The sequence below is a fragment of the Hyperoodon ampullatus genome (assembly GCF_949752795.1).
Source record: "Hyperoodon ampullatus genome assembly, chromosome: 14".
NCBI lineage: Eukaryota > Metazoa > Chordata > Mammalia > Artiodactyla > Ziphiidae > Hyperoodon > Hyperoodon ampullatus.
Window position 1 is genome coordinate 1,978,344 of NC_136927.1, and position 121,896 is coordinate 2,100,239.

General features: G+C 60.0%; 3 protein-coding genes across 4 annotated transcripts; 1 reads left to right on the forward strand and 2 right to left on the reverse strand.

Moving 5' to 3' along the window:
- Positions 1–25,045: 25,045 nt before the first annotated feature.
- On the forward strand, positions 25,046–32,177 carry LFNG (LFNG O-fucosylpeptide 3-beta-N-acetylglucosaminyltransferase; the record flags this gene model as incomplete). Its single annotated transcript, XM_079719766.1, has 8 exons — positions 25,046–25,474; positions 30,023–30,071; positions 30,574–30,673; positions 30,780–30,933; positions 31,041–31,126; positions 31,557–31,722; positions 31,844–31,929; positions 32,111–32,177. The coding sequence occupies 8 exons, from the start codon at positions 25,046–25,048 to the stop codon at positions 32,175–32,177; spliced, it is 1,137 nt and encodes a 378-aa protein (XP_079575892.1).
- Positions 32,178–42,105: 9,928 nt separating this feature from the next.
- On the reverse strand, positions 42,106–67,498 carry TTYH3 (tweety family member 3; the record flags this gene model as incomplete). 2 transcript variants are annotated; one of them, XM_079718329.1, is made up of 14 exons in its annotated part: positions 42,106–42,180; positions 44,632–44,707; positions 45,295–45,468; positions 47,131–47,267; positions 47,660–47,752; positions 48,443–48,535; positions 49,280–49,335; positions 50,417–50,492; positions 50,766–50,838; positions 51,001–51,096; positions 51,392–51,612; positions 51,755–51,866; positions 52,077–52,246; positions 67,376–67,498. In XM_079718329.1, the coding sequence occupies 14 exons, from the start codon at positions 67,496–67,498 to the stop codon at positions 42,106–42,108; spliced, it is 1,575 nt and encodes a 524-aa protein (XP_079574455.1). The 2 variants fall into 2 exon arrangements, with proteins under 2 accessions (XP_079574455.1, XP_079574456.1); XM_079718330.1 differs by lacking the exon at positions 42,106–42,180 and adding an exon at positions 43,861–43,929.
- An 18,675-nt stretch (positions 67,499–86,173) lies between these two features.
- Positions 86,174–120,532, reverse strand: IQCE (IQ motif containing E; the record flags this gene model as incomplete). The annotated part of the gene is given in 23 exon segments (XM_079718818.1): positions 86,174–86,227; positions 86,231–86,263; positions 86,267–86,472; positions 86,690–86,835; positions 87,127–87,248; positions 87,700–87,807; positions 89,981–90,004; positions 91,616–91,774; positions 94,296–94,386; positions 95,642–95,746; positions 97,319–97,518; positions 98,941–98,996; positions 100,242–100,405; positions 101,629–101,678; positions 101,877–101,949; positions 103,284–103,354; positions 106,659–106,709; positions 106,847–106,960; positions 107,697–107,767; positions 109,311–109,439; positions 112,091–112,136; positions 113,415–113,462; positions 120,482–120,532. Coding segments are annotated over 23 exon segments (2,157 nt in total). The 5' UTR covers positions 120,518–120,532.
- Positions 120,533–121,896: the final 1,364 nt, after the last annotated feature.

Below are 121,896 nucleotides of genomic sequence, written 5' to 3' on the forward strand. Positions count from 1 at the left end.
AGGGTCAGGTTCAAGAAGTGAGTGCCTACCAGGTCCCTGAGGGAGCAGCGGACCAGGGGAGGGGCAGACCGACTCAGGGCAGGTGCCCACCTGGCTGGAGGATGCCTGTCCCTCGGGCCACAGCAGGATGCTCTGGAGGAGGGCCGGGGTGGGCAGGACTCCGGGGCCCAGGACAGAGGCCAGGCCGCCCTCAGGGGACAGGAGAGGGCCCGGGGGAATGGTGCAGAGCGGAGGGCATGGTCGGCCGATCTCCCCATTGAAATGGTGGGAGAGGCCCCTGAGAGGGGCCGCAGCTTGAGCTTCGCCACAGGAGGCCCTGGGGGAGGCAGAGGGCAAGGCCGCGTGGGCGGGGAGGAAGTGGAGACCCTTGCACCGCCCTTGCCTCCTCTCACTTCCGTGGCCTCGCCCCTCCCCCGCCCCTCCCCGCCGGAGACACAGGCTCGGGGCCTGGGTGCAGCACGCCAGCTCACCCTGGCCGCCGGGCCACCTGGCCGCCGGGCCACCGGGGCCCCTCCACCCCTGTCCCCTCTCTGACTGCTGCTCCCACTTCCCCAGGCTGGGACGGGACACAAGATTCTTTCAAAAACATTTCCTTTGCAAAATAATCCTTCGAAATATGTTTTTGGAAACGAACTCCCGATCAGAACAGGAAGCAGTTAATTACAGCCCCTCCCCAGAGGGGCTCGGGGAAGGAAGCCTGGTGGTCAGAAACACGAGTGAGGGCCAGGTGGGCGGCTCTGACGCCCCACCCACGCGTGGCCTCAGGCCCCCTTCCCCACTACCCTGTTGGCCCCTGGCCTCCTCAGCACACAGATGGGGAGACGGAGACCCAGAGAGGCCCAGGGGCGTGGCCAGGGTCACAGGCTCAAAGCAGAGCAGGGCAGAGCCCCTCCCCCTGCTACCACGTGGCGTCCATGTGAGAGTGTGGGTAGGCGTGTGCATACGCGTGTCCGTGTGCCTGTGCGTGTGGACAGGAAGGTGAGCCGGGGCGTGCCTCATTGAGGTGGGCTGAGGAAAGCCTGCGGGTCTGCAGCGCTGGCTTAGCTGCAGCTGGGCCTCTGCGGGCCCGACTTCCTCATGGCCCCAGGCCCCCTTTCCAGGTGCAGAGGCGCTGGACTAGGGCCACAGGAGGAAGGAGATGGGGGCTCCTTTTCCGTGCTCCTGACCTTCAACCCCGAGCACCCTCCAAACAAGGGCCATCTGGGTTCCCCTAGGACCTAGACCAGGGCCCACTATGGACTGCCTTCTGAGTGTGGCTGGGTCCCTCTCCGTAAGCTCTGATGCCCATGTTCTGGGTTATGTCTTACAGGTACTAGGGCTCTGGTTATCCTGGAAGTTTGGGACGTCTAAACTCTAACCTTTGCTTAGCCCTTCGGCCAGGGGTCTTACCACCCAGCCCTCAGTACCAGGGTTCATTTAAGTGTAAATCTAAGGAATGAGCCCTGGGAGCCATTCTTCCACACACCTGTCCTTCTGATCATCCATCCACCTGCCCATCCATTTATCTTATGTCCTTCTATCCATCTGTATTAGCTTCCTGTTGATGTAATAAATTACAGCGAACTTAGTGGCTTAAAACAACACAATTTATCATCTTATTGTTCTGTGGGTCAGAGATGGGTCTTGCGGGTTAAAATCAAGGTGTGGGCAGGGCTGTGTCCCTTCTGGAGGCTCTACGAGAGAATCAGTTTTCTGGCCTTTTCCAGTTTCTAGAGGCAGCCTGCATTCCTTGGCTGGAGGCCGCGGCCCCCGTCTTCAGAGCCAGCAGTGATGTCACTCAGCCTCTACTTCAATCTTCACAGCACCTCCGCCTCCTCTTTTCATTTATAAAACCCTGGTGATTACACTGTGTCCATCTGCGTGGCCCAGGATAATCTCTCCGTCTCAAGATTCTTCACTTATCACATCATCAAAGTCTCTTTCGCCGTGTAAGGCAACGTATTCACAGGTTTCAGGGGTTAGGACATGGGAGTCTTTCGTGGGGGAGGCACTATTCCACCTGCCATCTCATCCTTCCATGTATCTGAGCATCTGTTCATTCATCCATTCATCCTCCTGCCATTTACCCACCTATGCACTATCTATCCATCGGTCCAGCCAGCCAGCCAGCCCGGCATTTATCCACCTGTCCTTCTATCCTTCTTTCTATCCACCTATCTATCCTTTCGTCTATCCGCCGCCCCCATCCATTCATCTGATCATTCGTCCACCATCCATCTCTCCATCCCTCAGTGCTAACTTTGGTCTTTCCTTTCCATCCTGTGTCCGTCCATCCATCCATCCACTCACATGCACATCCGTCCATCTGTCTGTCCAGCTGGGGCAGGATGCCAAAGGAGGGTCAGAGAATCACGGAGGATGTAGTGGGGACAAAGGGTGGGGCCCCAACCCTCCCAGACTCTGCCTGGCTCGGTTTTCCTCTTGCTCACAGCTCAGCTCCTTCCTGGAACCACCAATTGTCACCACCGCCCCCCAGATGAATGGCTTCCTCTGCCACACCCACCTGCCCAGAGTGGGGCCTCTCGGAAGACGGAGGCCATAGCTGACCCTCCCGGTCTCTGACCCAGGCCCCAGGGAGCCCGTGGGTGTTTGCTGAGTGGATTTGGACCCGTTGTTATCAGCAGTGTGGGCGCCACCCCCTCCCATCTTCAGGCACAGCCCTGGGGGCCACAGAGGGGACCCCCTGCCTGAATGGACCAGATTCAGGGATGAGCCAGTCCTCACTGCCTCCAGGCCCCCTGTTGCCCCTCCTGAGCTCGGCGCGGGGTGAGCCCTGGGTTCCGGGAGAGGCTGTGGGAAAGGCCCCTTGCAGACCCTTCTCTGGCCTCAGGGTGTCTTGCGGGGGAGTGTTGGTCACCCCAGGGCTTGGGGAGAGGGCCCTGGACCGGGCCCAGGATGACTTGATGGGGAAAAAATGCCCCCAAGAGGAGTATCAGGCTTTGACTGCCAAGACAACCCGTACTTATCACAGCCTCATCCTCCTTATCTCCCTGCTGGGACAAGGGAGGGGGCTCTGGGCTTGCTGGGCCCTTGTCCGGGACTCCAAACCAGAGGGTGGGACCCCGGTCAGCCTCACCCCGCTTTCTCTGAATCTCGTTGTCCCCGTGTCTCCGTGTCTCTGTCTCTCACTGTCTCTGTCTCTTTATCTCTGACTCCCTCTGTCTCCAACCACATCCTCCCTCTGGGGACCTCACTCTGCAACGCAGCCCCTGCCCTGGAGTCTCACAGCCCAGGGTTCTGCCCTTGTGGCTTCCCCAACCCTGGCCTTGGAGACCTCCTCCCCAGGATGGCCTCCTAGTGGCTTCTACGGGTGACCTTGGTCTGGGCAGTGACCCCCACGCATGCTCCCCCAGGACCTGCACCCCCCCTCCCCCCGCCCTGGTCTGCCTGCCCGGATGCTGAGGTGTGGCCAGCCTGGGGTCCTGGAACAGGACACTGTGTGGTCAGCCTCTCCCGGGGTCTGCAGCAGGTGCTCAGGTAGGAGCGCTGAGTGGGTGGGTGGGTGGATGGATGGAGGGTACGTGGGTGGATGTGTGAGTAGTTGGCTGGGCTCAGACAGAACGGATGATGGACAGACAGCTCATCCCGCAGCCCGGCAATGGCGGTCATCTGTGCCCAGAGCCAGTCTGCTCCCCCCCGGCCGGCTCAGTGCCCCAAGCTCCCCGCGTGACCTCCAGTGGCGCAGGCCAGAGAGGCTGCCGCCGGTTCCTGGCACGTGCCCTCCGGGGAAGCAGGCAGGAACGGGTGTGCCTGCCTCGTGGGCCAGGGCCCCGAGGAGGGGGGCAGGAAGGGAGGCGGGCTGTGCCGGCGGGCATCCCATAGGCCAACCGGGAGGCAGGGCTGGGCAGGGCCGACAGCAGCTCGAGACCTCTCGGTCACCCCAGACCTCCTCCAGCCGTGCCTGGGCCCCTGGTCCTCCCAGCGGCCTCCCCCAGTGCCACCCACCCTGCTGTCCGGGACCCAGCCAGGTCAACGCCGGTCACACCCCTGAGCTGCCCTTCTCCGGGGGGGCATCCAGCAGTGTCACAGACGCCGTGGGGGAAGGAGCTGGACTCGGGGGGATACACACAGGGTCAGGATCTGAGCCCTGACTCTGAGCTCCCCGTCTGCGTGACCCTGAGTCAGACAACGAAGCAGGGCTTCAGCATCCTAATCTGTAGCAGGGGCCTGTGGCCGCCCTGCCTTCGAGACAGGCAGGTCTCTCGCTGCCCCCCACCCCCCAGGGCTCCAGGCTCATACTGATGGGGCCTGAGAGTTCCAGCCCCCGACGGTACAAGACCTGAAGTCCCAGCATTGTCACCTCTGCTCACCCCTGGGGAGAAGCACAGTCTCCTGAGGCCCCTTAGCAGGGCCCCCAGGCTAGCAGCCCTGGCGAGGCCAGAGGAGCAGTGGTTTAATGAGGCAGGGGAGCGACAGGGCTGTCCTGGGTCTGAGGCCAGCCCCAGGGCCGCGGCCCAGCATCCCTGCAGCTCCCAGAGGAGCTGTGAGGTCCCCCTCCTGCTGCTGCACCTGTGAGGCTGGCAGGGCCCCCGGGGCTGGGGTCCAGAAAAGGAACCGGGCTGGGGGGCCGGGCAGGGTCTGGCCCCTCCTGTGTCCCCAGGCTGCTCCCTGCGCAGCCCGCTGCCCACGCCCCCTGCAGCACACCGCGCACTGAACATGCTGGTTCTGGGCCGGGGGGTAACCCCGGGCTGGTGGGGGACGCTCTGCCCTCCTCCGTCCCCCGGGCACCAGCCCCGCTCTGCCACCAGCCCCCAGCTCTCCGGCCCGCGGCCCACAGTGTACTGTGGGCCTGCCTGGACCTGTCTCCTTCTCTTGGGGGAGGGTTGGGCTCCCGCGTCTGGAAGGGCAGCCTTGCGTCCCCATCGGGAGCATCTGGTTTATGCCCCCGCCCACCACACCCCAGTCCCTTTCTCCCTGTGGCGGGAGGAGGGGAAGTGGAGGTGCCGGGGGGGGCCACTTCAGCAGCCCTGGGGGCTCCTGGCCGGAGGCGGGGCTGTACCGCAGGCCAGGCCTCCTCTCACGCGCTCAGGCTCTCCACAGGGTGAGGGCTGCGTCCTGCCAGTCCGTCCATGGCTCCTAGGCCACCAGGGCCTGGCCATCCCACCCCCACTGCAGAGAGGAGGAGCCGGGGTGGTGGAGGGAGGGGGGAAGGAGGGCCAGACCTGTTAACAAGCTTCTTCCCAGCCCCCGCCCGCCTTAACTCCCCAGGCCCTTCCCAGGCGGAAAATTCAATTAGTTTCGAGCAACTGCTTTGCTGAAGAACCAGAGAAAAGGGGCAGGAGAGAAAGCGGATCCCCTGGCGGCTGGTGTGTGTGTGTCGGGGGGTGGGGGAGGGGAACATGGGCAGCAAACAGCCCGCTCAGGTGTTTCTGCTGAGCCTCTGTTCTGTGTGTCTCTAAATGCAACTCTCTGTGTGATCATGGGTCCCTGGGTCCCAGCGCGCCCACGTCTGCTCCCTGCGCAAACACGGCCCTCGCAGCCCCCGGCACCCCGACATGTGCCCCCCGCCTCAGCCATGACTGCAGACCCCCACCCTGCGTCCACTCCAGGCTCCGGGTTCTTGAGGGAGGAGGCCTGGGGAGCGGTGCACACAGAAGGGTAAGAGGCCCCCCCGCCCCCCGCAAACTGCATCATGCTCACCTCCCGCTCACAGTGTGTGGTGTGCCCCCACTTCCATCTCCACACTGACCTCTTGTCCTGTCCTCAGATGCTCTAGCCTCTTAGCCACAGGGCCTTTGCACATACCATCCTCCCATGCCTGGCAAGCCTCTCCTGCAAGAAGCTTGCCCCAGTGTGGGTCAGTCCTTTTCACTCTCCCATCATCCCTGGCTTCACAGCAAGCAGCCAAAAGTCTCCCTCTGCAAGGGAGTGAGGAGCAGTCCTGTCTGGATCTTTCTCTGTCCTGGTGCTCAGCATGGGGCCTAGCACACAGCAGGTGCTCACGTAATGTCGGCTGAGTGAATGAAGTACCAGGCCCACACAGGAGTTTAGAAAACAGTGAGTCCTGCAGCAGACACACCCGTCTCTGCTGGCGAACTCCTATGCACCCTGCTATGGCCTGGCTTCCAGGACCCCCTCCTCCAGGATGTCCAGAGTGCTCTGAGGATCAACAAGAAGGAGCATCGCATCTTAGCCCTCAGCCTGGGACCCGCTATTCCTTGTCTCTGGCCCACAGTCTCCCTTTACCCACCCAGGTAGCCCTTCACGGCAGGCCTCCAACGTCACCAGAGTGCACGATGGGGGCGGGGTGGCCCCTCGTCCTGGCACCCCTGTCGCCACTGTCCAGCTGGACTTCTCCCTTCCGCCTCCCTCCTGCTCCCCGCTCAGTGCCAGGGCCTCCCTGAGCCCTGCGTGGCGGGTGGAGAGGTGCCCAGCTGAGCCGGGAGCACAGCGGGTAGGCTGCCCGTGGAGCTGCTGGGGGACGCGGGTGGACACACACACACAGGGGGACCGGGTGGGGGAAGGGGGTGCTGCCCCTCTGAGCACTTCCTCATGGGGACCCCTAGTACCGCCAAGGGAGGGGTCCCTGCCGCAGGTCCGCGGTGGGGTGCGGGCCCCAGGGCCTGCTAGGGAACAAGGGAGGTTTGGGAAGGCAGATGTGGGGAGGGGCCCGTGTGGAGGAATGTGAGCTGGCCCCTCCTGGTTCCCCCGAGGAGGGACAGAGGCAGATGGCAGCTGGGGGCCTGAGAAAGGAGGGGGAGGCCCGGCCAGCCCGGCCTGAGTCTCTGATGGGCGCCTATGGCCCCTCCTTGGGATCTATGGGGGACGCAGCCTTCTCAAGTTCCCGGCCCCCCGCCCTTTGCCAGCTGTGTGCAGCTGAGGCCTCGCCCGGAGAAAGCCAACGCTGGTGGGGGGGCGGGGGACCCAGGGCTGCACACGGGCTTCCCCACCAGGGCCTCGGGCCATTTGTGACCTATTGTGTCTGTCATCAGTAAAAGGGGTGACCTGTGAGCCAAGCCCAGGGCTGAGGCTTGGGTCCAGCGGAGCAAGGCCCTGAGCCTCAGTTTCCCCGCGATTGTACCTCCAGCTCCTTTCCCCCCCGAGGGCACCTCACCACCTCCCTGAGGGGACAGGGCGAAGCCCTCGACCCTCTCCCCATGCTGGGATGCGGGGCTGGGGCTTGGGACACACGCAGTGCTGGGGAAGCGGGCTTTGCCTGCAGAGGCCAGTGCAGAGAGCCGGCCTTTCCCTGAGCCCCGCCCCCAGGCTCCCCACCCCCCCCCCCCCCCGTGCCCTTGCCCACCACCAGCCCACTTTGCAGACAGGGAGGCTGAGGCCCCAAGGCGCCTGCTGCCCAGAGCCACCCTGCCCCAGCGCCCTGGGTCCTGCCCAGAGCCTGGAGGGAGGGGGCCGAGAGGGGACGGGCCGCCAGATGCCTGTACCCCCCCGTCGACAGGGGCTTAGACACCTGTCCAGCCCCCGCCCGGCTCCGCGCGGGCCGCCCCGGCATTTCTGCACATCTCCACGCGCAAGGGGCTTTCCCCGCTCAGTGAGTGGGGGGAGGGCGGTTTCTCCCCCGCCCCCCACATGGTTCCCGCCAGATTTCCTCCAGCCCAACCTCACAGACGGTCTCCGCACTGCCGAGGGCCGTCCTGGGAACAGGCTGGGTGCCGTGGCAAGGTCACTCGAGTGCATTTTCTGGACTGGCTCAGGGCTGGAGATGCCCTGGTGTTTGGAGCCGGCAGCCTGGGATAGAGTGCGGGAGAGGCTGGGAGACAGAGGACAGAGCCCTGCCGAGGGGCCAGGGCAGGGGGTGCCCCAGGGGAAAGGGCCAGGGTGACGGGAGGGCACAGTGCTCCCAGTGGCCAAGGCCAGCCCTGAGACGGCCTCCCAGTGAGGGGACAGGTCACTTCTGAGCTAGAGGCAGAGCTGGGACGAGGGCCGGCCCAGGGTGGGGGTCAGGCGGCCATGGCCCACACCTGTCCCCACTGCTCCGTCCGGTGTCCCCTTCAGCCCCAAAGTCTGCGGCTCAGGTCAGCACCTCAGACCACGTGGCCCCCTCTGACTCCCACCAGCCAAGGCCCAACAGGCCCAGTCCAGTGGGTGTCTGGCTAGGGAATTCTTAGCCCTCCCAAGCCCGGGCGTTCCTGCCAGGACTGTGCACACGTCAGGGCTCAGCTGTGGAGGAAGCAGGGCAGGAAGGTGGGAGCTCATCCTTGCGCTGGCCCAGCACCTGCCCCCGCCTGCCCACCCCACCAGCTCAAGGGGCCCCCCTCCTCCCTGGCTGCCTCCTTTAAGGGTCCGACAGGCCTTTTCAGGGCTGACTGATGGCAGGTCTGGATTTCCATGTCAATGGGCTGCCTGGTAAGCTGGTTAACAAGCCCCCAGCCCCATTGAGGAGTCTGCGAGGAGGTGTTAACACAAGCTCCATTCTCCGGGGCTCCGTGGCCCTGTGGTTGCCATGGCGCCCTGCGTGGCCTTTTGGGCCACGGCTAATCCTTTCTCTGGGCCTTTCATCCTGGCCGTCCCACCCCCAGGCTGGTCGCTGGTGACTCGGCCATGCCCAACAAGGCTGGTTTCTCTGCCGGGGTCAGAGGAGGCCATAAATCCAGCCCCCTGGCCCCGTCCCTGTGTCCCTGGCATTGTCTCTAAGTCCCCAGCCCTCCCCCTCTGGGAACTCCAGTGGCGGGAAGGGAGTGTGTGCCAAGTGGTCAGCTCCTGTCTGGGGGAGTGGAGGGTCCCCAGGCCCATCCTTGGCCCTGTCCTCTGCTTGTCCAGCCTCTCCCCAGCATCCTCATCTCTGTGTTCCCTTCCCCTGGGTTCCCTCACCTTCAGCCTGGCCTCCGTGCTGTTCCTGGGATGTGCCGGGCCTGCTCCTGCCTCAGGCCCTTTGCTCCGGCTGTTTGTTTTCTTGTCTGGAACGTCCTTCCCTAGATGTCTGCGATGCTCCCTCTGCCCGCTCACCTTCTCCGTGAGGCCACAGGCCCTGCCCCTCCCGATTCCCGCACCAGCTCTGTTTTTCCTGGAGCCTCGTCCCTTCCAACAGACCTTGAGCAGCACTGGGTCCTCCCCCTTCCAGAATGCCAGCCCCGTGAGGGCAGCAACCCAGCACCACGGACGTGCCTGGCTCATGGCAGGGGGTGGATGCTCTGCATGAAAGGATGGGGAGCTCTCAGCTCAGAGAGGGGGAGTCTGAGCCCCAGGGATGCACAGCTCAGGAGGTGGACGGGGTCCCAAGTCTGGGCTGGTCTGACGGCACACTGGAGGTCTTCACTGTCTCATCTACCTCCTGGATGCAGAATCTCTCCACAGAGACCTCCCTGCAGCATCCTCTGTCCCCAGCAGACAGAATCCTGGAGTCCTGCAATTCCAGGATTCAATTAGCCTGGCCGCCAGCCCCTTGCTTGTCTCCTCACGGCCCCTCTCCTGCCTAGCTTCTGCTTGCATGCATCCAGCGATGGGAAGCTCACCACCTGGACGGTGCAGCTGCGGAGAAGGTGCCTCTTTGCACAGGTATGCTTCCAGTTCTGGGTTCCAGCTCAGATGGCAGGGAAGCTCATCTTGGATGGACCTTGCCAGGGGCTCCTGTCTTGTGGTACATGGGTGACCGCGCCCTGGCTGGGCCGTGGCTGAGTGGCTATCAGCAAGGATTCAGGCCTGATAGGTCCTGAGCATCCGCTGAAATTGGCCCATGTCTCGTCACCCTTCCTTCCGCAGCCGGGCCCTGGGCCTGTCGCTCTCTGAACCTCACGACAATCACGTGAGGCAGGAGGGACTGGAAATGGCTCCATTTGACAGTTGAGAAAACTGAGTCTTAGGAGGAAAGGTCTGGAGCCTCCTGTGGGGAGGCAGAGCCTGCCTTCTGACCCCAGGGCCTCTCCCTAGGTCATGTGGCAAAAGGGGGCGACAGCCCAGTCTCAGCGTCTCTTGCTGAGGGACCTCACGGGACAAGACAGCTTCCTGATCCCCTGCGTACTTACCGAGTGTGAGATGCGTGCGACCCAGGCCTGGGCCTTACTCCCACTCCCACCCCTGCAGGGCTCTCGGCTCACAGGGGCCACAGGGCTGACTAGGGGGCTGCCTTCCCAGATTCCTGCCCCGCACCAGCCTGGCTGGGGGCAGCCGCAAAGGTGGAAGCCATCCGTAGGAGGCCCAGGCGGCGCTGGGGCTGAGAGGACCGCTGTGCAAAGGCGGGGGTGAGGGTGTCAGCTGGGCAGGGCCCCCAGGAAGACGGGCAGTAGCGACAGAGGCCGAAGCTCGGAGCGTGTAGTTGGTCAAGGGGTTCAGTGAGGAAAGCCAGCTGCTGGAAGGCTTGGGGGCCTCGAGAGCCTCTGGCACACGTGAGAGATGCCCCGTCCGACTCAGTTTCCTCACCTGTCGCAGGGACTGCAGAGGGGAAAACTCCCCCCCGTCCCCCAAAGGTGGGAGCAGGGGTCGGGGCCCCAAGAGGAGGAGGGGGGAGCACGGGCTGGGGAGCCTCTGTCTTCAGCGTGTAGGCGGGAGCCGGATTCCGGAACTCCCCAGGGAGACTGAGGAAGCTCCAGCTCTGCGGCAGCCATTGGCCGTGCTGCCGGGGCCGGGGCTGTCCCCACGCTGCACTTCCTGCCCCGCACTCCTCCCGGAGGCCCTCGGCGGACAGGTCGTGGGGGTCAGCACCTCTAGCCGTGCGGGAGACGTCTCAGCCTGGAGAGGACCAGAGGCTCACAGGCGAGAACCGGGACTGTCCGGGGGACACATGAGTGAACGAAGGTCCCAGCGGGGTGCAGGGCAGAGGGATAGCCCTGGAGGAGGCACGGGGCGCGGGCTTGGGCTGCACCTGGGGGCAAACTCCAGCTTCAGTGGCCTCTCCCCACCCCCCCGCCAAGTCCAGCCTTGGGGTGGAGGTGGCAGAGCCAGCAGCCCTCACCGGCAGCCCCCCTGGACGCTGGCACTCACACAGGATGTCACAGGCCCCGGTGGGGGGCACGGGGGCACGTGGGTCTTCTGCTGTGTGGGCGCCCGCAGCCTGGAGCAGTGCTGGTCGGCAAGCCGGAGAGGGCCCGGCCGCCTGGGAACCCGCCCAGCTTTGTGCCTGCAGGGGCCCGAGACCCCCACCCGCCAGCTCTGCTTTCCTCCATCCCCCCAATCCCGGGCCAAGCCCCCAGCCCAGGCCACCCAGCGGATCCTCGGCACCATCCAAAACTGGGGTGCCCTGGTTGAGAGGGTCCGCCTTCTCTGGCCTCAGTCTCCTGACTTGCAGCACGTACGTAAAGGCAGCCGCTGTGCAGGGCCCAGAGAAACCCCACGAGGGCTCGGGCAGAGGGGGTCTCCTTGGAGAGCCAGGCGGAACAGGGGAGGCCGCGGTCTCTGGAGTGAGGCGGATTGGGGGTCACATTGCTGCTCGCAGCTTAAAAACATTCCCTGAGCATAACCTCTGGCCTGGGCCCAGCGATTCCACAGTGACCAAGACAAGACCAGGCTCTGAAGTTCACAGTGCAGCAGGGCCGGCCTGACAATGACCATGGTGACAGTGGCAATAGCAACATGGGCCTGTTCCTGCCCTCACCGTGTGCCAGGCCTTGTGGTCAGCTCACGGGATCCTCACAACACCCTTTGAAGCGGGCTTCCTCATTGCTCCCATTTTACAAGCTGAAGAAACTGAGGCACGGAGAAGTTGAGGGACTCGCCTGAGGTCACCCAGCTAATAATTAGCAGAGCCAAGATTTAAAGCCCAGCAGCGTGACTCCAAGAGACAGGTAAGCTGGGTGACCTGGCACAGGGCACCTAGTCCCCCCTCAGCCTCAGTTTTCCCAAACTCCCTGGCTTGAGGTGAGGTCCCACCCATCAAACCCAGGGCAGGTCTGGCACAGTCAGAAGTAGGAAGTGGCGGGCAGGGCGTCCTGGACGCAGGCTCGGATGGCTCTCAGGCTGTGGGACCTCCTCTGCCCTGAGCCTCCCTTTCAGTACCTATCAGATGAGATCGTGACCCTGACCCCCCAGGAAGGACCAGGCGGCTGAGGAGTGCAAGCCCTTCATCAGGGGAGGTTTCCAGCGCTCCATCTGGCCATCTGTAGCCGGCAGCCCACCCCACTCCCCTGAGCCGCTGAACCCCAGATGGGCCCTGCACCTCCAACCAGAGCAGGCTAGGGCTGCAGAGCCAGCAGCGGGCGTGGACTATGCCCTGGGGGACGGCACAGAGGTCGTGGGAAGGGGCGGCGAGGGAGGTCCCTGTGGACACACCTGGGCGGCCCAGCCTCCGGGGGGACATGGAAGATGGCATCAGAGCCGGCCTGGCCCCCCCGAAGCCAGACGGCCCCCCCGCCCGCCGTCCTTGCTGGCGCCCCTGGGGAGTGACCCTCCCCCTGGCTCCACAGAGGCGAGGATGGGACGAGGCAGAGGAACCGGCCGTGCGGGACACCTGAGCCCGTTGACCAGGCCTCCCAGGGGGCGGCCGCCGGGGGGCTGGGAGGCTGAGACGTGGCCCGTTCCCACCGCCTGCCCCCAGAGGGCCTGGGAGGAAGCAGGTCAGCAGGTGGTGGGCCAGCTGGGACCTAGGCCTGCCTCGACCCACTTCTGCGGGTCAGGGGAGACCAGGCCAGGCCCCTCCTGGCCTCAGTTTCTGTATCTGTGACCAGGGACATTGTCCTGTCCCTCCCAGGTCCCTGGGAGCAATACAGATGTGCAGGATCCTTACCCCGTGTTACACTTGGGAGGCTGAGACCGGAGCAGGGCGTCTCCAGGGGGGCCCCGTGGAGCTCCCAGCTCTGCTGCTGCAGGGCCAGCGCCCAGGGCCAAGGAAGCCACCCTCGGCATGGGGGCCCACAGACCCAGCTTCAGTCCCGGCTGGGTGAGCTCAGAGCCAAGCGTCCACTTGTTGTAAAAGGCACATTGGAAGATCAGCTGAGCCTGTGTCTCGGCATGGTGGTTACAGGTGGAAGGCGCCTTCCGCTGGTGGGGCAATCGCAGGGGGCAAGCTCTGGGCCTCAGTGGCCCAGGGCCCGGTGGCCACTCACCCAGCGCTCATGCCCAGACCTGAGGCTGAAAGAGAAACGTCCTGCTAGGGGGAGGCCCAGCAGAGCGCCGGCTGTTAAGGGGTTGTCGGCCCATCTGCATGTGCCCCTCTGTCCTTGTGTGGGGCAGGTGCCCGGGGCCCCCAGAACCAGCCGGGGGCACAGGGGCAAGGCACCTGTCTGTCCACCGATCCTGTGTGGAGGTGGGGACCGCAGGCCACATTCCCGGTGGGCAGGCCTGGCACTGCCCACTCTCCAAGCCACCATCCCCGCTTCCGTCAGCTGGGATCTCTGTCCCTACTGACTCACACATGTCCAAGGGTGCCCTCCATGGCCCCAAGGCTGCCGTGAAGAAGTGCAGGGGCACTGGCGTGGCAGTGAGGGAAGATGCAGCCTCCCAGATCCTCGGCATTTAAGGGTATACGGGGTTGAATGGTAGCCCCTCAAAAAGATAGGTCCAACTGCTAACCCGCGGAACCTGTGAAGGTGACCTTACTTGGAGAAAGGGTCTTTGCAGATGTAATGAAGTGAAGGACATTGGGACGAGGTCATCCTGGATTTAGTGGGTCCTAGATCCAATGACAAGCATCCTTCAAAGAAGAGGAGAGAACACAGAAACACAGAGGGAAGACGGCCCGCGTGATGACAGAGGCAGAGACCGGAGCGAGGCAGCCACAAGCCGCGGAACGCCAAGGCCCGTGAGCATGCCCCGTAGCGGGAGAGAGGCCCGGAGCAGAGCCCGCTCTGAGCCTCCAGAGGGAACCAACCCTGCCACACCTCGACCTCGGACTTCTGGCCTCCAGAACTGGGGGACAATAAGTACTTGTTGTTTTAAGCCAAGTTCATGGTCATTTATTACAGCAGCCCTAGGACGCTAATACAGGAGAAAGGGGGGTCTGAAAAGGCTTATCTCCCAGAACCTGGGTGGGCGCGGACAGTGGTAAGGGCCTGGGAGAAGGCCCGGCCGGGGGACCGCTTGGGCAAGCCCTCCCTGACACCTTCCATGGACATGAAGGGCTGCTCCACAGACCCCTGAACCCTGGCTTGGGTTTTCAGCTCAGGTGAGCTGTAGGGTGATCTGGGGTCAGCCGTCCAGGTACAAGTGTGACTGCCACCGTCCCAAGGGTCCTGAGCTGGGAGGTGGGCTCCCCAGGGTCCAGCTGCATCCTTCCAGAGCTGCTGTGTGCCCGTAAGCAAACTCTGCCCATCTCGGGGTCCCCAACCACTCCTTAGGGCAATAAAAACTCGGGGAGTATGTCTCCTGGGGTCCCCGGGCTCTCAGGGAAGCAGCGGTTCAGCCCAGGAGGTGGTGGGGGGACGCCGAGAGGGCCGAGTGTCCGCCTGCCCTGAGGTAGCGCACTCAGGCACCCAGGGCAGATGAAGGAGTCTCCCCACTCACCCTGGGGATAAGGCAGCTGGGTGACAGCCTGGAGGAAGAAATGGTAGAGGATTAGGATGAACTCTGGGGGAAGCTGACTCAGCCTCCAGAAGCCCCACTTCTCCAGGCAGCGCCTTCCTGGTGGGGGCCAACCTTCCGTCCAAAGCCATCGCCACCGGCAGGACAGGAAGCACGTGGCACAGGCCACACCCTAGCCTCGGCCCCTGCCCGGCACTCTGGCCTGGCCTCGGCCTCCCACCTTGGCCTGGCCACCTCTCTGGGGAACACGGCTGAGGCCGGCCCAGCCCGTCTCCTCCTTCCCGAGTCTGCAGCTGCGCCGGAGGAAGGAGGCCACGCAGGCTGCCGGGGCCAGCTCTGGGCGCGTGTACACGCGGACACACGTGTCCCCCGTGCCTGGCCATACGCTGGCCAGCTGGCACGTGCAAACCTGGAGCCTCCACGGCCCCCACCCCCGGCCAGTGCACATAGGCCCACCGCACGTGTGAAGGCACGCACACATCGGCTCACGTGTGTCTGGGACACTCAGAGGAGAACAGCTGGGCCTCTCCTCTCTCTGCCAAACTGTGCACCGTGGCCCTGAAAAGCAGGTCCTCAGGACCACAGCTGGGGAAGGGTGACGGTGACGGAGATGGGGCGTGTTTGGGCCCCGCGGCTGAGGCATCCCACTCGTTTCGGCCCTACTCATTCCCACACTGGATTCCTCAAGGAGGAAACACGAGACCTTGCAGTTAGGACCTGAAGTTGTCAGCCTGTGGTCCCCTGCTTCCTCCTCACCACCAGCGGGGACAGACCTGTGACTGTGTCAGCCAAGGATGAGCCTTGCAGTCTGAGCAGGGGGCTGGGGGAGGACATCGGGTGAGAAGAGGCTGAAGAAAGCCTTGGGAGAGGTAGGGAGGGCCTGGGGACGTGCCACGGCTGCTGTGCACATGTGTGCAGGTCGTGCACTGAGCAAGGATAAACGACTGAAATCCAGCTCATGCTCTGCTCACCAAGCTGCGGAGAAGAAGCACCTTTCCCCATGCAGTGGCCCTAAGGTTCTAAGGACCCAGTGTGTACACATCTCAGCCTGCATGGCCGGGTCCGTGTTTCCCCAAGACCCCGTGTTGACGCAGGGCTGTGTGTACATGTGTATATGTGCCGGCATGTGCTCCTACCCTGGAGGATGCCCAATCAGCCCCCAGGCCAGGCTCCCATGGGCAGGGCGGCACATCCCTGTCTGGCCCAGGATGCTGCAGTTCCCACGCTGTCACAATGGCCACACAACCGGGTACCCACCCCCCAGGGGACGGAACCTAATCTCAGCCTATTGAAGACCTGAAAGCCGTGGCCCCTGCCCTGAGCCAGCAGACGGCCCCGCCCGGGACACCTGATCCACCGCTGCCCTCGTCTCAAAGGGGGACACTGCCCCCCCCCAGTGTCCCCCGCCCCACCGGGATAGACGGGGAGAAAAACTGGGTCGCTGGGATAGAGTGACAGCAATGGCAGGCAGGGACAGGGCGGGGGGGGGTCGGCCACCCCCAGGCGCAGCCAGTCCCTGAGGATGCTCCAGGCCTGAAGAAGATCTGCCCCAGGGCACCCAGCCCTGCCGGGGCAGGGGACTGGCCTCAGATCGCCAAGGAGGGGTTCAAGTTCGGCAGCCAGCTGAGAAGAGAGAGAAGCCACCTGCCTAAGACCCCACATTGGGTTGGGGACAGAGCCAAGGCTGGGGACCCTCCCTTGTCCCACCTAGAGGGGCGCCCCTAGGCTATGCTGCAGGCCGGGGGTCTGGGGCCTGGGTCTGGGCATAGTTCAGGCCATACCCCCGCACCTCCTGGGCCAGGCCAGCCAGCAGCGCAGGTCTGGGTATGTCCACCTCCTATTGGGTTTCCTGGCAGCACAGAACTACCCAGGGGCAGCCAGGGAGAGTCAGGCCTGGCCAGGAGCTCCTTCTGGGAGCAGCGTCTCAAACCGTCTCTGACCAAGGTCTGTTCACCACTGCCACCTTGTCTGCGCTCTGAGTACTGGGCCCTCTTGGAGACCCGTGCAGGGGAGGGGGTCCTGGAGCCTCAGCCCCCCAGGACTGCAGGATTTCCTGGGGTGCAGGAGACACACAGGAAGGGAAGCCCACAGATGCTCACTCTAAGGGTGGCTGCAGATGCGAGCTGACTGCTCTGTGACTCTCAGGGCCTCCGTCTCCCCACCTGTGAAATGAGACTTAGCTCTTTCAGGCTCTTCTAGCTCTTGGTACACCCAGCAAACCTGTCATTTCACTGCCCAGGCAAGCTCTGTTGGCTTGGCGCTGTCACGTACTCTATGGGTGCCAGGATGTGTGCTGGGGCTGGAGGGGACCCAGGATCGACAAGAAGGGAGTAAACCTGGAAGACTTCCCCGAGGAGGGGGCAGCTGAGCAGGGAGGTTGAGCTGGAGGTGGGGTGGGACACAGGCAGAGGTGCCGGCTGGGAAGGCGGGAGGAACGTGGGTTGGCTGAGCCCCGGGGTGTGTAGGGGGCAGGCAGAGATGCTGGGATATGGGCAGGCCGGCCCTCCCGAGAGGGTAGTGAATGGGGAACCAAGGAGGGTGTCGGGCCAGAACGCCATTTCTAGGGTTCAGGGGCCATCCAAGACCACACTGCCAGCTCCGCACTCTGCTCCAGCTCCGGGCAAGGACTCAAGCATCTGGGGCTTGGAACTGGCCTGGAATTATGATCCACCTCCCACCCCAGGTGGCCAGGGAAACTGGACCAGAGAGGTGCGTGGGCTCTGCAACGTGGTCCACAGTGTGGGCTGGCTTCAGCCCTGACCCCGAACCTTGGTCCAACCGAGTCAGGTGCTTGAGAGGAGAAAGGGGCCACGGGGCCTTTGCAGGGCTGACATCAGTGTCAAGCTAAGTGGCCCTCCAACAGACCCCAGAGGTTGCCCGTGGGCCACCTACGGGCTCGCTCCTTCCTGCAGCTTCCTCTGGCAGTGGGGAGAGTCCTGAGGTTCGCAGTGGTTGCTTGGCAAACATTCATGGTCACTGCAGCCGTGCCAAGCCGGGAGCCAGACCCTCCTCTCCGGGTGCACCAGGGAGGGGGTGTCGGACAGGAGGGCGCTCCAGGGCGCTGATCGGGCCCTGCTTTCCTGCTTGTCAGATGGCAGTGGTACACAGCACCACACCCGAGCGTGTTCTAGAACTGGGGTGGGGGCCCCGGGGCAGACCACCGCACCCCAGCACTGTGTGACGCAGGTCAGCTCACTTCCCTCTCTGAGCCTCAGCTTCCTCATTTGCAAAATGAGACCGGGAGACACGCCCTACTAGGCCTGTGACCCTGCGGCCCCTCCACTTTCCTGCCTGCCCCCCTCCGCCGGCTCCCACCCCCGCTGCAGCTGGCAGAGTGGACCAAGGTGCCCTCTCCTCAGGGCCTGGTTGGCAGCAAGCGGCACAGCCGAGGGGCTGTGGGAGGGGGTGGGAGCACTTGCATTTGAGGGCAGGGTCCCTGAGAACCCCCCGGCGGCCTGGAGGCAGGAGCCGGGGCCCCAGGAGCTTAACCTGGCAGACACATCGGCAGTTCCGCCTGCTGCTTCTGTCAATACGAGCCTTCCTGTTTTGGAGATTAAACCTCGGCTGAGCAAACAGCTTGCAAGGAGGCCCCTCCGGGCCAGCTCCCCATCCCCGGCCTGTCCGGAGGCTGGAGCCACCTGGAGGCTGTGAGGGGTGGCAAGGCTGGGAGGGAGCCCCCTTCCCCGCGCCAGGCCCTGCACCCCAGCCCAGGCCGCCCCCAGCCCCCCCGCCCCCACTGACCCCTGCCCAGGCCTCCACCGGAAGCCCCCTGTGTAATCCTTCCGCTCTGGGGCGGGCGCACTGTCCCAGCGGCCTGCCTGCCGCACCCTCTGCCCTCGTATAACCTCCTGCAGGCAAAGGGGGAGCAAGCCGCTCCTTGAAGCCTCACTGCCCGGCACATGCCCACCTGGGGCGGACCCCGGGCCTGGCAGGAGAGCCAGCCCCGAGCGCCCCACGGAGGCCCGAGCCTGGAGGGAGACCTGTCATTTCACCGGTGATCGCTCCCCCTCAGCCTCTTGGCACTGTGGGTTGGAAAATTCTTCGTTTAGGGCCTGTCTGGCATGTAGTAGGACGTTTAGTGTCATCCCTGGCTTCTACTGACGAGATCCACTAGCACTGCCTGAGCCCAGAGGTGTGACAACCAAAAATGTCTCCAGGCATTGTCAACTACCCCCGGGGGCCGAAATCACCCCTAGTTGAGAACCCAGGGGCAAGCCCTGCAGACAGTGTACAGACAGCTAAACTGGGGTTGCAGAGGGAGGGCAGAGCCGTAGAGGCCTGGGCCTCCCTCTGATGCTGGCCTCAGCCCAGTCTTTGTCCAGTCCCCCCAGCCTCCCGCCTCCCTTCCCACCAGGGTCCACCCACCTCCGAGCAACCTGGCCCTGCCCTCTTCCGAAAATCCTCCCCAGACTCAGCTTTACTGTTGGCACAGGCTCCCAAGGAAGGGAGGAGGGAGCACAAAGGCCGACGTTGCCCCCAGACCCCTCCCGGCTTCCTCCCTCTCTGGCCGCAAGGACACAAGGCCCGGAGGGACAGACAGACAGATAGGGAGGCTCAGGGTTGACTCCTGGTGTCTGAGCTGAACCGCGATTGCTTCTCCTCCTTTGATAAGGCAACCTAGACCACACCCCTCTTGCTCACAAAACTTCTGAGGCTCCCCAGCTCCTCCCCAGCCCGACCTCCTGAGCCTGGGTCCTGAGGCTCCTGCTCACCCCTCTCCAGCCTCATCTCCCACTACTGCTCTCCCCACACCCCCATGGAAACACTCCAGTCACCCCCGACTGCCTTCCCATCCACCTCTGCCTGCCCAAACCTTCAAGCTACAGGGGGACAGTCACCATCTTTTCCTGGAAGGCTCTCCTGAAGCCTTGTACCCCCAGCCCTGGCACAAGGTGGATTCTCCCTTGCCCAGGCCCCTGGCACACTTGGACTTGACCCATCTTCCAGCCCCTACCACCCTCTGCCTGTTTGGGGAACATCTGGGTGCTGGAAGAATCCTCCCCAGGAGACTGTGAGCCCCCTGGAACCAGGGGCTGTGTCTGAGTCACCTCCTACACTCCCCTGGAGCCAGAGCTGGGAATGGAGAAAGCGCCCAGGGATGCTACTGGATGGGTGGGTGAACGGACAGCTGGATGGACAGACAGACAGACGGGTGGATGGGTCCATGGTGGCGGCTTATCTCTCTGGGACTGTGACTGCCGCTCCTGGGCGCGTACCCCACCGCAAGCTTCCAGGGCAGCCCAGAATATCAAGGGATGCCACGTGCTCCCCCATGCCGGTGAGCAAGAGGGAGGACAACGCCATCCCGTGTTCCAGACGGAGGAGGGGCCTGAGGTCAGGGGGAGGCAGGCAAGTTCAGGATCACGCAGGAAGCAGGGCTCCCTGGGAGCCAAGACCCTGAGCCCGGCCACCCCATCCGGCCCAGAGCCCCTCCTCCCACTGTTCCTGGGGTCTGGTCCCATCCACTTGGGCACAGGGTCATGACTGGGCAGGGGATCATGCCTGGAGCCTGGCAGGCACCAGCACAGCCACGGCTCACCCCTGCCCAGCACAAGCTAGCCATTCTTGGGAAGACAAAGGCCAGCTGGGGCAGAGGGGCTCTGGTGTCTCCCTGGTGGGAGTCTGGCCCCTGCAGGACGTCAGTAATGGGTTCTGGCGGTGGGGCTCTGCCACTGGGGGCTCCAAATCAGATTAGCTCCATCCAGCCCCGCGGCCCAGATGGCCCCAGCGTAGCCACCAGGAAGAAACACAGCTGCCAGCTCTAGGCCCGCCGCCCTCACTGTGTGCGCAAACCCTGGTCCCAGGGCTGAGACACCCTGACCTTCCCGTGGGGTCAAGGGCATCCTTTTTCCCCTTTCTGGACCCCTGTGTCCCACGTGTAAGACCAATGGTTTGAGTGGGACCTTTTGAGGCCTTCCTGAGGCGGCACAGTGGGATGTGCCCATTTCCCAGTGCAGGGAAGACACATAGCGTGCGGTCATTTTCATGGGGGTCAGCTCTGCCCTGAGGCCCCATCCCCACTGCCAGCTCAGAGGTCAGTGGGCAGCCCTGCCAGGCCTCCTTTTACCCTGAGACCCATGTTCCCCTGAGCGGGAGGGGGCTGGGGGGGAATTGCTCCCTTGAATCTCTGTATGTCCTCATCCATCCATCCATCCATCCATCCATCCATCCATCCATCCATCCACACTCCCCGAAGCCTTGTTCAGCCATCCAGGCCAAGTCGGCCTGGCTGCTCTGACCACACCAGGCCCCAAGGTTCAGGCCAAAGGGCCAGGCCACCAGTGCTCATTGGTGCTTTACATCTGCAGAGTACCAGCCCCTAGCCAGCCCAGGGTTGGCAGGGCGGGGCAGGTACCAGCTATATCCTTATTACAGATATCTCAGGATTGTAAAATCCTGAGACCTACAGAGAGAAGGGAACTGGCCCAAGACCACACAGAGCGTGGGCCGGGGGTGAGGGGCTCCAGGCGGAGCGAGCCGGCAGGCAGGCGGAACTGGGCCGGGGGCTCATTTGCAGCTGTAGGCTGTCTGTTCTCACGGGTGCACTGCCACCCAGACCATCAGTAATGCGGATCAGCTGCTGTCGCCTGCTGTGCCCCCTCCCTTCTGCACCGAGCTTCTAAGCCAAACCCTCTCCATTACCTCCCCTCCTGCCAGCACTGACTCTTCGTCCAGAAGCTTCTGGGCCACCGCGGGCATGCCACTCACTGCCCCTCAGGAAGCCTGTGGGCACCCTGGCATCTGGGGCTCCCACGCTGTCACTTTTCCTCACACGCCCTGACGGCAGCCTTGAGGACAGGCTTCTCATGTCTGTGTCAGATGGGGCTCCACCTGCCGGCCCCCACCTCGTGGAGGTGGGGACCGTGCCTTCCTTCCCTCTCTGGGCTCTGCTGCTGGGTTGGGAAAGGCTGTTCCCGGGACACCGAGCAGGACTGCCTTGGATGACCCCCTTCAAGTTAATGGGTCACCCATTATGTCTCCTGGATCTTCCCGGGAAAGAGACACTCAGGGGAGGCCAGCCCCAAGGCTCCAGGAGCTGGTGGGGAAGGGGCTTCTAGAACCCGCTGGGGCTGATTCCATTTGCAGGAGGCCCCAGGATGAGCCCCAGCCCAGAAAGGGGGCCTGAGCTCAGATGGGCACACAACACCTCCTCTGAGCTGACAGGGAGGCAAGGAGAGTCCCCTGGGGCCTCGCTGGTCATGTGGGCCTCCTGTCCTCGGCCACCTCTCCACTCAGCCTCGTTTGGCAGTTCTCAAGCCATTCTGCCACCCGGCTGCCCAGGAGCCCCACTCGGGGGCTGGTGGAGGGGCCGTGCCATGCTGAGCGGAGGTCAGCCGCCCAAGAGGCGCACACACCCATGTCCCTGAGCCAGAGGGCCAGTCCACCTGCTCGTCTGACTTACTGCCCATCGGCACCTTATAAGATGAACAACAATGGCATCCTCGTGTTATGGTGGCGAAACTGAGACTCAGAGGAGGAATGTCCCAGGTCCAAGGTCATAAAGCTGAGAAGTGGCCCCTCTGGGATTGGAAAGCAAGTAGTCTGGCTCCAGAAGGCCCCAGCCCCGGGGCTGTGTCCCATACCTGGGGAGGACCCTGACACAGCCTCTCCCCCATCCCCCTTCCCAAGGACCCTAAGGCCTCAAGGGGTTTCCTGGCAACCTGGTCAGCCCTCCCCATCCCTTCCCTGGGTCCCCATTTCCTGTCCTGGGCCCAGCACCTCCTTCTCTCACCACCCCCCAATCAGAGCTGTTTGGCCCAGGGGGTCCCTGGAGGGAGCCTTTGGGCCTAGGGTGAGGGCAGGGGAGGGGAGTGCCTCAGGCTGGAGCTGAGCCTAGGCAAGGGGGCGGGGGTGGCTAGGCCACCCCTCCCTACAGTTTTCAGACCTCAAGGAGTCACCACGAAATTCCATTCTCCTGACAGCAAAGAAATTGAATCACTCTTGCCAAAGCCCGTGGCCCCCACAAGAATGCTGCAAAGCTTTGTCCTGCTGTTCCCAGACAGGAACTCACACCCAGGTCCCCCCACTCTCACCAAGCCTGCCTGCAGAGAGGTGCAGAAAACCCCCTGCTGGCCTCTACACCGTGCCCCTGCCAGGCTGGGCCACTGCCCCTCTCTACAGTTGCTCCTCCTCCTCGCTCCCCGAGTAAAATGCAGCAGTGCTTCTTGAGCCTCAACTTTCTTTCTGTACAATGGGCACATCACGCCTGCTGTCTGGTGCGTCAAAGGCACAGCAGCCAGGACTATGTAGCACGAACCGGGGAGCATGAGTCGGAGGAAGCAGGGATGCTCTGGGGTGCGGAGCAGGGGGTCCTGCCCCTTGGGTAGGGGCCACGGAGGGGTTGGCTCACAGGACCTCATCAGGTGGGGGTATGGGGTGGCATGGCTTCACGCTGCTGTCCCTCCTACCTCTTGCAGAACGCTCAGCACCTAGTGGGTACCACTTAATGTGGGTGCCACTGACGGAATCCCAGGTAAAGGGCACAGTTCATGCAACGATTTGGGGGCTTGATGGTTTGGGGGCTGTTAGAGAATGGGGAGGCGTTGCAGGGAGCAGCAAGCAATGGAGCTGAGGCCCATTTGGGAGGTACGTGGACACGAGGCTAGGACTGGAACTCAGGGGCCACGGGAAGCCAGCAAAGAGTTTGACCTGTGAGTGTGTGTGTGTGTGGGGGGGGGGAGGGGCGTGTGGGTCTGATTAAGCTGTGTGGTTTCTGAGTGGAGAATCAATAGAGCAGGTAGACTGGGGGCAGGGAGACCAGGGTGGAGGCTGCTCAAGAGGTCCAGCGGGGAGAAGAAGGTCGTGGAGGAGGCCCCCTCTCAAAATAGCCCAGAAATGGGATAGATAAGCATCGGTGGTGGGGCGAGGGACATGGGGTACAGAGACCCTTCAGACAGGAGGCTGGAGCTGTGCTGGGGCTCAGCGGACTGTTTGGGGGTGGCCACCCCGCCATCGGGTCCATTTCCCCCCTGCCCACCCCCACCTCTCCAGCTGACTAGAGGCTCCAAGGCTGGGCTCTGGCTGACGGGGGAGGGGTTTATGGCAGGAGGTGACTCCATGGGAGTCTTGTCACTTGGGCACAGCTAGCACCATCTGCTCAGGCATCTGCCTGCCTGAGGTGGCGCCTGCTAATTACCTTGGGGGTGGGTACAGGAAGAGGCCTGGGAACTCCCATCCTCCACCGCACCCCATCCCAGAGGGGCAAGGGGTAGGGCCCCAGGGCCCTGAGAACAAATGCGCCAGGCGAGAGTCTGGAACCCGGGCCAGACATTTACACAGTAAATCTTTATAGAGCACCTACTACGTTCCACGCCCTGTTCTCCGCAGTTGACATTCAAGTGGAGGGAAAGGGACCACGAAGGGGTGCCATCGGGCAGAGGTAAGCGCTATGAAGAAAACGGGCCAGCGGGCAGAGTGAGCGCTAAGGGGGGACCAGTTATCCGCGGTGGTTGCCTAGGGTCTCCTTAGGGGGGGATGCGGAGGAGCTGAGGGCGGAGGGGAAGGAGGCAGCCGAGCGCAGAGCCGCCCCCAGCCGCGCTTCCGGAAGATGCTGCGGGCGGGAGACTCAGACTTGGATTTCGCCACGGGGAGCCCTTGGCCACTTCCTCGCCCCTCGTCCCTAACCCTCAACCCAGGCTGTCGGCGCACATTCCTGCCGCCCCTGCTCGTGCGGTGGGCTGGCCCAGCCCGTGGGAAGGGCCGGGGGTGGGAGCCGCCGTGTGCCGGGGAGGCGGGGCGGGGGCACAGCTGGGCCACATCTGGCCCGAGAGCAGAGGGACCAAATGGGACAGAAGGCGGCCTTTCATCCCGCGCGGGGAGGGGCGATCTCGGTTTCTTCTCGGGGCTCCACGGGGCGCCCGAGGATTTCGGGGAACCAATCCTCTGCCCTCCGACGTTGGGCAGAGACGAGGACATTAGCTCGGGGGCTAGGGATGGAATTTGGTAAGGTGCTTTCTCGCTGGAACCTCGTGTCCCTACCTGTGGCTCAGGTGGCTAAGCACCTCCTCGATATTAATAAAGGGTACTCTGGACCGAGCGGTCAGGTCCACCCAGGCACCAGCCCTGTTACAAGGCCTGCGCCGTCCCTAGGGCAGGAAGCCGGGCTCGGGGAGGGGAAGTGTGGAGCGAGGAAGGAAGGACGTCCCCCGCGGGACGATTGAGCCCGAAGTCCCTGTCCCAGAATCCCCCTCACGGCGCCGAGAGCGCGCCCCTCCGCATGTCAGACGCCGGGTATAGCTCCAGCCGGCGCTGGTCAGCCTGGGTTTCCCCTTCAGGGCCACTGGGGCGGGGCGGACCTACATCCCCACGCCGCCCCGCTGCCCGGGGGGGCGATCCGGGCGGGGCGGGGCGAGCCGGGGCGTGCACGTGCGGACCGGGGGCGGGAGCCCACGACGCCCGCTCGGCAGTTCCCAGACCCCCGCCGCGGCCCCACGTGGGCTCTGCAGAGCATCTGGGGCAACCTGGAGAGGCCCCGCCCCAGGGCCCGGGAGCCAGTGAGCTCGTGCTGAAGGCGGGGCCTCACGGAGGGCCCCGCCCTCGGGGGGGCGGAGCCATGCTGGGGAGGTTTAAGAGCGCAGGACGGGGGCGGTGCACTGCTGGACCTGCCGCGGGACCCCAGATCCTCGGCGCCGGAGTGAGGGGCAGGGCGCACCGGGCAGGGCGCGTGGGGCTGGGCGCACCGCGCGGCCGCCACCCCACCATGCTCAAGCGCTGCGGCCGCCGCCTGCTGCTGGCGCTGGCGGGCGCGCTGCTCGCCTGCCTGTTGGTGCTCACGGCCGACCCGCCGCCGCCCCCGGTGCCCGCTGAGCGCGGTCGGCGCGCGCTGCGCAGCCTGGCGGGCCCCTCGGGGGCGGCCCCAGCTCCCGGGCTGGAGGCGGCGGCGGCACCCGGGGTGCTAGTCCGCGAGGTGCACAGTCTGTCCGAGTACTTCAGCCTGCTGACCCGCTCTCGTAGAGACGCGGGCCCACCTCCCGGCAGCGTCCCCCGCCCCGCAGACGGCCATCCGCGGCCCCCGGCTGAGCCACTCACGCCGCACGACGTCTTCATCGCGGTCAAGACCACCAAAAAGTTTCACCGTGCGCGCCTCGACTTGCTGCTGGAGACGTGGATCTCGCGCCACAAGGAGATGGTGAGCCCCCGCAGCCTGGGCAAGTGGGCAGGGGAGAAGGTGCCCTCTTGTCCAGCTGGTGGCAGCATCCGATGGGCGCCAGGCTGCATCTCTGTACAGCCACTGGGAATATCAGGGGGTAGTGATGCCAGTCCACCCCCTTCCAGCCCAGTTTTCCTGGTGGGGTCGCTCTCCCCATACGGTTGTGGAAGTGCGTGCTGGGGACCCATCCCCAGCCAACTTCCAGGGCCCTGGGTGGCCTGCACTGACCCTACACCAGCCACCAGTGCCTGGGGTTGGTGCCCTGTGATGCTTCTTGCCCCTCAAACACTGGAACTCATTAACGGGGCATTACTGTCCCCAAACCTCCCCAAGGCAGATTCTGCATGGGGCGTCACCCTGGGCTCATTCCCTTCCCTGGGAAGAAGACTCTTTCCTTAGAGGTGGAGTGGGGGGTTAGGACCCCTGGGCACAGAGCCAGTCCCATCCCCATCCCAGTCTTTGCAATGGGACAAGTCACTGTAGAAAATATTCTGAAGTTGGGGGTGGGCGTTAGTGGGCCCTGGGGAGTCCGTCTCAAAAGAAAGAGAGCACTGGGTCTCAGAGTCTGTTCGGCGGTCCTCTCTCCACAGTGCAGAAGCCTCTGGAGCCTGGAGCCTTGTGCTCAGTGCATCCCAGCTGAGCATCGACTTCCTCCACACACATAATAAAGACACACCCCACTTTGAAAATCTCCCTCCAGGCTGCAGCAGGACGGCTGGGTTGGGGCAGGACGAGGGCAGAATGTGAGCCCTGCGGGGGTTGGGGGGAGGATATCCCTGAGCTGGGAAACTCAAGGGACAAACTGGGTATCTGGGATGAGGGTGAAGGACCCTGGACCGGGCTGGGGGCTCAGAGAAGAGCCCACACTGCTTCCTCCCTGTTTCAGCCCTCGAGGTCTGGGGGCCTTCTGGCCTGGCTGAGCCCTGTTTGGGGGCAGGGCCATGGTGGGGTCCTGATGGGGCCTGGGGGGGCAGGGTCCTATCTGGTCCAAGCATGGGGAGGGGGCCCTGGGAACCCCATGGCAGCCTCCTGGGAACACAGCGTCCCTTTCCCAGGGGCTCAGCAGGCCGGCAGGCGGGGGCAGTGGGGGCTGCGGGTTTTGTTTGGCTGCTGGGCCGTTAGGATTCCCAGCGCCGGGCGGCTCTCACGCCGGCCGCTTGGGCAAGGTAACAAAGCCCCTTTCTCCAGTGGAGAAAGGCGTCCGGCCTCTTGTGTGCAGCTATGTGCTCCATGGGAACCGCCGCCGGCATGCTGGCCACTCAGGTTGCCTGGCGATGAGGGCCTGTGGGGTCCCCCACGTCCCTGAGTGACAGCCCTTGTGGGGCACCATCCCTGAGCCGGGCACCATCCCCCAGGACTCTGCTCCCTGCTGTGTGACCTTTGGCAGGGTTCAGCCCCCTCTGGGCTGCCACCAGCTCTGAGCACCCCTCGTCTTGGACTTTGGGGGCTTTCTCCAGCAGAGGGAATAGCGTCAGGGGGGTCTCAGGTACCAGTCCCAGCCAAGCTAGGTGACCTTGGGCAAGACCAAGGGCTTCTCTGACCCTCAGTCTCCTCATCTCTGAAACAGGGAAAGCATTGCCCTTCCAGTAGGTTGTCGTAAAAGAGGACTGGCAAAGCCTAGAGATGTAGGGAACGAGCCCGGGGAGTACTGGAGTCGGGGTGGAGGCCATCCCTCCCCTGGACCCTTTGCTCCCCCCCCCCATTGAGGGGCCACTTGGGTTTCCTTCTCACCCCAGGGCCCCCACCCAGGAGAGGCCGAATCTGTCCCCAACAATGGGTTCATGTGTCACAGCAAGCAGGAACCCCTCTTACGGTGCCCTGTGGGGGAGGGGTCCTTGAAACTGTTTCAGCAGAGAGACCTCCTCTCCCAGCCCTGTGAGGGGTGATTCAGACCCAGTCTGATGGGGGAGACTCAAGGAAGTCAGGGCCGCAGCGGGGGAAACCCAGAGAGGCTGTGTGAGCTGAAAGTGGGCATCTGACCCGTGTTGGGGAGGGAGGGACTTCCTGGAGGAGGTGCCATGTGAGCTAGACTGAGAGAAGAAAATGCCCCGAAAGGGCAATTGGGCATCTTGAGCACAAACATGGGGGGGTGTGCAAGAAACTTCCAGCAATTGGAGTGACTTGGGTGGGGGTGGTCAGTAGAGACCACACTGTGACGGGCCTTGGAGTCCAGGATGAGGGGCTGGGCCTTTGGCCCGCACTTTCCTCCCCCATCCCTCCCGGAGTGGGCCGGGCTGCAGCGGCTGCCACCGCGGCAGCCACAATTGTTGGGGGGGGGAGCTTGGCATCCTGTGTTTCTTTGAATCGCAGCTCCAGGAACAATGCCGCTTCCTGTGGGTGTCCCCCCGCCCACCCACAGCCAGCCCTGCGGCCTCGCTGCCCTGCTCTTCCTCCTCCAGCCCTGTCGTTTTTGGGGGAGTGGGGAGGGGTCTGGGCGGGGGTGGGGGGAGGGGTGTGTGTGTCTTGGCCCCTGGAAGGCATGGCTGGGGTGGACCAGCACCGCCTCTGCCCCGGGGTGTGACTGCAGACTTGCGGGGGGGGGGGCTGCCCCTCTCAGGGCCTCAGTTTCCCCACTTGTACACTCGGGTCGTAATGGTGCCCTCCTCCCAGGGCCATTAGGGAGATGAAAGAAGAGAGGGCGTCGGAGCACTCTGCTCTGGGCACCCGTGAGCTCTGGTTCCACCCATTGCACAGAGGGCGGAAACTGAGGCTCTGAGCAGTGGGTGAGGCCCGTGGCCGGGCAGCCTGTCCCCTCCCCTCCCCTCCTGATTGCTCTGATGTGGGGAGACCGGAGGCCCGGCACCCGCACACCCCACACCCCACGCCTCCAAGCACTCCCCTCTGAACAAAGGTGACTTTAATCTCCGTAGCCTTGGGCTGGGTTTTTAGGGCACCACCAAGCGCGCGGGAGAACAGGCCTCCCTTGATCTCATTAAGAAAGCATTTTCCTTTTAATCCAGTGGCGGCAACGGCGCGTCTGCACGGGCCGGCCTCGTCCTCCCACGGCATTCCTGGGCTGAGATGCTGGCGGGGCGGGGGCGCTGGATGCGAGTCTGTGCGTGCGGGCTGCCCTGGGGTGTCTGCTCTGGAAGGGGGGTGCGTGCGTGGAGAGGGTGTAGAAGGAGCCTGCCGCCCCCCTTAGCTCTCTCTAGGCCCCGCCAGCTTGTGACCTCACTGAGAGTGTGCTCGGGTCTGGGCTCAGGCTGGGCAAGGAGCTGGGGCTGCCAGTTGAGGGTGGGCACCGCAGGTGAGTCCCCCAGGTCGCTGGGTTTGTGCTGTATGCCAGGCCTGCACACGCCGGCCCCTCCCTTCCACCCGTTTGTACACAGAAGGAAACCGGGGCCTGGTGGGCACGGAGGTGGGGGGTCTCCGGCTGCCTGTGCTCCCAGCACCCTCCACCGGGCCTGGGCTTTGCACTCAGCCACGCCTGGGTGTGCTGGGCGGCACGCGCTGGGCGGGCCAGGCAGAGGAAAAGGAACATTCCTCCCCGTGTGCCGACGGGCCCAGGCGGGCGCTGGCAGCTCCTGGCCCCTCCCCGTTGGTCCCCCCCGCCCCCGTCTTCCGCGGAGCGATCCTGGCAGGGGTGGCCCTGTGCTGGCACAGGTGGAGCCCTGATGTGGCCTTGAGCAAGGCGAGCAGCAGGCGGGGCTGCTAGGCTGCATGGATGCTGGGGGCACTGATTCCTGCGCTGGGGCACGAGAGGTTTCCCGCCACAAAACCCTGCGGACCGTGTCTCCTCAGGACCCTGGAGGCTGCTTTGGCTCAGAGAAGGTGACCGCTGCACTGGCTGGTCACGCAGCCCGGGGTGCGAGGGAGGCCCCGGTGTTGAGGGCCCAGCCCGGAGGACTGCAGGGCTGTGGCCACACCCCAGCCCGCCGGACCTGGTGCCCAGCCCGGCCCAGTTAACCAGGCCAGCTGTATGGTAATGGGCTGTGCGGCCACTCCCGCTTAACGCGGCCGAGTTCCCCTCACAGCGCGGCCCAGGACAAAGCTGGCGGACGATGCCTGGTGATTCATCCTCCCTCCGGGCCCTTTGTCCGCCAGGGCTTGGCGGCCGCCCAGCAGAGGCCTTTGTCCCCGACTGATTGAGACTTGGCTTCCCAAAGCGGACCTCCTCCGCCCGCGCCCCCCATCCTCCGCCCCTCCCACAGGCGGGGCACTGTGTCAATAAGGGTGTGTGCCCCGCCAGGTGTGCAGGACGGGCCGGGCCGGAGCCGGTTACCTGGCGGGTGGGCGGGGCACCGCACCTGGCTCGTGCCGGCGCAGCTGCCGGCTGACCTTGGGCCCAGCTGTCGAGGTAGGGGGTGGGGTGGTAGGGGGTGGGGTCTTCCTGGGCCCCCGGCCCACTTCCACTCAGGGTAGGCACTTGAGCCCCACTCTGCATATGGGGAAATTGAAGCTCAAAGGTGGGGCATGGGTGTGACTGAAGGATCCCTGTGAAGCCGCAGGGTGCCCAGCCCTGGACCCCACGGTGGCCGGGGGCCGGGGCACAGAGTTGCCTGTTCAAGGCCGTATTTCTCCCTGCAGACGTACATTTTCACGGACGGGGAAGATGAAGCCCTGGCCAGGCGCACGGGTGAGCCCTGGACATGGGGAGGCAAGGGGGGGCTCCCGCCCAGAGGAAACCCTCCCCTCTGGAGAGGTCACCGAGGCCACGGGCCTGGGAGGGCAGTTTACTCAAGGGGTTTGCTCAACGCTCCGCCCCACCACTCGCCCCCACCCCGCCCAATTCTCATGCAAATGAGGCCCTTTCAGCACCCGGGGCCCTTTGAGCTGGTGTGGCGGCAACAGGTGGCTGGTGCTGGGAAAAAGCCGCCTGAATGGGCAGGGGCGGGGCGGGGCGGGGCCCCCAGGAGGGGGTTGGGCTGGGGGGTGAGATCGCCGGGCCTGGGTCCTGCTCGAGGGAGGGGTTGAGGGGGAGGCCACTGTGGGCACGGCTTGAACCCAGGGCGCCCCGAGACAGACTGCCACCCACCCTCTCTTTCTCTGCTCTCGCGGGGCCTGCTGTGTGACCCCGGGCCAGGCCGCCCTCGCTGAACCATCTTGGACCCACTCACAGCCCCTCCCCTTGTCCGCAGGCAACGTGGTCAATACTAACTGCTCAGCTGCCCACAGCCGCCAGGCGCTGTCCTGCAAGATGGCCGTGGAGTATGACCGCTTCATCGAATCGGGGAGGAAGTGAGTGCCGGCCTTTGGCTGGGGCCCGGGGGCGTCTCCCCTCAGGCTCCGGCCCTGGCAGTTCCCCCCCACCACACGCCCCCCTGACGGCCCTGCCTCGCCCCAGGTGGTTCTGCCACGTGGATGACGACAACTACGTGAACGTGCGGGCCTTGCTGAGGCTGCTGGCCAGCTACCCGCACACGCAGGACATCTACCTCGGCAAGCCCAGCCTGGACAGGCCCATCCAGGCCACAGAGAGGGTCAGCCAGAGCAAGGTGGTGAGTGTCCCGCCTACACAGGCCTGCGCCGAGCGGGGCGGAGGCTGGAGGTGTCCCTGCGGCCAGGGGGGAGGGTCTGGGAGTCTCACCGTGTGCCCCTCCCGCAGCGTCCCGTCCACTTCTGGTTTGCCACCGGCGGGGCTGGCTTCTGCATCAGCCGAGGGCTGGCCCTGAAGATGAGCCCTTGGGCCAGGTGAGTGAGTTCCTTGGGGCACAGGCGAGGCTGCCCCAGATCCCAAGGTCCCCCCACTGGGGGCCTGGCTTGATTCATCTTCCCAGCACCAGTGTCCCCAACCTCACGTGTACTGGCAGGGTGAGTCGTCCCACCACTGCCCACGGCCACCAGGGTGGTCAGCACCCAGGTTGGGCAGGACCCCTTCCTGCGTCCGGTAACCCCCAACTCAGAGAATCATCTGGCTGGTGTGGAGGAGGGGGCTGTCCTGGGGCTCAGGGAGGTGGGGAGGTGCCAGCGTGAGAGCCCCTGAGGGACACAGGCCGGGCTGCACCCTGCTCCACCGGGCATGTGCGCCTCCTCCTTGGGCCCGGCCAGGTTGACGCTCTGCCTGGTGGGCTCCTGCCCAGCTCCCGCCTCGGCTCACTCCGGCCCTCCGGCCCTCCCACAGCGGAGGCCACTTCATGAGCACGGCCGAGCGGATCCGGCTGCCGGACGACTGCACCATCGGCTACATCGTGGAGGCTCTGCTGGGCGTGCCCCTCATCCGCAGCGGCCTCTTCCACTCCCACCTGGAGAACCTGCAGCAGGTCCCCACCTCCGAGCTCCATGAGCAGGTGCGCTGCCTAGCAGCCCAGGAAGGGATGGGGACGGAGGAGAGCGGCTGGGAGAGGAGGGAAGGGGCAGGGTGGGGTGGCATTGGCACCCCTCCCAGCGTCACTGTCCCTCCCCCTGCAGGTGACCTTGAGCTACGGCATGTTTGAAAACAAGCGGAATGCTGTCCACATTAAGGGCCCCTTCTCAGTGGAGGCCGACCCATCCAGGTGAGGAAACTGAGCCCCAGATGGGGGCGGGGCTCACCTAGGGTCCCTTGGGGTCTGCTGCAGCTAAGCAGCATGACGAAAGAGTACCCCCAGGAGCCTGCTTGGGTGGAAGAGGGCCCCCGGTGCTGTGAGCTCAGTACCCGCACCCCACACGGACGAGCCCCCCACTCTGTCCCCACAGGTTCCGCTCCATCCACTGCCACCTGTACCCGGACACACCCTGGTGTCCCCACACTGCCATCTTCTAGCAGCTACGGCTGAAACCCTGTCCCCGGGCACCCCTGGTATCCAAAGGGCCCGGGGACCCCTGTTGTGCCGCCCTGGCCTTGGCATTCGAGGCTCCCCCCAGGGCTGTGCGCGTGTGTGTACTGTGTGCCCATCCGTGTAGCAGACTGCTGGGCAGCTCTGCTCTGCCGAGGAGCAGGCAAGGCACCGCCTGTCTGTCTTTCCATGCTCCACCCCAGAAGGATTTGTAAGTCAGAGGTCACTCTGAGGGCAGGTTTATTATTATTCTGGGGTCTTTGGGCTGCACGGGGACCAGGGGCTGCTCTGCAGCGATGTGCAGGTGCCTTTACATTCCTGCTGAGCGCAGGCCCAGCGCTGCAGGCGCCTGCCCCCTGGGATCCCGGCTCCTCCTCAGAGCCCCCAGGACAACTTACCATGCTCAGTGCTGTGAGGAAGCTGGGTTTGGGGGGTGTGGCCCGAGGCCGCTCCTCCCACTGAGCTCTGGCCTGGGTACCTGGGTAGCAGCAGCACCATCCCGGGCAGGGGTCTCCCCCGCTCTCTTAGCCATCTTCCCTGTGTGACGGGGAGTCAGCTGAGGATCTTACCTCCTCTCCAAAGTAGAGAGAAAGTCGCCCATAGTGGGTGTGTCTGTAAATATTGTGACAGTATTTTTTACTGTGCTTGTTTTTCGAAAGGGGGTGGGTACAAAGTAGGGTGTTTTTGTCTGTGTTTTCGGGGGGTCGGGGAGGGTGCTATTTTATCTTTTCTGTGGATCAGAAAAAGCAGAAGCCAAACTTGGGGTAATCTTTGTTGTTAAAGCTGATGGAAATGTCTAACACTCTATGTATTTATATGTCGTGGTATCTGGCCTCTCCCTGCCTACCTTCTGCATAGAACCTGTCTCCTACCAGCCCAGCTCGGCGCACCTGACCAGTGAGGTGTGTTTTGTCTTCTGTTCTTCCTTCTGCAAAGACATAGCTAGGAAAGTGAATGATAAGGGAAAAGTTCTCAGGGAATTGAAGTGTGTTGCTATGGTGACGTCCTTTGCTGCGAATAAAGATGCTCTTTGGGGCAACCTGGGCATCCTGGTCTCGGCTGGAAGTTGGGCCTGAGCTGCAGGTTCATGGAAGCTGCACCAGGGGGGCTGGGAGCTTGTTTGCACTCGTGTGGGGGAGGTGTGTAGAGACCTCCAAGCCAACTATTGTGGGAAGGGAACTTGGGATCTAAATAGCAACTTCCAGGTACCTGAGAGGCGTGACCAGCCCAGGGCACCCTCGGACATAGGGAAGACCTCTGGATGTACAGTCTCACTCCGACAAGCAGCTCTAAGACTCGGTAGCCCTGGTCTGTGCTGGCCTGCCCCTGGACAGCCGCCAGAGGGTCCAGCCCTCCCTTCAGGAGGACAGGGGCTGGCTGTGGCTTGACCTGGGACCTCCTTACCCAGCTTCATCTCTGTCACAAGCCCACAGAGGCCACATTCTTGCCCCATTTTGCAGATGGGGAAACTGAGGCTTGGAGCAGGTTATGTGATGCCCAAGGTCAGGCAGCTGGGCTGGTGAAGAGCTCAAACTCCGAGATCAGGCTGACCTTGGATCCTGGCCTCACCGCCCCCCCATGCTGTGGACCCTGGACGGGTCCCAGGAGCCTGTAGACCCTGGACGGGTCCCTGCCCTGTTTTCTACACAAAGCAGCTCCTCCGGCCCTTCCTCAAATCAAGGCTTTGTGATGGCAGGAGCGGGGAGGGGCTGCTCTGGCCTCAGCTGGGGAATCCCCTCCTCCCACCCTCCCAGGCAGCCTGGGGCAGCCCTCAGTTCCTCTTCCTCAAACTGAGCCTGGACACACACACCCCTCCCCCGCCCCCACACCTCCCCCTCCCCCCGCACCTCCCGGCCTCCAGCTGCCCCAGCCCCACCCCCGTGGGTACTTGCTAGGACCTGGGGCTCCTTGTTCCCTATGACCTCCTCGCTCCCCTCTGCCCCACGCTTAGCCCTGTCAACACATCAGAAAGCAGACAGTGGTTTGAAGAGCACCTCACTTCCCACCCCTGAGCTGGGGGCAGAATGCCAGCCCCTCCCGGTCCAGTCACCTCCTGGTCCAGTCACATACTCAGCGCCCCCAGCAGGCCGGAGAGGACCCCTTCCTCACAGCCCTTGCTGGTGCCTGCCCTGTCCTGGGGAGCAGCTGGCCAGGGCCTGACCCCAGCTGGACCTTGCATGGCCCTGAGTCAGCAGCATGGTTTCCAGAGCAGCTGCCCTGGGGGTGTGGCAGTGACTGGGACAGTGGGAGGGAGAGAGGGCCCCTCACCATCACACTGACCCCTGCCTGGGGGACACCCCCAGACTCCCCTCAGCACCCACTGTGTGCCAGGCTGGGTTGGGGCACGGCAGGGGAGGGGGGTCACAGCAGCACTGCTGCCACCTGTGGGCAGAGGCCATGGGCCTCCTTCCTGCCAGCGTGAGTCACAGGAGCCTCTGCCCTGGCAGAGTGTGGAGCCCGGGCCCCAGCGCCCCTCCTCCAGCAGCTGGCATTGCCTCTGCACAGAGCTGGCGGGACCCCGGGGCAGAGATGTGACCGGGGCAGGTGGAGTCTGCCTCAGAGTTGGGGCCATCGGTAGGTCACAGCTGGTCCAAGCTGTCCCCGCGTGGGTTGGGGGCACCGAGCAGGGGGACGGCAGAGCAGGAGCCCAGGATTGGGGGGCAAGCCCCGCCCCTCCTGGAGCCTTGACCTCCACCTGGAAAGGGGGATAAATGTAAGCGCCGCTGAGTCCCGGTGCTCTGGGCCTGCAGGGGTCGCAGAGGGGCACAGACGAGCAGCACCTCGCCCTTTCCTCTTACACAAGAAGCTGAGGGAGGAGGGAAGGTCTCCCTCCTCAGAAGGGGAAGCAGGTCCATGAGGCCTTACAGGAACCGGGCGGCCCGATGTCTTCCATCCGCCGCCCTCAGGGGTGTGCAGGGGGGGCTCTCCCCCCGCCCCGAAGATGAGTCATGGAGCAGAAGAGGTGACCTCCCTTCTCCTGCAGGCACGACTGGGGGCAGCCATGCCCCACTCTGGTGGCATCAGCGCCCCTCAACCACATGCTGGGCTAGTGGGTGGTTGGAGAGGGTCCTGGCTGGGTTGAGGGGCTCCATATCCCCCACTCTGGCCCTCCCAAACTGCCCATCACTTGTGGGCTTTCAAAAATAAAAAGTAAAACCGCAACCACTGGGGCTGCTGGGTGCTCCCCCCCGCCCCCCAGCTTCCCTGCTGCCGGCGGGTGAGTGCCGGGGTAGCTGGCCAGAGCAGAGGCTGAGCCAGGTCTCGGAGGGGCTGAGAAGGGTGCCAGGGTGGGGCCCGGTGGGGCCCCTCCCTGCTCAGTTTAAACAAACTTCCCTTCAGCTAGGCCATCACAGCCAACTTCCCCCGAAGAGGCACATCTGAGCTGGAGTGGGAAGCAGAGTGGGGAGAGGAAGATGTTCCAGGTCTTGGCACAGCCTGGGCAAAGGTGCAGAGGTGGGACCTGTCAGGATGCCTGGGGGGCTGGGAGACAGGATGGCCTACAGACTTCGGTCTCCACGACCCTCCTTCCCCTGTTCCAACCACCGTGGAGCTTTCCATAGGCTCCATCCATGGTTCGAGAGGCCTGACCTGCTGGAGGCTTCAGCCAGTCCTGCCCTCTCTGGGTCTGGGGTCAGAGCGGAAGGGGGGCGGGGAACCAGTGCCAGCCCCATCTTTTCGTCTGCCAGACCAACTGGCCGGTCCTGCTGCCACCCCAGGCCCAACCCTGCCAAATGTTCTTGGAGGTGACCCCTTCCCCAAGTCCTTTCTGAGCCTAGGGCTGGGCACACAGAAGGCACTTAAGTGATCCAGCGCTAGGAGGGGCCCAGGGACTAGAGGGCTCCTCGTCTTGGCCCCTGGAGGTTGCTGAATTTGGGGGCTCAGAGCTGTGGCTGCTTCCCCCCGCATATGCCCCCTACTGCCCCTGCCCAGGCCTCTGGGGCCCACCCCACCCATGTATAACCCACCATAGTCCCTGGGCGCCGCCTGGTGGCCAGAGCTGGTGGTTCCGCTCCCAGCCCGATTCCACCTTTCCCGGGACCCCCACACGGATCTAGGGGTGCAGCCCCCGAGTGACAGGGAGGGGAGACCGTCTCTGCAGCCCCTTGCTTGCTCTTAAAAGTTCACATCATGGGGCTTCCCTGGTGGCGCAGTGGTTGAGAGTCCGCCTGCCGATGCAGGGGACGCGGGTTCGTGCCCCGATCCGGGAGGATCCCACATGCTGCGGAGCGTCTGGGTCCGTGAGCCATGGCCGCTGAGCCTGCGCGTCCGGAGCCCGTGCTCCGCAACGGGAGAGGCCACAACAGTGAGGGGCCCGCGTAAAAGCAAAAAAAAAAAAAAAAAAAAAAAAAAAGTTCACATCATGAATCTTTGGTTATTACCAATAGTTGGTATATTACCAATATTTGGCATCTACTGGTTATTACCAATATTTTGTTGGTGCGGTATGTGTGATGTCAAGAGGCAAGCCTGAGCCGGCTGCTGCAGGCCACCCCAGGCCACCCCAGGCCACCCATGTCACTGTCTTGTCCCCTGGCTCTGATGCAGGGCTGGCCACATCTCCTCCTGGCTCATCCCAGTGAAATCCCCAGATCCTTGCCAAGTGAGCGCTCACTTCCCGTTTGAACGTGGTAGTCACAGCTGAGCCCCAGATCAGCAGCCGGCGGTCACTGAGAACTTGCTGGAATGCAGATTCCTGGGCCGCCCCAGCCCATCTAGGACTCCGGGTGGGTCTTCCAACAGGGTCCGTCCGGCCCTGCCCTTAGCCTCTTGTCCCCCCGAGGACTCAGCGCCCCCTGCCGGGCATCTGCCGTCCTCGCGCCTCACTCCTGGAGGTGCTCCCGCGGCCACTTGCAGACCCTTCTCCCCGGGCCCCTGCCCCTCCCCCAACAGGATCACAACATCTGCTGCCCCTTCCCCCATGTGGGTATGCCACATGCTTTCTCCCACACTGCTCCTGGTGACTTGGTGTCAGTGACCCTTCCCACACCCTTGGCATCCCCTCAACCCGCCTCCCAACAACCTGCCCCGCCCCCGCCTTGGTCGCCCCTCCACAGTCACTCCTCACGCTTTGCCTACCCCATGGCATCCCACTCTGCCTCCACCTCCTATCTTTCCAGCTCACTCCCTCCGATTTCCTGACCCCCCTGGACCCCAGATCCCTCACCCCTCAAGGGCTTGTCCTCCCCTGGCTGAAATCCCAGGGTCCGGTCATGCCCTCGAAGTCGCCTTCACCTCCCTCGGCCTCTCTGGCTTCCACATCTTCTCTTGGCCAAGCCCGTAGCCTCTGACCTGTTGCATCCGGCCCTCTGCCTGCTCACCACCCACACCTGGGTGGCTGGAGGGACTGCCTTCCCACCTGGTGAGTCTCACCTGAGTTCCAGACCAAGAGCCTCAGGGGCCCTTGGGGAGGCCCACTGCCCCGCCCCTGGCTCTCCCACGGCACCCCTACTTCATAAGACCCTCTGCCACCCCAGCCCCAAGCTGCCCATATGCTCTCATCACCGGGCCAGCAGGAGGGACCGCAGTCCTGTTTATGGCCAGCCCCTCCACTGGGACCTAGGTCCCAGCCCCTCCTGGTGATTCAGGAACATCACTCCCTCAACGAACTCTTCATCTTCCCTGCTGCAGCCATTTCCTCTGCCTACGGGACCATTACCATCAGCCTTCACGGCATGCTGTTATTTCCCCATCTTAAACACACACACACACACACACACACACACACACACACACACACACTTCTCTGGGCCACGCCCCCTCCAGCTATAGCACGATTTTTCTGCTTGGCAGCTAAACCTAAGAGGAGAGACAATTCTTGCTGTCCCCAAATGGCATCGCAGAAGCACGGAGCCCCAGATGCCTCCACTCCTGGGTGCTTAGCATCGCCCCATCAGAGCTTATGTATCCTGGGCCCCCTTCCCCAGAAGCCAGTCAAAACAGAAACCACTGGACCAGGCTGCTGGTGTGTGCTGGAGGCAGAAGCTCCGCCCTGTGCCCCCGCCAACCCAGGCACCATGGTGCTGAGAGCCAGGAACCTCGGCGCCAGCAATGCCACGGGAGCCTGCTGTCTTCCACCGGGCCTCGCAGCTCCCTCGCCCACCTGTGCACCTGGCATGCGAGACAAACACTCTCCTGGGCAAACGTGCCTCCCCCAATTCCACGGGTCCTAAGGGTTCCCTGCGAGGTGGGCAGTATGTCTCCTGCCACCCAAGGTGATGTGCTGGGGTTATGTGGCCTCCGACGACACGGCGCCTTCCCCAGCCCGCTTCTCAAATGAGAACAAGAATGATCCTTCCTACCTCGGCGGGCGGGGATTGGGTTGCTGCTCAGACCACTGGTAAGGACTCCAGCGAGGCCAGTGGGCGGCGAGGCGCCCGGGGAAGCACCGGGAACCCCGCCTCGGGTTACAGTGGGGACTCAGGAGATGCTCCTCCTGGAGACACACCATCCTCCCATTTGGCCTCTCTGACCCGCTCCAACAGCCCTGCCCAGGGCCAGGTCTGTCACCTCTCCTGCTGGCCGGAGCCTGGGCCCTCCTCACCGCAATCCGCGTCTCCTCAGGCCCCTCCAGCGTAAGCCCAGATTGCAAATGAGGCTTTCAAGCCTTCGAGACCACCGCTCCCAGCGTCAGCCGCTCTGCACACCTGACGCCCCGCCCCGCCCACCAGGCCCCGCCCCGTCAGGCACCCTCTCCCGCGAGACTCCGCCCACCAGGCTCTAGTGGCTCCCGGCACGTGGCCGCCCTGCCCACAGACTTGGGCGGGAGCCAAAACAACTCAGGAAAAGAGGCCTGTTTTTTAAAATTTATTTTAAAACATGAAACCCAAGCTGAATAGAAACCACAGAAATTACATTGACGAGATTTTTAGTATTTGCCAAGAAAAATAAAGCCCCCAGAGAAATAAAAATCAAACCCCAAACCCAGTTAAAAAAACAAAAACAAAAAAACCCAGAAACACAGCGACAGCACATACAGCCATGGCCCTACGTAAGTTGGAGAATACCAAGCGGTTCAGGCCTCAGTTCCCCGCTCAGGACGCTAAATCACCTTGTGGGTGGGATGCAAGGGCCAGGAGAGAAACCTGGGAGGGGGAGTCCTAACAAAATTACTTCGAGAGATATATTATATGTAACAAATATAAAGTGGTGCGGCACACAACCATTATGGTTAAAAAAAAAAAAAAAAAGCCCGCACAAGAGGCCCTGGTCCCCGCTCGTCCCCCCATTTGGGGCTGTCACCCACGAACCCCTCCCGGGCTGGGCGGGGGTCCTGGGGTAGGGAGGGAATGGAGCTTGGACTGGGATTGCATAGTGAGATGGGGTGGGCGTGGAGGGGCATATAGGATCAGGGCTTCCGATCAGGCCCTACCACACCAGGCCAGGGGAGCTGGGGGGAGCGTGGGCCTGCACAAGGAGCCCCATCGGCGAGCGGCCGGACTGGAGCCCCTCCTGCCCGCCTAGCCCGTCAGGGGCCTCGGGGCGTCTCCCTCCCATCCACGTGGAAGAGGACCACCGCCCAAGATGCTGCAGGGCCTGCGAGGGGCAAGAACCACAGGTGCAGGGGTGGGAGCGGATGCGGGTAAGTCACCGGGACGGGACTGGTTAGGAAACGGCCTGAAAACTTAAACAGCAAAAAGAAAACCAAGGGCGGGACGCGCTCCCCGTCCAGGACCAAGGCTTGGTCTTGCACCCCTGTTAACCTCCCCCGTTTTCCTTTCTTCCGCCTCGGAACTGGGCGGAGTCACAGATGGGCGGGCAGACACGCACACGACGCACGCACGGAGGTGCTCCGAGCGGCGAGGGTGCGCGGCGCCCGGCCCTCACGCTATGTACATTCACATTTCGGCCTCGCGGGCCGGGCGGCCGTTTGTGCTTCCGAGCGGCGCCCCAGGCAGCACAGACGGCGCCTCCCCTCTGATCCGAGGCCGAGTAGGAATGCTCCGCCCAGGCGGCGGAGCCCAGAGAGAAACTTGTCGGTTGGGCTGTGGCACCGCCGCGCGCGCGCCCGCGCGTGTGTGTGTGTGTGTGTGTGTGTGTGTGTGTGTGTGGTGCCTTTCAGTGAGGTTTGGCCGTGTGCAAGGGCTCAGATGCCAAGGCTGCGGGCCCTCAGGCCCACCTGGAGCACCCCCGTGTGTGCCTGCTCACTCCCCCAACCCCGTCCAGGGCAGAAGCTGCCCCAGGAGCGGGGGAGACATGACCTAGTCCCAGGCCCACCCATGCTTTTGGTCCCAGATACCAGCACAAAGAAGGGATCACAGAGGAAGGTGGCCTCTTCCAGGCCACCCTGGGGAAGGGGTGCCCTGCCGCTCTGGGAGAAAGAGCCCACCATGTCTGTAAACTGCCCGGCCGGCTGCTGTCTGCCCCGGCCTGGGCCCTCGTGTGGGTGCCAAGTGGCTCTCTGCTGCCCCTGGACTGACACAGGGCAGAGCCTGCACCTGGCCTCTCTTGCTTCAGGCTGGCTGGGCAGGGCTGGGACTGGCAGGGGACTTCCCAACTTGATCTGGGGGTAGCACCCCCATCTGCGGCAGGAAACACAGCAAACATTGTACACTAAGCCAAAAGCACCTTAGGGAAGCCTTGTTCCCACTTCACAGGTAGGGAGACTGAGGCCACAGGGACCTCAGTCCTACAGCCCAAGGGACATTCATTCCTGAGGACACAGTCCCCTGGTGCAGCGCCTGCCCAGGGAGGGGTCTCCAGGCCCTTGGGCTGCCTCTCAGTCTTCGACACCCCCAGCAGCACCACGAGAAGAAACACCTTCTCCAGCCCGACTCCCAGCCGGCTATCCTGGGACTCAACTCTGGCCTGGACTCGGCGTCACACTCGCGGGCTTTGGGTTGGCCAGGGGTGCTCTCTCTCGGAGGCTGGAGTGAGGTCAGTGGTTAGTCCCAAGAGGGGCGGCAGGGGCCGAGGGCACATTCACAGCCAGCTTGGGTCCAGCCCCCCAGCCGGCTCTGGGACACTGTGCCTGTCCTGGATGGAAAAGGAACCGAAAAGGGGGTGCCACTCGGCCTGCCACCCCGCCTGCCCTAGAGATGACAAATATGGTTAGTGCAAAAAATGAACCGGATGAAGCTGTCAAGTCTCTGGGGTGGGGGAGGGGTCTTGGCACCAAGAGGGCGGCCAGCACTCGATGAGCAGCCTGGGCTCCGCGTGGCACCTGCTGTCTCCTGCCGCCGGGGAGGGCTGGGTGCCACAAGCGGGGTGGGTGCTGAGGGAGAGAGCGCTGCTAGGAGGGAAGCAGACAAAGTGGGGACCCGATGTAGAGAGCCTGGGGTGGGGTGGGGGGCGAGGGAAGGAAGGAGTTACAGATGCTGCAGAGGCATGTGAAGGCGCCACAAGAGGGTCTCCACGCATGGGAGACAAGCAGGCGGGTGGGTCCACACGGCCGTCTCTCCAGATGCCCAGCACACGGGGAGCACCGTGCTGCCTATGAACTAAGAGGTGAGGCACAGAAGCATCCAAGGAGCAGGAGAAGCGTCAGAGCTGTGGGAGGGATGGGGCGGGGCAGCTGCCAGCCGAGGAGACGGCAGGGGTCCGCAGGGGCAGCACCAGCACGACACGTCTGGCCCAGCGCAGGGCTCTGCAAATCCCCGAATCCTCGGAGGAAGAGGGGCATGGGGCTGGGGGCCGGGAGGGCCCGGGCGTCGCTAGCAGCAACCCCAGGTGTCCAGGTGTGTGACCCAAGGAGAGGGTGTGGGCCCAGAGCCCCTGCGTCACCACCAGCAGGAGCCTGCCGGGCATCTCCACGCCCCTGCAGGAAGGGGAGGAGAGGGGCGAGTGGCCACAGAGGCACCGGCAGCAGGTGCGGGGTGGGCGCGGAGGGTGCGGCAGGCAGCCGCGGGTGTAAGCAGCAAGGCCGGCCCGGGGAGGAGCAGGGTGGTTGGCACGTGGGGCGGGTGGCTGTCGGGCGGTCTAGTGCCCGCTGCTGCTGGAGTTGGGGCGAGGCTGGCTCGTGGCGAGGTACTTGGCTCTCATGCTGGAAGTGTACTGCGGGGAGACAAGGGGAGGGGGCAGGTGGTCAGCGGGCACCGGGCACAGCAGGGCAGGGCCTCCATGGGGTGAGCCGGAGCACCCCGGGGTGGGATGGGGCAGGACCACACAGTGGCACAGCTGACAGAGCCCTGGGAGGAGGGGCTCCGGGAGGGGCCAGCTGGTCCAGGGCCTGGACTCCTGAGCCCTGGCCGGGGCTGGGGGCAGTGACAGCCCCGGGGGTCAGAGGTCTGGCCGGCCACTCCCCAGGCTCCGGACAGGGACCAGCGCCCTCTCCCAGTGAGATGAGCAGAGCAACCCCTGCTCCCGACTTGGGCATGTGGCATCAGGCCAGGCAGCGCTCTGCCCCGGCGAGAACCAGAGCTTGGAGGCTCCCCGCTGCACCCGGCATGCCTCCTCCTCCCGCTGCGGGATCCTGGCTGGGCAGCCAGAAGGAGTGTGTGGGCTCAGGCTGTGTCCAAGGCACAGACAGTCCCCAACGGCCCAGAGTGGCAGGCACCACAGGTCACGGGAGTGAGAAGGCTCCACAGCAGCTCTGCCCCGTCACCCCAGGGAAGGAGGACCCTGAAGCCACCAAGGCCCCTCAGGCTGGGGTGATGCTGCCACCCACTCAGATGGGAACCAAACTGGGAGTTCCTTGTGGGTCACGGACGCAGGGACAAAGGCAGCTGGGGACGGGGACAGCCAGCACATCTCGGCCACTCTTGTCCAACCTGAAGCATGAAGGCCTCACTTGATACACATGCATGTGCACGTGTGCTCACAACGAACACACGTGGAAGAGACGTGTGCTAAAACCAAGCAGTGTGCAAGGGGCCACACGCCCATCTGGGGGACAAAAGCCAAGGCACGTGCCAAGGGTTGCCAGTGGGAAGGAGCCTGGCAGGCTGACCCCGCAGCCACATGCCCCCAGCAATCCCTGGGGGCTCCGAACCCGAGGCCACACACCACAGTGTGCAGATCAGGACAGGCGATCTCCCCTGGGCCCCGAGAGCCCTCCCAGGACTCGTGGAAGGGAGAAGGTTGTGAGCGCCCGTCAGCGGCCACAAAGGCGAGCTGGGAGGAGGATGAGCGGGCACTGGGAGCCATGTCATTCCAGGGACATGCAGCACGGGGTGGGGCACGGTGGGCAGCAGCCCAGACCGCTGACGAGCCCGAGCAGGCGTGCGGCACGGTGTGAGGAGGGCCGCAGCGGCTCGCGTGGCCCTCTGCACGCACCTGCGTGCACTTCCTGACACGTGGGGCGGCCCTTCGAGGGCCGGGCCTGCTGGCCGCACCCCAGGGCGCCAGGCACAGGCGTGCACGCACACACGGGTTTGGGTGGCCGACTCGCTGGGAGGTGACAGATGGGCAGTGGCCAGCTGCAGCTGGGCCAGGGGTGAAGAGGGGGCTCTGTGCAGGGGCTCACTGCCCCTGACGTGAGGGTGACAGCCCAGGGCCAGGGTCTCTGTGGCTGGGCTAGGGGCCACAAAGCCCACCCACCTGCACTGCCCCAAGCTGGCCCCGTGGGCGCTGAGCCGAGACAGCGCTGGGACCTGTCTGATGAGCCAGCACTGGCGATGAGCTAGCAGTGAGCAAAGGGTGTGAGGCACGGAGGTGTGGGTGCGCAGGCGGTGCAGGGCAGGGGACCCAGGTGGGTCAGTACCTGTCACTCTGAGGACACAGCCACCACAGCGTTCAGGCACTGTTCATGGGCTTAAACTGCCAGCCCGTGTGGCCGCCAGAGTCCAGGGCAGCCAGATAGCGCTAGGAGGGCCCGGGGTGGGAGGAGTGCAGGAAAAAGAGAGAGAGAGGGTGGCCTCAACGCCAGGGTGGGGGCCGGCCCACAGCAGGCCTTGGGTGCAGACCAGAGTGCCGACAGGAGGGTGCCCCGAGCATGACACGGCCTGAGAACCCACACAGCCTGGGCCAGGGCCAGGTCCGAGGCCAGGGCACCCCAGGCCTGCTCTGTGCTGCAGGGCATGACGGGGCCGCCCCACGTGCAGGCGGGTATTTCTGAAGCAAGGTGGCTCTCAGCCTCTCTAGCCCTGTTCCTTGAGGCCCACCACCTCCAGGAAGCCCTCCAGGGGCCCCGGCCTCTCTACAAGCTCCTTTCCCACCCTGTCCCCTTTTCTGTATCTCCTTCCCAAGACCAGAGGGGACACCAGGCACAGATGGAAGAGCCAGGAGACGAGACCTGGGTTGAGTCCAGGAAGTTGAGGAAGGAAAAGAAGAGGAAGCACGGCTGGGGTGGGAAGAGATGCAAGGGCCCTCACAGGGGCTTGTGAGCTCACCCAGCCCCGTCTACACAGGCCAGATGCCTGCCTGAGAGCCCTGGCTGGGATCCACCCTCAGCCCTGGCACTGAAGGCTCGGAGCCGCCTGCAGGGCCTGCACTGCCTGTGAAGGCCACAGCGGACACAAGGCGGCGGGGCGGGGCCCCTACCCACCCTCCGGCCCCAAGACTTACTGAAGGCGGCGGGGACTCGCGCCCAATGAGAGGGGTGTTCTCACAGCGGGGATTCTGGAAATTGGCATTCTGGCTCCTGAGGTGAGAGGAAGAGGGGGCTGTGAGTGACCACTGGCCACGGCAGTCCCAGCCCTGGGCCAACAGGGCCCGTTCTGGAGCTAGGACGACTCCATGCATCTTCCCCACCACTCTGCATACTGCCCGCCAGCAAGGGCCTGGGGTCCCGGGAACCTGGCACACAGTGAAGGGCTCCGAGCAGGCCCGTGGTGGCCACCTGCCAGCCTCAGCCCGGCCCCGCTGGCTGCCTGCCCACCATGCGGCCAGGCCCAGGGCCCTTGGCAATGTCATTCCCTGCATGAAACGCAGACCCTCCATCTGACAGAGTGGCCTCCCTGTGGCCTCGACCCAGGCATGTGGGAGCAGCAGGCCAAGCCCACCCAGAGCCCGGACAGCCCCCGGGGAGGCCCCTCCGCCATCCAAGGCCCCACCCCTCCCCGCTGCAGCAGCTCAAGTCCCTGCTCGCTGCAGTGGGGCTGCATCCCCACTCCAAGCCACGGCAGCCGTGCATGCCGGCCACACTGAGTCCCAGGCAGCCTATCCCAGGGCTCGGGTCTGCCGTCCCAACCTGGGCCACCCCACCCGCTCCCAGCACGACTCACTCACATGTACTCAGTGACCGGGGCGTTGCTGACAGTGTGTGCTGCGGCCGGGATGCTGGTCTCGCTGCCATAGCTGCTGCCGCAGCTGTACAAGCTGGGCATGTGGACGCGGTAGAGGCTGTCGTGTGCCGGCCTCGGCCCTGGGGCGGCCTCCTCGCCCCCATCCTCATCAGGGCCCCTGCAGGGAGGGACCCAGCACAGCTTCAGGCCCTGGCGTGAGGCAGCCAGCCACAAGACCCACAGGGGCTCAGCTCTTGTGCAGACGTAGCTGGTTCCAATCCTGGTTCTGTCACCTACCCACAATGGGGCTGTGGGTAAGTCACCCGGGGACACCAAGGAACCTGCACCTCAGCCTGCACACACGGACATCGACTGTCTAAAAAAAAAAGGGACAGGACCCCTCCTAGGGGAGCACAGAGGGCCAGGTGCCTGGAAGGCAGGGTGCTCTTTGGGCTCTGCTGTCGCAGCCCGCCCCGGGAGGCCTGAGCCCAGCCCTCCAGACTCCGCTGCCCTCTGGCTCCCGCCCACCACTCCGGCCAGGCCGCTGCAGGGCGAGGCGAGGGAGCTGCGGGCCAGGCCTCTGGTGCTCTGGTGTGTGGTGCCCCACGTGCTGCCTGGTCTGGACGGGACTTGGGACTGGGCTGCCTGGTGGTGAGGGTACAGGCCAGCCAGGCCTGGGCTCACGTCCCACCTCCCCACCACCGGCTGGGCGGCCTTGAGCAGAGGGTCCCTCCGCCGTGCCCCTCGTAGTGAGACAAGTGGGGTCGCAGCAGCAACTGGCCAAGTGCCAATTCCCAGCCAAGCCCAGGGCCGAGCGCTTGCATGCAGTGGTTCATCTAGTGCTCACGTCACGCTAAGAGGATGTACTCTTCTAACCCCCATCCTACAGGCAGGGAGAGACTGAGGCCCAGAGTGGTTAAGTGACTTGCCTATGGTCACCCAACAAGCAAAGATACAGCTGGGATCTGAATCCAGGCCATGAGGTTCCAGGGATGTGCTCTTAGCCGCTCCCCTACGGCCACCATCTTTACTACCGCCCCCATCACCACTGCCATGAGCACCACTGCCATCACCATTCTCACCCTCTTCAGCATCACAATCACTACACCTCCACCGCCACCGTGACTAGCATCATCCTCACCATTACTGCCACCGCTAGCAGCAACACCATCCCAACAGAAAATAATAGAGTAGAAATCCAGACAAAAGGAAGAGATCTGAGCTGGGCTACTTGCCAAACAAGCTGGGCCACCAAGAAACAGCCACAGCCCAAATGGGAGACACACCACAGGGGCTCAAGGAAGGTGGGCCTGGCATACCCATGTACCATTCAATCCAGTACTGACAGGGGAGACTGAGGCAGGGGCCACCAGCACCACTACTTCAAAGATAAAGACACAGTGGCCCATGGGAGGTAGCTGCCATCCTGGTCACCCAGCTGAGGGGGCCACGGAGGCCAGGGCCATGTGGGGCGCTTCCTGCAGAAGCTCCGAGTTCCCCAGGCAGCTGGTCTCCCCCCTCAACGGCACTGCACACCTGCACCCAGGGGTGGGGGGATGGATGAGACATCCTGAGCCCAGCCAGTCAGAAGTGGGGAGGGCTGTGGGCACAGAGCCAGCGGCAGCAGGCAGGGGACCCCCGTTCTCCCTGTCTCCTCCAGACTCGAGTGTCGCCCGGACCAGGAGCGCCTCTGGGCTATTGCTACAGAGGCCCCGGGAGTGTCAAGAGGGGAGGAGGCCTTCCTCCTTGTCTCTTGGCTACGACATGGGGTGTCCAGAAGGCACGGCCCCAGGTGCTGGGTGGCCTGGGGCAGGTTCCAGGACCTCCCTGAGCCCCTCACCTCTTCTGCTGCCAGGTGTGTGGGACACTGCAGACGATGGAGCTGAACATGAGGGCTGTGACAAAGGAGAAGAGGGCCAGGTAGATGAGGCCCTCGACGCCGTCATAGCAGAAGCCTGTGAGGGCCTGCACGTAGTCCTGAGGGCAGGCGGGAATGGGGACGGGGACACGGACCCCGAGAGAGAGAGAGAGAGAGAGAGAGAGAGAGACAGAGACAGAGACAGAGACAGAGAGACAGAGAGACAGAGAGACAGAGAGAGGGGGAGACGGGGAAGCACAGGGTGAGATGGAGTGTGCACAGGGAGCCCCCAGCAGCCTGCACCGCCCCCGACGCGAGGCTGGGCAGAGGCCCTGTGACTGCTCCCCTCCCCGACCCCTCCCCTCCCCCTCCTCTGCCCCTAGCTGCTCCCCTCCCCTGCCCTCCCCCACCCCTCCCCTAGCCACCCCCCTCCCCGTACTCTGCCCCTAGCTGCTCCCCGCTGCTCCCCGCCGCTCCCCGCGCTGGGCCGGCTCTAGGACATGGCTCTCACCAGGTGCAGGCTGCGGCAGTCCACCAAGGCGGTGAGGTGCTGCAGGTTCACCTCCGTGCCGTTCAGCACCTCCTGGACTCGGAGCAGGGGGTCCTGGAGGGCGTGGACCACGCAAGGTCGGCACAAGGTTCCGGAAAGGGTCCTGAACCAGCCACAGGCCTCCCTCCGCCCCACACTCTGCCGTCGAGACCCCCTTGACCCCCACAGTCCCGGCAAAGGCCCTGAGGACCCTTGGCTTTGAGAAAGGGGGACCCCCAAGTCTGTGCCCTGGTCTCAGGGGGCTGCTGAAGACGTGAGGAGCACAGCGAGGAGCGTGGGACGCACAGCACCTGCCCAACGCGGCCACCAGGGCGGGGCCTTCGTTGTAACGGGAGAAACAGCAAACGCCCGCGTGTCCCCTGACACGGGCCTGGTTCTTTTAAAAATCACGTTTTAAGGAACAGTTTAAGACAATGGAAATTTTCAGAATATCTTAAGGGACAAAACATTGTCCAAGATACTCTGTGCAGAGTGAGACTGGTCCTATAGTGTATGTGTGTGTGTGCATGTTTCTGAGTGTGCGCGTGCGCGCATGTGTGTGAGTGTGTGTGTATGTGCCTGCATTGTAAAACCTACCAAAAATCCTCGGGGATGTGAAGGGAAGGATGGCAGGTGGGAGAGAAGGCCAGACCCCCCAGCAGGGTCCCCCGGGAGGCAGCCTGAGCAGTGTCCGCACCCCACCTCCCTTTCGTGACGAGAAGAGGAATCCCACTGGCTCCACTGACCACACCCACAACCCCTCACCTTGGTGGCCGGGTGCTCCCGCGGGACGGTCTTCAGGAGCTCAGCCACCACGTCCTGCATCTCCACCAGAGCCTTGTGGCTGCCCGACAGCTTCTGCTCCACAGAGAGGCCGGCTGATTCCAGCGGGGGTGGGGGCAGCCATCTCTCCCTCCCCGAGGTCCCCACCCACACACGGCGCAGGCCAGCTCCAGTGCCTTTGGCTTCTGCCGGCCCAAGGGGCGTCCAGCCTGTGAGGCCACGAGCTCATGGGGTGGGATGGCTGTGCCCGGCAGTCTGCTCTGTGGGCCTGTGGGACACCTTTCCTTGGCCCCCCAGATGACCACACACCCCAGAGGCAACACAGTGAAAATACAGCGTCTTTAGAGCAGATAAACAGTGCTGAGGACCCCAGAGGGCCACACAGTTACGTGGAATGACAGGCAGTGGGCTACATGGCTTCCCTTCAAATTCCATCATGACAACATCCATCCAGTTATTCCACAGAGCAGGCACAGGACCCCTGCTTCCATGGGGCATCCCTGGGCTCCTCCCACACCCGCCAGGCAATCGGCTTTGCCCTACAGGGATGGCTGGGGCAGCCTGAGAAATGAAAGGAGTCCCAGGGATTTGAGGGCATTAAGCAGGCCACCCCAAAAGGCTTGTGCTGAGGCCATCAGGGTGGTCACCCCGGGGGCAGGTAGCAATGTCAACGTGGCGTTCGCCCAACTGCCTCCCGACAGCTCCTGGGGCCCCAGGGGCCTGACGAGGTGTGAGAGTGGGCCTCGTAGTCTGTGGGCACCTGGGGGCGGGGGCCAGGGGACCAGATGCTCTGCGGGGCCGGAGCAGCCGAGCTCTCACCTGCTGGAAGGGGTTGGCGGCACGGGGCGCGCAGGCCAGGTAGTACTGAAGGATGTCTGTGGAGAGAGGTCAGGGCGGCTGAGCCACGCCAGCCGTCTGCGTGTGCCTGTGTGCGCCTGCATGTGATCTGTATCTACACACGCGTGTCTGTGTATACGTGTATATGGGTGTCTCCACACCTGCGTGTATGCTGAACATACGTGTGCTTGCTTGTATATATTTTTTACGTGCATGCACGTATCTGCACGTGTGCACATATACGTGTGCCCACACCTATCTGCATGTATGGCTGTGTCTGCATGTCATGTATGTAGGTATATCTGTGAACACCTGTACGTTTGCACACACGGGTGTCTATGCGCACGTCTGCATATGTGTGTGTGCGTGTACACGTGTGCACCTGTCTGTTATCTGTGAGCATGCAGGTGTGAGGGGGGACATGGTCTCCAGGGAGCCTGGGGCCAGGGCCGAGGCCCTTCTGCTCTGAGCCATGTCCCTGAAATGTGCACAATTCTCTCTTGGGGGGGCAGCCTCATATCTCCCCTCCCTGGGGAGCAGCAGACAGGGCACTGGGGGTGGGCAAGGAGTCAGAGGTCACCTGGGCAGGCATCTGCTCCCAGGCCAGTTGGGCAGAACAGTTCTTAGGCCAGGATGTCACCCCAAAGAGGGGACACGAAGCCGGAGCGTGCAGGTGGCCTGCTCATCCCCATTAAAACAGCTGTTGATTCAGTGTCTAACGTTCAGAGATGGGGATTCACTTATAATTCTGATTTTGAAAACCTAAGAGATTTCAAGCCCAGCCAGAGCTGGGGAAGAAGCCTTGGACCCCAACTGCCTAACACCTGCCCCCCGCCCTGTGCTCTCTGGTCCCTTCTTGGTGGCTCTCTGGGATCCAGTGCATGATGGGAGCCAGGAGTAAGGTCCATCACGGCCCAGGGCAGCCTCTCCGCGCCGCACCCATACTTGGCCGCCAAGATCTGGGTTCCTACGGAACTTATGTCGGAAACATAAGAAAGCCCCACACTTGACTTTCGCCACCTGTCAACGGAGCCAGCGCAAGGCCTGACCCAGATGGCCCGTGGCCCCACAGGCAGGAGCTGGCACTCACATGTGGCTGGGACACAACTACAGACTCACCCCCGCTCAGCACCGAGCGCTCCTCCACCATCCTGGTCACGTAGGTGTCAGGGTCCACGCAGAAATCGCTGGAGCCCTGGGGTGGGTGCAGGCAAGGAGGATGGGATGACTGAGCTGGGCGTCCCCCGGCCCCAGACCCCTCAGCTCTCAGGGGTGGAGCCTGGTCCCCCAGGGTCTGCGTTTGGCTCAGGAAGGTGGCGTGAGTCTGCGGGCGGCGGGGACTGACGTGCTGTGTGCCCGTGGCGGGTCCCCAGGGGAAGAGGGGAGGGGCGATGAGTGTGGCGTCCCCCAACCCCAACCCCCGTGCTCGGCCAGCAGACGGGGATCACCTGTCCTCTCCATCACCTACCACAGACACGGCCAGCTCCAAGCCCAGTGCGCCCCAGCTGATGATCAGGGCCAGGACCCCCAGCAGGCAGACCCTTGGGGCAAAGAGAGTCAGTCAGCACCCTCCAGGCCGGGGTGAGGGCTGCACCCCACGCCAGGCTGGACCCGCAGACAGGAGGGTGGGACAGGGCTGACTCGGGACATGGCGCTGCAGGTGCCCCACCCCCTCCCCCTGCCCCGAGGGCCCACAGACTCACCCGACCAGGATCCCCTTGGAGCTGCGGATGAGGCCGACCAGTACCAGGAGGCAGATGGCCACGTCGAGCAGCAGCAGGCCCAAGTAGCCCAGCCACCTGGGGGCACAGCGTACACATGGGCCGGGCACAGGGGGCCCAATCCCAGGGCAGCAGAAAGGGGGAGCTGGGGCAGAGCCAGGCAAACAGCCCAGAGGAGCGTCCACAGGCAGTTCTGGGATATGGAGACTGCCCTCATTCTTGTAACGTATGTCCCCATGGGGGACTCCTGCCAGTGACCACCAGGGGACCCAGCCCCTCGCCCCCAAAGACCTCAGGCGCTGGGAGCTGGGCGCCGACTGCCCCACAGAGACTAGTGGTAGCCGAGCGGGGCAGGCAGGAAAGAGGGCCGCACCTGTACCAGTCATAGAGGTCCACCTGCTCGGCCAGCGCCTCCAGAGACACGGCTGGGTTCCTCCAAAATGGGATGGCAGCCGTGTAGCCCAGCAGCGTTCCGAGCAGGCCCTGCAGCCGCTGGACTGCCCGCAGGGGCTCTGGCCGGGCGGCCAGCTGCCGCTCCAGGCTCTGCAGGCTGGGCTCCGCCGAGCGGTTCAGGGCAGCTGCGGTGTCCCACACCTGCGCCAGGTTCGGGGTGGTGTGAGCTGGGGCACCGGCCGGCTCCCACACACGCCCACGCCTCGCTCCCACACACTGGGGCACACGCGCACACACGCGGTTTAGGAGCAGGAAAAGAGGCCCGTCCCATGCGGCCACTCACGCGGTCCTGGACCCCCGCCACCGTGCGGTTGGCATGGCGGAGCGAGTAGGTGGCCCGATGGATGCCGTCACTGGTCTCCCCGTTGCCGTAGAACCCCACGGCGATACCGGCGCTGGGACAGGGCGGGGCCGCATGAGGGCACAGGCCCGGGAGCCCCGACAGCCCCGGCCCGCTCCACCCCCAGTTGCCCCGCCCCGGCCCCGGCCGGTCCACCCGGCCCCTCTCCTCTCGGCCCAGTCACCCCTCCGTCCTGCCCGCCCCGCCCAGTCTGGCCGCGCCCCGCGCTGGCCGCGCCCCCACCCGGCCCGCCCCGCGCGCTCACCTGCAGACCAGAGTGGCGATGATGACGCACCAGGCGGTGCAGCAGCAGTCGGCGTCCAGGTGCTCCTCGCTCTTGCGCCGCCGGCAGCACAGCCAGAAGGAGTAGACGAGCAGGAAGAGGAGGTCCAGGGCGAGGCAGGCCAGCGCGGCCGCCCCCAGCAGCAGCAGCGCCTGAGGGAGGTTGGGAAGTGGTGCTGGAGGTGGGGCCCCTGCCCTGGCTCTGCCCCCAACTGCAGTACCAGCGAGTCCCACCTGCGCCTGGGCCAAGGGACCAGCACGCTCTCCCACTGAACCCTCCCCCAGCCCTGGGGATAGAGGCTCCCAGCACCTGGGTGATGTGCCTGTGGTCACCCAGACTCGGGACCCCAGACTCACGTGTTCATTCCTAGACACCAAGACTCTTAAGCCCCACTTGGAGGGCCCAGGTGGGCAAGACCATGGGGTCCCCTCTCCTGACCCTGCCCAGGCCCTGTGTGCTCCCCGTGGGAGCCCACCACCTCCTGGCCCCAGGGCCCAAGGCACATATCTTTGAACAGGGGTTCCGGCCCAGGCGCTGTGAGGAGGTGCTGGCGGGGGACCCTGGGCAGGGCCAGCACAGTTGCTAACTGGCCACGTGGCCAGGGAAGGCCCTTACTCTCCCTGAGCCTCAGTTTTCTCTTTTGTAAACGGGGTGATGCTGCCTCCCCCCAAGAGGTAGGCACAGAGTCTCAGGGAAGGCCACCCACACCTGCTGCAGGGCCCTGGGTGTGGGGCCGTTAGCACCGTCACCATCCTCACCCTGAGTGCTGAGACTGCTCTGGATCTGACCGTCTCCGTGAGCCCCTGAGCCTCGGGCAGCCCGAAGGGCCAGCACTCTCCAACCACATCCCAGAGGCACCAGGGGACGAGGAAGTGCCCTGCGGCACCCTTCTGTCACTGAGGCCAGCATCCCCCATGGAAAGCAACTGACTGGATCCAGTGGTGACACGCGCTGTGGGCTCAGTCCTGGACTGGGGCCTCAGGTGGACAGAGTAACAGGGACACAGCCCAGAGCCTTCATCTGTCACAACAGGCACCAGCCCGGCCTGGCCTGGGCACCACGCTCTTCAGTTTGCCTGGCCCAGTGCTTCACCACCATTTCACCAATTAAAAAACCAGCTTCAGAGGAGGTAAGGAGGAAGAACTCATGTGCCCACATCACAGCCTTTCTGCCCACACGTGCTTTGCTGGGTTGAGAGTGGTAGCTGACACAGGGCTGCAGGGCAGCAGGCTGGCCCTGACCATGTACACCTCATGGGGGGGGGGGTGTCCAAGTAAGTACCACAGAGAGGTGCCCACCCCACGGTGGTGTGACCATGGACACCCCTTAGCTGCCCCTGCTGGCACTACTACACAAGCAGGCCTCAGGGGGACCTGGAAACACCCTCTTCGCGTCTTGACATCCAGCGATGTGGCCGTGAGCCTAGGGAGCCACCGGGGGTGGAATGCCCCAGGCCTGCCTGCCCCCTGCGGGGCCCCCTTGGGACCAGAGGCTCAGCCACAGAGGCACTGGGACCGTTGGATCACAGCCCTGGTGCCCAGCGGCTGTCTCCCAGGAGACAGCTGCCAGGCAGCAGATGCAGGACGGCACCCCCTGCCCTCCCAGGCAGCCAGCCTGCCCAGCCCTCCATCCCTGGCTGACTCCCACACCCAAGGCGGGGCTCTCCCACCTTCCCCCTGACCGGGGCCTGCACCTCCAGCCATGATCCAAAGCCACGCGGGTGCCCTGGGAGCACATGTTATGTTTGGAGGCTGCGCCTCTGCCCTCCCGTGTGAGGCCCAGGGTGGGGCACCCTCTTGGGAAAGGCCGGGGCACCGCCACGAGGCTGCAGCACAGGCAGGAGGGTCTGACAGGACCTGGCCACCCTGGCCCACCAGCTGGGTGGGGGAAGGGAGCGGGCCCAGGGTGCTGGCTCCAGAGCACACCTTGTCAAGGTCCCAGGGTGCTCGCGTCACAGAGGGGACTCCGAGGCCAGTGGCGGGGGGGCGGGGGGAGGGAGGTTGTCCAAGTTCACACAGGGACACCAGCCAGGCCACAGCAGGGGGTCTCCGGTGGAAATTAAGGGCCGTCAGAGGGGCAGGCGCCAGTCATGGGGGAGCGGACTCACCTTAAGGGGCCTAGTGTCAGCCACAAGCCCCGCCCCACCCCACAGCAAACATCAGGGTGCGAGGAACAGCACGGCCTCCTGGGCTGTCTTCACACGCACAAGCTAGAGACTAAGCACAGCGGCCGCAGGCCCTGCCGCTCCCTTCCGCACAGGTCAGAGGCAAAGGGCAGATGAGCCGCTGCCGCCCCCGCCTGCAGGCTGCTCCCCTAAATCCTCAGTCAGACCACGCCACACGCCTGCCTAAACATCTCCACCAGCAACGAGCCCTGATTCACCAGCCTGGCCCCCGAGGCTCTGCGAGCCGGTCCGCCAGCCCCAGCTCGGCCCCTCCTGCCCCAGCCGGAGCCCGCCTGCCACGGTCCTCAGGCCGGCAGGCCCACCCCCCACCTCGCGCCACCTCCTCTCCCGCCTGATCCCGTCACCCGCCCCCACGTGCGGAACACAGCTCGCCTGGAGCTGATGCTGAAATCAGCGCATCTACACACACCCCCGCAAGGAAACCCCTCTTGGGGTGAGGGAGCCGGGGAATCGGGCCCAGGGCAGGCGGCACCCCCACTGGGGCCCTGAGTCCACCCAGCCTGGCAGCCCGTGAGGCCAGGGCTCACACGGTCATCGGGGCTTGCCAAAGAGCTCGCGGGCCTAGACCACCGCCCGGGTGGCGCCAGGACCCCCACTCCAGTTTGCCAAATGAGAAAACTAAGGTAAGATAAGCGTCACTGGCCAAGCAGGATCCTAGCACCTGGGGCAAGGCCGGGGTGGGGCACAGCTGAGCTCACGGCTTTTCTGGGAAACGTGTCAGGTTCCAGGGCCTGGTAGGCACCCAACAGGCATAGCCCCCGTCCTCGGGGCTGCCTGGCTGCTGCAGGAGGCAGGGGCTGGGGCCTGCTGGATGTGAGCCAGGCCATGAAAAACAGAAAAAGCAGAACAGGCAGGAGTAGCAGGGCAAGTCTGCAAGGGCACATCCTCATCCAGCAGGTCAGGGAAGTGCACTCTGGGCAGAGGCCACCACAGCTGACAGTGCCCAGAAGGCGCTGTGCCAGGCCTGGGCACCTGGGAGGCGCACTTGGATCTCCTACAGCTTTGATTTGGTTTGTTTTTTGTTGTTAGGTTCTTATTTTTTCTTTTCTCCTTTTTTGGTTATCTTTTTTTTTTTTTCCTAAACCACGAACCGTACTACCTTTATAATTAAAACACAAACCCAGAAACCTGTCAGTAGCTCTTTTCAGCCAGCGTGGGAGGCCCCTGGCCCGCTCCCAGCTCTGCCACGTGAGAGCCAGTGCGTCTCCCGCAGGCCCTGCTTCCTCTTCTGGGAATGTGACATTTCCCAGTCCCTCCCAGCTGTCACGTGGGAGAAGGGCCGGCTTATGGTGATGCTGCCGTCCCTGCTGGTGCCCAGTCCCCCAGGAGCAGAGGTCGAGGGGAGGGACACCCCGGGTGTCGCCACCAGGAGGCAGAACCGCCTGCTGCTGGACAGAGGTGCGGGGGAGTGGCTCCCACCCAGCCCAGAGGGGCGGCTGGTCTCGAGGGGAACCAGAGGGCTGGGGTTCGAATGCTGCTTTGCCTGGTTCTAGAATGTGACCGTGAGTCAGTGGCCCTGTGCCTCAGTTTTCCCGCGTATAGAACAGGGACAGTGAGTGGCGTCACTCCCTTACCTAGCAGGGCTGCTATGAGATGAAATGAGCTAATGCCCATAAAGACTTAGAACAGTGCCTCCGTGGGGAGCCCTCAGGGTGCTGCTCCCAGGCCAGCTCTACCCACGCAGCCGGGGGGGCTGGGGACAGGGAGCCGGTGTCCCAGCTGCTGGAGGGGAGTCCAGGCTGCTCACGGACAAAGTGAGCGTGTGCACGTTCACGCCCACCCACGCGCATTCATGCCCACACGTGTTCACATGCTCACTCACACCCACACATGTACACTCACACACACATCCCGACACGCACGCACACGCACGTGAAGCTGCTGCCCCTGAGCTCCCAGCAGTAGTGCCAACAGCAGCCTGTGGCTGGAAGCTCTGTGGTCTTGGGGGGGCAGGCGGGGAGGGGTTCCGAAGCACCTGGGCATAGGACCCCTGCCAGCGACGGGGAGCGGCGAGAGGCGTCAGCCAGCCGAGGGCAGCCTAACGCACAGGCACAGCCACCCACCTGGGGGCCCTAAAAGTCACAGCCCTGGGGGAGAAGCCTCCTGTCCCACCCCCGCCTCACGGGCTGAACAAGGGACAGGCAGGGGCAAGGCAGGCCCAGCGTTGGGGAGCCCCAGGTCCAGGGCCTTGAGGGTGAGAGTGTGTCCCGGGGCTCCGGGAGGGGTACCTGAGGGCAGGGGAGTGACTTCCAGAGGCTTCCCTGAAGGCAAGGACAGGCAGAGACCCAGGTGCTATATGTCACCTCTTTAGCCCAACACACAGGAAGCCAGGCGTCTGGGCAGCTGGGGTTCCGCCCCCTGCCCTCCTGTTCTGTCTGCCCAGCTCCAGAAAGCCCTTCCTGACTGTGAGGACAGGGCCCTGTTTCCACCATTTAAGCGCTGGGTCTGTCTGCCCACACCTCCCCTAGGGGGTGCTGGAAAGGCCTCGCTAAGCTCATCAATTTAGCTGAGGTGGTGCCCCCTCTGGCCCTGAGGCCTGGCCCACAGTGGACACTCAGAAACACGGGGCCCCTGCCCCCTACCCCAAGCTCTGACAGGCTGGGGCAGTCTTCTCTCTGACAGGACGGCTGCCTCCGGGACGAGGCCAACCTTAAACCTGGACCCCACCGGGCTGCTTGTGGGCCCCTGGCACAGCCCCAGAAGGCAGGCTGTGGGGCCTCCACCAGGACAGCCTCACTCAGCCCTGTGGAGAGGTCACAGCACCCTCTTCCTGGATGACACAGGGTCCCAGCCCACTGCTGCAGACCAGCAGGGCCCACGTGGGTGCAGGAGCCAGGCCTGGGGCGAACGGCAGCAGGCAGCTGCTTCCTCCCGCCCAGGGGCCCGGGGGGCCTGGCCTGACCTCTGCCCTCGTCCAGAGAACAGCCTTCCCCTGGCATTCCCGTGGTGGCCCCGCCTTCCCTTTCAACGGCCTGGCATCCCCTCTGAATGGGAAATGTTTGATCAGCATCTGGGCTCTGACCAAATGGAATTTTCCGTCTGTGATGGAAGTGATGTCAGCACTCAGTCAGGCGAGACAAGGCGCTGGGGCCCGTATCCCAACCGCGGGCCACAGCGCTGGCCGCCCGCCACCTGAGCGCGCCTCAAGCACTGCGCTGTGAGGACTTGGCGTGGACACACGTGCACTGGGCTGGGGGGGGCCTGTCCACCCACCCCTCCCGGCCCTCTGGCTGCCGTTTCTCAGCCCTAGACCACCCCACCGTTCCCAAGGCCCTGCAGCCCCTGCCGTGGAATGTATCCACCGAGGAGGCCCCTGCCCGGCCCTGATGTCCAGGCGCTCCCCCCAGGCCCTAAGGCCCCGAAAGTCCCCACCGGCTCTGGAAACACCTGATGAGCCAGAGCTCAGGGTCTGAAGCCTCACTCCATCCCAGTTCAGGCCCAGGCCCACATCTGAGGCCTATCAGGGGACCCAACAAGTCCCTGGCCTCCAGCAGGTCCTCCCAGCCCCGGCGAGGGGACAAGGGACAGGGGCACGAGGGCAGAGGTGGTCCCTGTGAGGCTCAGCGGGCTCCCTGGGCAGGTGGGTGGTCCCAACAGGGTAAGCGGACCCCCAGCTCAGCCTCAGACTTGCTGGCAGTCGGGCTACAAGGGGGCTATCCAGCCGGCCCTGTAAGGGGAGGGCCATGGTGTGTCACCAAATCTTACTAATAAAAGCCCGCGCAGCAGAGGCTGAGCCCCATCGCAGCCGGGAGGCCACGGCGTGAGAGAGCACAAGGCTGCAGGCCTGTCCCCGCCACGACCTGCTGCTGGCCCCCACCGCCCGCTCTGCTGCTTGGGCACAGCCCAGATGTGGGCTGTCAGCGCACGGGTACGTGCACCACACAGCGCCGGCTCAGGCTGCACCAGGAGGCCCCAGGCCACCAGGCTGGCAGGGCCACGCGTGACCCTGGGGCAGCACCTCCACGTGTCACCTGCACAGGCAGCTCAGCTAGGCGTCCTGGCAGCACGTGGCATGGAAGCCTGCGAGGGAGCACGCCACACGCGGGGAGCACAGCAGCAGCACGGACACACTGCCTGCTGAACACGCACCCCGGCCGTGCCACTAGCAACTGACCCCGAGAGCTGGCCCGTCCACTCAGCCCCCCTGCAGGCCACCACGAGCCCGCGGCCAGGCTGGGGAGACACCGCCCCACGGGGAGACCCTCACGGAGGTTCTGATGGGAAGTATGGGCCTATGGCTGCCCCAAGCACAGCGCCAGAGGCCGCTTCCCCGCCACCCTGCCGTCCCAGTGGCGGGGCCTCCTTGTGGGAAATCACGTGCACCCAGGCGCCGGCGCTGGCAGGGAGACTTGGGACCAGCAGTCCAGGGGTGACTCGGGTAGGCTCCCGGAGATCAGGCTCTTCCTTCAGGTCATGTGCTAGTGGGGTGGGGCCGGAATCCCAGCCCGGGGGCGTGACCGCAGGCTGAGGTCCCACCGCTGCCGGGCGGATGAGAGGGACTCGGGATGGCTGTGTGCCTGCCAGGGCGGGAGCCCCTGGAGAAGGGCTGCCCCCTGCCGCTTGGGCCCTGACCCCCTCCCCCTGTACCAACTCTCCGGGGGAGGTGGCCTGGCCAGCTGGTAAAGAGCAAGGCTCCAAGAGGAGGCAAGTCCAAATTCCACCAGGGACCTGGGACTTCACCAGCCCGCACTCCTGTGTCCTCACGTTGGTCACACCGGCCTCTCTGGAGTAGGAGGCCGGACTCACCACGCACAGGGCCTCCGGCCCGGAGCTGGCCCCAGGCTGAGGACCGTTAGCCACACATGGTGTCCATACTCAGTGCCAGGCCTGGCCCTGGGAATGGGGGGCATGGGACCCGCAGACACAGCTCCTGGTGGGCTGGCATCTCCCAAGACCCCAGCAGTGCAGGCGTGGAAGCACAGACTGTGGGAACCAGGGAGATCGGGGGAGGGGTGCAGAAGCTTCAGGGGGTGCCCTAAACTGCCATTACAGGGTCAGCGGGTGCCAGCAGGGCACGGTGAGGTGTGGGGTGAGCACTCCCAGAGAGGGACAGTGTGAGTGAGGGCCCGGCGCCAGGTCCAGGCTGCAGACCTACATCCTGGGGGGCCCTGGCAGCTGTGACCAAGGCAGGGGTCAGGCCTGAGCCTGCAGCCCCTGACAGCAGAGCAGCGGCTCCAGTAGATAGGGGTGGAGTGGCAAGGGGGAGCCATGGACCCCTCCAGTGCCTCTGGGGCTTGTCCACCCCAGCCCTGGGGCTGCCAAAGGCCCTTCTCCAGAGGAAGAGACCAGGTCAGGGCATCCAGGAGGCTGGCAGCGTCCCACACCCCAAGGCACCCTCTAGGAACCCAGAGATGTCCTGGCTGGAGCCCTGGGCCTGGGAGAGGAACGGGGAGGGGCACCAGGCTGAGCTGCTGCCACAGCTCCGACGTCTGGGGTCTCCCGCTGGGAAGGACGCACCCCACATGGCACCGCCCCCTCCCCTAGCGCTGGCCCTCTGCCTCAGCACCCACTGTAGCCAAGCTACACACACGGCCTTGTTGGTCCCCAGACCACCCAGGGCAGGGGTGGCCCCCATCCCCCGGGCCAGGGGCCTGGGGCCAGGAGGGACACCCAGGGCCCCCACACTTGAGTAATGGAGACAGCGTGTGAGCCAGCACAGGCCTCCCGAGGAAAGTTCCAGAAGAGGCTCCCTCACCCCCTGGGCCGGGCTGGCTGGGTGCTGAGGGCCGTGGAGCTGAGCCGGGTGTGCAGCCCGCTGCTCCCCAGCCCGAACACACTTGGCTGTGGCTCCCAGATGCCGGCCAGAAATTAGAAACAGATTTTCCACCGAGCCAGGCTTGGGTTTCACGAATTCCATGATGGTGAGCTCGTGGCCATGCCTGGAGAAAGCACAGCCAGCGGCCAGCACGCAGCAGCCCGGGAAGGGTCCAGCTCTCTGTCTAAGTCCCCTCACTCTGAGGTCCTAGGTCCAGGCCACCAGGCTGCACACAGACACACTCCAGCTGCACCTCCCATCCTCACGGGCACACACCACCCTGCCCCGCCAGGAATCACCGGGACACAGGCCCAGCGAGGCGGGACTTGGGTGAAGCCCCAGAGAGAAGCTCTGGTCGGTCACCCCCCAGGCCCAGCACTCCCTGCTGCCCTCCAGGCCTGTGTGGGCCACGTGGAAGGACACCGAGGCCCCCTCTCCTGCCGCCCACACCCCGCCTGCTGGCGGAGGGAACAGACACCAGAGAACACGGCGCCGGCGCGGCCTTCGAAGCCGCGAGCGTGTCTATTTCGGTCCCGGCGCCCTAACACGTCCCCCAGCCTGACACCCAGAAACCTCTGCTCTTCACCAGCCCGTCTGCAAGCGCCCCTCCACCCGCCACCCCTGGGGGCGCACGCGACAGGCCTCAGATGTAGCCAGGAGCTACCAGACGGGCAGTCACATCCATCATCCAGACCAGAGCCCAGCCCAGGGCTCGTCTCCACCCGGGGGCACAGCCCAACCCGACTCGGGGGTCAGCAGTCTGGAGGGCCCCTCACAACGGTCAGGAACCCAGCCCAGGGCGCACGGGGCCAGAGCAGGGGGGCCGGGCAGAGTGGCGCCGTGCCTGGCGCTCTTCTGAGGCAGAAGCAAGGGGCCACTCAGGCTTTGGGCAGCCCGGCCTCACCCCATGCCCTCGGCCAACACAGGACACGCCTGGCCCTAGAGGGTGCTGTGGACAAAACCAAGCGCCCTTGGCACACCTACCGTCCAGAGCCCACCTGCCCCTCTGAGGGGACCCAGCCTCAGCCAGCCACCTCCCAGGAGGGGGAGGGGCGCACCAAGCGGGGGCTGCAGCCTGCGTGTGTGCACGAGCCCAGCGGCACATGAAGAGCCCAGGCCCTGAGTGGGGGGCAGTGTGAAGGGAGGCGGCGCCCCCCCGGCAGCCTGCCCAGCCCACGTGCAGACCCTGGCACCCCTCAGCTCCGCCAGGCCCAGCCCAGGAAGTCACTTAACCCTCCCCTGGCCCTGCTCCCTGAGGGCACACTGGGCGCCTGCCCCGACTCTGGACAAGAACCAGAGCAGCCTCAGGGCCAGCTGGCACCAGGCGCAGGCCCTGTCCTGCCCGACACTGGGCTGGAGGCCTGGAGGCCCACTGCAGCCTCCAGCAGCCCCGTCCGTGGCACGCGCTGCCTCAGCAGGTGTCCGCGGCGCACGGGCCCCTCGGGAGTCCAGCAGGGCAGGTGCAGACCCAGTTCTGGGGCATCTGCATCCCCTCTGCAGCAGGGACCCCCGGGCAGGCCTGGGACCTTAGCCACAGGTGTCCTCTGCAAAGTACCGCCCACCTCTGGCAGCGTGCGGCTCCCTGCTCTGGGCGACGGTGCCTGGTGTGTGCCATGAGAGCCTCGCCACGCTGAGCTGCAGCAACCCGACCGTGGGTCTGGGTCCTCACCCTCCCCAAGATCCTGGGAAGCCCCTGAGAGCCGCCTGGGGGCCATGTGTGTGTCCCGGCCCAGCACAGGGCTTAGGGTGGGCTCCCCGCAGATCCCAGGAGGCAGCAATGGGCGCAGCCAAGCACTCCTGGGTCCTGCTGCACCCGCCCTCTGTCACGTGCCCCAGTTCCTCGGGGGCCACATGGGGCACTTTCTCTCTCTGTGATCCAGTCCCTGGGCTGGATCAGATTCGGTTCTTCCTCTCCAGCCAAGGACTCAGCAGAGCTGCCTTGGCCAGTGGGGGTCTGGTCCCAACACCCTCTGAGCCTTCCTGGACTAGCACCTGCTGGGGGGACCAGACTCGGAAAGCGCACAGGGGCTGTGGCCGCAGGCAGGGCAGCGCTGGGCTGGAGCTGAAGCCTGTCCGTGTCTCCCAGCCCACTGATGCTGGCTGGGCAGGGGCCTCGGTTTCACTTCTGTAGTGTTGCTGTTTGGCTTCCCAGAAACAAACAGCGTACTAAACAAACGCCATGAGCCTCTTCGGTAGAGCAGCTGTAGCTTGGGGGTCAGAGCCACAGAGCACCCAGCCCAGAGCCTGACCAAGAGTCCCTGGTCAGAGCCAAAACAGGCGCCCTCCCAGCTGTTTTGTCCCCCAGGCAGGGCAGTACAGTGCTGGGGACAGAGCCGGTCATCGCATCTTCAGACCCGAGAAAACCAGGAGCCCCAGAAAGGCCCAAAGATGGGGCCTGGCGGCGCAGAGCCCACACCAGCGCCAGGCAAGAGTTTGGCCCCAACCCCTACCCCTCAGCAGGTGTAGACCTGGTGGCAGAGGCAGCCAGCAGCCTCACCTCCCAGCCAAAGGGCCACGTGACAGTCGGTTCTCCCCAGCGCCGGGGCACTGGCTAAGAGCGAAACAGACAAAGTTGATTTTGCCTAGCAGGGGCTTCCCTGTCCCCCCACCAATGCATAGGCCCTGCACCCTCACAGCTGCTGTCCACGCAGGGCGTGCTCTAGAAGCTTCCACGCAGCCCCTCAATGTGCTCTGTTACGTTTGGCACGTTTCTGTCACTTGCAGCCTCAGAATCCTGACTGGTGTCGTGGGATGCTGGGCAAGCACCAAGAACCATGGACCAAGGACATGGTCCAAAAGACATGATGTTTAAAAGCAGGTGACAAATTCTAGTCTTAGGTGGCACCCCTCCCCAGTTACAAGCGCATGGACAGATTCCAGCTAGAGGGACTTCTTTTCCTGTCTCCACACTCTTTCCTATTTTCCAAGTGTTCCACGAATGTGTCTTACTTTCATAAACAAGAAGAGAGGCGATAAATGCTGTTTTTAACCAGAGTGAATTTCCTCCTGATTGTGGAGATGGTGCCAACGGAGCCAGCCTCACTCACAGGCACACGCTGACCCTGCTTGAGTCACAGCATTACACCAGGGTGCTGTGGTCTCTGCTAGGAGACTACTGGCTCCTGTGGGTCCTGCCTAAGTGGCCTTCCAGGCTAGCCTCACACAACCCCGGGCACAGACCACTCACCAGCTCTGAAGCAGCATGTTCAGATCAGAGGGACTCCCTTATTTTGGGCTGAGGGCCAGGCTTCTCTCTGCCTCAGGGCCTTTGCACAGGCAGTTCCCACCGCCTAGAACGCTCTTCCCCAAGGTCTCTGCACAACCACCTAGGTCTTATCTTTAGGGTCTCGATGGGAACATCCAAGCACTCAGGGCTTTAATGGGAAACGGGCCCCACACACTGGGCCGATGTGGAAGGTGAGCTGGTGTGCCCACTGCATGCCAAGCTCCAGGCAGGTCCTCGCCTTCTGGTCGTTTACAGGCTGGCTCACCGCCTCCATGGTAGGCAAGGTAGCGCCTCCTACAAGAAGCCTTCCGTGACTGTTGGACTTCCGCAGGCCTAGTCCTGCCTGACCTGATCACAGCACCACCATACCAGGCTGCACTGTTCATCGGCTCACAGCTTCCAGTCTCCCCTTAACTGGTGGAGACAGTGAGTGACAACGAGAGGGACTGAGGGCAGAGAGTGCGTGTGACCTCTGCCTCCGGACACCAGGGGTGTGGGAGGCTTGGGAGGGGGGAGTCGGAAAGGGCTGGTAGGAGTTAAGGGGGCAGATCCCCACCAGGTGAAGCCCAGAGAGGTGGATGGACCCACCCAAGGTCACACAGGTGGGAAGCTACAGAACTCGAGCCCAGGCTGGGCACCCCGCAGCCAGGCACCCGCGGCCGGTCTGCAGAGAGGGCTCTGAGACTCTCCCCCCACCCCCCGCCTGCAGCCATGACAGCCCTGACCTTCACCATGGAGGACAGATTGGCCTCAAGCCACATCAGGTCACAGGCTATGCAACCACCAAGGAGTCTCCTGCCTCCTCTGGGCCTGCGACCCCTCCCCGACCCCTCCCCTGTAAGACGAACGTCCCGCCCATCAGCTGCCCCAGGTTTGGGGAGCTCCTGGCATTCTGGCAATAGCCCAGTCCCAGGGGAGCCGGACCGGCAGCCAAGCAGGCAGGTGCGGGGGGTGGGGCGGCACCGAGCAGACCCCAGAAGCCGCCTGCCCCTTCCAGCACCTGCCAGCCCACAGATGCCATCAGGCCCCACAGGACGCGCAGCAGCACCCTCCTGCAGTCTGTCCATTCAGCAAACAGCACGAGCCCCCAGGAGACAGAAGTCAGGGCCAGGGAGCCCCTCCTCTCCAGGGTGGGGGCCTCAGGAATACGGAGCCAAGAGAAATCACAAGCCTTTAGGATGCAAAACCCGATCCTTGGTCTTGCAGAGGCTCCAAGCCCCTAGCCTAGGGCCAGCCAGGGCTCTGAGAGCCCGCAGAACAGCCTCAATCAGCACCTAACCCCCCAGTCACATCCCCTGCAGGGGGCCAGCCGTTGGGGACTCAGGAAGCCCCTGTCCCCCAAGGCTGACTCTGGCTCCTAGCGGGGGCAGGGGCAAGGGGCCTGAAGCAGGATTCCGGCCCTACCACCCACTCGCTATGTGATTCTCAGCCAATCTCCTCTTTAAGCCTCAGTTTGCTAATCTGTACAATGGAGACGACTGTCCTCATCTTCCAGATTTGTGTGAGAAAAGGCTAGCGATAGCCCCAAACAGGGTCTGGCCCACGGGGTTCCCAGTGGGTTTCACCGGGCTCCCAGCAGTGGATGGTGTGGACAGGAAACAGCGAAGGTCAACAGCTGGTCTCCCCAGGCCGTACCACCCCTCTACTCCTGCGTCAGGCCCCCCCTTTCCCCGGGGCGGCCTGGAAAGCAGAAGCCCCTCCCCAGCTGGCCCAGCCCACATGTGGGGAGAAGACTGCCAGGCCCCTGCAGCCCAGGTGGGTGCCAGACACAGACAGGCTCCCAGGCCAAGAGGAGTGCCCCAAGTCCGGAGGATACGGGGCCCACCACCCACCATCGGGATGAGGGCGGCCATCCCCCCACAGCTAGGAATGCTCCCCCAGGGGAGGCAGGAAGAGGCCCTAGGCCAGGGCCCACGCCAAACCATCGCCCACCCACCCAGAAAGGGAGCTCTTTAGGCTGCGCACCCAACACAGAGCAGGAGCACGGGGCCCTCACTTCCCTACCAGCCCTGCGAAGAAGGCGCACCAGCCCAGATTCAGGAATGAGACAGTGAAGGCTCAGAGAGGTCAAGTGCTTGCCCAAAAGCACCAGCACAGGAGGGCAGGAGGAGGGCGACTCCCAGGTCCTCCCAGGTCTGGCTAGCTCCACAGCCCTGAGCCAGCAGCGAGGTGGCGGGGGACGGAGCCAGGCTGCTTTCCACACCGTGAATTATTCAGCAGCTAATTCTGCTCAGCGGGGAGAGGAGGAGAGAGTGAGTCAGAACCTCCCCCGCGGCAGAAACCAGGGCCCTCTCAGGAGCAAAGGGCCCTGCGGGAGGCCGGGCTGAGCGCAGAGGGGCCTGGAGGCCGCAGGCATCGGCCCCTCGCTCACTTCCCACGGCATGTCCGGGCGCCTCGGAGGGCAGGAGGGATGGCAGTCAGTTCAACCGTGGTGGGCAGCATGGGCAGGTGGCAGCCCACGGGCCAGCAGGAAAGCTCCACGTGGGTCACAGACACCCCGGGTACCCCTGGAGCTTCAGAACTGACAAGTGGCAGAGAACTTGCTAAAGTAAGGTACATTGTCCTGTTCTGTGGAAGCAGGGCCCCGGGGACAGGTGTGGCAGAGCCGCCCCAGGTGAAGTTCCTGGGGTGCACGGAGGAGTGGTGTTGCCCTCACACTGGTCAGCCCCCCAGGGCTGGGCTTCTAGAACACGGGCGTCCAGTTTTATAAGAATCCTGCTGTCCCTGGGTGTGCATGGGCCAATCCCTAGCCCCCTTTCTAGTCTGCTTAGAGACAGATGAGCAGGGCTGGGGGACCGGGCACCATGTGAGCACTGAGGCTGGGGCGGCAGGCTCCCCTGCAGAGCTGGGGTGCTTCCGGTTCTCCACCTCTGGACAAGGGAGACCAAAGAGGAAAGAGCTCTGAACTGGAGAGGGGTGACACAGTCCACGGATACCGGACTCCCAGGCCATCTTACGAGCAAAGTCGTTCCCACCCCACCCTGGGGCTCTGCATTCATCACCAAAGAGAAACTCAGAGGCGTTCTGGGTGACCAGGCACCCCAGTCACTGGGTGTGTGGAATCCGGATCCCCAGGCAGGAAGGAAATGTCCACAGCCAGGTCCCCTGCCCTGCACTCAAACAGCAGTGGCTCAGTGGCAGGGGTGGCGCTTGGGCTTGGCATGACCCCAGACCTAGGGCTCCACTGGTACAGCCTGGTTACTCGGGGAGAGGGCTGCGAAGGGTCCGTGCCACTCCCCAGCTCTGCCCAGGCGCAGCCCCTTTTCCAGCTTTCCAGACTGAGGCCAATCTGGCATCCCTCTGGCCAGGCCTCCCTCCCTCAGGGCTACAGGCAGCCAGGTCTCTGGGCAGGCACTGTGTGTACATCCCACAGCTTGGCCGCCCAGCACGGGGTCATTACCAGCCAGGGAGGGCTGGCATCTACCCAGACCACTCACCCACCAAACGCTTGGCAGTGAGTGGGATTCCCCAGCTGGGGGTGACGGGTAAGGAATCCCCACCTGGCTTCACCCAATGTTCTCAGGCATTGGCTGTGGTCTCAGGGCCCTGGGTCCTCTGGGTAGGGAGCTCTGCCTGGCAACACCCCCAGGCCACCCCTGGTCAGGAGCCTTAGCAGGCACTGACAGCTGGCAGAGGGGTCTCCGTGGAGGGCAAGGAGGTGGCTCCTCCCAACCCCAGAAAGGAGGCTCTTAGTGGCTCCAGAAGAGAAGGCTAGAATCTGCAGGGCTGTGGACCCTCTATGGGGAATTGGGCCGGGGGGGGCTTCCTTAGACTCTCAAGCAGGGGAGACCTGTGACCCAGGAGGAGGCTCTCCAGAAGAACGGGTGCTGTGACCCACGAGAAGGAGTGGGCCATAATCCTCCATGGAGGGTGGGGAGCCTTTAGACCCTCAAGGAGGAGGCGACCATGACCCTCAGGGAGGAAGGCTCAGGACCCACGGAGGAGAAGGAGGCCGTGACCGTCGGTGGGGGATAGGGAGTCTTTAGACCCTGAAGAAAGAGGGGGCCGTGACCCTGGGAAGGGGGATCGTGACCCGCAGGGAGGGGGGCCGTGACCCTCATAATGGAGGGGCCGTGACCCGAGATCTGACCCCCGACCCAGGGGGCCCGCGTCACCTGCTGGTAGTCGGTGTCCTCGGGCCGGAACTGGCTGCTGGTGGTCTCCCAGTGCAGGTCAAAGTGGGGCAGCCGGTGCAGGAGGCTCACCCACCAGGGCGCCGCGTAGCTGACCCCGGCCATGGCGGGCCGGCGGCTGGAGCGCGCGGCCGCCGCGGGGCTCCCTGGCTGGCCTGGGGCGCAGGGATCAGGGGCCCGCCGACCCCGGCCTGGCCTCCCGCATCGCCCGCGCGCTCCTGGGTCCGGCCCGGCCCGGCTCGGCCCGGCTCGGCCCGGCTCGGCTGCGCTCGGCTCCGGTCGGCCGCCCGCGCCCGCCGCCTCTTTGTTCGCCGCCGCTGCCGCCGCCGCCGCCGCCTCCGCGCGCCCCCGCCCACCGCCCGCCGCCCGGCCCCCGCGCCGCCATTGGCCTGTCGCCCGCAGGCCCCGCCTCCCGCACCCCCCGCCCGGGCGCCCCGCCCCTCCCTGCTCCCGCCCCGCCATTGGCACGCTGGACGAGGCTCCGCCCACTAGGGCCCCTGCCCCAGGCCGAGGGGCGCCTGGCGGGGAAGGTGCTGAGGACCCGCAATCCCGGCAGCGGGCTCTCCGTCCGCTGCACGTGGAGCTGCGCTTCACCCGGGCGCTCGCTCGTTGGTTGGACCTTTGCACTTTCACTGAGCTTCTGCAGGGACTGCCTGGAGGGGCTGGGCTGGCTCCTCAGCAAGCAGCCGTGGCTCACACGCAGACTGCGGCGCCGGGCAAGGGACCCAGTGGCCTGTCTGTAAAGTACGGATGATTTGGAGGCAAAGCCTGGCTTGGTGACCTAGAGCTGTGTGATCTTGGGCAAGTCACTTAACCTCTCTGTGCATCAATATCCTCGTCTGTAAATAGGGAATACAATGACTGTAAAATGCTCAGAGCATCAGAGTGTGACCCAGTCCCAGTAAGTGGCCGGTGTGAGGGGTGGGCATAAACTCAGTTCCCTTTGGGGAAGGTTGGGTCTTTTATCAAGACCTAGAAGAAAGACAGTGCCCTGTCCTGGCATCCTTGAGCCTAGAAATTCAGGCAGCTGCCAGGGAGGGCTGAATATGGACCTGGAAGCCACACAGCCACACTTCCTAATGGGGCGTCTTCATGTGTGTGACTGAGACGGGGACCCCATGAACAGACAGAGGAGGCTGGAAACGCTCTAGGTGCTTGGCCCAGCACACCCCTCTCTGTGTACCCCAGGGGCAATGGGTGCATCCTCTTGGCTCTGGCTCGTCACCACCTGGGGGCATCATTTCTGGACCTCCTGCATTCTGAGAAACAGGTCTCCACACCCGGGACTCTGCTGTCTGCCATGCTTGGGCTCGACCAGCTCTGTGGCTGGGCTGGGTTCCTGCAGGCAAGGACAGCTCTGGGCAGTGGCTTCCCAAGAGGCCCGTCTGTCTGCTCACCTGACTGCCCTGACTTGCCCGTTTTCCTGTGATAAGTCTGGGAAGCCCCAGTGGGCCTCCTGCAGACAGGCAAGCACGGGACAGGTGGGGAAAGAGGCCTTTGCAAGGCTATGGTTTCCACTCTGCGATGAGTCACAGACACCACCCGGCTGGGGACTAACAGCCCTGAGCTCCTTTCCACGTTCCAAGAAGCTTCACAAAATTGTGCGTCTTCCTCTGGTAGGGCCAGAAAACCAGACCCAAACATTATATGAAATGGTAACTTGGGTGTACGGGGTTGAATTATGTCCCCACATAAAATATGTACAAGTCCCAACTCTTGGTGCCTGTGACTGCGATCTTATTTCGAAATAGGGTCATCGCAGGTGTGATCAAGGTACGATGAAGTCATAGGAGATTATGGAGGGCCCTAATCCAATGACGGCGTCCTTACAAGAGAGAAATTTGAACATGCATTGCAGAGATACAGAGACACGAAGAAAACACCATATGAAGGCAGAGGCAGAGATGGGAGTGATGTGTCAAGAAGCCAAGGAACCCCAAGGATTGCCACCAGGGGCTGGGAAAGAGGCCTGGAGCAGACCCTCCCTCACAGCCTCAGAAGGAACCAACACTGCTGACACCTTGATCTCAGACTTCAGCCTCCAGAATTGAGAGACAAGACACTTCTGTTGATTAAGCTGCCCAGTGTGTGGTCCTGTTATAGCAGCCACAGGAAACTCATACATCAGGCTGTTCAGAGCTTCCGGTTGGCAGGCATTCTGTGTCTCTGATTGCACAAAATGGCAAAGGAGCTTGTCACTGATTAATATTTGCAACGTGTTTGGTGGGTGAGACATTTTCCCACAGGGATCCATGGAGAAAGAATGATAAAGGAGGTCCAGGGTGGAGAAAAGGAGGGACCCACAACATGCAGTTCTGGAAAAGCATCGCCAAAGCCTCTACTGGTGGAGCCTGAGCCTGAAACCTGCTTGAGGTCCAGTGTTGGTGAGAAAATCCCCGTGGAACTGAAAAGCCCCTGGAGAATTGTGCTTTCCTGTGGGTAAATAGGATCCAGGGGCCCTGGGGTCTGACGCTTGCAGCGGTGCGATCTCTCCATCTTTACTCCTGTCCTTGATCTGCAAAACAGGGTTCCTGCGGCCAGGCACCCAGGAGGTCGAGGGCTAGAGAATGCCAGGTGGCAGGGGTAGGGCACAAGGAAGGCCTGCCGCCACCCCACGCCACCCTTCTTTTGCCTGGCACTCACTGGCTGGAGCTGCAGTGGTTCTTCCTGCCTGTCCTGGGTCCCCTGCAGCTGGAAACTGACTTTAGCCCCACTCTACAGATGGGGCAGCCGAAGCCCGGGTCCCACTGTTGCTCAGGGGGTACAAGAATCACCACCCAGTCAGGGAACCAGGATTCAGCCTCATGCTGTTGCCCGCAGACTACATGACCTGAAATAGGGCTCCAGTGGCTGGAGAAGTCGGAGAGGACTTGGTCTGCAGTGCTGGCCACTGACCAGCACGCCAAGGGACATGCCTTCAATGACCTTGCAGTGTGACTCGGGGAGGCGGCCGATGGAGAAACGGCTAATCTTCCCCCAGCTAAGGAAGCAGCCCAGGCAGCGATAAGGAGCCACAGCCTCCCATCGCCTCCACCATGGGGACCCGGAGCCGGGGAGCCCAGAAGGCCCAGCAGGGCCAGGCCTGCGTGGGCAGGAAGGCCCAGCTGAGTCACCCTCAGTGCCCACACCCACGCTCTCCTCCGGCCTCAGCCAGGTTCCCACATCACAGAGCGGGTGATGAGGGTGTTTTCGAGGCTCAGAAGTGAAGAAACTTGCCCCCAATGGACACATTCAAGCAGCAGGCAGATGGGCCTTGGTCTCCTTTATTTGAAATGGGACTAAAAATAGTCCCACCTCCTGGGGAGGTCATGCAGTCCAGGCCATGTGCGGAAAGCCAGGCCGTATGCCCAGCTCCCGGGATGCTCCATCTTTGGACACTGTTCTTTTCTTGCTCTCACCCAGGTCTTCTCAGCTCCAAAGCCCAGGTCTTTTCCTTTCTTTTCTTTTTAAATTAACTGTCTCCTACTCCAAGTCACAGGGCCTCTGAGCCCCAGCCTTTTCATGGCTAAAATGGGTAGAGTCCTGCTTAGCTCATAGCAACGCGAGCGTTATGTAAACTGACATGACACCGCAGCACTTTTCACAACAGCCAAAAGGTGAGAACACCCCAAATGTCCATCAGCTGGTGAACGGATCAACAGAATGCAGCACCGTCGCTCGGTGGAATATTATTCAGCCATAGAGAGCAATGAAGCACCGACACCTGGTACAACATGGATGGACCTTGAAAACACAACACTCAGTGAAAGGAGCCAGACACCAAACCCCACAAGCTGTATGATCCATTGAAATATCCAGAGTAGGCAGACCCATAGAGACAGGAAATGGATTAGTTGTTGCCAGGGGCTGGGAGAGGGGAAAGGGGAGGGGCTGCTTAATGGGGGAGGGGTTTCCTTTCGGGGGGATGAACAGTTTTGGAAGCACGGAGTGAAGGTTGTACCACATTGTGAACAAGGTTAATGCCACCGAATTGTCCACGTTGAAATGGTTATGCGCATTGTGTCACAGGTACAAACGATTACACGTGCAAGGGCCTCACTCAGTATCTCCCTGACCACCTTCCTTCTTCTTTCTTCCTTCCCTTCCCTCCCTCCCCTCCCCTCCCCTCCCTCCCTCCCCTCTCCTCCCTCTCCTCCCTTCCCTCCTCCCCCACTCCCCTCCCTCTCCTCCCCTCCCTCCCCTCCCTCCCCTCCCCTCCCTCTCTCCCCTCTCCTCCCTCTCCTCCCCTCCCTCCCTCCCTCCCCTCCCCTCCTCCCTTCCCTCCTCCCCTCCCTCCCTCCCCTCTCCTCCCTCCCCTCCCTCCCCTCCCCTCCTCCCTCCCCTCCCTCCCCTCCCCTCCCTCCCTCCCCTCTCCTCCCTCTCCTCCCTCCCCTCCCTCCCTCCCCTCCCCTCCTCCCTTCCCTCCTCCCCTCCCTCCCTCCCTCCCCTCCTCCCTCCCCTCCCCTCCTCCCCTCCCTCCCCCCCTCCCCTCCTCCCTTCCCTCCCTCCCCTCCCTCCCCTCCCCTCCCCTCCCTCCCTCCCTTCCTCCCCTCCCTCCCCTCCCCTCCCTCCCTCCCTCCCCTCCCTCCCTCCCTTCCTCCCCTCCCTCCCCTCCCCTCCCTCCCTCCCCTCCCCTCCCTCCCTCCCTCCCCTCCCCTCCCTCCCTCCCTCCCCTCCCTCCCTCCCTTCCTCCCCTCCCTCCCCTCCCCTCCCTCCCTCCCCTCCTCCCTTCCCTCCCTCCCTCCCCTCTCCTCCCTCCCCTCCCTCCCCTCCCCTCCTCCCCTCCCTCCCCTCCTCCCCTCCTCCCTTCCCTCCCTCCCCTCCCTCTCCTCCCCTCCTCCCTTCCCTCCCTCCCCTCCCTCTCCTCCCCTCCTCCCTTCCCTCCCTCCCCTCCCTCTCCTCCCCTCCTCCCTTCCCTCCCTCCCTCCCCTCCCCTCCCTCCCTCCCTTCCCTCCCTCCTTTCCCTCCCTCCCCTGCCTCCTGTGAAGTAGAGTCTGTGAGCAAAGGACAGGGATGAAAAAGTCTGCAAGGAGTGAGCACTGAGGACTGAGCTGCTTGGAAGCATCTGGTAGAAGCATCTGGAACAAAGGAGGAGGCAAGCCAGGCCAGGACCTCCCCAGGGTCTGTTCTCCAGGCCAGGAAGGTGGCTGGGTTGAGGCTCTTGAATGGTTTGTCCCAAGACCTGTAGGCGCTGGGAGAAAGGCCAGGCAGGGGATGGGTGCCAGACCGTGGGTCGGAAGCCAGAACAATGGAATCCCCTGCATTTGGACCCTGGCCAGCGAGATTCACATTTTCCATGGAGACAGAGCTCGTGAGAACCGGCAGGGAAAAGGGAGAGCCGGATGCCGGCTTTCCCCAACTCCCGCTGAGATGCACAGCCAGCCTAGCGCCCGGTCCCCACAGACACCTGGCCACAGGAAAGCCACAGGAGCGCTGCTTTCAAGCTGGCCGTGGTGGAATTGCCCCATGGCTCTGGAGGCTGGGAGAGATGCCAGCCAGTGTGGTCCCTGAGCAGGCCATGGGAGCCAGCCTAACAGACCCAGCCAGAATGGCGTGCACACCTCTGGCTTGCCTAGCATCACCTATCCAGCTGCCTCGCTTATCCAGAGAGCGCCCCCCAACCCTGGGAACCAGGAAATCAGTAGGGATGGCCTCTGACCTGCCAAGGATGCTGTGCCGAGTACCAGTACGCACCCGTGGTCTCTCTCAGAGCCTCCTTACCCTTACTTCACACTCAGTACTGACAAGGCTGGTCCCTGCATCCCAAGCCCAAGGCAGATCCAAAGCAGCGCCCCAGAGGAGGTAGCCCCAAAGTTACATGAAGGGAGACTGGCACCGGATGAAAAGGAGTCGCAGAGACACCCTCCCCGGGTGGGTCCCTCCTCCCTGCCCACCCGCCCTGCCCAACCTGGCATCTGTGATGAGTATTGTGCCAAGCTGTGGGACCTGGGCTCATCTCAGGTTTTGCCACCAACCATGAGCCCTGTGGGGACCTATGTCGCCCTCAGGGTCCTCAGTGCTCACCAAGCCCGGCTTCCCCATCTTACAGCAGGGGAAGCTCAGGCTCCAAACCACAGCCTTGACTCATGAAGAGAGCAGGAGCTGTGTTCAGGAGGCCGTCTTACTCCAGGGGAGAGGGTGACTGTGCGTGCACACCGACATTTGCACAAACACCTTTCGTGCCCAGAGTCTCACTTAATTCTCGCGCAAGGCGGGCGACCACAGTCCCTGTTTTAAGAGAAGGAAACAAAGGCTCAGAGAATTGGGTGCAGAGACAAGATGGAAACCCCTGTCTTTTCTTATTTCTGGTTTAACTCTCTCCCCAGTGCAACCCGCTAAGTGATGTATTTTTAAAAGGCTGATGTGTTGGTTATCTACTGCTGCATAATGAACCGCCTCAAACCTTGGTGGTTTCAAGCAACCACCACTGTTGTCTGTTGGCAGCTCCGGGGGTCAGCAGCTTGGGCCCAGCTGGGTGGTTCTTACTCTGTCACCCAGAGTCACACGTGCACCTGCAGCCATGTGGCAGCTCCACCGGGGCTGGGTGGTCTCAGCCGGCCTCATTCATGGCCGGTGGTTGGTGCTGACTCAATGGACCACGTGGCTCCAGCCAGCTACCTCGGGCTTCTTTAGCCGGCATCTCAGGGAGGCCAAGCCAGAGGCTTGTGTCCCCTTTAATAATGCTCCGTCGGCCAAAGCCAGTCACAGCCGAGCCCAGGGATAAGGGGCAGTCAGGACAGAGCGGGGTGTGGCCAGGGCCGTGGCTGCAACCACCTTGATTCAGTGGACTCCCCAAAGCGGGAAAGGTTTCTTCAAGCTGTGGTGCTCTGGGGGCTGTTCTTTGGTCAGCCAGTAAGTTCCCTTCCACCCTGGTGGGCTCGGGGAAGGGCTGGGTGTGGGCAGCTGGGAGAGGAGGGTCCTGGAGGCTGAGGTGCGTATGGGCTCCTCCTGGCAGCCTCACAAACCTCCACTCCATCTCCGGGAGCTGTGGGTCTCTGGCCCTCCGTGGGCTGGGGTCTGTGTCGGTGACCAAGGCTAGCTGGGAAGGGTAGACCAAGCATTGCACTACTCCTGTGCTTGGCGAGAGGGGACGCCTTTCCAGGACTTTGGAAGCGGCCCAGTAGGGCCAGGAGGAATTGGAGTCCCCCCATCCCACCCCCTGCCTGGGGCCGTGGGAGGGACAGACGCACACTTCCCTCTCCGGAGCACACCCCCCACCCCCGCCAGCTGCTCCCAGGTTTGGGCTGCCTGGTGACATTGTTTCCCCTCCAAGAGTGGAGACCCTTCTACCGGGCAGCTTTCCAAGCCTTGGTCTCTGCGTCTGCAAAAGGAGGACAGTCCTACCTCCCTGCCCGGTGGTCCCAGGGTCACGCTGGAAAGGGGGTGCTCACAGCTGTAGCCCAGCTTCCTTCCTTCACTGTCACCTGTCCCCCAGTGACCAGCTCAAGTCACTCACTCCACAGCCGGGAAGTCTTTGCCTTGCCTGCTAGAGGCCGGCCACTGGCTCCCATGTGGGGGACACTGGGTCCCCAGATTCAAAGCCGGGCCTGGACAGACCTCGTTCTTGCACGCGGGGAGGCCTGTTGCACACTCAGGGGGGCGTCCGGGGAGTCAGGGTGAGCCAGGGTTGTCTCTCCTGGGGAGCCCGGAGGCCTCCCGCTCCCCAGAGAGATGTGATCCCTGCCTGGGCTCCGAAAAGGAAGCCCCTCGTCCAGGCCACCAGGAGCTCGGACGGGAAGGGCTGTGCCCTTGGTCCTGAGCTTCTCCCCCGCGCCTGCGTCTCTGTGAAGGACTCTGACCGTGCCGTACTCCTGCTGGCCTCTCCCTGGCTCCCAGGGCCTCAGGACCAAGTCCAAAGGCACCCACATCTGCCCCTGCTGCCCCACTCTGCCCCATCTCTCCCGGAGGTACAGGGTGGGCGGCGGTCAGGTGAGAAGCAAGGCAGAGGCTTCCGGAAGCAAAGCCATGGTGACGACCCATCACAGCTGGGCCCTAACCGATGCTCCACGCGTGTTTCCGGAACAGACACCATCGTGGTCTTAGCAACGCTGGCCGGCATAGGCCCGCCCAGGCCACCCGGAGACACGGCCATAGTCACTCCCTTTTTACAGATGGCTAACAGGCTCACCCCAGGTCACCAGCCAGGATGGTTTGGACCCTCAGCCCGGATTCTTCTGCCTGTGGGCCCAGGGACCGTTTCCTCCGCAGACGTCCCAGCTGGGTCTGCAGAGTGGGCATGGGGCTTGTGGGGAGCAGGTGGTCCCAGGCTCGCCCCCTCGTCTGCCCAAGCCTGAGGCCCAGCTCTGGGGGCGCACTCTGCTGTGCAGACGCCTCCACCTTCCTCCCCTCTGAGAATCCCAGAGGAGGGATGGCTGGAAACGTGCTCCCCATCCGAGGCTGCGCCCCGCCTGCCGGGGCTGCTCCCCCTCCGGGGGCCTGGGCTGCCCTGAGCGCTCTCCTCTCTGGGTGGGTGGCGGGGAGGGGGCTGGCTTCACTGGGCTCCGCTAGGCCCTGGGTGGGGGGGTTCCTCACCAGCCCTTGGGCCATTGTGCTGCCCTCCCGGCTGCCAGCCAGCCTTCCACCTTCTGAAATGCAAATCCGACTCCGTCATTCTCCTGCCAGCAGCCCTTCCCTGTTCCCACGGCTCCTGGGGTGAAGGCCAAACTCCTCGGCAGAATGTGCAATGCCCCCCCAGCCCCCCGCTCCCGCCCACCCCGGCCTCCGCTTCCCTCCTGAACTCCGTGGCCCCCCGGGCCCCAGCTGCCCCGGTGCCGTTTCCGGCTCTGGTGGGGGAGGTGACGGCTGCTGTTTCCCTCGAAGGAAGAGCTGCCTCCCCACGGGCTCAGCCTCAGCCCCTCATTCCTTTTTCTGGGCGTGTGGGGGGAACAGCCTGTTCCTGACCCTGTGGCCACCGCCCCCCCCACACCATGCCCCTGGGCCTCTCCCGCGTGGGCCCTCGCCACCCTGGTGACGGGTGCTCGGCTAGACTTCTGCCCACTTGGGGCCCAGCACCTGGGCAGGTGGGTACTGGGCAGGGAAGGAATTTCCTCCAGTCCCACAGAGCTCAGCCTAGCTGAGAAACAGACTCGCAAGCAGATGAAATACCCCTTGATGCTGTGCACAAAGTGCCTTCCTCCCTCAGTGCCGGGCACGAGGCAAACGTGCAGGAAATCTTAAAGCACACGAAATGAGCTCGCGTTGTGAGAACACAGAGGAAGGAGGGGCTGACTGCAAAGAGCCTCTCAGCAGCGGGGGCCGTGGGGGCTGGCTCGGTGGAAAGGACATTCCTGGCTGGGAAGCAGCTCATGCAAGGGGCCAGCTGGAGGTGGGGAAGGGCCTCGTGTTTCTTGAAAGGCCGGGGGATGGGGGCCGAGCTGGGGCATGGAGGGAATCCAGGGTGCCCCGTGGAATCTAAATGAATCAGTTGAGCAAGGGGAGAAGGTGTGTGTTTATGGAGGTGGGGAGGAGGACCCAAGGGCCTGACGCTGGAGGGAGACGAGGAACAGGAAGGAGAGTGCTGGCCATCCCACGGGATCGATCCTTCTCTTCTTCCCTAGTAACAGGCCCTCTCACTTTTATTGAGCATATTGCCATCTAGAATAAAAGACAACATTTCCAGGCTCCCTTGTAGCTGGATGTGCAACCATGTTCTGACCCATAGGATATGAGTGACGTCCTCAAGTGAGGGGATGCCCCTTCCTTCCTTCCTTCCTTCCTGCTTGCTGGAACACATATGTTGTGGCTGGAGCTTAAGCAGCCACTTTGGACCATGAAGCCTTGTGTTCAGGAGAGGGGAGCGACAAGAAGAGCACAGGTCGTGGAAAATCATGCAGCTACCATATCTCACCTGTACTGCTTTCCTTGGGGCTTTGGAAACTTCTAACTTGTTTGCGTTACGGTTATTTGGGGTGTTATACTCCAGCCCGACCTAAGTCTAACAAATGGCAGGATGGCTCGGATTCTGAAGAATCCACTGAGACAGAATGCACAGAGCTTGGCTGCTAGTTTGATGGGGGGACAGGGGAGTGAGAAGGGAGAGTCAAGGCTCCCTCTGAGATCCTATCTTGGGAGGCCGGTAGAATCCTTCACTCAACATGCATTAAGCACTTCTTTGTGTGCTGGGTACTGTGTTTGCTGTGCGAGTATACAGGTGAATCCCATGATCACCGTCTTCACGAATCTCTCGGTCCAGTGGGGGACAGAGGATACAACGGAAGAGCACCGATGGAGGGAGGTAAGCACCTCAGCCAAGAGCTGCTGGGCCCCTCATTTATCCATTCTGCACGGTTATTGAGCACCTGCTGTGTACCACACACTGTGTTAGGCCTTGGGAACAGCAGTAAGCATCACAGACTCAGTGTGGAGTTTATCTTAGAGAGTCTGATAGGGGAGTCAGACAACAATCAAATAATCTTGGCTTTACACAGAGAAGCAGAACTCTGCTTAGTGAATCCCTGCCGCGAGCGATTATGCCAGGGGCCGCAGGAGGCCCTGAGGGGATTCGTGATGCACCAGCCACATCCGGGTTGGGCATCTCCAGGGAGCAAGGTCTGCTGGCTCTCGTAGGGCAAGGCACCGTCCCCAGCACATCCTCCGCGTTCCTGCCCCCTAACCCCGGGCAGCAGTGGACAGCAGACGGGGCCTGGCCAGAGTGAGTCTGAGCCGACTGGTTATGGGGGCGCGGCTATTCAGGGGAGGCTGAGGTGGTGGTTTGGGCTGTTGTGGGCAGGGATGGACATGGAGAGGAGTGGACAGACGTGAGCCGTACTTAGGAGGTTAAGTCAATGGGATTTTTTGTTGAAGGATTGGAGATGGTGGCGAGGGGTCACGGATGACACTCCCCACCCAGGTGTCCGGCCTGTGCACATGCTGATGGGGTGGATGAGGAGGCCTGTGGGTGAGCCTGCTTGGGAGGGGAGAATTGTGTCATTTAAAACGCTTTTTGTAATTGGGGTAAAATACATATAACAAAAAATTCTCATTTTAACCGTTTCAAAGTGTACAGGTCAGGGGCATCAGTACATTCACACTGTTGTGCTACCATCACCGCCTTCATCTGCAGAACTCTGTCATCTTCCCAAACTGAGGCTCTGCCCCCGTTACACACTAACTCCCCTCCCCCTCCCCAGCCCCGGGCACCCACCCTCTACTTTCTGTCTCTATGGACCCGGCTCCTCCAGGGACCTCCTAGGAGTGGAGTCACACAGTATCTGTCCTTCTGTGTCTGGCTTATTTCACTGAGCATCCTGCCCTCAAGGTCCGTCCACGTTGCAGCAGGCGTCAGGATCTCCTTCCTTTTTGAGGCCGAGTGATATTCCACTGAATGGGTGAACCACACTGTATTTGTCTATTCATCCATCAATGGACATGGGTTGCTTCCACCTTTTGGCTGCTGTGAATAACGCTATGATCTGTTTGAGTCTGTGCTTTCAATTCTCTGGGGGTGTAGGCCCAGATGTGGAATTGCTGGATCATATGGTAAGTCTATATTTAATTTTTCGAGGAATCGCCGTACCGTTTTCCACTGTGGCTACGCCATCTTAAATTCAGACCGTCAGGACACGGGATTCCAGTTTCTCCATATCCTCACCAACAAACACCACTGATTTTTTTGTTTGTTTATTTTTATAGTAGCCATCCTAATGGGTGTGAGGCCGGTGAGCGTAGTCCTGGACAAGGTGAGGTGAGATGTCGAGACATCCAGAAGGAGATGGTAAGGAGGCGGCTGGAGAGCCAGGCATGGAGCACAGAAGACAGTCTGGCGAGCGAGCTACATGCGGATTCTGCAGCCATCCGCAGGGTGGGAATGACCGAGGCCAGGGGTGTGACGCTGCTGTGAACTCAAGGAACCAAAGGATGTCTCATTTTACATGATTTTTAAATACGTACGACCAAATTAATGACTCACGAACAAGTTGGCATTTGATAGTTTCATCCACACCTATGAAAAGTGTGGGAACTTTCAAGTTGGTCTTTTTTTGTGGTCTCCTTTTTGGAAAGATGGAAGAGCCTCATATAGCTTATGGTGGCTTGAGTTGAGAGGGGGTGTGTGTGTGCACATGCGTGCGTGCACATGCCTGTGCGTGTATGCATGTTTGTAGGTTTGCATCGTGTGCGTGTTGTGACTGCGCACGGGGGGCATGGCGTGTTCAGGAGTTGGGTTTCGTCCTGGGGTCTGTGGGGCACCCGGTGGGGTCACCCAGCCTCGCTGCAGGTGTCGGGGGCTCTGAACAGGAGCCGCTGGGGCCTGGTGACCGTGGAGGGCGAGGAGGATGGAGGCACAGGGGGATGATGCCTGGTTCCAACTCCGACAACTGAGAGGCTGTGATCCCCTGGGGTGGGACCACTGGCCGGGGGCAGGTCAGGGGGCAAAGGTAACTCAGAGCTGGGCTAGGCCTAGTTTGAGGCACCTGAGGCACATGTGTGCAGACGTCCACGTTGACATTTCGGGTCTGGGTGGGGTCTGCTTGGGGTCAGAGCCTTGGGGACGCCCACGTCTAAGAGACAGCAGGGGAAGGGCTGGTACAGGCCGGGAGAAACACCTTGTCAACGGGGAGGGGGTGGGGAAGGGGCCACTGCGTCCCCAGCTGCAGAGAGAGTGGTCGTCACAGAGCTGAGCGGGGTTGTGCGGGGGGCCCTATGAGACCGGCTGACAGTGGATGAGGCTGCTATTAGCAGGGACAGTGGCTTTCCGCCGCTTCCATGAGCTGCGCCCACGGCCCACCTACCCCCAGGCTTCCCGGCTTTCACTCCCTCAAAGCCGGGCCGGAGGGGAGGGCTGGGGGGCTGCCTGAATGGCCGCCCCGGGAGCTCTGGCACACATGGGGCCCTCTGCTTTGAATCCCAGGCTGTTCTGGGCTTAATTAACGAATAGCTCAGGCCCCCCCCCGCCCTGTTCAGGAAGGACACGGCACCATGGAAACGGCCCCCAGCTCCCCCAGGCAGGCCCTGTCTAGCGGGGCCGCCTCCTGGGTTGTCGCTGCCCGGCGGGGCTCCCAGGATAACGGAAGGCGCTGGCCAAAGGCCGTTGGCTGGCGTCCAAGCAAAGAAACACGGACCCGTTCCTCATCCCCACGTTCATGCTCTGAACCCAACAACAGCTAAGAGAAACCAGGGATTTGCATTCTGACATTTTCTCCCCTTAGCCTGCGATTTTGAGGAACCTCATGTTTAGAATCATCTGGGCGGAGGCCTGGGGGTCACTCTCGGCTACCAGCCTTTTAGGAGGCTCACGTGCAGACCAAGCTGGGCTCCACCTTTGAAGTGAAGAGCTGCCAAGAGCAAGGAAGGCCAGTGGCAGGAGTGGGGAGAGGGATCCCATGTGTTTGTGCACAAGTACGTGTCCCACGTTTACACCTTCCTGCCGGCTCTCCTCCTGCTGGGTGAAGGCCCGAGGGGGGACTGTGCTCCATTCTCCTCTCACCAGCTCCCGCTGAGACCCCCACCCCACCCCCCTTGAGGCTGCCTCTCTGCTGCCAGACCCCAGCCTCACGGGAGAGCAGGTGGCAGCAGGCTTGTGGCCAGGCTAAGGGTTTGATGGACCCTGCTGTCCTCTGTCACAACCTCTTCAAGGGCCAACCAGCACCTCTGAAAGCGCCAAGTCTTCCAAGTGACCCATTTGCCCGTAAGACACACAGTGATCCGCTCGGGCCAGTGCTGGAGCCAACAGACCAGTCCCTGTAAGGGCTTCAGACAAATTCGAGGGCCCAGCAAGCAGCCGCATGCAAACAAAGCCACAGGTGCACCTCGTGCTGCGATTTTCCAACAAAATATTGGAAAACAATTATTCTTCCAGAAGTCAACTTTTTTGGGGTTCATTCACATCTGTTTGATTCCTCAGTAAATTATTCCTTCCCTGTTCCTAAAACAAAAAATAGAATTGGGGTAAATACTTCCTCATTTTCATTTCTTGATGCTCAAGTCCTCACTGATGAACAAGGAAGAGAAATTCAAAGACGGATGCACGAGTTCCTGCACGGCAGGGAGCTGGCTGTGGGACCCTTCCCTCCGGCTGGCTGTACGCTCCCAGGGCTGTGCTGTGACCAAAGCAAAAGCCAGGAGCCCAGAAGCACGGGGTTTGTGCAGCATGAGCTACGGCAATGGCACACCCAGAGGTCATGAAAAGTCACGGGTTTATAGGGCAATCAAGACAAAGACCCTGCAAAACAGCTTTTATTTACAATTACAAAGGCCAGTGATGAGTAGCACGGAGGGAAAACCTTATGCCTTCAAGAGACTTGTGTACAAATTACGCGTAGGTCAGAGTGCTCCTAAATACAGAGGTCGAAGACCAGCGTGTCCACCACTTCCCCCTGGAGCCGCTTGATGGCTTCACATTTCAACTCCCAGGTGTGGGTTCTCTTGCTTCAAAGGATGCTTACCCGGCGTGATCAGCTGCTAACAGGCCATTGGGAGCTCAGGGAGGTCCTCACCTGGAGCAGCAGCCGGCCGGCCCCAGGCAGGTTTGAGTGTCCACTCTCCAGTCCTCAGAATTTCTGAACCACACGAGAGAAAACACTGCTTCCCAAACCACAGGGAGGGGTGTTGAATTGGCTTAGATGGCTTCTCGTGGAATTCAAATTCTATTCAGCTCTTGAAGGTGAACGGGGCTTTCTGCAGAGGGTATTTAGTACTTAAAAACGAAGCAAAGCTCTGCAGCTCTCACGCTGGTTGCTCTGAGCTAGGTGGCCGTCCTTTTCCTAATGCCTTCGGAAAAATGCCTTTTTGCTGGGACGAGGGTTCTGGTCTGTCTGCAGGGCGGACGGGCCCGTCCAGTGGGGCAGCACAGAGGCAGGCAAGCAGAAGGCAGGCCCTCTAGGCCCCAGGCCCCTGTCCCGCCCAGCCCTGTGCTGCTCCTGCAGCCCTAGAACCCCAGCCCCGAGCCGTGGGCCCTGCAAGCACGCTGGGCACCCGGCATTCTCCAGGGAACAGATCCACACAGTGTCAGAAGATCATAGCCTTGAGTTAAGTCATTTACTGAGGTGGCTTCAAGACTGCTTACTTTTACTAGATCAACATTGCTGGGCCCAAGGAGCACAGGCAGACAAATGTACATATCTGCAATTCTCAGGAGCATTTTCTTGGAAAACTCAGGTCCCGGGGCTGACCTTACCCAACCCAGCTCTGCCGACGGCCAGCCCGCTGCACACACGGCCTTTTCCTCCAGGACCAGGCGAGGACGTCCTGACACTGACCCATCTGTCATAGGTCCCCAGAGCCTTGGGCTCCTGAGAGCAAGGAGTAATGCAGAAATGCCCATTTTTGAATGGGGTGGGGGGGAGAATGACCCCCTGGGGACCTGCAGGCCACGGGCATCGCCTTCATCACCCTCTGGGTACCTGACTGGTGGACTGGCTCCTACAGGCCTTTAGCTGAGCTGGCACCCAGAGGAGGAACAGACCCAGTGGATGAAACAAGGCAAAGGTCAGCAGCGAGTTCACTCGAGTTAGCCATCAGTCCAGCGGCGGAAACAGAAGAAAAAATGGACTTGGCAGCTCACGGGCCGAGTAAAGAAAACATGACGCAAGCCTGGCCCCCTGGCTGAACTTTTTTCAACCCACTGTATGACCGGCACCTAAGCGGTGAAAGGGGCTGGCGGGTCCCCCGCCTGACTCCAGGTGGGCGGGTCTGGGAGATCCGTCCACCTCTCTCACGGGACAGGGCAGCACAGATCCTCCTGGCCACACGCCTCGCCTGTGCTGGAGCCGGGAGCCTCTGACCTCTGTAAGGAGGGCCCAGGAGTTTCTGAAAGAAGGACAAGTCTGAGCCGGAGCCCCTGAGGTGCAACACGAGAAGGGCTGCCGTGCCGTCGGGGCGCCGGGGAGGTGGAGGGGTGGCCCGGGATTAAGCTCTCCCCGGTGCGCAGGGCCCTCCGTTCAGGCTGAGAGCAAGGGTTCTGAGGCGCGCTGCCTGTCTTGGAGGCGGTGGCCGTGCGGCGTCAGCGCCGATGAAGAAGCCCTCGCCTGCACGGCCGCAGGTGGCCAGAGGTCCCCCGAGAGGACGTGTCTTGGCCGGGACCCCTGCTGCCCTCCAGCCTGGGCAGGTGTGTCTGTCCGGCATGAAGACCACCGGGGGGGGGGGCCTGCAGCCGAGGGTGCGGAACGTAGGCGACCCCTTCCCAGAGATAAAATAAAGAGAGGCATTAGGGGTTCCCTGAACAAACAAGCAGACTGGCAAAACGAAAGAGAAAAACCGGGGACGGAGGTGAGGTGTCAAGTAGGTACGGTTCTCCTCCTCCTCACAAGATAAATTCCTTTCCTGTCTGAGTGCTTCTGTCCTCTGAACCTAACCTTGCCCGGACAGGGCATCGCCACGTGCCGGGCGACCGCAGGGGCCTAGGGCGGGGAGGCGATTTTCTTCGTGGGCAGAGGCGGAGCTAAGACGATCTCGTCGGAGTCGTCGGAGTTCACGTCCTCCGCGGGCGGAGTCGCGGCGCGCTGCGGCCCCGAAGGACAGGGCTCCGCTGAAACAGAGAAGGGATGGCGGTCACAGCCACGCTCAGGGACGGCGGGGCGGACACGCGAGGGACGGCGGCGCAGGCCTGACGGACGCCACCCTCATTAGAGCCTACTCGCACCCTCTGCGCTCAGCTCCCGAGCGTCGGCCGGTTTCCCCAAAGCAAAACGGCCGCGAAAGGTGAAGACTGGCGGCACGGGGGAGGCTCAAGTCGGCAGCGGCGGGGATTCTCTGCACGTCGCCCTCACGGCAGCGTCCGGGAGTCTGCGGCCCGGGTGGCCGGCTGTGACTCGTGGGCAGATGCAGCCGGTGGCCCCCGACTTCCTGGGGAGGACACGCCCCCCGCAGGAGGCCAGGCCAACACCCAGGGACCACCCGCGAGCTCTAGCGCCTTTCTTCACGAACATCTAAACTCTTCGCATCCCATAATCGTAATCGACCCTAGGTTGGGATGCGCCTGCCGACCACCCTGCAGACCCCTTCCGTCCTCAGTGGCCATCTGGATGGGATGTGAGGAAGGGTCAGGTTCCCCTGGGGCCTGGGGCCGGTGCTCCCAGCCCCAGAAGACGGCCTCTGCTCCGACTGCTTCACAAAGTAAAGTGCCAATAAGAAAGGAACCAATCCCTGACTTGAGATAGAAGAGGGAAGGAAATCACCACCCCGCGTGCTGCAGATACTGTAACTGTGTCAGCTTTTCCGCGTGCTGCAGACACTGTAACTGTGTCAGCTTTTTTTCTGTAACTGTCAAGAAAACTATGAGAGTGGAAAAACTTATGAAATTAAAAACATCAGTTTTCAAGGTTAGCTTCAGTTTTTCTTTCCCTTTAAAAACACTTTCACAATAGATCAAACAAGGGCTCCATGTGCAGTTTTCACAGAGACCGTTTCCTCGTGTAAACAAGGGCCCGAACGAGGCCGGTGGTGGCACTTTTCAGGCAGGAGGATGAGCTGCCACTTTGAAAGGACACGCATTTAACAAGAGGAGAAAAGGGCGGCATACACAGACACTTTAGCCCTGATCGAAGAATCTAAAGGTCGCCAAACGTAGGGTCTGGTGAAATCAGACTGAAACTGGTTTTTGGAGAATAATATGCAGGCTTTGGGGAGCTTTACAGACGGAGATTTTGGAGAGAACCTCAAAGTTCAAAGTTCGCTCTGACAAAGCCAGACAAGATGACCGAACGGGACAGAGTGCGATTTCTCACACGTGGCAGTTTCCAGGTCAGGCAAGCCCCGGAAGGGCCCCCGTGACCCGACACTCACCAGAGCAGGGCCGCGGGGCTGCCGGCGCCCCTGGCCCCCATGGCCTCGGCGCTCCATCCCTGGGAGCCGGAGCCTCCGCGGTCTCCCCGCTGCTCCCCTCGCTGTCTTCCTGCCCTGAAACGACAGGCACGCGGGAGGCTCCCATCCTCACAGGCTCGTCGCACCCACCCGTCTTCCGAGGCTCACACTTCTGTTCAGAAAAACTGGGCCTTCTGCAGTTCTCCCTCCTTCTGAAGCACCACGGCCTGCCTGCGCCTGCCCTTCTCCGACTGCACCTCTGCGACCTCAGAACTCAGCCTGCACGCCACGCTCGCAAACGAGACTCAAGACTGCGCTCTGGGGCTTCCCTGGTGGCGCAGTGGTTGAGAGTCCGCCTGCCGATGCAGGGGACACAGGTTCGTGCCCCGGTCCGGGAAGATCCCACGTGCCGCGGAGCGGCTGGGCCCGTGAGCCATGGCCGCTGAGCCTGAGTGTCCGGAGCCTGTGCTCCGCAACGGGAGAGGCCACAGCAGTGAGAGGCCCGCGTACCGCAAAAAACAAACAAACAAAAAAAGACTACGCTCTGTCTAGTGACAGTCCCCGACCTCACACCGCCACCTCTGTGCCACCTCTGGCGTACAGAGACGCTCCAAGCAAGTGTCCCGGTTACAGTCTGAGGGAGGGAGGACCTGAAGTACAGGCAGAATCATACATTTGGGGACTGAAAGCGACTTGCACGTGGCCTCGCCCGACCCTCCGGCTCTCGCACAGGAGGAGTGAGCCCGGGGAGGACCCCGTGTCTGCAGTGGGGCAGAACTGGCACTGGGCCTCGCCGTGGGCTGTGCGCCCCTGCCAGTCCAGGGATTTCTCCACTGACTGTTATTGGATCTTCATGAAGCAGAAAAGGAAATACGAGCAAAGTTTTACTTAAAACCAACAAACAGGAAAAACATTGGCCCAAAGGAGAGACACCGCCTTGCTCTAGTTAGAGCTGAGATTAAAAATCAAAACCACGAAGCTCCGACTGCGTGGCCTGCAGTCACCGACCCCGGGACCGGCCAGCCTGTCGGGCTCCGGGGAGTCGCTTGGGGCCCGCTCTTTCCCCTACGACCCAAGGGACAGGGGACAGAGCTGTGACAGGAAGGTGTGGCCAAGGCGTTACCCAGCTCGCAGGTGGCCGCGGGACGAGCCCCCCTACACGACTTTACACGTCCCAACTTCCGGGACGGTGGCAGCTCTTTTGGCTGAAACCTCGGAAGGCCAGCTGCCCCTCGCGTGAAATCCAAAATGAAATGCAATTACCAGGAGAGGCTGCAGGCAAGGGCGGAGAGGAGGGTGCACTGTGTGGGGCCCAAGCAGGTCTGTCGGGAAACGCTGCAGTGGCAGCTCGTGGACCAGCAGCACTGGGAGAGAGAGAGAGACTAGCTGATTCTGACTCCAGGGAAGGCCAACGTCGTGTGAGGCCGACGGGCCCAGGCCCTGAGACAGGCAGGCTGTGAGGGGCCTCGGGCGTGTCCCCTGCACCCCCGGCTGTGGAAGGCTGCACCAGGGACTGGCCCCAACCCGAGCTCGGCCCCTAGCCCGCCGGAACTCCCACTCTTTGCCCGAGGTGACTCATACAGGGTTCTGAGCCGTTGCAGCCGGGACAGTCCCGACCAAGCCCCGGCGGATCTGGCAGGCATGGCGCCACTGACAAGAGTGTGTTGCTGCAGGAAGGCTTCTGACGACACCCACGTCCTCCTGAACACGGGTCACGCCACGGTGTCCTTCAGGAAGGGGCAAGGCATCGGCACAGGCCGACAGGCAGTCTGCAAACCGAGGGCTCCCCGAACCGCAGGGTATCTAGCCCCTCCCATTTGTTTTCTCCCAGCAGGAGGAAACGGTCCTAGAATGGCTTCTTTCTGAGGACCGGAGCCTGTGGCCCACCTCACCTGGGTGGGTGGGTGTAGCTTATGCTCTGGCGACACACCCTGTGCCTTTCTGGCTGGGCAGCCCCCGCAGGTGTCCGGCACTGCCCTGTGATATAGAACAGAGGTAGGCCTGCCAGGTGGACTTACCTGTGCCTGGCCCGTGCCAGGTGTGCCCGGAAGGCAGACTGGATGATGGTGACGGCCTCCTCTTGCCACGGGTCCCCCTCGGCCTGGACGACGGGGCTCGGGACGCGGGGCTCGGGCGAGTCCTGGGGCAGCAACGGTGGGGAAGAGAACCGCGTGAACCCCCGCCACCTCCTACGTGTGGACCCTCGGCGCCAGGTTAAGAGCGCAATTCCGATTCAGGTGGCTGCCCTCGTTACTACTTCGTCAGCAGTTTCCTGACTGCAGGTTACTTGGCCTCTAGAGATTCTTAGAATCGTGTCTGGTGGTTTTCACAGGGGAGGGACTCCTATCTTTGCTGTAGTTTAAGCCTCTGTCTTGACCCCAAGATGGACACAGTACTCGGATGTCCCAGCACCTCAACGCCATTCGGCTGCTGAAGCTCAACCCTGGGGGGGCCACGGGTGCCAGGGGCTGGAGGGCGAGGCAGGATGCGAGGACCCAAAGGCATCTGCGCTTGTCCCGCCGACGAAGCGTGGGAAGAAATGGAGAGAGAATGTTAAGGACTTGGGCCCGTGTGCAGCCCCTGAGGGTTACCTGGGTGGGAGGGCTTGGCACGGCAGGGGGGTCCGGGCTGCACACTCTGCTAGACAGTGGCCTCACCCGTGCCAGATGTGCCCGGAAAGCCGCCTGCAGCACAGCAGCCTAGTGGGGCCGGCGGGGGCGGGGGGGGAGGGGAGATGGGTGTCGGTTTCCCTGGAAGACGGCGAGCACGGGCCGGGGCGCCCCAGAGGGAGAAGCTCCAACGGCCGAGGAGAGGGCTCCCTTTCTGCCGCAGAATCTCGGCAGCGCCTGAAGGAGCCTCTCTCCCTCACTCGCCACAACCTCCTACAGCGAGAAACGTGCCACTGCTCTGGGGGGGAAAGGCCCTGTTCAACGCTATTACATTTAGCTGCAAGTGTGATTCCATATTTTACACGTAGTTATGTTTTCATGCTGAGATCGTTTATTCCGTGTTGGAATAGTTATTCCACTTCATACGCTTTCCACGTACATCTTCTAAAGTCAAGTAGGGTGGAGCATGATCTCAAACTATGACAAAGGAATTACGTATCCTTCGACCTTAATCTTAAATCATTTTCTTTAGAGATACACATGGATGCTCTGTAAGTTCTGAGATCAACGTTTCGGATTTTAGGGGCGGCTCTTTTATTTCAGGGGTCCTGCCTCTAGTGCTGAGGATGGGCTTGCGGCTCCGTAACATTTAGGAGAACGACACGCTAGCACACCGAGTCCCACTGTTGAACCTGCGTTTAGAGGTTCAGATGCTTCCATGATCAAGTCACCAAAAGAAAACATCTTTGTCTTCCCTGACAGCAAAATGATGGAAATGCCACAAACAGGGGGTTAGGAGACAGCAAAGAGGGGAGAGAACATCAGTTACCAAGGACAAAATAACTCACTAAAAGCAAATGAGTATTTAGACAAACCCGGAAGGTTCCCACCACGCGGCTCACAGGAAAGCTACCGCACCTGCTGGAGGGGTGAGGGTGCTGACCGAGCAGGGCAGAAAGGGGAGCAGGCATCCTGCACGCCATGCTGCCCACACGACAGCCCGCACGGTGGGTCTGTTATCACCCTGGAGGCTGAGGGAGGAGGGGACACCGGAGGGGAAAGGGCGGAACACCATCGGCAGCACACTGGCCACCGCCTGCTTCATAAATGTGCTCTACGGTCCTTCCAGGGACCCTCGTCCCCTCAGTCGCTCACAAACGTTTACTGAATGCCAACCGCACGCCAGGCACCCCTCTAGGAACCAGGGACCTAGCAGCAGAAACACGGGATGGTCCCTGCGTCCGCGAAACTTACATTCTAATGGGGGAGGCAAGCAGTAGCAAAAAGGGTGAAGTATCGGGTAGGGATAGGAGCTATGAAGAAGAGTAAAGCAGGGCGTGGGGCTGGGGAGTGCCGGTGGTGCAGCGTCCAGGGAAGGTCGTGTTTCAGCAGAGACCTGAGTAAAGCCGGGAGCAGGACATGCGAGTGTCTGGAGGAGGAGCCTTCTAGGCAGAGGGCGCAGCAGGTGCAAAGGCCCTGTGGCAGGAGCAGCCTGGATATTTTCAAGGATGCCAGAGACGCCTCCAGACTGCTTTGGGTTTTGTTCCAAGTGTGAGAGGAGTCATTACGGAGTGATGTGGTTTAACATTTAAAAACATCATCCAGGTGGCTGCATAGGGAATAGGCCGTGGGAGGGCAGAGCAGAAGCTGGGGCCGGTGGGGAGGCCGGGCGAGGGTCCCAGCGGCTTAGATGTGCACCGTCTACCACATACCCTACTGTTCTCCTCTGCTCTGACCCGCATTCCGTCACACCCCTGCTCTCCTTTTCCCGGGCAAGCCACACCCTTTCCCTTACCCAGGGCTTTGTTGAATTCTCCTGCCCAGGATGCCCTTCCTCTCACTCCCCAGTTCAGTGAGTCCCTCTCCTTCTCAAGGCCCGTCCCCCCTGCAGGGACGTTCCCGGCCTTGGTGAGCAGGAACCCCACAGCGCCGTGGACATGCCCCTAAACCCCCCTTCCATCCTGGACTGGCCTGGCTTAATGTCTCTCTGTGTCCTGAGGGCCCACAGCTTGCTTGACACGGAACTGATGATCAATAAAAGCGTGCTGAGATAATGATGAATGACTGAATGAATTATGAAAGTGTGAAACTATCCAAGTATTTATTGGATGCTGACATCACTTAGGAATTTTAACTCAGTGCTGGGGCCTGGCCTGGCTTCGTGAAAACACGGACTCAACGACGCTTCTTGAGATCTCCGCACAGTCACTTGAACCAAAGTAAAGATACGTATTTTGAAATTAGTGAAATAAAACTGACTTACCTCGTCCAGAACGGCCTTCTTTTTCTGAAATAAGGAGATCAGTTATGAATTAACACGAGGATGAGTTTTCTGTGACACCGTACTCGTCCCTTGGTCCCTCCCCTCCCACAGCCAACAGCGACGGAACAGCAGAGTCGGGTACCCTCTCCTCGCCGACAGCCCCCTGCCCGCCACCCACACCCAAGGGGCTCCGCGAGAGGCTGATGGAGCTGATGCAGACCCGCCTGCAACAGCGAAGGAGGAAGCAAGTGGCCGTGACCGTGACCGGGAGGCGAATCACAGCTGAAGCCCAGGCCGCCACGAGGGTGTCTGCGGTTCCTGGCCGGCTGCGCGGCGAAGTGATTCGCAGGGACCACCGAGACGGGGTTGTGTCTTAGGCTCCACGTGAGGAAGCCCCTCCCCCAGCCAGAGCTGTCCTATAACATGCAGTGTCCTCTGTGGATGTCCTCAGAGCGGCTGGACACTGCCCACTGGTATTGTTACAAAGGGGACCCCCGTGCAGGGTCTGGGTCACTGACTCCCAAGTCTGACCAGTCATCAAAATCACGGGACGGCGGGGAAATTTCTCCAGTGCTGTCACGGTACTATGGTTAAGTAGCACATCCTCATTCCTAGAAGATACGCACTGAAGTCTCATAACATCTAAAACTTACTTTCAAACGGTTCTGGAAAAAACAGTACGTGCAGAAAAGAAAGGTGGCTAAACGTGCACTGTTGTTGAACCGAGGTGGTGGGCAAGAATTAGTACATCGCTGAATACACTAAATTCTTTCAACTTTGTATGTTTTGTAAATTTTCATAATCAGAGTTGGGAAGAAGCCATGATTTAAAAAAACCTCCACCGGCGGCTTTCTGGAGCTAAGATCTTACACTATTCGGGCAGGTGGGGAGCTCCAGTTTTTGTTTGTTTGTTCAGCTGGGGGAACAAGGGTCATGCTGCGTTCTATCAAACGGGGGGAGGGGCTCTTTTAGAGCCTTTCGTCGTCAAAGGGCACCGTCCTTTAACAGCTGCCGTCTCCACGAGCCCCATCTCCGCGAGCCCCCCCAGGAGCTGATGAGAGGAGCCCCACTCCTCCCCCAAGAGAGACCGCAGGACATCGCGGCTCCCGGTCTGTCGTGCACAGCCTGCGGCCCCTGCTGCCCTACTCACCCCACCCCCGGGTCTGAGACCCCACGCGCAGCCCTGCTGTCCCGCCACCCACGCCGCTGTCCTCTGAGGAGCAGCCCCGAGGCAGGCTCTCCCTGTTGCTGACAAGACGGCCATCCCGGAAGCCCCAGCGAAGGGCTGCCGTGGGGCCCGGACCACCAGGGAGACCCCTAAGCTCAGTCCCGTGCTTGCAGGGGCGCCGCACCCACAGCCCATGTCCCTGGGACCCGTCGGGAGGTGACAGAGGCTTCCAGACCAGCAACTGCCCGGCCCGCGGCAGCCACCCCCCAGCGCACCCACACGGGCTCCAGGCGCGGCCTTCCTCCCGCCCTCGCCGCCTGAGACCCCGGGTCTCCGGAGGCTATCTTCGGCGTCCCTGCGTTTTCCTATGTGTCTAGGGCGTCTGGCGCACCCGGAAGAGGGACAGAGGAAGGGCTGGCAAGTGAGGATGTGGGCAGCAGAGGGCCGGTGGGCGAGGGAAGTCTCACCCGGTGCTGGTGCCCCTTCCACTGGCGCTGCAGGAGCCGGGCGGCGGCGTCTCTTCTCCCCTGGGAGCAGCCGGGGCGGGGCCGGGAGGAGCCCTCCTCGCTCGTGTCCAGCTCCGAGTCCATCTGGGAGGGACCGGGGGGTCGGGGCGCTTCCTGGGTCTGCAGGATGGGGGCAAAGAAGCCGGCCATCAGGCCAGGAGGCAGGATGTTAGGATGCGGGCAAAGCTTCTCAGACTAGACTCGAATTTAGAGGAAAAAAAACAGTGTCCACTCCGCTCAGCATGCCAGACGACAGAAAAAGTCTCTGGAGAACTAACACATTCGCTAGTAAATAGGGTGAAAGTCGGTTTTCGTTAACCCTGTGAACTCTGGGGGTAGCGCTCTCCCGCGAGGACGGGAAGTAATGTGACCCGTGGTGTCATCAATAACCACGACGCGCCTTCTGAGCTCAGTCACGTCAGTGCGTCAGTGCATCAGGTATCTGCTTCCCGGGAGGTCCTTTTACCAGCTTCCTTTTCGTCTAATACTGGATTACAAAAATGGGACTTCTGAGATAAAAGGCAATAGATTCCTAGCTTTGTTTTTTGGTTTTCTGTTTGTTTGCTTGTTTGTTTGGCCGGACCCTGCGGCACGTGGAACTTCCCGGACCAGGGATCGAACCTGTGCCCCCTGCAGTGGGAGTGCAGAGTCTTAACCACTGGACCGCCGGGGAAGACCCCTAGCTTGGGGGTCTTAAGGTAGAAGCAGAACCAGATGAATTGCACAGACAAAGCCTTTACTGCCAATTCCGGTGGACGTGGAAAATATTTTTTCTCCCTAAGGGAAAGCTTCAGGAATAAGCAGAAATATCCACATTCACGTGTGTCGGATGCCCCCCAGGGGTCAGGGCTGCCTGAGGCAGACAAGGTACGGGGCAGCACCGTGAGCACCCCACTGGGAAAGGAGCGTTGAGGAGACAAACGGCACAGCTCTGCCCGCCACACGCCGGGCGGTCAGCTGCCCGGCGCTGCAGCCACCTGGGGCCGACAGCGCGGGCGTTTGGGTAGGGAGGGGTCTCCTGAAAAGGGCCCATCGGGCAGGGTGGTCAATTTCCTGGATAGGAGGACAGTGACTCTGCAGGACTCAGAACATTATCTAAAGCACTGGAAAAGCCGCCAAGGAGATACACCCATACGGGTAACAGAGAAAGTCTACTTTCCTGAACAACGGAAGGGACTGAGATGGACTCACACATCCACCCCACGTGTGGCCAGCCGGACATGCGGGGTCAAGGGCACCGCACAACCCACGGGGCTCCAGCCAACACGCACCAGGAGAGCCACCTTTCCTTTGCCGAATCAGTCGGTGGCCTGGGGTTTGTCTCAACTTGTAACTGGAGAGAGACACGCTCGTCAGCTTCTCCACTTTCCCTTTTAGGGCTTTTCTCTTTCCCTTTTGGGCTGGGGTGAAAGTACATGTAGCGTCAGATGCTGAAAGATGAGGCCTTAAAACAGGACTCCAGCTAAATGAGAAAGCCTTGTCAGAGGGAGGCCCGTCTAGATTTAAAACAAAAACAAAAACCCAAACACTTTTCCGCTCTCAGCAGACAAGTCAATCCCGCACCTGGTACGCCCTCCCTCTCCTAGAGGCCAGTCCCCGTCAGGCTATTGGCTACCGAAACAGCAAGTCGCTTTCTGAAGCAACAGAACTTCTCGGCTAAAACATGTGCCAGGTAAAGCCCGGCCGTCCTGGTGGATTCGGCGTGTTACTCAGATCTGTAGCAAGGGTCGCAGAAGAGGGCGGCACGGCTGCCCATCTCAGCGTGCACCCACGCTGGACGCCCCGGCCAGGCTGGTCTTCCCTGTCACACACTCACACGACAGGCTCCTCTTGGGGCAAACTGCAGCCACAGGATTTTAATACCTCAGTTATTAGTTTTTTGTGTTAACAGATATAATTGCCATCTGGGGAATCCATTAATTGGAAAAAAAAAGGATTAGCGAGGAGACACACTCTCGCCACTAGAAGTCCTATGGCATAGGCAGCACTGGGCCGACGGGGGCCAGAGGGCTCCCCTGGTTCAAGAAGGTGCTCAGGGAGGTGCCATGGGAGTCCCCTGCCATCGTGTCCATAGAAATGGAGGGAGCGAGGGGACAGGGAGGAGGGTCAGCCTAGACTCACCGCCTGCCTACCTGCCCACAGGCCCTGCGGAGGGAGCTGCGGCTCCCCAGTCCCCCAACCCCCGGCCTAGGGGTAGGGGCAGGGGCCGTGCCAGCCCCGGCGAGCGCCTTCCCGGCCAGCCCCTGTGTCAGTGCCAGACTCTGCAACTTACATTGAACCGCCCGGCTCGTCACTGAGAGTTCGGGCCTTCCCAAACTCCTTCTCACCTTCTAACGGCAACCCTTGTTGGATATTTAAACTTTTTACATATCTGAAGTTTGGGGAAGATCTTCACTCACCAGCTTAACTATCTAAGACGCGAACACTAGTTTGAAAAGTCAATTAACTGACAGTCAATTAGTCCAGAACTCCAGGATTCAATACACCCAATTTATAGAAATCGATTGTGATGGTAGAAGGAAAGTGGACTGTCAACATTGGATTCAGGTGAAACTCCGGGCACGGAGACAGTCAGAACCATAAGGCATCAGCTCAGGGTCCTGCCATGCCGGACAGGAGGTAAAAACACAGACAACCCTACCTCAGGACTCATTTCCTCGGGATCCTCCTCCTCTCCTTTCTTACTTTCTTCCAGTTCTTGAAACTTCCTGGTAAGTGCTTGAATTTCCTCCCTAAAGTGGGAAGGGAAGAAAGTGACACCTTACTTGCCATGACGCTGTGTAAGATGTCTGTATGTGACAGGAGGGGTGGCGGCCTGCAGAGCTGGCAAGGATGCCCCCCCGGGAATGAGGTGGGTGCCCCGCCACCACCTGACTGCCCAGGAGCCGGCACTGCCCAGGGCGACCCCTCCGGACCCCACTCCTGACACATGGGAGGAACGGAAAAAATACCGACTGCGTGAACGATGCATGGCTATCTTTTGGGGTTTTTAACAAGCAAGGCGAATGGAAGGAAAAACGACTCATGTGCTTGCTACAGATTTTAAAGGCAAGGTAAAAATAATTCTTCACTGTATATCCGCCCGTTCTGATTTACTTTAATTCTAGGCTTCTGGCAAAGTCTAGTCACATTTATTCTGAAAATAAAATTTGGTATTCGTTTCAGTAATCCGTGTCTTACTAATTATTCCGAGTGCTAAATATTTCTGTGCAGATTTCTAACCTACTTTTTTGGGCATTTCTTACTGAGATAACATTCATGTAACCCCAAATTCACTGTTTAAAATACGCGATTCAGTGGTTCTCAGTGTCGTCACCACGCTGTGCAACGATCCTCACTATCTAACCCCGGAACGGTTCTGTCACCCCAAACACGAGCCCCTCACCTGCCGCTCCCTCCTCTCCCCTCCCCCCCAGCAACCCCTAATCCACTGTCTTCTCTATTAATCGGCCCATTCCGGATATTTCCGAATTGCACAGTGTGCGGCCTCTTTAGGGAGCATCGTGTTTCTGAGGCTCATCCACGTCGTGGCAGGTGTCAGACCTCATCCCTTTGTACGGATGTACTTCCGTTTTTACTCTCTTCACCAGCTGATGGACATTTGCCACGTGTCCACTTTTTATCTACGGTGGACAGAGGTCAATGAAGGAGGGTGGGAGGTGTTGTCTGGATCCAGGGTGTGGAACCAGGGCGCGTTCTGAGGCTGCCCGCAGCGGACGTGCTGGAGGAGGGTGCGGGCCGGGGAGCTGGCCGTGATGCCAGAGCGGCAAACACCAGCCCAACCGTGAGCAGCCTTTCCCCAGAGGTCGGATATTTACTCTGAAGGAAACAACAAACCACGGGATGACCCCAGGAGAGGAGCGATGTGATCGGGCTGGAGCTTTACGGGCCACTCTTGATGGGCTGAGAGCGGATGGGCCGGGGTGGGCGGGGCTGGGGAAGGAGGCAGGGCCTGGGGCTGCGTGTCTTCTGACTTCGTCCACTCACCTCAAAGCCTCCTCTCTTTCTCTTCCCTCCTTCTCATCCTCCTTCATGTTTTCCAGCTCCTTCTCCAAGTCGGCCTTTGTCTGCAGTAGCTGCTTCACCTCCAGACTGAACGAGGAACCAGAGATATTTCAGCGTCATTAAAACAAAGGCTCACAGTGACCTGGGTCACCAGAGCAAGAAGAGCTTTCAGAAAAAGTAACGGTCCAACCTCCTTACTTATGCCTGGGTGAGGATGAAGAAAGGCCCTTCTCTGTAACTGCAGGGATCTGGGGGCAGAGCCACTGAGCACCTTCCGTGCGCGCCGCCAACGGCTGGAGCAAGGCTACCGGATGAGGCGCAGGCCCTGTTCTCACAGCGTCACCGTCCCGCGGGGAGAGGCATTAACCCAGCGGTCACACAGTTGGGCGCCTAATCTGCTCCTGAGATGAGAGCTCCCAGGACCCGCCGTGGACCAGACGGTGATGCAGCCTGAGCTGAGGCCTCGAGGACAAGAGGCTACCCAGGCACCTCCACCCAAGCTTGCCTGTGCCCCACAGGTGACGCCTCGCTAAGGACATGGCTTTAAAACGTTCCACTGCTCCCCGTGGTGGTGACCTCACGTGAATGAGATGCATCACCAGGAGTGTCACACAGTAAGGGCTCACTGAGTGGAAGTTATTATCGTGCCATGCGACGGCTTAAGAGATAATCAGAGATGCTATTTACCATGCAAAATGACTGGCCTAATTTTTATAAAGAACCTAGCACGTGGATGCACTACTAGGCTTCGACTGGAGGTGAAAAAGCAGGTGGAGTGGGAAGGGATTTGCCTTCTGCTGTGAACAGAAGGCAGCAGAGACAGGTCCTTCTCAGACCTAGACGTGTACATGAATCACCGGTGGGGGGGGTCTCATTAGATGCAGAGTCAGGTTCAGGAGATCTGGGCCAGGCCAAGGTAACCAGCCCCGGGTGGGCAGGGCCTGAGGGTCTGCATCTCTAACCAGCCCCCAGGTGACGCTGAGGCCGTTGGCTTCCTAGCCCACACTCTGAGTAGCAAGGTCTCAGGAACACCATCTCGGAAGATGCGTGGGTTTAGCCTCCTCGCGACAGAACTGCAGCTGGAGAAGCCACACGTAAACAACGGGTGGAGGAGACAGGAGCGTTTTAAGGGAGCTACAGAGCGAGACACTAGAGAACAAAGGGTAAATGAGCAGAACCCTGAGGCTTCGCCTTCCACACTCTTATGGTCACACTGAATACTCCACACGCCACAGCACCTGTATCTTGTTTGATGCACAGATTAGATGTTGTAAACATAGTACTGAATCTTTAAACCCTTCTGCAAGAGATCTGATGGATGGCCTATTATTTTACACGAATCAATCACAGTCAATTCTTCTCTAAAAAAGAATCTGGAAAGCCCTCTGGAATTCCGTGTAAAGAGATTAAATGGGACCCCCGTGCTTTTCGTGACGTAATACGGCCAGTCAGTGTCTCCTTTTCCCCACTAAAGCTGCCTTCATTTCACAACTAAAACATCACAAGTTTTAGAATTGTATAAACGTATCTGTGTGATGACTGCTATGAGCTGAGCCTTCCCCAAATCCCCAGAACAGCTCAAGTCCAGCAACTACACAAGTCACGGGAGCAGGACCTCTCCCGGAGGTGGCCGGGCGCCAGCCGTGCGGGACAACGTACTCTCGCTCCTGCAGCTGGGTGTGCAGGGCATTCCGCTCGCCCTTCAGGCTCTTCACAACCCCCCGCAGTCGCTCGTTCTCCTCCTGGCGGTCGGGGCGCGGCTGCCGGTGCATGGTGGAGCTGGACACCGAGTGAGCCGGCGGGGTAGACCTGACCACCTCTGAAGCGCGGGATTTGGGGCTTTCCATCAAACTTATTTTCTGGAGGCAACACAGGTATCTGTTAGACGTTATTTCTTACTTTACTTTCCTAGGAAAGAGACAATGGCCAAGGGGAAACTCATCCCAAGTAAGGGAATGGGAAGAGCTCTGCGTGTGATCTGAGAAACCTGGGACGCTGACCGGGGACAATTCTGCTCCACCAGAGTCCTGGGGGCGATGGCAGGGCACCACCCCCCGCCCCGAACTCTCTTCCTCTGGAGCAGGGAGCACGCAGACCCAGCCGGGATGGGGCAGGTGCGGTAATAAACAGACAGCAGAGGGCACGGAAAGTGAAATCGTAAACTGCTTTTCTTCGTGCTCGTTTACCCTATTATTTCCCTAAGACGTCTGGAATTTTCAGCCTCTATGCTTTCACGCGTCAAAGACGATCCAGCTCTGCCAGCTGGAGATGCTGAGAACCTTCAGGTTCCGGCTGATACCAGCATCTCTCCGAGTAGCAGAGCGCCGCCTCATGGGCTTCTGGACCACCTCTGGCTGCCCTTTCCTAACAAGCTTTATTCTTTTTTTTTTTTTTTTGGTATGCGGGCCTCTCACTGTTGTGGCCTCCCGTTGCGGAGCACAGGCTCAGCGGCCATGGCTCACGGGCCCAGCCGCTCCGCGGCATGTGGGATCTTCCCGGACCGGGGCACGAACCCGTGTCCTCTGCATCGGCAGACGGACTCTTAACCACTGCGCCACTAGGGAAGCCCCAAGCTTTATTCTTGAACTACCCACAATTTACAGACACTTCTTAAGTTTTCTGCTTTGTAAATACGTGAAATTATTGTTTTTTTAATTGTTCCCCTCTAGGTTTACTCTGCTCAGCCAAATAACTGACAGCTCTAACTTGATGCTGTACCAGTACTCAAAAGGTAGGGACACTTCTGACCCATTTCAACAGAATCAGATTGACTACATTTGCAAATTCACATGGGGGATATGAGGAAACGTTAACTTCCTAACTTTCCTGGTCGGCAAAGTGCAGATGCACAGTTTTCTGTGAATTCAAATACTATACGAGTGGTGAGAAACACAGTCTGGTAAGTGACTGGCAGTAAAAAGCCCCCATGTGCACGGCAGGCTGGGTGTCTGAAAGGCTCTGGGATCCTACGCACCCAGCAATGGGTGCCCACGAGAGCCTGAGACGTTTCGGTGTGTTGTGTGACCACGCTTTGCCGTCTGTGACACGAGGGACAGGCATGACACGCCCTTAGGTCTCGTCCGGACCCGTAAGAGTCTCCTTTTGCCAGCATGTCCGCATGCCGTCTGCAGACAGACGGCCACCGTTTACATGTTCACCGCGACCCGACTCCCTGCGTAAGTCCCAGGAGCGGCGCTACGTCTGTCCCGTGTTCTAAGACCCGCTGATCTCGCACAGGCAGGTCCTGAGCAGGGGAGGTGCCGTGGCGGGACTCCACTCACTTTTTCCAGCTCTGCGATCCGCCGAAGCAGCCGGGGCTTGCTCCACTCCACAGAGCCTGATGGAACAGCGGGGTGTGACGGGCGCCCTTCGTACAGCCGTCCCGACGGGCCCCTTCAGCCCGGACCTCCTGTCTGGAGCACGGCCCGACGGCGTCCCCTCCACAGGCTGGCCCCCACGGCCGGCGGCCCCACGCCCGGCAGACCTGCGGTGCCGAGGGCGGCTCCATGGCTCACCGCGGCTTTACCGACACAAACGATCGGGAGAGGACTCAGTGTGGCCTTCTCTCCCAATTCCACCCCATCGGGCTCTGGCCTCACCAGCCTGCCAAGACAGCCCTTCTCCAGGTCACCAGCAAGTCCACTCCGCCACATCCCAGGCCCCGGCCTCGGTCCTAGCCCCCGGGCCACCAGCGTGTTCCCCAGCACCCACACGCTCCTGGCGGCCCCTCAAGCGGCTCAGCTGGTCCTCCCTCCCCCCACTCACTCGCTGGGTGACCGGACTCTCGCCGGGTCATCTGGTCCCCGACGGCCTCCAGGACCAGTCCTCCTGCGAGGGCCCCGCCCAACCCCCGACGCACCGACCTCCACCGGCCACCTACCCACCCCCCCGGCACGCTCGCTCCATGTCCCCCACCCCCGCCTGTCCTTTCAGTAGCCCCGACCCCCGTGTCCCTCACAGGCTGCACCCGCTCCCCACGTGCACCGGAGCCCAGCCACCTCTCGCCACTGCTGTGCCACCTGGGCCAGGCCACCAGCAGCCCCTGCAAGGCCCTTTCCTACATGGCGTCCACTCAGCACAGGAGCGGGGGGGTCCTCGAGAGGCGAGGCAGACCCTCCGAGCCCTGCTCCAGCCCTCTGTCCCCTGAGTGGCCTGCAGGGCCCTGTCCTCCCCCGCCCTCCCCTCTGTGTCCATGGCCAGCACGTACGCAGGCTGGGCCCCCGGCCTCAGACGCGCCGGGACACTCGGGGGCTCTGCGCCTGCTCGTGCCCCCCCCCGGCCCCCCTTCTCCCCGCCCGCCGCGGCCCCCTGACCAGCGCTCTTACCACTTGGCTGGCACGTGACCTGCTGGCTTCTTGTCTTAGCAAGAGCGCCTTCACTGCCCTAGCTGTGTGTCTAGAACGGCGCCTGGCACTCAGCAGGCTCCTGCAGCTTTGGAACACACCTTGGAGCAGTGCTGCCCCGGGGTGTGCGGGGGAAGCAGGGCCACGAATCCCCTGCGGCCGCAGCCGCCCGCATCGTGGTGCCCCTCCTGGCGTCCCCATCCCCACCTCCCCCCTTGGCGGCTCTGGGGGGCGGGTACCCTTTATCTTGGAGGCAGTGGGGGAGTCGCTCAGCACGTGGTCCAGGTCTTCCTTCAGGCTCTGGTTCTCCTCCGTGAGCTCCTGGACGCTCCGGGATAAGCTCAGGAGGGCGCTGCTCATTTTTTTCTGCCTTTTAAGGACGATTTTCTTCTCCACTGGAGACCTAGGAGGAACGAGACCAAGCGGCTAAGGTTTGGTGCCTGAACTGGTTTAGTACGCGTCCTAAGTGAGGGGTGCGCGCTCGGCAGCCTGGGCGCTCAGCGTGGCTTCTGCTGATGAACGTTTGCAATTAAACAGGGAACACTAACTCTGAAGCCCAGACAAGCAGACTGCTATCCGTTCTTCTCATCAGCGAGCCTGTGTAACAAAATACTGTGTTCAGTCATTAGCAATGGACGTTAAACAGGATCTCTAAAGAACTTGTGGAAATGTATTTTCTCTGTTGCTCCATAAGTCCTTAGATAATAGGTTTTTTTTCTTTTTTTTTTTAAAAGAAGATGTTGGGGTTAGGAGTTTTATTAATTATTATTATTTTTATTTTTTAGTTTTGCTGTTTGGGTCTTCGTTCCTGTGCGAGGGCTTTCTCTAGTTGTGGCAAGCGGGGGCCCCTCTTCATCGCAGTGCGTGCGCCTCTCACTATCGCGGCTTCTCTTGTTGCAGGGCACAGGCTCCAGACGTGCAGGCTCAGTAGTTGTGGCGCATGGACCTAGTTGCTCCGCGGCATGTAGGATCCTCCCAGACCAGGGCTTGAGCCCATGTCCCCTGCATTAGCAGGCAGATTCTCAACCACTGTGCCACCAGGGAAGTCCCGACCAGCCCTCATTTTAAACTACTAGGAGGAAAGGAAAAAAGGGAAGACCATGCCTGGCACATCGTAAATGCTCAATAAATGTCAGTAATTCACTGCAGAGGCTGGTGACACAACCAAATCTAAGATGAGGGATCCCTCCTTTCCTAATTTGTTGAAAGCCTGAGATCACCTGGGAAAGGGACAAGGGAAAATCCACGAGATAAGGAAACTTTGATGTCTCTCCTAATAAATTTATTCGGCAAGATGAACTTGTGCTTGGTACTAAATGTCTTCCGAAAAGGAAGATCTGCTTTGAGAAATAGTGTCTTCTAAGTCTAAGCTGGAAGCTGTGAAGTAGGACGAACAATGAAAGCCCAGAGCACCGACTGTGCTGATAGCGGCAGCACATGGCAACTGTGAGGGCACGTCTGTAACATCCCAAAGGGAAACATGCCAGCTCTAACCATGAGTAACATGGGCGCAGGTGCCAAAGGCAGGGCAGTGTCTGCAGGCTCCACATAAGGCCTACCCTGCTCTGACAGCAGTTTAACATGAAAACAACATAGGAAACATGGCTCCCAAGGAGAGGCTCATACTTCTTTCCTGTCGTTTCAGAGCTTGCCAGGAGAGTCTGGAGACGATGAATCTGTAAACACCAAATTAAAATGCATTTAATACAAAATGAAAAAACTGCAATGATTCCTGATTTCTGCCCAGTGGCAGGAAGTGAGCACTAAGTTGCTGATTTGTGTTCAAGTTAAGATGAACTAGAAGAGGGCCCCTCAGTGCAGCTGGCCCCCCACCCTCCGACCCCGACCCCCGCCCCGGGCAGGAGGACCCGCACCTCCTGGTAATACGTCTCCATGGCGATCCTCATCTCCTCCAAGTTAGTGGTCTTCATATCAGTCTGCAGTTTGCTAAAAACCCAAGTGCAGAGTTGACATGGCAGTGCCAGCATTCCCGGGCAGAGCAAGAGGAAGCTTGTTTCCCGGAACATGGGAGAAGGATGGGCTTTGGAAGAGAACCAGGCTGGGAAGCGAAGCCTGAGCTGGCCCTCAGCTGGCCGTGGCCTTGCACAAGGCCGAGGAGAGAATTCTCACACCTACAGGGCCCTTCCTTGTTGGACCTGCCCCTTTCCAGGGTGAGGTAACCGACCCCCGGCGGATATTCTTTGCTAACAAGGGCCAGTCTTTAAAAACCACAGTAATTGTGAAGAAAGACCTCAGGGTTAGACTGGACAAGTCATCTTTGGGGAAGGTGGGGGGAGTGGTTCTTTAAAGGAAAGAGAATCATTTTTTTCAAGTTGTATTGTCTGTATAATTCTCCTTGTTCTCAACACTCAACAGACTTTAGGGAAAAGGCTCTAACAGAGAAATGAAAGTAAAATTACAGAGTTCAGGATTCTGAGACACAGAAGAAATCAGCAAATGATAAAAATTTTAAAGTTGACGATTCCAGCAAGAAACAAAGGAGGGGGGTTCTATTGTATAAAGAGGATACAACAGAAAGTGAAAACTCAGATTTCCTTAAGTAAACTCAAACACAGCGAGGAAAGGCTCTCCTCTGTGATAAAACAGCAGGAAAGGAGTCCGCGTTGCTGCCCTAAAAACAGCACCGGGGGGCGGGGGGGCTTCCCTGGTGGCGCAGTGGTTGAGAGTCCGCCTGCCCATGCAGGGGACACGGGTTCGTGCCCCGGTCCGGGAGGATCCCACATGCCGCAGAGTGGCTGGGCCCGTGAGCCATGGCCGCTGAGCCTGTGCGTCCGGAGCCTGTGTTCCGCAACGGGAGAGGCCACAACAGTGAGAGGCCCACGTACCGCAAAAAAAACCCCAAAAAAGTAAAGAAACCCAGCACCAGGATAGTGTGTGACAGCGAGAGAAGCAGGTAGGGGAGATGCCCAAGCGTTAAGGGCTCGTATCAAGGTCTATACAATTCATACTGGAGATGAAAAGTGACCACAGAAGACTGGGGAGAGAAAGCACTTCTTCAGTGGAACAGGAGCAGGAAAAGAGGAAACGGGAACACTGTTCCTTAGGGACGGGTGGAAGAGGCGCGGCTGTTCACGCTCCTGTTTTGGTGAAAGGCGATGCTGGACACAGACGTGGGGGCAGGGTGGGAACGGAAGCTGGAGCTGAGGGCACAGCGAGTGTGGACGCGGAGCCGAAGGCAGGCCAGGTGCGCGCCCAGGAGGCCCCTCCCGAGCCTGGGCCACCCCCCCCCCGACCCCGGCCGGCCCCCCAGGGCTCCGTACTCGATAGTGTGGTCCTTCTCCTTGCACTGCTGCTCCAGCTTGAGAATCCTCTGCTTCAGCCCACGGATCACCTGCCAAGGCAACACGACGCGTCAAGCTGACATCTCTGCGGCCGTGGCCTCGCCCTCCCCCTCCCGCCAGCGGCTCAGCCGGCCCCGTTCCCCGGCCTGCTGACCCGGCAGCACCTGCACAGCCTCATGCCAGAGCGCCCTCATACTTAGCTGTCCTCCCCATCAGTGCTGGCGTCTCTTCTAGACTCAGCTGGAGAGACAGGGCCAGGCTGTCCTGCCCGCTCAGAGCAGAGGGGCCGGTGAGTGGGGCCACAGGGGATGCTCCCGCTCAAAAGGTGCCACCATCCCCTCCATCCCATTCCACAGCCACCCTCTGGAGGAAGGACAGGACGCTGCACGGTTACCTTCGAGGAAGCCACCTCAGTCCCTGGATGCAAAACTCACCAAGCCTAGCCCGCCCAGGACACCCCGGTCCCCAGCACGCCCCTGGGAGGGAGCGGGCCTGGAGGAGGCCGGGCAGCCGGACAGAGGCCTTGAGACGCCCTTCCGTCTCGATGCCTCCTGCTCCCTGTTCATGGGGCACTTTGGGAGATAACACCCTGTATTCCCGAAAGAACATCCCTTCCTTTCTTTTTGAAGAGTCAAACAACTTTTTAACTGGATTTTACGGTAATTTTTAATTATACTAGTAATACATGAATACATTTTCTTGAAAAAAAATTATAGATGACACTATACCCTTTGAGCTGACCCGTCAACTAAATACTGTTATCAACTTCCTGTGTATTCTCTAGGCCTTATTACACGCGCACACACGTGTGCACAGCCCCTGAAAGTCTGGCATTTCGCTGTTGTTGACACAAATGGTGCCCTCCACACGTCACTCTGCAGCTTGTTCTTTTCACTCAATAGGCCGTCTTGGGGATCTGTCCCCGCTAGTTATTACAGATCGATGTTATTCTAGTTACCCGTTCCTCTACTGATAGATGCTTAATTTGTAACCCACTTTTGCTATTACAGAAACCCCAGGCCGGTCCTCCTTGGGTACACGGGCAAGTGTTTCTTGAGGGCAGATGATGTCAAGCAGAAATGTTCAGTCACAGGACACAGCCACTTTGAAGGGTGATTTGGCAAAGGGTAGTGGAGTGAAAACTGCACGTACCCTATGATCTAGAATTTTTACTTTTAATCAACTTTAATTAAAAAAAAGGGGGGGGGACTTCCCTGGTGGTCCGGTGGTTGAGACTCCGCGCTTCCACTGCAGGGGGTGCAGGATTGATCGCTGGTCAGAGAACTAGGATCCCGCATGCCGCGAGACAGGGCCCAAATAAATAAATAAATACAATATTTAAAACAAAAGAACCCCCAAAAAACAAAAAAACCCCAGGGAGCTCCCTGGTGGTCCAGTGGTTAGGACTCGCTGTGGCCTGGGTTCAATCCCTGGTCGGGGAACTAAGATCCTGGAAGCTGTGCGACGTGGCCAAAAAAACAAAAACAAAAAAGCAAACACAAAAATAACTCCACACAGCAACAGAACAACAAAAATACAAAGAGCCCTTTCTCTATAAAAGCATCCATTACTTACAGAATTCAACATCCTCACCCAAATTAACCATGTAGACATTTCTGAACATAGCTGTGCTGTTTTATATTTTTTGAAAATTTCTTTCCGGGGAATTCCCTGGCGGTCAGGTGGTTGGGATTCTGCACTTACACTGCAGGGGGCACAGGTTTGATCCCTGGTTGGGGAACTAAGATCCTGCAATCCACGCAGCGAGGCCAAAAAAAAAAAAAAATTTTTCCTGAAGATGTTTTGTTACAGTGGTATTCTAATTTGAGTGGCTCCTCCTCAATTTCCCCCCAAATTGGGCAGCTGTAAATATCTTGGGCCAACAGCCTTTAGTACTGGATTTTTTTCTCAAGAGCATTGTTAGACACATGGTGGGCGCAGTGTTACAGACCGTGGCTCCTGCACGGTCAGGCCACCCCGGCCTTCAGGGCCGACGGCCACTCACTATGAACCCAACTTGGGCAAATCCTTTAACCTCAGTTTCCTGATTTTAAAAATGGGGATTGAAGTCCCTATTACAAAAAAATCAAACAAGATTTTGTACATGCAAACTGTACAACTATACAGTGTTTAAGAGTGGTATTATTTAAAAACTATTTCTTGTGAAAAACACGTTGATTCGTTCTCCAAGCACTTAAGTATTTACTTTGTGCTCTTTCAGGCACAGAACTAGGCTGTGATCATTTACTCAGAATAGACTGCCTTTATTCTTTAAACATTAGTACAGGTTCTTTGCATATTCTGGATAAAAACAGTTTTATTGATCAGTCATGTCTTCCCCCTAACCCATTATATACTGATCCATTTTCCATTATAGTCTTATGGGGTTTTATTATAAATTTTATGTTATCAAACCCATTATTAATTTCATCATTGGTGTGATTTTAGTGTTCAATAATCTCAAAATTGGATCCTTTCCAGTTTTCTTTTAGCGTATCAGATTTTTTTTAAAAATGTACTTCCTTGACTCATGTGAGGTTTATTGTGATACATTTTTCTCCAACTGCTATAGTTTATTGCCATAGCATTAATCATAATGGCTCCATTTTCCATAATTTTGTTTCATTCAATCTGTTATGTATTATTACATAACATACAAGAGGGGTTTGTATGTGTTTTTTTTTGTTTTTTTTTTAAATTTATTTATTTACTTTTGGCTGTGTTGGGTCTTCGTTTCTGTGCGAGGGCTTTCTCTAGTTGTGGCAAGCAGGGGCCACTCTTCATCGCGGTGCGCGGGCCTCTCACTATCGCGGCCTCTCTTGTTGCAGAGCACAGGCTCCAGACGCGCAGGCTCAGTAGTTGTGGCTCACGGGCCCAGTTGCTCCGCGGCATGTGGGATCTTCCCAGACCAGGGCTCGAACCTGTGTCCCCTGCATTAGCAGGCAGATTCTCAACCACTGAGCCACCAGGGAAGCCCTGTATGTGTTTTAAGGTCTAATTCTATTTCTGCTTTGTTTCTCTGTCTTAAATCAGTATCACTTGTTAAGCCTGATGTGTGTTCTTTAGGTGTGATGGGGTAAGTCCCCCATTGTGACTACCCTTTTCTACAGTGTATTTCCGGCCTTGGTGCTAAGCCTGCTCAGCCTCCCTCCCACTCCCACTAAGAGTCCCCCCAGCATCTTCTTGTAATCCCTACGGCTCCGTGGAGTAGGGTTTCAGGAAGTCCCGAGCCCTTCCCCTAATCTGCTCCTCCTCTGGTGTGAGTGCTGTAGAGAAAAGGCATCTCTCTAAAGGCTGTTTTGAAGGTAAGATTCCAGTGGACAGGTTACCTGTTTTGCTGGAGATTATACTCACCCAGCCAGTATCAGGCCTTTTCTCTGCCAGCGTCCGAACATAATCCGGGCCCTGTGGTAAGTAGATTGAGGAATGAAGACAAGACGTGGTCTAGCCCACCCCCACCCCCCCACCGTTGGCCTGCTGAGAGGAGCCGGCGACGCCCCACACCTGCCTCGGGGCACCGCCGTGCAGGGCCAGGAACTTACTCGGAACGGATCCAAAAGCTGCTCTATCTGCCGGTCCTTTCTGCTGTTTTCCTCTTCTAAGCGCCGAAGCTTTGTTCTCATCAGATTCACGTTGCTTTTTTGCATGTGTAATGACTGAAGGAAAGAAGGACCACACACACACACACACACACACACACACACACACACACACACACGCGCACACACATCCCGGTGAAACACTGAGTTGGAGAGGTGTTTCACAAGCTGCCTGGTTCCCAATCAGGGCGTCGCGTGTGCAGTGGGTGAGGGAGGTCTGGACGTCACAGTGAAGGCTGGGCCGGGGAGTAAATACCCCATTAGGTGCAGGGCTACCCAGGCAACTAGGAACTCTGCCCCACACAATGCCAGCAGCACCCCTGCCACAGACAAATGCTGCTCCGCCAATCGATACTGCCAGCAGCACTTCTGGAAGGTGCCCATGTGACACGCTCGCCTCCACGTCCGTGTGACAAAGCCCATGTTCTTCACACACCACATACCATCGTAGTCTTATGTCCATTTAAAATTCTGATCCTCAACTAAGGCTCAGCTGGTCGGAGCAGTGGTTCCCAAACGTATAGCTGTGGATGAACTTTTCACCAGTCTGTGGTGAACTTAGAGGGAAGACTGTCAGTTTTTCATAAAACTAAGTTTGTTCAGTTTTTACCACTCTCCTGTATTTTGAAATTATGTCCTTCCTATTATTTCGGACATATATAGTTCTTTTATGAAATGGTGATGGTAGGGTATTTTTAAAGTTTGTTTTCAACGTCCTCACTTGAAAAAGCTTTTCCCACGTTACCAAGGGCTTTCCCGCTTAAAGTCAACAGAGAACAGAGGGAAACACTACCTTCTTCAGCTCAATGATCTCGTCATACATGTCCTCCTTCTCTCTGTAGACAGGGGTCCCAGGAACATAACCTGCAGGGAGACACACAACCCTCTGAAAAGACTGTCTGCAAAGTAGAAGGAATTCTTGGCCATACCTTAAGGGAAACCTGGAGGTTAATGAAATTATCCTTTTTTTTTTTTTACTTCTTTCCCCAGAAGTAAGGAAACCGAAACTGGTATTGATATAGAAAGAAGAAGCAAGGGAAAACTAAAAGATGTGAACACGGGGCTTAATTATAGTAAAAGGATTAACGGAGGGGGTCAAAAGGAGAAGTGCTGTCTTTAGATTTTAAACAGCAAACAGATAAAAAGACAAATAAAAACAAACGTGGTCATGTCATCATGCAGATGACAGCACCCAGTCCGATGTCTAACGGTAGGTACAGTGTACACTGCTCTCTGCTTCCATGTGATCCCTAACGGGTCAGGACTCAAACACACCAGGCTGAAACAGTGCTGCCAGCTAGCAGTGTGGCAAGGTGACCATCCCTGGCACCAGGACAAGGTTCCTCTGTGCTTCCCACGGGGCCAGGGCCGACAAGCAAAGCAGTAAAGCTGAGAGAGGAAGCATGTGGGTAAGACCAGATAGGAAGACAGAAACATGAAAACCAACTGCTTCTTTTTGGTGAGATCTGGGGGTTTTATTATCCTTGCAGTTTTCATTTCTGAGATTGTTTATACAACAAATTTAAATACAACTCTAAGTTTAGGGAGATAGGCACCACTGAAGCCCAGGACGATGTCTCTGTCCACATCGGGAAAGCCGCTTTCTAGGAGGGCAGGATGGACTTTCAGGGGTCACTGTCTTCAGGACACTCTGACTGAGGGAGCCCCAGCTCTCACTTTGTCAGAGCACACCCACCAATCCCCATGCCCTTCCGCTCTGCTTCTCCTCAGTCGTGGCTGTGTCACCATCAACGTGCTCGCCGTGGCTGGCAGAATGCCTGAGATTTGACCTCTGCATTCTTTCAGCTCCGGTCAAATAGTCAGGGGTGTTGCTGGCGGTGGGGGGTGGCGCGGTTGGTCCATGCACACTCCGAGGTGAGGTCTGATTTCAGGGCTGGGGTCAGACTTCCTGGTTTCAACGTGCATGGATTTAATATGACAGGTACAAGCAGAGACAACGTAAGGCACTGCCTCTAATTATCAGTCTTCAGGGTTGAAGAAAGCTTAGGGAGACCAGTGGTGTGTGAGAAACGTCCAGCCACCGGCCCTCAAGATAAACAAAGCCCTGATGTGTGGCGTTTGCCCACTCCCGCGGTGTGCGTATCCCCGGCACACCCAATCTCAAGCTGCCGGTGTGACATGGGACAGCTCACATAACTCCTCAAGCCAGCAGGAGCAGCTCCAACACACGACTGCCCGCAGTGCCCAGACAAGCCAGGACCCAGGCGGCAAACGTCAGGAACCACACCACATGCTGCGTAAGAGACATGAGGCGCGATGTCTTTGAGAAGATCAAAACCAGTGCGGCTCAAACGAGTCGTATTAAACACCCTATGCCAAGTCACCACCCGAGATTTCTAAGACGCTCCCCTTGAGCAGGAAGGGTTTCTCCCGGGCGACCACATACCTTGCTTTGTGCTTCCCAGACACAGCTTCTGGGGGGTTAAGGACATTCGGCTCCCGGGAGGCACGCTGCCCGCTGTCCTCAGAGACCTCCAGGAGGCCACTTTCCTCGGCTTAGAGTGATAAGGTGACTCTAAAAAGCCAATGTGTGGTTTTAGAGGTGCAAAGTATCAATGCCCGCTCAACATATGTGCTTCAGAGAGACAAAAATGATAAAGCAAAAGATTCACAAGGGCATGACCACCCCAGAGGAACACATTCTGACAAAAATTAAAACTATAGTTATGATTTGTAGGTATATTTACGTTTGCTTTTTACTTTTTTTTTTTTTTTTTTTTTTTTGCGGTATGCGGGCCTCTCACTGTTGTGGCCTCTCCCGTTGCGGAGCACAGGCTCCGGATGCGCAGGCTCAGCGGCCATGGCTCACGGGCCCAGCCGCTCCGCGGCATATGGGATCCTCCCGGACCGGGGCACGAACCCGTATCCCCTGCATCGGCAGGCGGACTCTCAACCACTGCGCCACCAGGGAGGCCCTGCTTTTTACTTTTTATTATAGGGAAATAACGGGACATTTATTTTAAAATATGAATCTAAAATTCTACCAATATTACAGTCCTTAATTTCCCATTCAATTTTTTCAGATGCGTATGTGTTTTTATACAGCTGCAGTCATAGTGCACACACAATTTTGTATCCTTTATACTTAACACTGTAAATATTTTTTCATGTTGCTGTCAATACATAGCGTGCAAGTAATAATATTTGGAACTTGATATGCAAAACCGCTAGAAGAAATGAGAAAAAAAATTATATTTTTCCAGGGCATTTTTGATTTTGTCATCAAAACAACGGAAAGGTTTTAAAATTATATTTTAATCTGGAATCTTACCTCTAATTATGTGAAATAGAGATCATGCAAACTTATGCAAAACCAAGCTATTCATAAAACATGCTTATATTTCTTAAATACCAAAGAAATTTATATCTGTAGAAGGTCCTGGGATTCTAAATCTAATACATTTAATTTTTAAAATTTCTAAGATTTTTCCATGGCTTCAGAATTTATGGAAAATTTCCCATTATTGTTTAGGGTGAAGGAGTAAAGACACATTGGACCCTGAGGCATTTCCACTCATCCAGGACCACTGTGCTCCACTTCCAGGATACGTGGAAGGCCTTCCAAACTTTACACATGCATCTAAGTGCTCATTTATGAAGGTAAATTAGTGATCGGAAAACACCCACTAACGACATTTCCCTCCTAAATGTATGGGATTTATCGATAAGTAGTAAGGATTCCCAAACATGTACACCTATGGATAGAGCTGCGAAGGAAGAAGAAAAAAGGCAGCAGGCGGTGGAAACCTGTCGGCGTGGAAGGACCGGAAACTGGCCGCCTCAGAGCACTGTGAGACCCGAAAATCTCAGAGCGTGGGTAGCTGCAAACCCACGTGGCCCCGGACTGGGCAGTGAAGAGAACCACTTATGAAGTGAACGGGACAGGCTTGATTCCTTCTGTCACGGCCCGGAAATCAGACAGGCGCACACCTATTAAGGGAGTGTTAGGAGGGCAGGCTGGGGGTGTCCCAGGGAGGGGACACAGAGCGTCCTGTCGCAGTGTCCATGTTGGATGAGCAAGGTACCTGGGGTCAGCACTGGTGCGGGGACAGGCGTCAGGCATGGCCGGGGGAGAGCACGGTGGGGGGCGGGCAGGGCCAGAGCCACTGAGCCACAGAGCACACCTCTTTGCGGGTTTTAATGCTTTGGGGGTTCTGGCCATCCTAAATTACGTGAAACACAATTCTGACATTTATAGAAATCGAGATAAAAGTAATTTGATTACTAGCATTTTCAACACTTGAAATGCTTGACGTCCAGCAAGAATAATGAGAGATGTCTCACATTTGCCTTAGGTACTTTCTAGACAAGAAGGACTGAAACAAAATGGTCTGAAAAGAGAAGGTTTAAAACACAAACACCCATACTTTCACTTTATATCAATTCTCAATTTTCTCCACGGAAGGAGAGCCAGGACCTGCAAAATCCAGATTGCTAGATGGTTTGTTTCTAATGCTTGTATCTGTTTGTAATATAAAACATGCTTTCTTCTCTTTGCAGGAATTTATCTTTCTGATTATGTTGTCCCTGAGCTAATATGAAAGTTCACTTGTATTCTCTGACTGTGTCATATATAAGACAGTATGTTTCAAATACTTATGTATATAAGAAATGTAAGCATACACATATTGTACATACGCACATAGATAATAAGTCAGGCAAGGCCACAGGCTTGTGGGCAGCAAAAGGAAGCCAATCTAGGATTTGGTTTGTCACAAAGGCCTCGGGAAACATAAAGTTCAGCATAGCACCCAGATGAACAGCTCTGTGTCTCGGGGAATAAATCCTGCGTTTTCTTCACTTTGGCAGCGCTGGGAAGCGTATGGCGACTTGAGAAAGAGAACATGAAAGGCCGAGAAGCACTGTGTGTGTTGGGAGGGAGGAGGGGGACTCAATGGGACAGTGACAGCTCAGGACCTCAGCCCTCGCTGGGCCTCCTCCCGCTGGGACGCCTGCGGGGGGCGGTGACCCCGGGAGTGAGCGCCTGAGGTCCCAACACGAAACGGGGCCAAGTGGCAGAAGGGTCGTGCCTCAGTGACCCTACGGGTTCAGAGAAGAAAGCGGTCCTGATCTTCCTCGCAGGACACTGGGGAAGGAGGGCTTCCAACCACCATTTTCTGAGTTAAACTGTGGAAAATTGAGGGACGGGGGCCTGGTCATACTTACTCGGCGATGTAGGGGGAGGTCTGTGGAAACTCTTCCTTTTTGCTCTCTGAAAGGAAGAAGAAACGATGGAAAGTAGGTGGAGCCTTCTCGAGCAGCCCAAGCGGTCCCAACCGGAAGCGCCGGTGCCTTCAGAATGGGCGGGGCCGGTAGATTCACTGACCAAAGCGGAGTGCAAGCAAAGGAGGGAACAGGACACAGGGAGGTGCCCCCGACACAGGAGCAGCAGCCCAGCCTGCGTCCAGCAGAGACAGAGGTGCGCGCACTCAGATCCGCCCTGAAGGTACCACCAGCGGTCCCCACGCCCCCCTGGAGCACGGGGCTGTGACTGTCCGCAGGGGGGACTCAGCAAGATGAAACCTGAGAGTGAGGCCGAGGGGAAGGTGCAGCAGGAGTGGCCCGCCTGGAACCCGGGGGCCCCTTCCATGCCTTCTTGCCCGATCTGCTTCACACCGGACAGAGAACCCCACTTACTTCCCTGCCAGCGGGAACACTGAAGTGCTCCGTGCAGGCTGACTTTCCCCCAGGAGATTGGTCCGGATCCCTCCTCCTCCCGGGAGCATCTTGGGCCCATGCCCCCAGTGTCGTGGAGGGAACACTCTTAGCTCTGCGGAGGTCCTGCGCCTCAGACGACAGGCCCAGGATGCTGCCCCTGGAGTCCCCAGAGCTGCGGTGGGATGTGCTGGGGCCGCCTTCCCCCAGGGGTACGTGCTGTGGTTAGGCTAGAATTTTTTTTTTTTTTTTTTTGCGGTACGCGGGCCTCTCACTGTTGTGGCCTCTCCCGTTGCGGAGCACAGGCTCCGGACGCGCAGGCTCAGCGGCCATGGCTCACGGGCCCAGCCGCTCTGCGGCATGTGGGATCTTCCCGGACCGGGGCACGAACCCGCGTCCCCTGCATCGGCAGGCGGACTCTCAACCACTGCGCCACCAGGGAGGCCCTAGGCTAGAATTTATCTGCTGGGAGGCGAGCCCCTGCCAAGGTCTCCTTTCTCACACCTCAGCCTCCGACTGCATCACGGAGCTCCGCTCCCGCCCCCGCACCCCCGTTACGTGTCAGGATTGGGGGGCTGGGCGCGGGGGGAGTGCAGGCCCAAACCAGATGCAGGATAGGAACTTGTCATCAGCCTCAGAAGTACTCAGCTCACAACTCACTTCTGGGTAAAAGTTTTAAAATTATAATCTAAGTTATTCAAATCCACCAGAGGGCTTGGAGCTTTTCAAACTCGAGCAGCATTTGGAATTTGTGACGGGGCGCTAAACACAGCACCTGTGGGAGGCTGCGTGGGGAAACCCGGGCAGGCACGCCTCCCCTCCCCCGAGAGCTCACCGTCTCTGAGTCAGAGTCGAAGGTTATGGCAGACAGGCTGTCATCCCCCTGGAGGAAGAGATGCAAACAGTGGAAGCTTCAGGCGCCAGCTTGGCTCCACAGTCACCCTGACAGAGTGGGAGCAGCCGGGCCCCCCCATCCAACTCAGAGCGTCAGTCCACAACACCCACAGCAGGAGGAGCCAGTCTGTCCCGTCGCATCCGAAGCAACGGGTGGGGACACAGAACAAAACTCTGCCGGTGTGGATTGATTGCAAACAGGTATAAGGGCCTTTTCTGGGTAACAGAAGTGTTCTAAAACTGGATTGTGGTGATGATTGCACAGCTCTGTAAATTTACTAAAAATAATTGCATTGTATACTTAAAATGGATGTATTTTATGGTATGTAAAGTATACTTCGATAAAGTGTTTTAAAAATCTCTGTAAAGATTTGCAAGAACAAGTAACAATGAGTAGCTCTGGAAAGGAAAGATGGGTGCCTGGGGAACAGGAGAGGGAAGACACTTTATCATATACTCTTTTATATATTTTTAATTTTGTACCATGTATTATCAGTTTAAGAAATGAGAATAAACAAAACAAAAACTTACAAAAAACAAAACAAAACAAAACAAAACTCTGCCGGCCCCACCCCTCTAGGTGGTCACAAACCACTGAAGTGGGATAGGGAGGGTGGGAGGGAGGGAGACACAAGAGGGAAGAGATATGGGAACATATGTGTATGTATAACTGATTCACTTAGTTATAAAGCAGAAACTAACACACCATTGTAAAGCAATTATACTCCAGTAAAGATGTTTAAAAAAAAAACAAAAACACCAAAACTCTGCTGGCAGGGCTGCTCCAGGCCTGTCAGTCTAGCGACACCATCTCCACAGAATTGACAAATGCTTCTTTTTTTTTTGATTTAATTGAAGTATAGTTGGTTTACAATACTGTGTTAGTTTCAGCTGTACAGCAGTGATTCAGTTACGTATATACATATTTCAGATTCTTTTCATTATAGGCTATTACAAGATACTGAATATAGTTCCCTGAGCTACACAGTAAATCCTTGTTGTTTATTTTATATACAGTAGTGTGTATCTGTTAATCCCATACTCCTAATTTATCCCTCCCCCAATGAACGGTTCTTGATAAAAGTATTTCATCTTTGTATCAAAGCACAAGGAACCTGTGACTGCATCCTGGTGAGAACAGATCAAAGTCATTCACGTATCCATCAGTACACGAGTTATCTGGGTGTATAGAGGTTCCTACCTTCTGATTCCAGTGATCTGCCCTGGCCCAGGGAGTAAAATAAAACCTGTACTAACATCAGCACTAGCATGTCAAGGAGAAAAGGGAACTTTCCCAAGAGAATGATGTGTCTGTGTTAACACACTTACTCAGGTTTAAACCCTACAAAGAGAGAAAGCAGAACAATTTCTAAAATCCCTTCACCATACTCTACGGTTGACCTAAAATGCTGATACTGAAGTTAGGACTGAATGCCCCTATTATGAGCCAATAATGCCATATCTGGGCGGCGGTGTAATTACGTTTCAGCGAGCTGTCTGGAGTGTAGGTGAGTCCATGCAGTGCTGTAGCGGGACTGGACTGCATTCTGGAAAGCACGTGTATCGTCTGCAAGGTTAACTATCAGAACATTAGCAACAGCTCTGGCCGCCTGAACTTTTATTAAAAACGTACGGCCGCACAATCACACGGACGGGGGGCGGCTGTAACGGGGGGCAGGCACCCTTGCGGTGCGCGCCTCGTGAGCAAGGAGAGTCCAGCGTAAGGCTGCCGAGGGACTGGATTCGGGGGACGAGGGGGGGTAGTGCGTTCCAAACAAAGAGAATCTTTAAAAAATCAGCCCCAGAAGTAGTTTTCTGACGTCAGTAAACAGGTGACATTTTAAGGTATAAATAGCAAACGATACTTATAAAGTTTTCATTGAACCAAGTATATGGAAATGACGTGCAAGATTGAGGCAGGGAAGGCAGGGAAACTGGTATACATACGACGTAGGAGATCAGGGAAGCCAGTCAAAAGCTCAGTCTTAGTCCCCTGGCATCACAAAGGACAGCCCGCCAACCATGAAGGTGCGTTGTTAACAACTGCATAGAAAAGTAGCAATACTTTCTTTTGTGAATACTTGTCACTATTCTTTGTTCTGAATAAAGTCCTGAAAACTTTCTAAGGACCTGCAGTTTCTACGAGGGAATGAGGTTACGTGTGTGGTGAACACAGCGAAGTGGTCTCTGTCTTCATAGGTGGGCTCACCCACACCATCGCTTTCCCCCCCAGTCAGTCCCCCTCAAACTCTGCTACCCTCCATGCTGCCAGTCAGAAGGAACTAAACAAGCAAAATGTAAGTATCTGAAATCATAGAACAGCTCAAGATCCACCCCTTCAGTCAGCAGCATGAAAGAGACCATACACAGTGTTAAAAAAAGAAACAAAAGAGCACATTAACGGCCGAGTCATTCTTCCTTCTCCAAGTATGATCTGAGCTGCCACGCATTCCTACATGAGATCGCATTCATGCACCGTGAGTCAGGAATCGCAGGGCGGTGATGCTGGTCACGCCCCTCACCCCCCTGCATCTCAGCTTCCTCGTCGACAGGGAGGACACGTTCTCCTACCAGGATTTTTAAAGCATTAAATATATACTAATTAAAACACTGGGGAAAAAAGACATAGTGTCCAGAAAGAGATGCAGGAACATACGGGGATTTAGTATATGGTAAAAGCAGCGAAGGAATGCATTTATCCAGGAGGCATCTTCCAGAACGGTGGGGTGAGGAGTGTGGAAGGCCCTCTCCTCAACAGACAACGCTTTAACAGAAGAAGCCACGAAACAATCAATCTTTTGCAGTTTCTGGAAACTGACCTAAAAGCACACAGCTATGGAGAAAAATTCATTCCAAAAAATCTACTAAGTCCAGGGAAGAACGTCAAGCGTCAGGGGCACCCCTCAGCTCCCCGTCTCCATCTGATAGAAAGGATTCCAGAGAGCTCTCCTCCAGGCAGGTGCAGTCAGCACAACAGGGGTGGTGGTGGATCCCCTGCCCCCAGCTCCCAGAAGTAGGGTGTAAGCTCTACCCCAGAGGCGGCAGGCTAAGACTTCCCCTGTGCTTGTAGGGCAGAGGGTCCACGCAGGGAGGGGCAGGCCCGGAAGGAGTGTCACTCCGGGGAAACACCGCGCTGTCCCTGCTGTGCAGTGGCCCAGAGGTCCTCCCCAAAGGGAGAGGCAGGACGACAGCTGTGCCGAGGGGACTGACTGTATTTGTACCAGAGAGTGGAGAACTGCACGCCTCCCTGATGCCATTGCCAAGTTGCAGACAAAGTGGGGAGCGATCCCGAGGCCCCCAACTCCACGGTCACGCAGCAGAGAGCGCACTGGCAGAGCAACCAGAAGGTGAAGAGGCCAGAGCGCCCTCCTGAGGTCACAGGCAGCCCCGAGGCTCAGGGAGGCTGCTGGCAAGCACTGGAGTGCTCCTGTCAGAGCAGGCTTGGGCCGCCGCAGACACAGTCCCCACGCTGCACCCACATCAACCAAAGGGCGCGAGCCCTGGTGGTGCTGGGGCTCTGGCGCCACTGCTGAGCAAACCCTGGCTGAATGATAAACTACCCTGACCCAAGAGCAGACCCCAGGAGGCCAGGCTTCAAAGTACAATGACAGGCATCCCCGGAAGTCCAGAGAACCACACGCGTGTCCAAGGTTGCCCTCTCAGGAGAGATGGGAGAGGGAAAACCCATATGCGCTAGTTCCCCATTGCACGTGGACAAAAATGTAAACCCCTGAACTGTGACAGCAGCCTACACACACACACACACACACACACACACACACACACACACACACCACTCAATGGTCAAGGGCAAAAATCTGACTGGCCCAGGGGGTGAAACCCAACCTCTGACCAACAAGTGGCTTCTGCTGACCCAAGGGTAACCCCTAGGTAGTTGGACTAAATGATTTAAACAAGAAAAAATCTGAGCAGGGAAACAGAGGCTGCACGGTGCAGGGAAATCGACTTCACACAGTTAGCTCAGCCAAGTCACTCGGCACATAAACCAACGACTGAGCAAACCACATCAACCCTGTGGGGAGGCGTTGCTGTAATATATTATCTAAATGTCTAGTTTTCAACAAAAAATGATGAGACACACAGAGAAACAGGAAAGTGTGACCAATAAACAGGGGGAAAGAGCAGGCGATAGAAACTACTTCTGAAGGGCCCAGATGATGGACCTGGTGGACAAAGGCTTCTAGAGCAGGGAGAGCCATAGAGCGGGGAACAGAGAATCTTACAAGTAGTAAACGCCCTGTAAATGCTCTTATTATCTTGCTCTAGAAACTGTGAGCCCTTTTAGTAGTGTTGGCCCTTAAATCACCAGGGACCACGCCCAGGCTCCACTTCACCCCTGTGGCTCTGCCCTGGCCAGCGGGGCCTGCTCACGGCCACGGCACAGTGGGCTCCCTGGCACCGCGGTAAGTGCTCTGTGAAGTTCATGAGCAAGCCCAGAGGCGGCTGTGTTCCAAGGGACTCGGGGGATTGGCCAGACTGGACAGTGCCTGTTCACAGGAGGTTCTTGCCTGGTTGAGAACAGACGTAAGCTCAGCAGAGAAATTGCCAGTTAGCCTGGGCCAAAGGCGGCGAGTCTCCTAAATGCCCGGAGAGCCCTGCCCCAGCCTCTTCCACAGACTGGGTTCCTGGAGCCCAAGGCACTGGGGCTCAGCTTGTCTTTGTGTCCTCAGAGGCCGGCATGTATAAGGGGCTTAACAAACGCTTCTATGTGCAAGAATGTTTACAGCAGCATTGTTTCTAACAGCACAAACGTGAAAACAAGAGAGTAAAAGTGGGCTTCCCTGGTGGTGCAGTGGTTAAGAATCTGCCTGCCAATGCACAGGACATGGGTTCGAGCCCTGGTCCAGGAAGATCCCACATGCCACGGAGCAACTAAGCCCGTGCGCCAAAACTACGAAGCCTGTGCTCTAGAGCCTGAGCTCAGCCACAAGAGAAGCCACCGGAATGACAGGCCCTCGCACCGCAAGGAAGAGTAGCCCCTGCTCGCCGCAACTAGAGAAAGCCCGCGCGCAGCAATGAAGACCCAACGCAGCCAAAAATAAATGTAAATGAAATAAATAAATTAAAAAAGAAAAAAGAGTAAAAGCAAGGAAATGGAGAGTTAAAATAGGGGTATCCTATTAGGTTAGCATTTTAATTTTTATTTTTAAAAAATATTATCTTTCCATTTTTGCATGAGTAATAATTGTCGAGATTATTTATTTATTTATTTATTTAGGCCACGCCACACGGCAGGTGAGATCTTAGTTACCCCACCAGGGATCAAATCCGTGCCCGCTGCAGTGGAAACATGGAGTCTTAACCACTGGACCGCCAGGGAATTCCCACGTTAGAGTTTAAAAAAAAATTTTTTTTAATTGAAGTATAGTTGATTTACAGCATTGTGTTAGTTTCAGGTGTACAGTAAATTGATTCAGTTATATTAGACATATATTTTTTGAAATTCTTTTCCATTATAGGTTATTTACAAGATATTGAATATAGTTCCCTGTGCAATATGGTAAATCCTTGCTGTTTACATTCCATATATAAGTGAGATGATGCAGTATTTGTCTTTGATGTATTTCTTTTTTTTTTTAATTGAAGTAGAGTTGACTTACAATGTTGTGTTAGTTTCAGGTGTACAGCAAAGTGATTCAGTTATATGTATATATACATAAAGTTAGAATTTTAAAAATCATGTTTTTGAAAATGTGTGGATACGGGAAGATGCTAGGAATAAATGAAATGGCAAAGGTTACAAAACAATATAAACATGATCTCAAGTTTTAAAAAGCATATGAAAAAAAAGTGATGCATTGAAAAAAGGTCAGAAGGAAATACACCAAACATTAGCTGTGGTTTTCTGTAGGCAGTTAGATTATGGGTAATTGATTTTCTCTACTGGGCATGAATAACATTTATAATCACAATATGAGAAGTTGAAGGAGCAGTGACTGAGGTCACTGTAGACGGGCAGGCCTTCCAGATGAGGCAGGACTTGGTGCCTTGAGGGACAAGTAGGAAACTTCAGCAGCTCCAGTGGCAGCAGCACTGAGCCCCTGCTTGGGGTGAGCTCTGTACAGCCATGCAGGGTACTGCCATCTCTGGGAGAAGGAAGCAAAGTGAGCCAAGTTCCCTTTGTCTGGAGCCCTCCAAAGGCTTCCCACTGTGGCCCGAATAAATTCAAACTCCGTGCATGGCCTGCAAGGCTCTCCATGGTCAGGCCCATGGCTCCCTTCCATCCACACCCATGCCCTTGAGGAGATCCCAGCAAGCTTTCTTCCAGGCCCTGGAACCACTGCACTTTCTCACCCCAGGACCTTTGCACCTGCTGGTCCCATTGCTCTCTGATCTTTACCAGACCGCCTCCTTCTCATCAGTGACATCAGGACACTCCGACTTCTCAGAGTGGCTGTTCCTGGCACCCAGTCTAAAGCAGCCTCCCCAGTCCACCTCCGTCACATGGGCTGTTGTATTTTCTGCAGCGCACTTTCCGCTTTCTGACTTGATGGACATGATCTGTTTTTTACCTTGTTCTCCCCCACCCCACCCCACGCCACTGGAATGCAGTTTATTCATCCACAATAATGTCTCCAGCAGATGGCTGGCGCGCCAGAAACACCAGGTAAACCAAGTCCCCCGCCCTGGAGGCACGGGGTGGGCGGACACTTACGCAGTGAGCTCTGTCACCCGGCGGGCCGCGGTCGCTGGCTCGGCACAGGCCCGGCTTCGCAGGCGCCGAGCAGCGAGGGCGCAGTGTCCGGGAGGGCTTTCCGGAAGTGACGGCCAGTGCAAGGACGAGCGGGGGACTAGAGGCGGCTGGAGACTGGGCGAGGGGCGGCGACGCCCGGCCAGCCGCACGCGGACCGGGGCCGGAGGCCCGCTCTTATGCGGTACCAATAATGGCAGCTGTCGCCGGCGATCGCCGGCCCTGCGCCCCCTTCCTCCAGCCCGCGCCCCGGCGAGGAGAGGCAGCCAGGGGACCTCCCCGCCCTCCGCGCTTACCGTCTCCGAGGCAGGCTCCCCAGTGCTCAGGGACATGGCGGCGGCGCTGCCCGATCGCCCCTAGGCGCTGCAGGTACGGCCGTCCGGTTCTGGGGCTCCGCCGACCGCCTGGCTGCCAGCAGCCTCCGGGCCTGCCCTCGAGCCCGCCGCGACCCCGCTGCCATGGCAACCGCGCGGGCCCCGAGCCCCGGATGTGGCCAGCGCCCCGCGAGGCGGGCCGACCGTAAGCGTGTTCGGGGAGCCCCGGCGGGTCGACAGGCTGCGCGCCCAGAGTGTGGGGCGGAGAGCGGGGCGGAGCTGGAACAGTCCAGCAGCCTCCGAGGCTGCAATGCGAGCCTGTGCACTAGTCACCAGAGCCGGATATTAATATTTATTAGGTTAACGTTGAAAGGGACAAGGAGCTTCTGCGATGTCCACAGTCTGCCAGCTCTGAATGCCTGGCATTCAGAAAACCATCTTCCTGATCTCGGTACCTTAGGCTCAGGGGTTCTGATGTGGCCACAGGACAATAAAAAATAAGAGTTCGCACCCACTGTATTCAGTGTGCATCATGAAGATCTTTAGGCGAGTTGGGCTGCAAAGTTTATCTAAATTATTAGCAAGTATAACCTGCCCTTTCTTTTCATACAGACCTCCAAGGGCATCTACTCTGTCCCCCTGCCCTGCTTTATTTTTCCAGCCCCCTGGCCTTTATGATCTACAAGAACTTCCCATGTCCAGCATGTAAGTTCTCTGGAGCAGGGCTGTGTTTTGTTCACGGCTGTATCTCTGTCCTTTGGAACAGGGTCTGGCACATAGCAGGTGCTCAATCAATAGGTATTTGGTGCCCGGCAAGTCATAACTTCTCTGTGCCTGTGTCCTCAAATATAAATTGGAGAAAAGCGTGTGGTGAGGATCAAATCAGTCAGTATCTCTAAACTGCTTAGTGCAGTTGCCGGTTCCAGAGTGAGCACAGTGTGACAGTGTTAGTACACTGTTATGAGGTGAACAAATGAATGAGTCTCCACACAGGGTAGCGTGGTGTAGCAGGAGGAATGCCTGGCGGGTTATTACTGTTCGAATCCTAACACCACCAATTATTATGAGTCCATGGCCCTCGTTTCTTCAGTCTCCTCATCTGTACAACAAAGCGGGTGAGCCACACGGTGGTCGGACGCTGTCTCCCCACAAGCTGGTTAGTGCTCAGGAGCCCAGGTTTAGTAGTTTCACCATCGTCTCCTTGTCCGCAAAGTAGAAACAGTTTCAGGGTTTTTGTTGGCACTGAAGGAGAAAACACAGCTAAAATTCAGCATGGTGCCTGGCACATGGTTAGCACCTCAAAAAAACAAGCTACCAGATAACGCTTTGCCGCTGGTCCAATTACTTGAATGGTATTTTAAATGGCAAAATTTTATTTGTTCTGAAATTATCCCCTT